This window comes from Mesoplodon bidens (assembly GCF_964165515.1).
Source record: "Mesoplodon bidens genome assembly, contig: HAP1_SCAFFOLD_722, whole genome shotgun sequence".
Taxonomy (NCBI): domain Eukaryota; kingdom Metazoa; phylum Chordata; class Mammalia; order Artiodactyla; family Ziphiidae; genus Mesoplodon; species Mesoplodon bidens.
In genome coordinates, this window is record NW_027671605.1 from 34,238 (window position 1) to 178,416 (window position 144,179).

Consider the following 144,179-nt stretch of genomic DNA (forward strand, 5'->3'; position numbering starts at 1 on the left):
TACAAACCCCAAATTTCTGCTTCAAAAGTGACTCAGGGAAGACATTCCATAGTTTCATTTATTTTGTTTTTTGGCCTCGCCGTGCACTTGTGGGATCTTAGTTACCTGACCGGGAATTGAACCCAGGCCCTCAGCAGTGAGAGCACTGAGAGCACTGAGTCCTAACCACTGGACCACCAGGGAATTCCCAACAGTCCACAGTTTTAAAAGAAAACTTTCCAGTTGAAGAAACAGGTAAAATTTATAAAATGCATCTGTTGTATATATAATATGTTAATGTCTAGTACATTTATCAGATCCATGTCAATGTAATTATATTATTACTATATTTGCAAATGCATATATATGTGTATGTATATTTAGAACCACATATTTCCAGCTCTTTTTTAAAGAGGTATTGAAAAGCCTGTTCAAAATTTAGTTTTCCAGCTTGTCTGTTTTTTCTTATTCCTCAGTAAACTTAAGCAATTAACCAGCACATTTCCTGGCACACAGTAAGGCTCAATCTGAGTGAGTTCTTTCTCCCCAGCTCCCCCCTCTATTTTAAGTTCTTCTTTTAGAAACCAAGTCAAATGAAAGAGGCAGGACTGCATAGTGTTACAGGCAGAGGCTGGTCAACGTTTTCTGTAGAGCCAGACAGTAAGCATTTCCAGCCCTGTGGGCCATAGGATCTGCCCAGCTTACTCTGCCATTGTAGCCGACAACACAGGCAATACTGAAATGAATGGGATGGCTGTGTTCCCAGGAAACTTTACAGAAACAGGCGATGGACCGCACTTGGCCCTGGGCCATAACGTGCCGACCTCAGGTTAAGACCTTGGGATCCGGCGTCACACAGACTCTGGTCCGGCTCCCGGCTCTGCTCCGTCTCTGGGACCCTGACGAGTGTGTCATTTCTGTGCCTTGTCTGTAAGACACAGGGATACCAACAGCCATTTCTTAGTCTGTGAGAAGTGGGTGAGATAGTGCATGTGAAATGCTGGGAACACGTCCTGGTCCATAATAAATGAGCATAAAACATTAGCCACCAGGTGTGATCACCATCGTCAAAAAAGGAGAAGAAAGGGCGCAACTGAATTTGTCCAGGAACGGCAGCAATATCCCTGGTAAAGAGTTAGTGGGTAGACTTCCCTGGGGGTGCAGTGGTTAAGAATCCGCCTGCCAATGCAGGGGACAGGGATTCGAGCCCTGGTCCAGGAAGATCCCACATGCCGCGGAGCAACTAAGCCCATGGGCCACAACTACTGAGCCTGTGCTCTAGAGCCCGCGTGCCACAACTACTGAGCCCGCATGCCACAACTACTGAAGCCCACGCACCTAGAGCCCATGCTCCGCAACAAGAGAAGCCACCGCAAAGAGAAACTCGCGCACTGCAAAGAAGGGTAGCCACCGCTCGCTGCAACTAGAGAAAGCCCGCGCGCATCAACAAAGACCCAACGCAGCCAAAAATAAATAAATAAAATAAATAAAATAATTAAAGAAAAAAAGTTAGTGGAGCCAGGGACTTCCCTGGCCGTCTAGTGGTTAAGACTCCACGCTTCCAATGCAGGGGGTGCAGGTTTGATCCCCGGTTGAGGAACTAAGATCCTGCATTGGTGTAGCCAAAAAAAAAGTTAGTGGAGCCAAACAAGCAAGGAAGCCAGATAACTGAAAATGCAGTTTCTCCTATTATCAGTGGCTTTCGTTTTTACCCACATAATGAATCATCCCCTGTCAGCGTGTGAAATTGCAGGTTGGACTGGGAATTGCAAGACCTTCCTTAACCGCTGGGCAGTGAAGGACCTGCCTCGGCTCTCACGGCCCCACGATGCTTCGTGCTATTAGGAAAAGGCTCCAAGGGACTCAGGAGAGCCGGCTTTTAATCCTGCCTCTGGATCTATATGATTGATGCCTAACCTTGGGGAAGTCACTGAAACTCTTTGAGCCTCAGTTTATGCCATGATAGGGGTGGTCCCAGGGACCTCTATAAAAACAACTGAAGGGGGAAAGGGGACCTGGGATTAATGAGTAGCTCCTTGGCAGAAATTGAAAATTGAAGCTCAGAAAGGTAAAGCCAGTTGCAGCTGGCATTTCAACTTGGGTCCATCCAACTCCAAAGCCCTTGCTTTCTCAATTGTGTTCTGCAGAGCTTCCCCATTAAAGCAGCAAGGAATATTGGCCGACAGAGGGCGCTCTTCTCGCAAACAGGACGTCATGACATTGCAGGGACAGAAGACAGTATCCAGGAGCCACGTGGGAGAGTCTGGCTGGACTGGGAACAGGGCAGAGCAGGCTACAGGGAAGGCCAGACACAGGCAGTCATGGGGATGGGGCTGCCGACAAGGAGCTGTCGACCCCCTCATGGAACAACTCGGCACGTCATTTGTGGCGCCTGGCTTCCTTTTTCATTCTGGCCATTTCCATCCGTTTTGCCGTATTTCAGAACAGAGAAAGACATGATTGATACATACGGGTGACGTGGGTTTCCTGACTCAGCTGCCTTGTAAGAACGGCGCCACTGTGACTAGCACAGCTTGTTTCCACACCTCCTTTCCCAGAGCTCAGAAAGCACGAGTAAAGGCAACAACCAACAAAACCCACAACACGGCAGCACACCTGACTCTGGGACTTCAATTTCCCACGCCTGGTGCCAAGACTCTATGGGATTAATCAACGGTTGCTTCAGGGCATTGCAGATGGCCCTGCGGGTTATGTCCTGCACAGTTTCAGTGGGCGCCATCCACATGGACTACGTTGTGAATGGTGACCCTGGAGCTGTGCAATATGGCAGCCCTAGGTTATACTTTGATGAGAGAGCTATAATTTACACAGTATGGTCCTGGGGGCTTCCCTGGTGGCGCAGTGGTTGAGAGTCCACCTGCCGATGCAGGGGACACGGGTTTGGGCCCCGGTCCGGGAAGATCCCACATGCCACGGAGCGGCTGGGCCTGTGAGCCATGGCCGCTGAGCCTGCACGTCCGGAGCCTGTGCTCTGCAACGGGAGAGGCCACAACAGTGAGAGGCCCGCGACCACAAAAAAAAAAAAAGGATGGTCCTGGGCACAACCTGGCTGCCAATGCACTTTGTCAAACAAGAGTTTTTCTTTATATTTTTCCATCTTGTATGTTATTCTATGGGTAATTTATCTGCAAATGTATTTATCTGCTAGCGGGGGCAGGTCTTGGGAGGTTTCCCTGTCCATAAGGACACTTACAAAGGAGGCATCTTGGCTGCTCCATGCTGGTTTGCTTGACTCTAAAGCTGAGGGTTATCATGTGCTTATTAGGTGCCAGACGCTGGACTAAGCAATTTACGCACTTTGCCCACTTAATACCACAGTCACTCAAGGTGGTAGGAACTATTGTTACAGGAGTGGGGACCGAGGCCCTGAGAGGTAGATGATTTGTGCACGTCCAGTATAAAAGCCGGTCAAGAGCAGGGCTGGGACGGCGCTGGAGTCAGCCTGACCTCAGGGCACGTGCTCTAACCACTGAGACATCTGCAAACACATCTGGATTCCTAACCGCCCCGCACCTCACCCGCCTCCCCCAATAAAATGCCGTCACACCCTCCTCTATTGGTTAGGGTCACCACAAAGCCTGAAATAAATGCTTTCATTTGGGAACTCTTTGTCGGGAGAAGAACAGTTCTCATCATACTGAATCTGTATGATATCAGGGCAGTCCTCTGTGGAAACTCCATCCAAGGAGGAAACACAGCGCCCTCACCAGGGACCCCAAAATCAATTGGAAACAAGAATAGGCCGGAAGCAAGACGGCCACGAATTTTTTAGAAAAACTGGGCTTCAAAATATTTGATGAGAGATGCTCTTCAATACCTCTCCCTTTTCCCCTCTTCCTTTCTCTTCTTTTAAATAGCCAGCAGCTTGGGGTCATCAGGAAGTGGAATTTGTAGGAAGGTGTCAGTCAGTCCACAGGCTGCCCTCACACGGACGCTGCAAAGGACCCCTCCATGAATATGAGCATCATGGATGGAAGCTCCTCAAGCTGGGGACGCCCCGGCAGAGAGCACTTTTGAGAAGATGGGGCTGTGGAGAGTCCTGCAAAGTGCCCTGGGCACAGGCCAGGGGAACGCTTGTGCAGCTGCCTGCAGTCAACTGAGGAATGAAGCAAGGTGCAAGTGCGTGTAGGAATAAGAATTGAAAAACTCCGTGCATATTCGAGTGACCGTGAGAGTATGCTTTCCTCGGTGTGAAAACCAGTCAAGGCTACTGCTCCAGCTAGCATCAGACTAAATGGTTTTCTCCCCTCCTTTTTCCGCAAGTGGGGATAGTGTTTAATTTGCACTGACTAGCTGTGTGGCCCTGGGGAAATTACTTAACCTCTCTAAGTTTCGGATTCCTTGTCTGTCAAATGGGGATCATGGGAGAACCCATCTCATAGGTTGCTATGAGCGTGAAATAAGGGAGAGCAGGTGAATTGCTTAGCACAGTGCTGTTCACGTCAGTGATTCCTCCTGCTGCTCTCCTGGTTTCTCTTCTTACAAAGCATCTTCTTCCGTCTTATCTACTCAAGGTTAGAGGTCGTCATCACTTTTTCCCACAATTATATAAGAAGTACCTTGTAAAATAAAGTCCCCATTCTATAGTTGTACACCCGTGTGCATAACAAACTTACTCAAAATGGCCAAAAGGTGGAAGCAACCCAAGTGGCCATGGATGGATGAACAGGTAAACAAAATGTGGTGAATCCATACAATGAAATATTCAACTGGAATGAACCATGAGGATATCATACTAAGTGAAATAAGATGGTCACAAAAGGACAAACAATGTAAGATACCATTTATATGAGGAACCTAGAATAGTCCAATTCACAGACACAGAAAGCATGGTGGGAGGGGAGGAAGGAAGCAGGGGGTTTGATGTGATGGGCATAGAGTTTCAGTTTGGGAAGATGAACAAAGTTCTGAAGATGGATGGGGGTGATGGCTGCACAACAGTGTGAATAGATTTAATGCCACTGTGAACTGTACACTGAAACATGGTTAAGATGGTAAATTTTATGTGTACTTTACCATAATTTTGAAAATTAAAAGTTAAAAACAAACCCCAAAATGAAATACCTCCAAGGTTTCTCCGAGGTTTGGGGTGATAGAAATGGAGGAAAATGTTCTGAGAGCAGGTTGTGGTGATGGCTGCACAACTCCATCAATATATTCAAATTGATTGAATTGGACACAAAATGGGTGAAGTTTCTGTTATGTAAATTGTACTTCAGTGAAGCTGTTAAGAGCAAGCAAGCAAACAAACACATGCTGTGATCCGGAGGAAACTTTGGAGGATGAAGGAGCTGTTCACTGTCTTGATTGTGGCTATGGTTTCACAGGTGTACCCATATGTAAAAGCCCATCCACTTACAGACTTTAAACATGTGCTGTTTATTGCATGTCAATTATATCTTAATAAAGCTGTGTTTTAAAAAGGCAGAAGAGTATTCCATATATAACGAACTCCTTATAATATATTAAACTCCTTAGAATATATTAAACAATATAATTTATTAAACAATGCCCCCTTTGGATGGAAATTTAGGTTTCAAATTTTATGCCCCTATAAATAATAGTTCAATAAATATCTTTGTAGGAAAAAAGAAGAAAAAAATGCAGATATTGTTTGCTGCTCCCCCTCTTCTTCTCCCCACGGGCAAGCCACAAAGTCAGAATTTCCCAGGGAGGGGGCCTGGGAACCTGTAATTTGACTGAACATTCCTGAAAAATTCTTGGAATCAGACATGTTGGGGCACATTGAATCAAACTTCATGAACTTGGATTTTCAGGCTTGGGAGTGTGAAATCCCCTTTTCTTTGATCCCTAAAAAATTCTGTAAGTGTTCCATGCAAATGATTCTAAATTTCGGTTTCCCTCCTATTGGCGGTGCATCAGAATCATCAGGGAGCTTGTGAGAATGCATATTCCCAGGCCCTAATCCCAGGGAGGATGTGTATGGTTGCCAGATTTCGCATAAATAAAGAAATGAATAAATCAATATATAATAAACTATAGGGTGTCCGTTAAATCTGAATTTCAGATAAACACCAAATAATTTTTTTAGCATATGTGGTTCCTTGCAATAGTTGGGCCACACCTGTACATAACAATTATTTGTTGCTTATCTGAAATTCAGATTTAACTGGGTGTCCTGTATTTCATCTGGGAATCCTAAGTATGAGTCCTCAGGCCTGGGGTGAAGCCCAGATCTGCACTGTTGGTCTGCTCCCCACGTGCTTCTGACAAGGGGGATCCTTAGAACCCATGTTGAGAACCCCTGATCAGGTCAACACCTTCTATGTCAGGAGCCCCTCCTCAGGGCGGCCAGTGGATCCCAGTGCATCCCACAAGTGAGCACACTTTAATGTTGGTCCAAGGAGGAAAAGGGGGCTGAGAAGCAGCAGGAGAAAACTGTCCCAGGTTTTCAAAGCCAAACGTGGTGGATACGGTGTCACGGGCCCTGCAGCCTGAGGGACGGTGCTCATCTTCTCTGAGTGAGTATTTAAGGCTGCCTAGTGGACCCACACCCCAGGATTCTGTCTAGATTCTCTAAACTTTATTTATTTATACCCAGCCTCGTCCTAGAAAGGACTTTAAGCCTCGGAGGTCTCAGTCCATGCAGGGTTCTTGGTGCTGGGGAGTGAGGTTAACACGCCGTCTCTCTGGGACACACACGACAGGTATTAATTGTGTGCTCACCACGAATGGGCATTATTCTGGGAGCTTTACAATGATAACCATCTCATTTAGCCCTCGAGATAAGCCTGCAAGGTCATTGCTGTCGTTGGCCCCATTTTGTAGATGAGGAAACCGAGGTTCCGAGGGGTCCAGTGGTTTGTGCAAGAGCGCACCGAGTAGGCCAGTGGCAGAGCTGGGGTTCTGACCCAGGACTGTGTTGCTAACCAGCCCCCATCCTGCCTCCCTACTGAACCAGATACTTCTTGTCACTGAGCTTTGCTGGGTGAATTTTGGCTTACGTTCAGCTTAACCTGGGGCCATACTTTAGGTCCTGATCCCGGGAACATTTCTGATCCGGTGTGATAACAGCTGGCAGGCCTTGAGCGTCTACTCTGGCCAGAGACTTTGACTTTTTATACATAGATACTCTCTCAACGCCCTGCACCGCTAAGAAGACCCAGACCCAGGCATACAGAGAAGCCTGGCCGAGGTCACAAAGCTAGGAAGTTGCAGAGCACTGATCTGCCTAAAAAGGAAGCATCCATCTCTGCATCTTCAAAAGCACACACTTGCTTTCCACCTCCCCTCGCCAAGCTTCACTTTTCAGGAAAACGCTCTCGCTCCGGGCTGGTCGCTAGGCAACCCTTGCATGTAATTCCACGAAATGCCCAGAAGAGGGCGCGAGGACTCGCTCTCCCCGGGCACCCACGCGATGGGGCTGAACTTCGCAGAATCTCGAAAGCAAGAGTGACGCGCTCCAGACGAACTCCACCTGTGGCCGTACCCGAGCCCTAGGCTGCACGGAAGGTGACACAACACGGCACCTCTGCACCCCACCCCACCCCACCCCCGCAGGGGCCTGGACTCACCGAGGCTGGGTTTTCGATGACCAGTTCGTAGGTCAGCCCTCTGGACCCAAACCTCAGGATGTCTCCGGGTAGGAGCTTCACAGCCACGTTCTGAATGTGGCACTCATTGACGAACGTGCCGTTGCAGGAATTGAAGTCGTGGAGAACAAAGCTGCTTTCGGCCTCATTATATTCAATGAGTGCGTGATGGTTGTCGACGTCTGCAGACTGAAATGCAGAAGGGGGACAGTCAGAGCCAGGAATAACAGGAATAACAAGGAATAACTAGTGCCACTGACACTGGGGGCCCCAATGTGCTAACCACTTCATCTGGCTGGACAGTCACTGCAATCCTCATTTTAAGAGGAGGATGCTGAGGGTCAGAGAGGTTAAGTGACTTGCCTAAGGCCACACAGCTAGTGAGTGGAGGGTCACCAGACCCTGACAGCAGACCCAGAATAGATGCCCAGTTTTGGGGTAGGGCGTCAGGCAACACAGAGGCAAGAGGGAACTCGGGGGGGAATTGGCCAGGAATTGGCCACTTGATAGTTCTCTGATCCCATGCAAGCATCCTTTTGGTTGTCCCGAGTGGCAAGACAGCAGAAATGGCCCAACACAAACCAGAAAGGTCAGTTGGCAAGTGACAACTGTCCATTTACTGCAAGTGTTAAAGTTCAGGGGAGGTTTTGTAATAATTGTTGTTTGTTCTATTCATTTTTAAAATAACATGTTTTTTGTAATAATGCAGAAAATGAGAACTAGAGAAAAACACAAAGAAGACATTAAAATCACTTAGACTCCCGTCCCCCAGAGGCAGGCACCGAGAACACGGTGGTTCACATCCTTCCAGTCTTTTCTCTATGCTTACAATCTTTTTAAAAAGTTTAAACACAATTGAGCTCACACCACAAAACATAGTTTTATAACTACCTTTTAAAAGCCTTGGTGTACAATGAAGGTTTTTCCCATGTGCTTAATTATTACTGTTGCTTCTTAAAAGCTAATCAGAATTTATCTAACCAAAGATGATCTATTTTTCAATAGGGCCCCTGGTGTGACCACATTTCCCTCAAAAGAGAGAGACCCCAGACAGTGATTTGTCAGTGGCCTCAGAAACCTCCTGTGTAACCACTTTAATAAGAAGAATGAGCAAAACTCGGCACCAAGGAGGAAATATCACACCCCCACCTGGCCCCGGCGCCCTGGACTATGGGCTGCAGGGCACGTGCGAAGTCCTGTGTCTTCTCAGGACACTGCCTATGAGCCATCCACTCCAGCCTGAGACTTTGCAAATATTTTCTAAGTCACTCTTCTCAGAGTGCCTCACCCAACTTTCATAGAGAGTACTTGGACTTAGAAATCTATACTAATGTCCCACAATATAATTATAACCTATAGCTTATATTAATAATAGCTTATAGTATATGAATAGATAATAATATAACTGCATATATTAGTAGAATATATTAATGACACATTATGTGTAATTACACAAATGCCAGGAAATTTGCTAAGTGCTTTACTGCATTATCCCGTTTCATCTTCACAATAATTCAAAGGGATACTTCCTCATTTCAAAAAAATTTAATTTTTTATTGAAGTCTAGTTGATTTACAATGTTGTGTTAGTTTCAGGTGTACAGCAAAGTGATTCAGTTATACATATATATAATATCTATTCTTTTTCAGATTCTTTTCCATCACAGGTTACTGCAAGATATTGAATATAGTTCCCTGTGCTGTACAGTAGGTCCGATAGTTACTCATTTCTTAGATGAGGAAACTGAGGCATAGAACGATTAAGTGTGCCCACAGTCAGCCACTTTGACTCGCTTGGCTTGTTCCCAGGTTTGCCTGATTCAAATGACTGTGCCTTTACCCACTTTCCAAATTCCTACCAAACACTTTGGCACTTAAAATACTGAAACACAAGAAGAAAGCAGGAGTAGCTCTATTAATTTCAGGCAGAGCCAACTTCAGAGGAAGGAAAGTTATCAGGGATAAAGAGAGGCGATACATAGTGATAAAGGGGTCGATTCTCCAAGCAGACATAACAGTCCTTCATTGTATGTACCCAACAATAGAGCATCAAAGTATGGAAGGCAAAAACTGATAGAACTGCAAGGAGAAGCAGATGAATCCATCATGGTAGCTGGAGACCTCAACAGCCCTCTGTCAGTGATGGGCAGACCCACCAGGCAGAAAATTAGGAAGAATGAAGTTGAACTGAACAGCACTACCATCATCTGGATCTAACTGGCAACCACACAGCTTCATCCCACAGCAACAAAACACACATCCTTCTCAAGCTCCCATGGGACATTCATGAAGCAGACCACATTCCAGGCCACAAAATATACCTCAACAAATGTAAAAGGATAGAAATTATGCAAAGTACGTTTTCAGAACACAATGGAATTAGGCTAGAAACCAATACCAGAAAGACAGCTGGAAAATCCCCAAATATTTGGAGATTAAACAACACACCTCTAAATAACAGATGGGTCAAGGAGGGAGTCTCATGGGAAATAAAAATTTATCTTGAGCTAAATGAAAATGAAAATACAACCTATGAAAATTTGCAAGATGCAGTGAAAGCAGTGCTTGGAGGGAAGTTTATGGCATTGAAGGCATACATTTGAAAAGATCTAAGCTTCCACCTTATGAAACTAGAGAAAGAAGAGCAATATAAGCCTACCACAAGCACAAGAAAAGAAGCAGTGAATGAAATAAAAAGCAGGAAAACAATAGAGAAAAGTCAGCAAAATAAAGAGCTGTTCGGTTTTTTTTTTTTTTGTAAAGATCAATAAAATTGACAAACCTCTAGCAGGATAACCAAGAAAAAAAGAGAGAAGATACAAATTACTCAAATCAGAAATGAAAGCGATGGCATCACTACTGATCTCATGGACACTGAAGGGATAATAAAGGAATATTATGAATAATTCTATGCCCACAGATTTTATAAGTTAATGAAGTGGACCATTTCCTTGAAAGACACAATCTACTGAAACTCACACAAGGAGAAATAAATACTCTGAATAGACTCATATCTAGTAAAGAATTTGAATCAATAATGAATAACCTTCCAAAATGGAAAGCACCAGGCCTGGATGGGTTCACTGGTCAATTCTATCAAACATTAAGGAAAGAATGATATCAGTTCTAAATAATCTCTTCCAGAAAATAGAAGAAGAGAGAACACTTCCCAGCTCATTCTGTGAGGCCAAGCTTATTCTAATAGCAAAACCAGATAAAGATATTGCAAAACAGGAAAATTGCAGACCAATACCTCCCATGAACATAGATGCAAAATCCTCAACAAAATATTAGCAAATTGAATCCAGTGATGTATAAAAAGACTTCTACACCACAGTCAAGTGGGATTTATTCCAGGTATGCAAGGCTGGTTCAACATTTGGAAATCAATTAATGTAATCCATCACATCAACAGCGTAGAGAAGAGAAATCGCATTATCATAACAGTAGATGCAAAAAGAGCATTTGACAAAATTAAACACCATCCATGATAAACTAACAAACCACCAAACCACCACAACAATTCTTGGCAAATTAGGGATGGAGGGGAACTTCCTCAACCTGATAAAGTACATCTATAAAAACCCTAAAGCTAACGTCATATTTAATGGTGAGAAACTAGAAACTTTCCAATTAAGATCAGGAATAAGGTGAAGATGTCCCCTTTCACCACTCATTTTCAACATTGTACTGTATGTCCTAGCTAATGCAACAAGGCAAGAAAAGAGAATAAAAGATAGATTGGGAAGGAAAAAGAAATCTTCTTTGGTGAGGTGTTTGTTCAGATCTTTTGCCCATTTTGCAGATGGCATGATTGTCTATGCAGAAAATCCCAAAGAACCGACAGAAAGCCCTCCTGGAACTAATGAGCAATTGTACCCAGGTGGCAGAATACATGATTAATATACAAAAGTCAATTGCTTTCCTATATACCAACAATGAACAAGTGGAATATGAAATTAAAAACACAACACCATTTACATTAGCACCAAAAAAAAAAAATGAATTACCTAGGAATAAATCTCACAAAATACTTAGCTATATGAAGAGGTATATGAAGAAAACTACAAAATGTTGATGAAAGAAATCAAAGTAGTCTAAATAAAAGAAGAGATATTTCATGTGTATTTGAAATTCCTTAATGATGTATGATGTTTAACATCTTTTCATATGCTTATTTGACATCTGTAGATTTTCTTTGGTGAGGTGTCTGTTGAGCTCTTTTGCCCATTTTTAAGTTGGGTTGTTTGGTTTCTTATTGTTGATTTTTAAGACTCATTTATATTGTTTATTTATTTATTTTATTGAAATGTAGTCGATTTACAATGTTGTATTAATTTCTGCTGTACAGCAAAGTGATTCAGTTATACATATATATACATTCTTTTTAAAATATTCTTTTCCATTATGGTTTATCACAGGATATTGAATATAGTTCCCTGTGCTATACAGTAGGACCTTGTTGTTTCTCCATCCTGGATGTAACAGCTCACATCTGCTAACCTCAACCCCCCACTCCATCTCTCCCTCAACCCCCTCCCCCTTGGCAACCACAGTCTGTTCTCTATATCCATGAAGACTCATTTATTTTGGATACATGCTTACAGCATCTTTATTCATAACTGCCCAAAACTGGAAGCAACCAAGATGTCCTTTAAAAGGTAAATGGATAGACAAATTGTGGTACATCCATACAATGAAACACTAGTGATAAAAATAAACGAGTTATCAAATAACAAAAAAGACATGGAGGAATCTTAAATGCATATTTCTTAGTGAAAAAACCTAGTCTGAAAAGGTTACATACCGTATGATTCCAACTGTATGAAATTCTGGAAAAAGTAAAACTATAAGGAGAGTAAAAGATCAGTGCTTGCCAGGGGCACAGGGGCTCTGGGGCTCAGGATGAAGAGGAGGGGCACAGGGGATTTCAGGGCAGTGAAAATATTTTTTATGATACTGTAATGGTGGATACTTGTCACTATACATTTGTCAAAACGAAAGAACGTACAACGCAAAGAGTGAACCCTAACGTAAACTATGGACTTAGTTAATAATAGCATATCAATATTGGTTCATCAGTTGTAACGAATGTACCGCACTAATGCATGAGGTTAATAATAGGGGAAACTGTGTGTATTGGAGGGGTGGATATATGGGAACTCTCTGTATTCTCTGCTAAAATTCCTGTAAACCTAAAACTGTTCAAAAAAATAAAGTATTAAAAAAAATGAAAACACATTAGTTCTTTGGAAAATGTCACCCACATCATCTTCATCACCATTGTCATTGATCTTTGTGTCCTTTGAACCTTTGATAACCCACGAATGAGAGAAATTCTGTCTGTGACATTTTGTTTGTCTCTTGCCAGGCTTCACTGCGTTCAGTTCCTCAAAAACTGTCAGGCCATTATTAAGAACTCAAAGCAAGCAGGAAGTTTTCAATGACTCCACAAAGTTGGGTGAGCCTCTACCACATGTTAGGCCAGGAGACAGCTTCCTAGTTCGGCCCTATAATATCACTCGCTCCCTTTACTTGGAAAATTGCTAAGTGCTGCTCCTGGACAGACGCCCTGCTGCTAATACAGACTGAGTCTGTAAGCCCCAGCCTACTGAGCTGTCCCACTATGAGATGAACTGTTATTTATTTATTATTATTATTATCATTATCTTTATCCTCCTCTAACATATTTTGAGGGCTTCCTGTGAACTGGGCCCTGCTGAAGCATTTTGTGTGCATTTTTATCATTTAATCTGCATGACAGCCCTAAACAGGGACTCTATTGTTATCTCCATCTTAGAGATGGAGAAGCTGAGACTCAAAAGCTGAAGTGAGAGGACAGCATTACCTTGATCCCAAACCCAGACAAGGACACGACAGGACAACCACAGACCAGTATCTCTTATGAACACTGACACCACAGTCCTCAACCAAACAGGAGGAAACCGAATGCAACAGCACGTTAAAAGGATCATACACTATGACCAAGTGGCATTTATTCTTGGAATGCAGACTTGATGGTTCAACATATGAAAATTAATCCACGTAATACATCACATTAACAGAAAGAAGGAAAAAAATGATCATCTCGATGGAAGTACAAAAAGCATTTGACAAAATGCAACACTCTTTCATGAAAAAAGCACTCAACAAACAGGGAATAGAGGGAAATTACCTCAACATAATAAAGGTCAAATATGAAAGGCCCACAGGTAGCATCATACTCAAAGGTGAAAGACTGAAAGCTTTTCCTCTAAGATCAAGAATAAGATAAGGATACCTGCTTTTGCCACTTCTATTCAACAATGTACTGGAAGTCCTAGCCAGAGCAATTAGGCAAGACAAAGAAATAAAGGCATCCAAATTCGAAAGGAAGAAGTCAAATTATCTCTGTTCACAGGCAACATGATCTTACATGTACAAAATCCTAAAGAGTCCATGAAAAACCACAACCCTCTTAGAACTAAAAAATACCATTCACTAGCAAAATCGTAGGACACAAAATCAACACACAAACATCAGTTGTGTTTCTATATGCTCACAATGAACAATCTGAAAAGGAAGTTAAGAAAATAATTTCATTTACAATAGCATCAAAATGAATAACATATTTTGGGATAAATTTAACCAAGGTGGTAAAGGATGTGTACACTGAAAACTACAAAGTGCTTCTGAAAGAAATTAAAGACACAAATAAATGGAAAGACACCCTGTATTCGTGGGTTGGAAGACTTAATATTGTTAAGATGTCATTATTACACAGCAGGATCTACAGATTCAAAACCCCAACAGCAGTTTTGGCAGAAATAGAAAAATCCATCCTAAAATTCATATGGAATCTCAGTGGACCCCAAATAGCCAAAATACTCTTGAGAAAGAAAAGCAAAGTTGGAGGTCTCACACTTCCTGATTTCAAAACTTACTGCATACAAAGGTACAGTAATCAAAACAGTGTGATACTGACATAAGGTCAGGCACATAGGCCAATAGAATAGAATAGAGAGCACAGAAATAAAAGTTTGCATATATGGTCCAATGATTTTTGACAAGGGTGCCAAGATTATTCAATGGGGAAAGAACAGTATTTTCAACAAATGATGCTGGGAAAGACTGCAAAAGAATTAAGTTGAACTCTTACCTTACACCATGTATAAAAATTAACTCAAAGTGGATCAAAGACTTAAACAGAGCCTAAAATTATAAAACTTTTAGAGGAAAGCACAGGAGGAAAGCTTTATGACATTGGATTTGGCAATGCATTATTGGATATGATACCAAAAGCATAGGCAGCAAAGGTAAAAATAGATAAATTCAACTATATCAAAAATTAAAACTTCAGTGAATCAAAGGACACAATAAACAGGGTGAAAGGCCATCTAGAGAATGGGAGAAAATAGTTGCAAAACACAAATCTGAAAAAGGGTTAATATGAAGAATATATAGAGAACTATAACTCAACAACAACAACAAAAAAGAACCCCCAAATAACCTGATCAAATATGGGCAAAGAACTGGAATAGACATTTCTCCAAAGAAGATATATAAATGTCCAACAAGCATATAAAAAGATGCTCAACATTACTAGTCATTAGGGAAATTCAAATCAAAACCACAGTGAGATACCACCTCATACCCATTAGGATGGCTACTATCAAAAACAAACAAACAGCAACAGAAAATAACAAGTGTTGGCAAGGATGTAGAGTAGGGGAACACTTATGCACCGCTGAGAATGTAAAATGGTGCAGCTGATATGGAAAACAGTAGAGCGGCTTCTCAAACAATTTAGAATAAAATTATCATATGATCCAGCAAGTCCACTTCTGGGTATATACCCCAAAGAATTGAAAACAGGAACTTAAAGAGTTATTTGTACACTCATGTTTACAGTAGCATTATTCACAATTGCCAAAAGGTGGAAGCCACCCAAGTGCCCACTGACTGATGATTAGATAAGCAAAATGTGGTCTATCCATACAGTGGAATATTATTCAGTGTAGGAGGAAGGAAATTCTGACACATGCTATAACACGGATGAACCGTGAGGACATTATGTGAAATAAGTGTCACAAAAAAGCAAATTTTGTATGATTCCACTATGTGAGGTACATAAAGTAGTCAAGCTCATAGAAACAAAATAGAACGGGGGTTGCCAGGAGCTGGGGAAGGGGAAATGGGGAATTGTTGTTTAATGGGTACAGTTTCAGTTTTGCAAGATGAAAAATTCTGAGGCTGGTTGCACAACAATGTGAATAACTTACAACTACTGATCTGTACACTTAAAAGTGGTTAAGACGGTAAACTTTATAGGTATTTTACCACGATTTAAAAAATGGCTAAGATGAAGGGACTCACTCAACATCAGGATGCTGGCCCAGGGCAATGTCAGGGTTTGAACCCGAGTCTAATTCCAAAACTTGTACCTTTGATTTGTACCCTGTGATTTTCAGAGTAGAGAGTGATTTAATAATGAGAGAGGAGACAGGCAGGACCTAATATACAAAACAAGTGCATTTTTTAAGGCTCCTGCATTGAAAATGTCTTTAAAAAGTATATAGTGAGTCCATAAAATATTGAGACGTTTCAACTTCTATTAACAATGACCATCTGCTCTGATGACCCCTGTGCTTTAAGGAAGCCTCCTCGGGAAGCTGACTTAGTTATGACATTGCCCTGAGGTTCACTGACATTGTCGCTGAGGTTCGACGTGTACCTGGAACCGTCCTTTGGAGCTAGGTTTCAACCTTGCATCACCTGGCACTGGGAAGCCCCATCTCAGACCATAACCTCCCACTCCCGGCCTTCCTTATCCTCTGTCTCATCCTCTCCTTGAGTCACGTAGCCTTTGCTCCCTGTTTGCTCCCTAGGGGTAATGCCCTATGCTCACCCAGCCTGGGCCCTGCTCAAGCTCACCAGCTCCTTCAAGTCCATCCCGGCCCCCAAACCCTCCTGCCACCCTCACACTTCTGTCCTGAGGCTGGCCCAGTGCCCTTTGGGCCCCACAGCCAGCAGGTCCCTGCTCTCAGGCTTTTCATTCTACTTTGACAACAGCCTCCTAGGTCTTCACCTCCTGCACCTGCCTGCATCCTCCGTCTGCTTCTCCCAACCCTCCTCCATCCCTTTACACGGCGCCCTCTGCCCAGCAGGCCCACCTGTGCGGCTACATCCATGGGCTGATGGGCTCCTTGTGTCTGGTTTCTGGTTGGGTTTGGCCAATGGGGGGGGTTAGAGATCAGAGCAGGGAGGAGAGAGCTTGGGGTACTTACTCCCCTGGCTTCCATTCTCTGGGGCCACACAGCTTCCCTCAGAGGACTCTACCCAGCTCTCGGGGTCTCCGGGTCCCAGGAAATGCCCCTGCCCCTCACCCCTCAGCTCTGGGGGTGGGAACAGTCCTCACTCATACTAGCTCTGGGCCCTGCACTATCCTTTGTGGTTTCTCTGAGCCCTGCCCACTCCCTATGGAGTCCCTTCAGGAAACTCCCCTCCATCACTCCACACCCCTGTGAATGTGCATTCAGCTCCCTGCCAGGACCTGGACTTCCCAGGCTTGGAGAAGCTCTTAGGTGGGAACTTCAAGGCTTCTCTTAGCTGCCAAGGGCCTCCGGGTGGTCCTGCCTTCATCCCACCCTGGTCTGGTCCCTCTCCTCAACCATCTCCTCTTCTGCATCCTCACCTTGACAGTGTAACTTCCGTCTAACCTGTGAACGTGCTCACCACCCCCTCGGCCTGGAAACACCGCCCCTTCCCCCTTCCTTTCCTTTATTGTCAAATGGCTTCAAGAGGGTCCTCTCCCGCTGGGTCCTCAACCCACTGCCATTGCCCTCGGAGGCCCTCGGGCTCTCGGCCTCCCTGTGACATGTGACACAGTTGTCAGAGAGAGGCACGTGGCCTGGTGGTTCAGGGGTTGGGGGAGCAGGGCAACGTGGTGGTTATTAGACTGGGCTCGAGTCCAGCTCTCCTACTTCCTAGCAGGGTGACCTTGGGCAAGTGATACCTCAGCTTCCTCATCTGTAAGGTAACAAAAGGACCATCTTATAAGTTACTGGTGACCTATAAATGATATAATACATACAAAAGCACTTAGAAGAGAACATAGGGCAAATGGGAAATGTTCTCTGTTATGAGCAAGAGGATGGGCTCTGGAGTTAGAAAGCCTTGAGTTCAAGTCCCACCTCTGCTACCTTCCAGCTGTGCAGCCTGGGGCATGGTTCTTTGCTTCTCTTTGGTTGCTCCCTGAGCAGCAAAAATGAGTTTGATAAGCTGGGCTTCATAGGATTGACAAAAGGTACTGCTTGGTGACATGTTCAAAGGAGTGGGATAACATTTTTGAAATTAACTTGTGTGTGTGTGTCTGTGTGTGTGTGTGTGTGTGTGTTTTATCTATTTCTTTTAACCTTTTGGTTCTAGGCTATCCCATTCCCAGCCCCATCCCCCCACTGCCTCCAGAAAGGGATGTAGTGCAGAAATAGTAAGAAAAAAAAATGGGGTTTTCAAAAGAATAAGGATATGAGGAAACGGCCAGGCGCTGGTGAGACGACGGGTCTGGGATTGGAAGGAAAGAAGAAGCTTCTCTGCTTCCCCGTCAGCTGGATCCTTCCTCCCCGGTCTCCCCGGGAGAGCCCTGTGGACCGGCAAGGCCTCAGGAGAGGCTGGTCCTGAAATCAGACTGCCCGAGCGTGGTGCCCAGTGCCCCAGCCTCCCTCTGTGACCTCAGGCAGGATACTCAGCCTATCTGTGCCTCAACGCCCTCATCTGTAAAGTGGGGCAAACAACATTAACCTCCTAAGGATGAAATGAGTTAATACACTCGAGAGTGCCCAGAACAGTACCTGGCACAAAGCAAGCTGTCTCTGTGATGAATACCCTCAGCCTGGCAGCAGCTCTCTGGCTCCCTCACCTCTCTGACTGCTTCCAGGTCTCCACGCCGGGCTCCTCTCCCCTCAGATGTCCGTTTCCTCTGCACTCTGTCCATGGGCTGGGGCCACTGTGCCACCCCCTCGATTCGCAGGTGTGTATTTCCAACCCCTGGTTCATCTCCAGGCCCCAAACTGCCTGGCTGCTTCCGGGATGTTGAGGTGCTCACTCAACCAGTCCTGCTTCCTGCCCTCTTGGTAACGGGATTATCACCTGCCAGCTCATCCAGCCATCTTTCTCCATGGCCTGTGGCATTGATCCTACTGATTCTTCCAGAAAGCTCTCAGACCAGTCCCAAAGCAACGGTCCAGTCAGGTGGTAGTATTAATGTGGTGGGCAGAATGGTCTCCCAAAGATGCCCATGCCCTGATCCTCAGAACCTGGGAATATGCTCCATGAGGTGGCCAAAGGGACTGTGACGATGTCAAGGTTACTAATCAGTGCTCTTAAAAGAGGGAGACTAAGGACTTCCCTGGTGTTTCAGTGGTTAAGAATCCGCCTGCCAATGCAAGAGACACGGGTTCGAGCCCTGGTCCGGGAAGATCCCACATGCCATGGAGCAACGAAGCCCGTGTGCCACAACTACCGAGCCTGCGCTCCAGAGCCCACAAGCCACAACTACTGAGCCCACGTGCCACAACTACTGAATCCGCGTGCCTAGAGCCCGTGCTCCACAAGAGAAGCCACTGCAATGAGAAGCCCATGCACCGCAACAAAGAGTAACCCTCGCTCGCTGCAACTAGAGAAAGCCTGTGCTCAGCAACGAAGACCAAACCCAGCCAAAAACTTTTTAAAAATTTTTTAAAAAGTGGGAGACTATCCTGGGTTATCCAGGTGGGACTAATTGAACTCCACCAGTCCTTATAAGCAGAGAACTTACTCTGGCTGGATTGGAGAGATAAGTGGTGTTTCTTGCTGGGCCCCCACTTAACAGCCCCAATGCTCCTCTTCCTGGGAAAGCACCAGGTCAACGTTTCCTCTTTACCCAAATCCCCCCCTAGATGGCAACACCTCAGTCTGTTGCATGAATGAGGATCACAAGAACATTCATCTCACATTTCACTGACAACCCCCATTCTCCATTCCACAGGGTGGAATTTCCCTAGCTTACTCAATTATCTTGTTATCTCAGTTAACTGAGAATTTCCAATTTAGATATTAGATGTTCCCAAAGCTAAATTTACACTCAAAAAGTGAAGCTTCTGTTTTTAGAAGCTTGAGTCAGCTCAGTCTGAAACTCAGCCCCACCTCCCCCGTCTAGCTGTGTGATTTGGGCCAGTTCCTTAACCTTTCTGAGTCCCATGTCCATGTCATCAAATGAGGATAATAATGATAATAGTAGTTCTCACCCGCACAGGATTTGTTTTGTGGATATAATTCTATAAATATATATACAGAACATACATAGATGATGTATAAAGCCATGTGAGATGCAGTAAGTAGTCCATAAATGTATGCTGTAGCTGTTTGTATTATGTATGCTATTCAAAAGATTATGATCTTTCTTTCATCTCACATCCATCAGAATGGCTAGTATAAAAAAAAAGGGAAATCACAAGTGTTGGTGAGGACGCAGGGAAAGTGGAACCCTTGTGCCCTGTTGTGAGAATGTAACTTGGTGCAGCCACTATGGAAAACAGCATGGCAGTTCCTGAAACAATTAAAAATAAAATTATCATATGATCCAGCAAGTCTACTTTTGGGTATATATCCCAAAGAACTGAAAGCAGGGCCTTGACGAGATATTTATACACCCATGTTCATAGCATTGTTTGCAACAGCCAAAAGGTGGAAACAACCCAAGTGTCCATCAGTAGATGAATGAATAAACAAAATGTGGTGAATCCACACAATGGAATATTATTCAGCCTTAAAAAAGGAAGGAAATTCGGACACATGGTACAGCATGGATGAACATGGACATTATACTCAGTGAAAGGATATTATACTCAGTGAAAGAAGCCAGTCATGAAAAGACAAATACTGTTATGATTCTACTTATATGAGATACCCAGAGTAGCCAAGGTCATAGAGACAGAAAGCAGAACGGTGGTTGCTGGGGGCTGGGATGGGGGGACAAGGGGAGTTGTTGTTTCATGGGTGCAGTTTCAGTTCTGCAAGATTCAAAGAGTTCTGGAGATGGATGGGGGTGATGGCTGCACAACAGTGTGAATATATTTAATGCCACTGAACTGCACACTTAATAAAAGTGGTTAAGATGGTAAATTTTATGTTATGCATATCTTACCACAATAAAAAAAAAAAGAAAAATGAGATCACGATCTAGCCCTTTCCTCTGAACTTTTTCCTCTTGGAAGCCCTCCATCTGCTGGTGAGAAACTAGTCCCATCAATTGCTGTGCTGGGTACTGACCAATGAAATCAGCCGCCAGTTCCCAAACAGGGGACAAAACATTCCCTGAGGACTGGTGAGAGCTAACAGGTGAACCACCAGAGCAAGGAGCACTTGGGGAGAAGCCAGGGGTGAGGTGGGGGTGAGGGGGGAGGATGGGAGCACGACCCAGGCAGGAGGACAAGCGCGATGCAGATGGGGAGCCAGCAAGTGCACCCTCCCAGGCCTGTTTCATTCCGTGGATTTCCCCACAGAGAGTCCACCTGTCACCTTATGTCTCAAAATGCAGGTGTTCGCTTAGAATAAGAGAAATGTGAATTAAAATGACACAGGTACCATACTTCACCCCGTAGATCAGTGAAGATCCAATGGGGGGTCAGCACCCTAGGCTGGGGAGGGAGTGGGAGACGGGCGTCCACTGCTGGCAGGACACCACATCCGGAAACCTCTGGTGGGAAATTTGGCCATGCCCATCAGAGCTACAGCTGTGTGTGTCCTTTGACAGAGCAGACATACCTGCATGTCCGTGAAATTATGCAAATAATAGGAGAATCCCAGCAGCCTTGTTTAATAATAATAAACAAGATTATGGTGTAGGCTCTGATTCTTTCCTGAGAGGCAGCCCAGAACTGACAGGGGCCAGGAAAAGGGACGAGAGTCATCCGGCTGGATGGGATCTGGGGTATGTGTATGAGATCAGTCTGGCTTCATGACCCTCAGATCCCACGCGAGAAGGGCTGACACAGGCTGGAGAGATGGCTAAACCCATGAGAAAGGAGATGCCTGGCAGGACACTGACCACCGAGGGTGAGGTGTGGACACCAGCATTTCATCCCCCTGTCATGTCTGTTCTTTCTTTTTCTCTTCCATCTCCACCTTCCTAGCTGCAGCCCTGTACTGACTTGGGCTGTCCTAGAGCTCAGTCTTCTAGGGATCCTGGGACTTCCCCAGGGTGGGACTGGGGGAGTCCCTGGGGAGGGGGTAGGGTCAGTCAGCCCTTCATTGTTTACCCTTCGCTTCTCTTTTCCTCAAAACAAAGTTTATTGAAAGAATACACACACACACACACACACACACACACACAAAAGCAGGAGCTCTGCTGATCAAGAAGGGAGAGGGAGGGAGCACTGATGGTGGGGTTCTCAAAGTGTGGTCCTGGAACCAACTCCAGGGACTCCATTCCCCCCACCTGAACCTGGGGAGCATACAAATGTGAAGATTCCTGGGCCTTACCCCAAACCCACTGGGTCAGAATGCCTAGGAGTTCATGTTGAACAACCACTCTTAAACATGCGGAAAATCCAAAAACCACTGGCTTTGGTGTTTCTTCATTCTGGAAGAACTGAGTCCCTTTCTCAGCAGAGTTTAAATAACAGCCATATCCAACTCTAAAAAATACAGTTTACAAGGCACATCAAATCATATAAATTATAACTTGCAAGGTTTAGCTGTGAAATGAGCAAGGCTGAGGCTTTTGAGCCGTGTAAAATGGGAGAGGGGAGATTGTGAATAGAGCTCCTGATGGCTCGTCTGCACACAGCAGCCGGGATGTTCACTGGCAGGTCTCCCCCTTGTTTACAATCCTTCAAGCCTTCTTCCCACTGCTTTCAGATAAAGATCAAAACCCTTATGGTGACATGAAGGAGGCCGACTTGTCCCTTAGCCCTCCTCCTTCCCACTCTGACTTCTGGACGCCCTGGTTTTCTCTCAGTCCCTTGGGTTCACAATATGCTCTTCCACCCCAGGGCCTTTGCACATGCCATTCCCTTCTCCTTTTGTCTAGTTAAGTCCTCCTTGTCTTCCATATTCCTTTCCTTTACAGCCCCAATGTTGGAATGGAATTAGTCACACCTTTGTGGGATCATTTGACTTATTTCTCTCTCTCCTGGCAGCTTCCTGATGGCAGGGACCATGTCCAGTTCTGACATCACTGTACCCCTAGACTTGGCTTGGTGCTGAGGCTCTGGGTAAATACTATGCAATGAAATAGTGATAGCAACAGTTATCACTGTTGACTATAAACAGTTCTCACTAGCCTGGCTATAAACAGGCTTCCTACTGCCTTACGGAACCAAACTCCTTACAGGATATAGAAAAAAGTCTGGAGGGTAAAACCCTGCAAATATCAATATTGATTTTTCCCTGAGCCAAATGATTACAAGTGACTTTTATTTTCTTCCTTATATTTTCCTTTCTCCCAATTTTTAAAAACAAGAAGCATGTAACTACCTTCCATTATCGGAAAGAGTAAAAGATGTTGAAATACTACGATACCAATAGTCAAAACAACATGTCAACCTTGCTGATGAGTAGAAATCTTTAGAAGCATGACTGCCTATTCTTTAGGATTGATCCAGGCAAATAAAACAATCTTTTTTATTTGCTAGATGTAACCTCTGGTAATTGCAAGGATGATTTTTAGTAATATAAATCCCTGAAATTTTTTTTTTTTTTTTTTTTTTTTTTTTTTGCGGTACACGGGCCTCTCACTGTTGTGGCCTCTCCCGTTGCGGAGCTCAGGCTCCGGACACGCTGGCTCAGCGGCCATGGCTCATGGGCCCAGCTGCTCCCCGGCATGTGGGATATTCGCGGACCGGGGCACGAACCCGTGTCCCTTGTATCGGCAGGTGGACTCTCAACCACTTCGCCACCAGGGAAGCCTAGTGACGTATTTCTTAAGCTAAGTCCGAGGAGCAGTAAGCAGTCAATTATTTATGTACAATGAATGCAAATTTCTGTCTAGTTAATAACTGTACTCATTAGTTCCCTTTTCCAAATGGCTTATTAATGTCAGTGGATCCTCATCTCAACCCTGTGCACCTCTGAGGATTCTTCTCAGTCTCTGTTTTAGGAGACCATAATAATGATCATTGTGACATTCACTGAGCACCACATGCCAGGCTCTTTATATGCATTTCTCACTTAATCCTCAGAATAACCCTGTGAGGTTAGAGGTTTACAGACAGGGAAAAGGAGCTCAGAGTGATTAAGTAATTTGGTTGAAGTCACTCAGCCACAAAGTAGCCTAATGAGATTCAAACCCAGGTCTGTCTATCTCCAAAGCCTGTGCTTTTAAAAATTACTACAGTTTTCTAATATCATAGTCCGGTTCAAAACAGAGATCTCTGTCACTACTTTAGCCAGACAGGAAATAAAACGACCCCAAATCTATGCCTTGTTAGGATAAAGAAGAAACTACAGTTCTTCTTCTTCTTCTTTTTCCTCCCACTTTGCACACTGAACAGATGTTCTGTGTCCTTGAAGGGAGACCATATCATGGAGGAGAATCTCACGGGGAGGTTCATGGAGTTATCTTTAAATCTGTTGTGTTTACAATAAACATTCTCAGAAAACTAGGAATAAAGGGGGAAATTTCTCACTTGGTAAGAACATGTACCCTACAGCTAACCTCCTACTTAATGGTGAAAGAGTAACTGCTTTCCCCTAAGGTCAGGAACAAGCGAATATAAGGATTTATACACTGCTCTTGTTCAGCAGAGTCCTGGAAGTCTTAACCAGGGAAATAAAGCAAGCAAAAGAAGATTAAAAGCATTCAGATCTCCTTTTCTGAAAGAAGAAATAAAATTGTTCTTATTTGCAGATGACATGATTGTTTATGTATAAAATCCCAAGAAATCTACAAAAGCCCTTATATAAGAAAGTGCAGTTAAGGTTGCAAGATCCCAAGAAGCATACAAAAATCAACTGTATTTCTATATACTGTCAATGAACATGTGGACACCAAAATTAAAAATATAATACCATTTACAATCACTCAAAAAAAAAAAGAGAGACATACTTAAGTGTAAATCTAACAAAACATGTTCAGGACTCGTATGCTGAAAACTACAAAACACTCATGAGAGACACTGAATAAATGGAGAAATATACCATGTTCATGAATTGGAGGACAATATAGGAGTATATCAATTATTCTCACATTGATATATAGGATAAAACACAATTCCAATCAAAATTACAGCATGATATTTTGTGTATACAGACAGGCTTACACTAAAATGTAAATGGAAAGGCAAAGGAACTAGAATAGTTTAAAAAATTCTTTAAAGAAAAGTGGGAGGAATCACACTACCTGATTTAAGACTTACATAGCGACAGTAATCAAGGCTATCTCATAATGGTAGATCCATTATGACAAATAGATCCATGAAACATAATAGGGAACTAAGAAGTAGCCCCCATAGAAAGTATGGCCAGATTATTTTTGACAAACTTGCAAAAGCAATTCAATGGAGAAAGGATAGTCTTTTCAACAAATGGTTCTGGAACAACTAAATATCCACATGCAAGAAAAATGAACTTTGACCTAAATCTCACATCATAAACGACAGTGAACCCAAAATGGTTCAAAGATTTAAAAATAAAACTATAAAACACTTAGAAGAAAACATAAGAGAAAATCCTCAGGGTCAGGGACCTTGTGGCATGTTCTTAGACATGACACTAAAAGCATGATCTATAAAAGAAAAAATAACTACCTGGACTTCATCAAGAGTTAAAGCTTTTCCTCTGTGAAATACTCTGCTAAGAGAATGAGAAGACAAGCTACGGATGGGAGAAAATATTTGCAAACCATCTATCTGACAAGGGACTCATATCTAAAATACATAAAGAATTCTCAAAACTCAATGGTAAAAAACTAAACAATTCCATTAGAGACACTTAAAAGATATGAAGAGATATTTCACTGAAGAGGATATGCAGAAGGCAAACACATACATGAAAAGACATTTAACATCACTATCGATTTGGAAAATGCAAGTTAAGACTATGATGAGATACCACTACACACTTACTAAAACAGCTAAAATGAAAAACAGTGTTTATGCTAATTGCTGGTGAGGATGTGTCTCATACATTGCTGGTGGAAATGAAAAATGGTACAGCCATGCTGGATAAGTCTGGCAGTTTCTTTACAAACCGAATATATATAAACACATATGTTAATCCATGCAATCATACTCCTGAGCATTTATCACAGAGAAATAAAAACTTATGCTCACACAAAAACCTGTACACAAATGTTTATAGTACATTTATTTGTAATAGCCCCAAATGGAAACAAAATGTCCTTCAAAAAGTGAATGGTTAAACATAGGTGATATGTCCATACCGTGGACTATTACTCAGCAATAAAAGAACAAGCTAATAACCTAAATGGATGTCAAGGGCACTACACTGACTAAAAAAAAAAAATCAATCACAAAGGTCATACATACATGATGAAAATTATAGAGACGGAGAACAGATTAGTGGTTTTCGGAGCGTGGGGACGATGGTGGGAGGAGGAATTGTGACTATAAAAGGAGCATCACAAGGGACATCTCTGATGATGGAATACTCCTATATCCTGAGGGCCACACCCAAATCCACACGTGGTAAAATGGCACAGGACTCCACACATGCTTCGTGCCATTCCCTCTACTATTTGTGCATCTATAATTATGTCAAAATAAAGTTGAAAAAAATCTGTTGAATGAAGTCTGAGAGTGGTCTGCCTTTCACAGTCCTAAAGGGATTCCATTGCATTTCTCTTTCTGCTTCAATATTTTAATCCCTTTCAAAATGTTAAAAGGCTCAAAGCCACTGTTTTTATAATTCCTTACTTACAATTTCTTCCAACTTCCTTGGCTGTCAATGAGCTGGGACTGTGGACCAAGCCACAGCTAATTCAGAGAATGGAATGAAATGAAGTGAGAGAGCGCTGAGGCCATGCCCAGGGCTTACCCTGATTTACTACTTGGAGGTACGGGGGCGGGGGAGGGCTCCGAGGGGCCCATAGTCTCCAGAAGCTCTGGAAAGGGCGAGAGGCCATTGCTCAAGCTGGGCACTTCAGGTGGCCGTGGCTGCCAGACGCGGAGCAGGTGAAGGTCAAGCATCAGCTCTAAGCCCACCTTCCAAACCGCGCCATCAGGGTGGGACACTGCAGACACAGTCAGCAAAGGACACAGGGCCCATCGCACTTTGCACTGTGCTCATTCTTACCACATGTGCCAGGGAGACCCAGCACATGCGGGGAATGGTTATTGGTGGCACACCGAGGAAGGCTGGGACTGTTAGCCAGAGGCTGTGCTTTACAAGAGACTGGAGTCCACAGAACAGTAAGGACTTTTGGTGGTGTGAGGGGTAGGGAGGGTCGGGGACTGGCTAGGAAGAGGTCTTACCTCTAAAACAAGGTCTGAATTTTCATGCCTTCCAATCGTAGTGCTTTTATTCAGGACAAAATAGCCTTCTGCACTCTTTAGATAGGCTTTCATATTCTCTGCTTTCCCTATAAAAGGTTTTCAGAAAACAATTTTGTTAGAAAAATACAGTCCTCTAATTATTCAATGTCATATTTAGAATGAATGGAATACACCATAATGTCCACAGGAGAAGTCAGCAGAGGTAGGAGTGGATAGCTGGATTTAACAATGATCACAATGATAATTCCGCACATTTTTAAGACTGTCCTTTTAACAGTGATAGCCGGCATAGATGAGCTTGCTTCTGATCACAAGAGGACATCCTTTATGTAACTCAGAGCACAAATAAGCAATAGCAAAAAAGAAAAACCCAAACAAATCTGAATTCCACTGATAACCGCTCTCCACCTCCCATTAAGCTTAGTTTGGGGTTAGTTATCTGACAGAATCAAATACTCAGTGTTACTAACCCACCACTTACTAGCTCTGTGACTCTGAGTGAGTTACTTATTCTCTCTCTATGCCTCTGTTTCCTCATCTGTAAAATGGGGCTAATGATACTCTGTATCGCAAAGAGTTTTGTGAGGATTAAATGTGAAGCATCTAGAATGGTGATTGCTACACTAAACACCAATTTGTCCTACTGTGATTGTGACTGTTATTAATCTTGGGCTTCTGAACTTTGACTCAAGAAACTCCAACTTCTACGGAGCTTCTTAAAGTGTGGAAGAGTCAGTCATCAAGGAAATGGGCATTAGAAGATACTTTCTTTTTAAGTCACCGCATTCCTTCATATATTTAGGTTGAAAAAAAAATGATTTCCAAAGACAAAATATCAAGATTATAGCTTGGCTGTACGGTCAAGACTCTGTACGTATCTTTTGCTGGCATTTTATTATGAAAATGTCAAACACACAGAAAAGTTGAAAGAAGTGGATGGTGAACTTCTATAGAACCACCACCCAGATTCTACAATCAACATTTTGTTCTATTTGCTTTATCACATATCTACCCATCTATACATTTTATATTTTAATGCATTTCAAAGTAAACCCTATACATGTTTTTAAATTTTATTTATTTATTTTTGACTGTGTTGGGTCTTCGTTTCTGTGCAAGGGCTTTCTCTAGTTGTGGCAAGCGGGGGCCACTCTTCATCACGGTGCATGGGCCTCTCACTATCGCGGCCTCTCATGTTGTGGAGCACAGGCTCCAGATGCGCAGGCTCAGTAGTTGTGGCTCACGGGCCTAGTTGCTCCGCGGCACATGGGATCTTCCCAGACCAGGGCTCGAACCCATGTCCACTGTATTAGAAGGCAGATTCTCAACCACTGCGTCACCAGGGAAGCCCTATACATGTTTTTTATTTTTTTTATTTTTATTTATTTATTATTTTTATTTTATTTTTTTTTTGCGGTACGCGGGCCTCTCACTGTTGTGGCCTATCCCGTTGCGGAGCACAGGCTCCGGATGCACAGGCTCAGAGGCCATGGCTCACGGGCCCATCCGCTCCGCGGCATGTGGGATCCTCCCAGACCGGGGCACGAACCTGTGTCCCCTGCATCGGCAGGCAGACTCTCAACCACTGTGCCACCAGGGAAGCCCATATATACATGTGTTTTAAAACATAAAAATGTCAGTGACTTCAGCTGGTTCCAAGATGTTGATGATAATTCACATGATATTTGAATTCTGATCCATCTCAGTGCCATGTCAAAGATAGTCTCTTTTCTTTTTTTTCCTTTTTTTTTTTTTGGCTGTGTTGGATCTTCGTTGCTGCATGTGGGCTTTCTCTAGTTGCGGCGAGAGGAGGCTACTCTTCCTCACAGTGCGCAGGCTTCTCATTGTGGTGGCTTCTCCTGTTGTGGAGCATGGGCTCTAGGTGTGCAGGCTTCAGTAGTTGGAGCACGTGGGCTCAGTAGTTGCGGCACACGGGCCCTAGTTGTGGCTCGCAGGCTCTAGAGTGCAGGCTCAGTAGTTGTGGTGCACTGGCTTAGTTGCTCCGAGGCATGTGGGATCTTCCTGGACCAGGGCTCGAACCCGTGTCCCCTGCATTGGCAGGCGGATTCTTAACCGCTGAGCCACCAGGAAAGTCCCCAAAGTCTCTTTTCAACTGAAAGGTCACTGAAGTGTGAAGTTGTTAGACTGTGGATAAAAACAAAAATCATCTAGGTCTGACCGTAGAGGGTCTCCGGTCTGGCTCTGCTTTCCATCAACATCTCCATCATCATTCCATCACTGAATCCCTACTAAGTGCCAGGCACTGGGCTATCCTTTTACACACATGGCCTCTTTTCATCCTCAGAACCACCCTGCGAGGCAGGTGTCAGTATTGTCCCGCTTTACAAATGAGGAAACTGAGACTCAGAGAAGTTAAGGTCACACAATAGTAAGTGTGTGACAACTCTGGGCCTTTGCATGTAACCAGTGTACAAACCTCCATTGCTGCTGGTGGGGCAGAGTAGGGGTGGGGGAATTGCACTGTCTGCTGACACTTGGCACATGTAATAAAAGAAAGTCCTTGAAACCAGCATTCTATCCTCTGAAAGGAAGACGAGACCCTACCTGGGAGTAAGAGAAATAAAAATAAGCAGGATAGTTTATATTTGTAAACTTTGAGGCCTGTGGATGTCCCACAAATATTGATGCTTTCATATAATGAGAAATACATTTGATTAAGTTCGCTGTCATGTGTACAGGGGAAAAGACATTTCCTCTTCCCAAAGAACCATGCTCTGCTGCCTTCAGTTATTAATCTTCAATTGCAGAGGACCATGTTAGCACGCAACACATTCAAGTCTAATTAAGCTAAAATGGAAACTTCCAAGAAATGTCTCTTCTGCAGGAAAACCACAGGAAACGCCACTAATCTAAAACTTAAACTTGGATCATGTGCATATTTGTTTTTTAGCTCTTACCCCAGACGTCCCCAAGGCTGGGGTCTTCTCTCTGCTCAGACGTCCCCCCTCGGGGCAACCACCTGACTGACCACTCTGGCTAAAGGCACCCTCAGTCATGTTATTCCCCTGCTAGTTTTCCCCTGCTGTGTTTCCTTCCTTGTACTTATCATTCTCTGACATGTTCTTGTTCCTTTCTTTAGTTATGCTTGCTGTTGGTTTCTCTTTCACTAACATATATGTTCCTGGAAAACCAGGACTGTGTTCAGTTTGTTCAGAAGCGATTCTTCATGGGTATTTTGTGTTTGTACCCATCTTCAGAGCAAAGGCATTGAAAGATTTTGTCCTGCACTCACTTTCCGAGGCTGCTTGTATGGCAAACAGCCTGGGAGGATAGAGGTAATGTTTCTAATAAAGATAACGGCTCCTTCTGGGGCAAAAGTTGGGCAGGTTTGCTAGCAGCCCCTTTCAAAGATTGCAGTTTCCTGAGTTTGGAGTTCCTTACCTGGGACACAGACCCACTGTGCGCACAGCATCCACACTGGCTGCTCTGCACCACCCCGAGGGACTTTCAGGGCAACAGGAACCAATGTGCATATGCAGCTCTGCTGCCTGTTATGTCAGCTGTGCTGTGAGTAATCAAGTTCTTTGTTTCTGCCCCAGGAGTCTCTTGTCTTCTGCCAGGAACTATAAGCTGGGCAGCCTTACTTACTAACTTTCAAACAGGGTCAAATGTCAGACCCTTTGCAGTTCCTGCCAGTTCTGTGCATTACCCCTTCTCCAGGGCAGGGGGCGGCGGGGGGGCAGAACCTGACACATAGTAGGTGCTTGGGAAACACTTGCTGAGTGAATGAAAATACAAAGGACACCTCAAAGCAAGTCAGTACAGCCAGCTGGCTAGGAAGCTTTGATAGTAACTACCTTTCATTTTTCCTGTCAGTATCTAGCTTAGATGACTCCTTGGAAAACCTAAATTCTATCTCTTTAGCTTTTGGATTGGACAATATTTCTCCACCTTCATTTTGCCCTGTGCATCACTTCCTTGCGTGAAAACACTGTCAAAGTAATTTGAATGTGTGGAGCTCTGTGAATTCGTTCTTACTCAGCGCCATGGAGCACCAGCCACAGGAAAGAGCAAAAGGGCTTCAGTCATCTGCGTTCCCCCGACTACTTTGGATGGCTCAGAATTGGGCTATAGGAGCAAACTTTCTTTTGAGGTTTACAGTGGCCTCAAAGTTCCTTAAAGAAGGGGAGTTCAGGTAAGGGGCGGGTGTGTGTGTGTGTCTGTCTCTGACCATTGGGTGGGTGTTGTCCATAAATCAGGGGAAACAGGGGTTCCTCTCTTAATCCCAGCTATACCCACAGGACATCCAAGAGCTAGTGCCCAGGAGAGGCTTAAAGCTCCCGTGCCGCCTCCCTTGGGGGGCGAGGTAGGGGCTGCACTTAGGAAGGAATGGCTGGTGTTGGGGCACCTTTTCTGGGGTGCTCCTGGCGACCCGAGCCTGGATCAGAGAGTTCGGACTCGGCTGGCGCCGGGTCCCCTGCCTACCCCAACGCCCTTGACCTCGCAGGGCTGGCCTCTTCCGGCCCAGGTTTCCGCCCGCCGCCTCCTCGCGCGCCGCTCTCACCTGGCCAGAGGAAGAAGCCCACGCCTCGTCCTCCGCCGAGAGCCCTGACCTCCTCTCTGCCGCCCTCCCGCGGAGTCTCTAGGCGAAGGCCCGCAGCCCGCGAGCCCGCCCGGCCTTTTTACAAACGTCGCCACGGCAACGCCATTCTGACGGCCGAGCTGGGGAGGGGCGTGGCGTGCGCGGCGCCCGAGGATGAGGGGGAGGTGCGCTGGCAGCACCCGGCCAATTACAGCCCGCTGCAGCGCTGCGAGCCCTCCCCGACCTGCCCTCTAGAGGTCCCCAGCCCCGTGTCAAGGATGGAGAAACAGGCTCAGTGTTCACAGAAGTAGCTCCAAGTCTTACAGCGGGGAAGGAGCAGACTCAAGAATCCTTCCTACTGACCTTAGCTCTAGGTTCGGTGAGTTGAGGAGGGGGTGGTCAGGCGTGGGAGGGTAATGGAGCTGAACCACGAGAAGCTTGGAGGTTAGTACCCCCCGTCCCACCCGAATCTCTAGTTCTCTCTGTTGTGGAGGAGAAAACAGAGTAAGCTGGGGGGACCATCACTTCTGGGGGTGGGGGTGGAGATGGGAGATGGGTGGGGTGGAAGGAACACTTCTGAAAGAATGGAAGATTCTCCCACGTGCTAGGAAAAGGGTATTTACAAGCCCACAGCCTTACTGTTCCTGTCCTTCCCTGTCAAAACTCGCGTTTATTCATTCATGTGTTCTTTACTTCTACAAACATCACCTGAGTCCCTATAAGGTCAGACGGTGGCCCCAGTGTTGACCTGGATCAGATCCTTAAGAAACCCCCCCGCACTCCCCATGGGCACGGGGCTGGGGGGATGGAGCGTGTGGAGAAGACATGCAAATGCCAACTATCTCCCCTCACCCCATGTCACCTTTTTCAGATCAGCCCCTTCTGTCTGGGAGCAGAACAGACCTGCTGACTACCTACAGAATGCCTCATTTCCCTGGCAGGAAATGACGGACAAGGTGCCCCAAGACAAACTCAAAATATTCATCTGAGAAAGATGAAAGATGGCAGACTCCACTCTAGTCAATTAGAAGAAGATATAAGAGAGAAAAATCATGGAAATCGATATGGGATGGAATATATGGTAAAGATGCTCCCACATGCCTAGAGGCTCTTAGAAATGCACATTCCCTGGCACAGACCTCAGAGATTCTGATTAGGCAGCTCTGGAGCATGGTCCAGGAATGAATTTGTTGCATTCTTGCAAATTCCTTGTGCATTTGTTAAAAGCTTGGCAAAACCTCAGGACTTTTTCAACCCTGCAGTTGAATCGCAGAGCCCTCCCAGCACTTGTCCCTAGAAATCTCTTCCAGGCCCTCAGTCAGCCTGGAAGGTTCTGCCTGGGTTAGTTCCCTTCGACCAGAAAGACCTTAGGAATGTATGAGGAGTGACCACAGAGGCCGGGGCCCTGAGTGGTAACTTCAGAGGAACAGAGAGGGTCAGGCTCAACTCTCCAGGCACATTTCTGCCTCAGGGCCTTTGCAGTTACTGTTTCTTCTCCCTACCAGGCACTTCCCCCAGGGATCTCCTTCAGCTCCTTCAGATTTTTACTCAAATATCACCCTATTTAAAAGGGTCTTGGAATTCCCTGGCGGTCCAGTGTTTAGGACTCGGTGCTTTCACTGCCCGGTTCGATCCCTGGTCGATCCTGCAAGCCCCATGATGCCACCCAAAAAAACAAAACAAAATGAAAGACACCCCCCCCAAAAAACATGAATAACAAAACAAACACCTCACTCTATTGCTCTTCCCTTCATCTTACCACTCCTCTAACATGCTATTTATTTAGTTTCCTTCTCTTATTTGTTGTCAGTCTCCCCACTCCCAACTCCCCCCTGCTCCCCAATTTAAGCTCCATGAGGGCAGGGTTTTTTTTTTCTCTTTTGTTCACTGCTGTGTCACCAGTACATAGAACAGTGCCTGAATGAATGAATGAGTGAATGAACAGGGGCAGCCCTTGCCACCCGCCCACAGCCTTGCCTCCTACTCTTGAGCTGCTGAGCTGAACTGTCCTTACCCCAGGACCTAGGCTTCTGTAGCCTTGGCCCTCCCCAGCCCCACCCACAGCTCCATGCTTGTCTTCAGTGTCATCAACATGAGCACAGAACGCAACCCTGCTCATTGCCAGCCAGACCCTGCAGAGCCCATCCAGGCCAGCCTGGAGCCGGTGCCGCCCTTGGCCCCCTGATAGGCTTGGGAGAGCCTATGTTGCCATTAGTCCATCTCTCGATGAGGAAATACTAAACGGAGAACAAAGCTGACATTCAGGCTCACTGGAGCAGAAATTGCCAAATCTTGATTGGATCCTGCCGCTCCCCACAGGATGCCACAGTCATCTCAAAGGGTGTGTGAAAGTCTTAAAACCCAGTTCCATGTCTTCCACTTAAATTTCAAAAACAGAAACTAAAATACCCCAATAACTCATGGCTTTATCATAGCATGTCCTGGGCTGAGTGAGAGTTGTACTTTGCGATGATGGGGTGTTCAAAATACTGCACCTGGGGAATTCCCTGGCGGTCCACTGGTTCGGACTTGGTGCTTTCACTGCCATGGCCCGGGTTCAATCCCTGGTGGGGAAATTAAGATCCTGCAAGCCACAAGGCATGGCCAAAAAAAAAAAAGAGATTTCTAGCTTATATGGGCTCCTTGGTGATGCCTGTAATCAATCAATCTTCTTGAGCTCTGGGTGGCTACCAAGGCTGTACTGTATCTCCATCAACATCAGGATGCTGGTGTCTGAAAGGCCTGGGTCCAGGTCCCAGCTTTGTCATTCCCAGCTGTCCTCCTAATACTGGAGCGAGTGATGTTAACTCCGGGCTTTCCACCCGCAGGGCTCTGTCCCAGTCCTTCCTGTGGATCATCTCATTTAATCCTCAGCATAACCTGGGGCAGTAGGTGTGTGTGAAACACCTGGACCTCGGAGCTCTGCAGAGAAGCGCTCAAAAGTGTCGTGACGGGTGTTATTTCTATCACGTCACTCCCACTTGAACAGGAAAATAGGGCTCAAGAGACATGGAGGTATGTGACCAAGGTGACACAGCCAGAACAGGATTTGAATCTAGATGACTGTGATGGGACGGTATTTTCCCCGGGGACCACAGGTGACAGGTGTCACAGCCACGAGACACCCATGCTCACCACCTGCTTTCCCTCAGCCCTGAACAATCTGGGCTTCCGGCTGTCCTGAAGTTTGGGCAGTGCCTGCAGCAAGAGGGGGAGGGAGCTGAGGCCAGGAGGGGGTAGCTGGGGCTTGCCAGGGACCTCTCCTGCCACCCACTGGGCTTCTTTCCTGCAGGACCTCTGCCCCATAAAACCTCATTCGGCCACAGTTACCTTCCCTGGGCTGTCCTTGACTGGGAGAGCCCATCCACTGTGCCCCCTCCCCAGATCTGCTTGTTGTCCCCTGCATTCCAACAAGAAATGAATGCTGGCCTCCTGCCTGGAAGAGGTAGGGAGCTTGCCCAGCCTTTAAGGGGTAAGAGAGAGCCAGGGAAAGAGCTGGAACAGGAGAAAGGGAGAGTAAAAGAGAGAAAGAGTGCTCAAGGATCAGGAAGTAGCTAAGCTGTTGAGTAGGTGACAGATGGGAGAGCAAAGGGCCATTGGAGGCTCCACAGTCCATTCATAACCTGACGCTATGGGCTAAGGAAATGCAGGTTTTTATACACACAAACACACACACACACAGGTTCACAAAAATAAATTCAAACCACAAAATCACAGCTGGTCACTGAGGCCTTCTGTGGCCGTGCTCACCCCCTTCCCCTGTCAGAAAATGAGAAGTCACCCAGGTGTTTTCTCAGATAGAGACAAGGCTGGTTGGGATGCTCATCTCTTGCAAATCAGAGATCTGCCAGGGGGCTTCCCTGGTGGCACAGTGGTTGAGAATCTGCCTGCCAATGCAGGGGACGTGGGTTCGAGCCCTTGTCTTGGAGGATCCCACATGCTGCGGAGCAACTAGTCCCGTGAGCCACAGCTACTGAGCCTGCACGTCTGGAGCTTGTGCTCTGCAACAAGAGAAGCCGCGATAGTGAGAGGCCTGTGCACCGCGATGAAGAGTGACCGCCGCTTGCCACACCTGGAGAAAGCCCTCGCACAGAAACGAAGACCCAACACAGCCAAAAATTAATTAATTAATTAATTTAAAAAATTAAAACAAAACCAAAAAACCACTCTCTCTAAAACAAACAAACAAAAAAACAGAAAAAAAGCTTCGCCAGGGAGGTCAGTCTGTATGTTCTGTTTGAAAACTGCAGATGAAGGGTGCTGATCCCACCTCTGATCGGCCTGGTTTCGTTTGTTTGTTTGTTTTATTCTGTCTGTACCTCACTTCTCTCACCTGTAAAATGGAGGTAATAACAGCATTGACTGTAAAGACCAAATGGGTTAATATGTGTGAAGTAGTAAACTGTGCCCGGTACCACAGACTCCTTCTGTGAATGTCCGCGTTGCTGTCTGTCTGTTTGCTTGTTTTTGTTGCTTTCTTGATGATGTGGGAGGACAGCACCATCTCAACCCGATCACAGCCATCCTGGGGAGAGCTTTGATTTGCATCGTCTCAGTCCCAACCCAGAGCAAACTTGACCTCAGAACACTCGCATATCATCTTGCTTGTTGCCCAGGGACATTTCTGGGTGTTGGTGTCAGAGGCAGGCTGAGCTCCCCTGATCGCTGCTAGAGGGATTCTGAGAATCCAACTGGTCTCTGTGGCGTGGCATGTGCAAGACAACTCCATATATTCGACTTTCAGGCATCCAGGCAAATCAACCTCCACTACTTTTTTGGGGGGGATTAACAATGAACCACTATGAATGAGGTTAACCAAACTAGCTAATATTTACTGAGGCTTGTTAGGTACCAGCCGCTATGCCATGCACTGTTTTATTTAATTCTTGGCCCAGCCCATTTCACAGAAGCGGGCTCAGAAAAGTCAAGTAACTTGCCCAGTTACAAATCTTGTAAGTGATAGGTCCAAGATTCGAACCCTAGCTGTTGGACTCCAGCATATTTTCTTTTTTGTAAAGTTTTGTTTTCAAAACATAATATACATCTCGAAAAGAGCACAACTGATAAGTGTACACTTGAAGAATTTTCACAAAGTGTATGCACCCACCCTAACCAGAACCCAGAACAAGAAGCAGAACATCACCACCCACCCCCGCCCCTCCGAGAAGACTCCCTGTGCTCATTCTTGTTACCCCCTCCCGCTTGTCTGACTTCCAATCATAGATTAATTCTGCTTGGTTTTGAACTTCATGGAAATGGAATCTTACAGATTCCATTTGCTGCCTGGTTTCTTTCACTCAACTATGTGAGGTTCGACCACGTTGTCTGATGTAGCTGTGGTTCATTCATTCTCACTGCTGCATTGCATTACACTCTGTTATCTATTCCTGCAGAACAAATTACGGCAAACTTAACGGATCCCAAAAACACACACTTATGTCACAGTTTCTGTGGGTCACGAATCCGGGCACTGCTTAGCTGGGTTCTCTGCTCAGGGTCTCTCCCAGGCTGCAATGAGGGAGGTGGCCAGGGCTGGGGTCTCATCTGAGGCTCAGCTGGGGAAGGATCCTCTTTCCAGTTCATGTGGTGGTTGGCAGGATACAGTTCCCAGAGGGTTGTTAGTCTGAGGGCCTCACCGCCTTGCTGGCTGTTAGCCGGAGATCTTGCACTGTTTCTTGCCATGTGGGCCTCTCCATAAGGTGGCTTGCTTCATCAAAGCCAGTGAGAGTCCATAGAGAGAGTCTCCAGGCAAGATGGAAGTTACAATCTTCTGTAACATAATCACAGAAATGACATGCCCATCACCTTTGCAGCATCTACTGATTAGAAATAAGGTACAGTCCTGCCTACTCTCAAGGGGAGGGGACACAGAGGTGTGAACACCAGGGATATTTGGGGGCCGTTGTGTATGCCTTTTGGTATGCACATGTGCACATATCTTTTGGGTATATATCTAGGAGTAGAATTTCTGGGTCACACATACATCCGGCTTTATGAGATTCTGCCAAACATTTTTCCAAAGTGCAGGCACCCTCTACACTCCCTCAGCAGGCTATGAGCTTCCCAGTTAGAGCACATGCTTTCAATACACTCCTCCCCTCTCTCCTTACAGAAGGGGTGTTTGAGCTGGGGCTCTTTGGGACGACAGGTCCTAATTCTGGCCCCATGTCAGAATCACTGAATTCCCGGGCCGCTTCGCCAGACATTCTGATCATTTGAGGGCTCAGATACAAACTGGAAGGTCCACTCCATGAGGCGAGGATCCCTGTATCCTTGGTGCCCGGAGCAGTACCTGGCAGCAGTTCCTGGCAGGTACCAGGTAGCTGGCACTCAATGAATTTTTTTTGATTAAGTGAATGAGTTTAGGAAATATTGTTCAAGAGATGGGCCCCAGGGCGGGTATAAGCTGCTTAAACGGGAAGGAAACTTTGTTGTGTCTGAGGCTGTGTGTATTTTTCTGGGAAGAGGGCTCAGAGCCTCAACCAGGTATGTCCCCAACAAAGGTTAAAGCCCGCTGTGATTGGATACTCTCCGGCTTAGGTATTTTATCACATGAAGAAAAAACTGGTCCCACGGTAGGAGGCATGGGAACTGTGGACAAGGTCCCATGGTCCTTAGAAGTAAAAAGCGAGACAGTGCTTGCCTGGGGTGGCTCATAAACTGACACCTTGTTTGTTTTGTCCTTTGACCCATGGTAGTTCTTTTGGTACATCTAGCCACTGCCTGGCCTCCTGGGACCCTCCCTGTGTCTGTCTGTTGAACAGAAAATTCCAGAAGGCCTCGGTGCCCTGAGTTTCCATCAGGGGCAAGCCAACATGAGCCCTAGCTTTTGAAAAACCCCTTTCAATCCATAGAAAGACTCCCAGTTTATCTGGTTTGAAATGACCTCATCCTTTGTCACCTTCTCTCTTGTTTTCTGGAGGTTTCTCAGCGTCTTGCTGCTGTCCGCATTCTTTTCTCATGTGAACAGTGCACCTATTTTGGGCATTTTGTCGTTGTTGTTTTGGGTCATTCCCGTCACACATTTTTTGTATTCCTTTACAGTCAGATCAATCTCATGCCTCTCTAGACATTTCTTCTCAGGTTTCCTCTGAATCATTTCGTTTGGTCTAAATATGTCCAGTGGTTCCTCCTTCCTCACTGCACTCCACATAGACCCTCTCTTTTCCGCGGAACAACTGTTCTTTTCTTTCGAATCCCTGACCCAAATTCTCATCTTTCACCATGTTTTCTGACTTCTCCTAAGAACTGATTGTTTTTTGAAACTTAAGCCTCAAATATCATCCCTTCTAATCTGGGTCTGAATTTGGATCACGGTCAAGAAGCAGGCGAGACAGGAACGTGGCTGGGTAATTAGGATCCTCAGCAGAAGGGCTGAGTGTTCATCGGTTGGGGGGTCAGAGGGGCCTGGGGATGGAGGGAGAGGTATCTTCTTCTGCCTCGGGTAGGGCTTAGGGTGGGGTTGTCAGGAAAAGCACTAAGAAAAAAGGACCCATTTGACTTGAGTTCTGAAGGATGAGTAGGATTTCCGGAGGCAGAGCAGGGAGAGAAGAGGATGGTCCAAGGCAGGAGCAGTGGGAATGGAGGCCAGAAGATGAGTCATCAGAGAAGCTAGGGACAAGAGTACAGAAGGAGAGGGGGGGCCAGGTGCTGAGACCGCAGACTGAAGGTCCATGGTCAGCCCTCAGATATGTTTGTCTGGCTTTCCCAGCGTGTTAAAAGACTTTTAATTAATTGCTGAAGGGAGAGGCCTCTTTCTGTGGAGTGACAGAGAAACCTATTCAAATTGTCTTCAGCATGAATGCAAATTCACTGGTTACCAAAAATGAAAAGTCTAGAGGGAACCTCTGGGTTCAGGCTCAGATGATATCATGAGGCCTTGACCTCTCTCCAGCTCTCAGGGATTCTTTGAACCATGTGGATCCAACCTTAGACAGAATCTCTCTATAATGGTCACAAAAAGGCAGCCGAAGCTCCAGCCCTTACATCTTCTCAGCTTTGAATTCCATAGGGAAGGATAAGAGTCTTTTTCTTAAGCTTCCCCCAATGGCCTCACTGCTTCTCATTTTCTCTGGGTGGGTCAAAAGCCCATTGCTGAGCCAATTATTGTGGCCCAGGAGACTGCTCTGATTGGCTGAGCTTGAGCCACATGCCCAGCCCTGCAGCCAGAGGTGGAATCAACACCATCTCTGAGAAACTGGACTGAGACTAGGAGAAAGGTGTTGTCCCCAAAGGGGGATCATAACACCATAATATTTTAGAAGAGAGGTCAATTGCTATTAGGTGACAAAAACCAGATGTCTACCACAGTAGCCAACATGTACAGATCATTGACATCTGGATTTATGCCTTTTTTTGGGAAAATGGGAATATCTGGCAATACCTGGACTCTCTTCTTGTATATAGATCAACAATCTGCTGGGGCTGAGAAGAGGCTCCCTCTTTAGATACAGCCTATGTTCTGCCTGCCCAATGCACTGATCATATTTCCTCTCGGGCTCCTGGAAGCACTTGAATTTTTATTGCCAGCATAATTTGATTCTGTAAAGAAATCTGTTTTTCCCACCAGAATGGAAAAGCCAAATGTACAGGGGTCAAATAGCTCTCCTGTGCTCCCACAAACTCCTGAGGACAAATGCCTGGCCATTTTTGATAGTCTCATTCCTTGCTCATTTTAAAAGCCTTCTTTAAACAAATATTGAACACATAGTGATTTTAGAATCTGTTATCTGATAATTCCAACATCTGAAATCTTTGGGTGGGAGTGGCAGTGGGGTGGTGTCTCAATGTCTTGTTTGTTGTGTCTGCTTACTCTGGCTCATACTGACTTATTGCTTGGATGTTTAGTAATTTGACTGTGATCTCATTCTTGATTGAACTTAATCTGTGGGAATCCTGAGGGGTCTGATTCCTGGCTGCTTTGCTCTCGGAAGTCTTTTTTGTTTGTTTCAGCTGGATGCCAGGGATGCTAATAACCTCTGAACACTAACATTTATTTCCTCAACTTGGGAGTTTTCCCACTGAATACATGGAGTATAAACTTGAGCCCCAGACCCACGTGGTTACAAATCTTCAGGGTGATCATCATCATCATCAGTATTGTGGCCATTATTAGTTTTCCCCTCCAGAGCCACATTGAAAACTACAGGTTTTCATAGGCTCCCCTTTCTGAAAGTCCAGAAAAAAAAAGTTTTTAAGCCCTCCTCTTGCCAGGGTGTGGAGCAGCTTTGAGGGTGCCAGCTTAATACAGGCATCTTAGACTTGGTTAGCTCATTTTTCAAGGCCCAAGGCTTAATCTCCCTTTTCCTGCACTTACTAAAGGCAAATGGCTTCCTCATTTGCTTATGCTTTGGTTGCAGCTCACTCTGTTTGTGTGTGTGTCTGTATGTTCCTTTGAGATTGCCTACATAAAAATTGTTTTTTATTCTGGGATTTTGGAAACACACACAAAACTAGAGAAGAGTGCGATTAACTCCATGTATTCATCATCCAGCTTCAACATTTTCCCAGTGTTCTTTCATTCTTTTTTCTTCCTTTTTGAGTTGTTTTCTAGGTTAATTTAAAGCAAGTTGTGTCATTTCACCCATAAAGACATCCTAAATGAAAGGACTATTTTTTCCTTTACATTATCCCTGCCTTGACATGATCACAGCTAAAAATACTTATTATCATTCCTGAATATCATCTAATATTCAGTCCATGCTCACATTTCCTTGATTCTCTCAGAGATATCTTTTTTACTGTTGGTTTGTTAGAATCAGGATCCAGACAATGTCCTCACATTACACTTGGTTGTTATGTCTCTGAAATGTCTTTAATTCTGTAACAGCAACACCCCGCCCCTGACCTTTTTTATCCCCCAGCCACTGATTTGTTGTAGAAACTGGGTCTTTTGTCCTGTAGAACATTCACATACTGGATTTGGCTGATCACTTCTTCTTGGTTTCAGTTAACTTGTTCCTCTTTTCCCCATGTTTCCTGTAAACAAATAGTTAGATCTAGAGATCTGAAGAGATCAAAGTCTTTTTGTTGTCCAGTCGCCTTCACAGGCGGTACTGTGTGATCCATCCTGCATCACACAGTGAGCACATAATGTCTGGTCATCCTGTTTTTAACGATATTGAGATTGAATGGTAAGTCCAGTGCTAACAGACTGAGCCATCCATTATAAAGTCCCCAACGGCATTTTTTCCCCAAATAATTAACATTTTTAATTTTTAATTATGGTAAAATATACATAACATTTACCATCTTAACCATTTGAAAGTATACAGTTCGGTCTTCCCTGGTGGCACAGTGGTTGAGAGTCCACCTGCCGATGCAGGGGACGCGGGTTCATGCCCCGGTACGGGAAGATGCCACATACCGCAGAGCGGCTGGGCCCGTGAGCCATGGCCGCTGAGCCTGCGCGTCCGGAGCCTGTGCTCCGCAGCGGGAGAGGCCACAACAGTGAGAGGCCTGTGTACCGCAAAAACAAACAAACAAACAAACAAACAAAACACACAAGTGCAAGGAGGAAGCCAGAATCTTGACAATACCTGGGCCCAAGGAAATCTTGGAAGACAGTGAGTTAAATAGAATAGTGAGGATAATGATGATGGTAGGAGAGCGTGTATGCTTAGTGGTCCTATGTACTAAGGGTTTTGTATACAAGCTCCCATTGGGAAGGCTACGAGCTAGGTGCCATTTTTATTCTCATCTTAAAGAAGAGGGATGTGAGCTAAATAAGCAGAGGGAAGGTTAGGGGGTTTTCCTGGCTGAGACCACAAGACAAAGCAGTGGTCATGCCCCCTAGACAGGACTTCATTGGCTGGAGATTTGATTGGCAGGAGAGCTGAGCGGCTTCTCCTGCCAGAAGCAGCCGGTGCCCTTCAGCCTTTCTTACACTTCAAGCCCTAAGAAAGGGCTTGCGTGCTTCCCAAGTGGCAACTTCTGTGCATTTAACAATTTCCTCTTGAAAATCCCAGCCTTAGCCCATTCACAAAAGGTATCTGGGTCCTTTCTTGGCCGTGGCCCTAGTCGTATTCACCAAAGAGAAGAGCGTGTCCCATAAGAGCTGGCGGCTTTGGGAGGACCGGGGAAGGCGTCAGCTGGCAGGAAGCTCCCTGAAAGAAATAGAGGAATCCCCACCCATCCATGAGCTGCCTATTCTTCCCCCTTAGAAACGGGGCTTGCGATGTGTCAGACACTGCAGGCATTTTGCCATTTAACCCTCACACTGCCCCACGGAGGAGGCCCCTTGCTAACAGTTTTGGTTGCTTTTGTTGAGGAACCTGCGATACAGAGGTCAAGCCACTTACTCAGGGTCATTCGGGGCAGCGGTGGGGCTTGACCCCTATTTATTTGACTCCAAATCTGGCCTCTGAACTCTGAGAGACACTGCCGGCTTCTCGAGTGATGTGGGATGTGGATTCGAGTGAGCACGGCCTGGGCCGCGGTTCCCGTCCTCTGCCACATGGACAGAGCCACAGGCCCAGTTCGCTGTGAAGGCCCAGCATCTTATACCAAGTCTCATTCTCACAGCCAGAGATATTAGTGTGGAAATAGGACTTTTGATTCTTGAAAGGTCTGCTTGGTGAAGAGATGGTCAAACATTAAAACTACAAACTCCATTTTTTTTTGGGGGGGGTCAATTCTGAAGCATAAGATGTGTAATTTCATCTCAGTGCTTCAACCGTGCAACCTCTGTGAACGGGTGAAGAGTTTCAAAGTTTTATACAGGAGGCTAAAAAACTAAGGCTCCTTGTGAAAATACTAAGTGTAAAACTTAGAAAAGAGGAATTCTACTTTCTGTTAATTTCTGCTTAAAGACAACGAAGATATACTCCCTGGAAGGAACGGATACCAAGACAGATGTACACAAGTGCCCTTTAGGATCCAGCAAAACTTAAAATGTATTATTGTTTTCTTCCTGACAAACAGGGACTTCTGACAACATATTAACAACAAGCCTGAAATGCAAACCTGAGTCCTGGAGTGAAACCCCCAGGAGCAATGGTGCGAGGTATCCAAGGGGGCCACCCTGGTAAGGGAGACAAAGAAGGAAGGGGTGTGGAAAAGTGAACCTGGGCGGGGGAGGGCAGCAGGTGGGGAGGAAATCCTGTTTCTGCCACTTAGTAGCCAGGGAACGGTACCCTCTGTCAAATCAGCTTTCCCCTCTCTCTAAGGGGCCGACACTTGCCAGAATCCCTTGCGGGTTGATGGGAGAGATGAAGCATGTGTGGTGTGGAGCAGGTGCCTGCCCCTTGGTAAGTCTTTCCCCCAGTTGTGAATTCCACGAATTTGAAAGCTACTAGCTGTAGCTCTTCTGGGGACCCTGACACAGGTTCAACTTGGCCATTTCAGCCCCTTCTCGGCTGAGGGATGTCCAGCGCCAAACAGGCTGGCACGTCCCTTGCGTTGTGTGTGAATGAGGCAGCCCAGGAATAAAGCATGTGAAACCTCATTATGTAAATCCTCAGGTTTTCAGTACATGACAATGGCTTTTTTTTGGGCCCTTCTCTGTCCCATTCTGTGGTCTGGTGTCTCTGCTTTGGGACCTAGTCTGCCAAGCCCTGGGGGCGGGGGTGGGCACTTCGGGGAGGGGTAAGCTCTCCAGAGGGCACATCAAAGGGAAAGTCACAACTCTGTCACTGGCCCAGCTCTCCCTGGCATTGCTTGGTGTGAAAGGAAACTGTCCTCTGCCTGAGGCAGCCCCATGTCACACAGAGACTAAGGCCTGTGATGTTTAATTCACAGCAGTGAGCACTGGAAACACCGCATCCAGGCTCCCTCAGAGCAGGACAGCCACTTTTCATTTCTGGGGCTCTAAGCCAGAGAGCCTGCTGTCTGGAAACTTATTGCCTGGAAGGTTCGCAGGATGGAGGGCAGGCTTCTGCAAGGAACTATCTGACCATCACCTCCTGGTTGAGGAGAAGGGCACCCTTCTATCACCTTGGCCTCCTTAGAGCTCATGCAGGCAACAAACACACACATACAAATACACACACATGCCAACCCACAGCACATACTCACATGTACACACATACATGCAAGGATGTGTGTACAAATACACAGCCCCAAGTCAGAAAGACTGGAGTACTATTCTGGCTACTCAGAAGAGCAAACCCAAATCTTTATTCTCAGAGAGCTTCTTCCTCGGTGTATCCCTGTCACCTGACAGAGCAATGAAAATCAGAATCGCTGCCTTTAAAAACACTCGGGCTGTTCACTCAACTGATTGTGGTCATCATTGCAGGAGGCAGGGAAGTCAGATCATGATGCTGGACACCCTTAAGCTCAGTACAGTGCTGTGTGTCAATTATGTCTCAATACAACTGGTAGAAAAAAGAGTTATCTGGATAGAAAGAACAAGATAAAATACACGAATTATCAAAAGTTAAAAAAATACAGACGAGCTAGACTATGAGTCTCAGAAAGCACTGTTCAAAACAGCCAGGACATGGAAGCAGCCTAAATGTCGATGGAGGAGTGGATAAAGAAGATGTGGTACAAATATACAGTGGAATACTACTCAGCCATAAAAAAGAATGAAGTAATGCCATTTGCAGCAACATGGATGGACCTAGAGACTATCATACTATGTGAAGTAAGTCAGACAAAGACAAGTATCATATGATATCACTTATATGTGGAATCTAAAAAACATGATACAAATGTGCTTATTTATAAAACAGAAACAGACTCACAGGCTTTGAAAACAAAGTTATGGTTACCAAAGTGGAAATGTGGTGGGGAGGGATAAATTAGGAGTTTGGGATTAACATATACACACTATTATATATAAAATATGTAATCAACAAGGACCTACTGTATAGCACAGGGAACTCTACTCAATATTCTGTAATAACTTATATGGGAAAAGAATCTGAAAAAGAATAGATATATGTGTATGTATAACTGAATCACTTTGCTGTACACCTGAAACTAACAGAACACTGTAAATCAACTATACTCCAATATAAAATAAAAATTAACTTAAAAAAAAAGAAAGTTTAAAAACATAGAGGCAAGCTAGACTATGAGTCTCAGAGAGGATAAGCTGACACATATATATGGAATCTAAAAAAAAAAATGTTCTGATGAACCTAGGGGCATGCCAGGAATAAAGACACAGATGTAGAGAATGGACTTGAGGACATGGGGAGGGGGAAGGGTAAGCTGGGACAAAGTGAGAGAGTGGCATGGACATATATACACTACGAAACATAAAATAGATAGCTAGTGGGAAGCAGCCGCATGGCACAGGGAGATCAGCTCAATGCTTTGCGACCATCTAGAAGGGTGGGATAAGGAGGGCGGGAGGGAGACACAAGAGGGAGGGATCTGAGGATATACGTATGCATATAGCTGATTCACTTTGTTATACAGCAGAAACGAACACCACACTGTAAAGCAATTATACTCCAATAAAGATGTTAAAAAAAAAAAAGCTGCCTGAAGTCACACAGTAAGTGGCAGAACAAGAGTCTAAACCTAAGTCTGCCTAACGCTAAAGCTATTCTGCCACCTTCCTTTGCAATGAGCGAATGCATTCTGTGCTGCCTGGATCCCACTGGGACCTCAGTTGGCTGTTTCTAAAGGGAGCTGAGGGGCAGCCTCAGAGGCTCTGCTCCGAGCAGGGACCTCTCACCTTCTGCTGCCTGATCGCCCTGGTGACCCTCTTCTCCTGGTGCAGCCGCTCTTCCATGTGCGCCAGGGCCTCCTTCAGCAGCACCTTTTCTTAGGCCTCTTTGGAGATGTCGTCCTTCAGCTTTGCCACCTGTGACTGGTACATCTGAACCGACACTTTGCTCTGCCTGAGCACACGGGAGAGACAAAGTCTCTTTTCTCCTCAGCTTTCTCACTCACCACCAATGCTCCCGACCTGGGAGATCCTCAGAACACTTCCATATATGCCTGGCTTCGCGGTTTCCTTACAAGTGGGGGGAAGGCTGAAGATGTGGGGACTAGAGGGCAGAATAAATAGCCCATTGGCTGTGGACGTGCAGCATGAAGGGGGCAACGGTTATGCTACCAGCCCCTCCCAATTTCCCAGAGAGGGTGGGGGAACGGATACCACTGAAAATAGGATGGAATTATGAAAAGCACACACATGGTGAAACATCAGACACATTTATAAAAGGTGCACCTTATTCCTTAACAGTAGGGTACTTTAACTGCTGCTTTCTTGCCCAGAGACTTGGGTCCATCAGGCCCTGAGTCACCATCCCGCCTCCCCCCTCCACACCCAGGCCTCTGTCCTCTTGTCCTGGTCCCTACGGGTCTGCAGCTGCCCCGAGGTTTAGCCTGGAGAATGGAGGCCTGGGCCTTCTGCCAGGGACACGGGCCATACTTGAGCTGTTCAATGTCCTTCTCGTATCGTCTGAAAAGCTCTTCTTTCCTCTGCAGCTGGTTCTTGAGTAGGGTGATCTTATCAAACACCAGGTAGAGGTCTCTTTGTCGAAGCTGGTGGACTCTCTCCCTCTCTTTTGGGGAGAGGTGTTTCATGGACACGTGACCTGACATACCTTTGATGTTCATCATAGTCCCGAGGGTTTTCCTCATATCCAAGTACTACGAGAAAGCGTTTCACAGGTAAGAGGCCTGGCCCAAGACCGCTGGTGGCCACTTTGAGGAGGCAAACGTCTAATTCTGTTTCATTCATTTTCTGCAGTTGCAGAGAAGAAACACATGCTTTGCAAATGAGTGCATTTGGGGCTTTTAGTATGACTTTCATTTTCCCCCGCATCCATTTACACTATGCCATTTTGAGAATTGGTGGGGGGGGGGAATGACAACAGATATAAACATTCATTCTTACTACCCAGTCTTTCAAGGAATTGGGCTCTGCAATTTCCAGCCCATGCTGGGATAGGAGATGGGTCTCGTGGAGCTACTGTAACAACTAAACATGTATGTGAGGTTGATGTGTAAACTATCTGCAGGGCACGCAGGTTTGGACAGGAGGGGACTGATGCTGGGTATACCTACCAGCTTTTCATTAAGATCTAAAGCCTCAGCCACATCCGTTTTCCATAACTTCTCAGTGGCCATGATGGACCCTGGGCTGGAAAGGCCATTTTGAGGCTGAAATAAAAAAAAAGAAAAAAGTCTCTTGGCATTCCATTATGATTTTCTACATCCAGAAGAATAACCCGAACAATAATGGAAGAACTGGAAAGTTACTAAAGAATAATTTGAGAGAGTTAATTTTTTAACATCTTTATTGGAGTATAATTGCATTACAATGGTGTGTTAGTTTCTGCTGTATCAAAAAGTGAATCAGCTATACGTATCCATATATCACCATATCCCCTGCCTCTTGCGTCTCCCTCCCACCCTCCCTATCTCACCCCTCTAGGTAGACACACAGCAACGACCTGCTCTCCCTGTGCGATGCAGCTGCTTCCCACTAGCTATCTATTTTACCTTTGGTAGCGTGTGTGTGTATATATGTCCATGCCAAGAGAGTTGGTTTTAAATCCAGTCTGACTCTGTGAACTGCTTTCTTTATGACTGTGCTCCTACCCCTTCAGAGCACGACTGCCTTTGAAATGATGCATCACTTGTGCCGTTCTTTGGCCACCGTCTCGTCTGTCTTCCCTTTAGGCCAGTGGTTCTCAACCGGGGGTGACTCTGGCCACCCTACCCCCTCCAGGACATTTAGCAATGCCTGGACACATTTGTGGTTGTCATAATTGCTGCTGGCGTCTAGTGGGTAGAGGACAAGGATGCTGCTAAACACACCACGATGCATAGGGCAGTCTCCCAAACAAAGAGTTACCTGGCTCAAAAAATCAGTACCGCTGATGTTGAGAAGACAAGCTCCAGAAAAATGGGCACCATGCGGCTTTTGCTCACTATCTCCCTCCTTGTGCCCAGCATGGCACCTGGCAACGAGTGGTGCATAGTGGGCATGTTTGTTGAATGAACGAATGAAGGTTAAGTGGAAAATAGCCTCCCTCCTTTTTATTAAAGGAATCTCATTTTTGTGCAGCAGAAACCATACCCTCACAAAATTTGGCCCAACCTTCTCCTAGCTCTGGAACCTGGTGGGTGGGCATACCTTCAGAACCTTTCCAGAGACAATGCAGATAGTGTTTGCAGCTGCATCTCCCTAAGACCCCAACCAGCCAGCTGGCTGCTGGAAGCCCAACTGACTGCATGGAAAGGCCACCAGACTGAATAGGGGACCTGATCTGAACGACTACAAATAACCATAGTAAGCCTCCTTAAAAAATAAAGTGGCTTTTAATGCTTGCCATGAGCCTCTCTTAGCCCTAGCATTTGTTGGCACTACCCTGAAAACCTCTGAGATTAAAAACAAAACAACTGGCGGCACCGCCCAAGTACCCAGGAGGAAGGCACGGGCCCTCCCTGCCTGAGGGATTAGAAGTCTAAAGTGGATGAACACTTAGTGACCATCTTGTTGGAGACCCACTTCCTACGTGGTATCTGAGACTCAGTGGAAATGTAATTCTCTGTCCAAGGTCACACAAGGCAGCACCAGTGGAACCAGAAGTCTGGGCTCTGGACTTACCATATGTTTTTTCAGTCATTCATCACAGAATTATTGAACACCTACTAGACTAGATGCTGGAGATGTAATGCTATCCACTTATCTCAATACCACGTTTAAAAAACCTATCTTTTGGACCCGGAGGAAGATGGCGGAAGAGTAAGACGCGGAGATCACCTTCCTCCCCACGGATACACCAGAAATACAGCTACACGTGGAACAACTCCTACAGAACACCTACTGAATGCTGGCAGAAGACCCCAGACCTCCCAAAAGGCAAGAAACTCCCCACATACCTGGGTAGGGCAAAGCGGAGAGATTCCCGCACAGAGGATCGGTGCCGAGCGGCACTCACCAGCCCGAGAGGCTTGTCTGCTCGCCCGCCAGGGCAGGCGGCGCTGGAAGCTGAGGCTCGGGCTTCGGTCAGAGCGCAGAGAGAGGACTGGGGCTGGCGGCGAGAACTCAGCCTGAAGGGGGCTAATGTGCCACAGCTAGCCGGCAGGGAGTCCGGGAAAACTCTGGAGCTGCCGAAGAGGCAAGAGACTTTTTCTTCCCTCTTGGTTTCCTGGTGCGCGAGGAGAGGGGATTAAGAGCGCTGCTTAAAGGGGCTCCACAGACGGGCGCGAGTCACGACTGAAAGCGCGGGGCCCAGTGACGGGCGTGGGACGCTGGGGCTGCTGCTGCCGCCACCAAGAAGCCTGTGTGCGAGCGCAGGACACTGTCCACGCCGCCCTTCCGGGAGCCTGTGCAGCCCGCCACTGCCGGGGTCCCGGGATCCAGAGACGGCTTCCCTAGGAGAACGCACGGCGCGCCTCGGGCTGGTGCAACGTCACGCCGAACTCTGCCGCTGCAGGCTCGCCCCGCACTCTGTGCCCCTCTCTCCCGCACGGCCTGAGTGAGCCAGAGTCCCCAAAGAGGCTGCTCCTTTAACCCTGTCCTGTCTAAGCGAAGAACAGACGCCCTCCGGCGACCTACACGCAGAGGCGGGGCCAAATCCAAAGCTGAGACCCAGGAGCTGTGAGAACAAAGAAGAGAAAGGGAAACCTCTCCCAGCAGCCTCAGAAGCAGCGGATTAAAGCTCCACAATCAACTTGATGTACCCTGCATCTGTGGAATACATGAATAGACAACACATCATCGCAAATTGAGGAGCCAGGAGTCAGTGCTGTGCCTCTGAGGTGGGAGAGCCAACTTCAGGACACTGGTCCACAAGAGACCCCCCAGCTCCACATAATATCAAACGGCGAAAATCTTCCAGAGATCTCCATCTCAACACCAGCACCCAGCTTCACTCAACGACCAGCAAGCTACAGTGCTGGACACCCTATGCCAAACAGCTAGCAAGACAGGAACACAACGCCACCCATTAGCAGAGAGGTGGCCTAAAATCATAAAAAGTCCGCAGACACCCCAAAACACACCACCAGACGTGGACCTGCCCACCAGAAAGACAAGATCCAGCCTCATCCACCAGAACACAGGCACGAGTCCCCTCCACCAGGAAGCCTACACAACCCACTAAACCAACCTTAGCCACTGGGGACAGACACCAAAAACAACGGGAACTACGAACCTGTAGCCTGCAAAAAGGAGACCCCAAACACAGTAACATAAGCAAAATGAGAAGACAGAAAAACACACAGCAGGAGAAGGAGCAAGATAAAAACCCACCAGACCTAACAAATGAAGAGGTAATAGGCAGTCTACCTGAAAAAGAATTCAGGGGGCTTCCCTGGTGGCGCAGTGGTTGAGAGTCCGCCTGCAGATGCAGGGGACACGGGTTCGTGCCCCGGTCCGGGAGGATCCCACATGCCGCGGAGCGGCTAGGCCCGTGAGCCATGGCTGCTGAGCCTGTGCGTCCGGAGCCTGCGCTCCGCAAGGGGAGAGGCCACAACAGTAAGAGGCCCGCGTAACGCAAAAAAAAAAAAAAAAAAAGAATTCAGAATAATGATGGTAAAGATGATCCAAGATTCTATTTCCCAGATCCAAAATCTTGGAAATAGAATAGACAAAATGCAAGAAACAGTTAACAAGGACCTAGAAGAACTAAAGATGAATCAAGCATCGATTAAAAACACAATACATGAAATAAAAAATACTCTAGATGGGATCAATAGCAGAATAACTGAGGCAGAAGACGGATAAGTGAGGTGGAAGATAAAATAGTGGAAATAACTGCTGCAGAGCAAAATAAAGAAAAAAGAATGAAAAGAACAGAGGACAGTCTCAGAGACCTCTGGGACAACATTAAACGCACCAACATTCGAATTATAGGGGTTCCAGAAGAAGAAGAGAAAAAGAAAGGGACTGAGAAAATATTTGAAGAGATTATAGTTGAAAACTTCCCTAATATGGGAAAGGAAATAGTTAATCAAGTCCAGGAGGCACAGAGAGTCCCATACAGAATAAATCCAAGGAGAAATACGCCAAGACACATATTAATCAAACTGTCAAAAATTAAACACAAAGAAATCATATTAAAAGCAGCAAGGCAAAAACAACAAATAACACACAAGGGAATCCCCGTCAGGATAACAGCTGATCTCTCAGCAGAAACTCTACAAGCCAGAAGGGAGTGGCAGGACATAATTAAAGTGATGAAAGAGAAAAATCTGCAACCAAGATTACTCTACCCAGCAAGGATCTCATTCAGATTTGATGGAGAAATTAAAACGTTTACAGACAAGCAAAAGCTGAGAGAGTTCACCACCACCAAACCAGCTTTACAACAAATGCTAAAGGAACTTCTCTAGGCAAGAAACACAACAGAAGGAAAAGACCTACAATAACGAACCCAAAACAATTAAGAAAATGGGAATAGGAACATACATATCGATAATTACCTTAAATGTAAATGGACTAAATGCTCCCACCAAAAGACACAGATTGGCTGAATGGATACAAAAACAAGACCCATATATATGCTGTCTACAAGAGACCCACTTCAGACCTAGAGACACATACAGACTGAAAGTAAGGGGATGGAAAAAGATATTCCATGCAAATGGAAACCAAAAGAAAGCTGGAGTAGCAAGTCTCATATCAGACAAAATAGACTTTAAAATAAAGACTACTAGAAGAGACAAAGAAGGACACTACATAATGATCAAGGGATCGATCCAAGAAGAAGATATAACAATTGTAAATATTTATGCACCCAACATAGGAGCACCTCAATACATAAGGCAAATACTAACAGCCATAAAAGGAGAAATCGACGGTAACACAATCATAGTAGGGGACTTTAACACCCCACTTTCACCAATGGACAGATCATCCAAAATGAAAATAAATAAGGAAACACAAGCTTTAAATGATACATTAAACAAGATGGACTTAATTGATATTTATAGGACATTCCATCCAAAAACAACACAATACACATTTTTCTCAAGTGCTCATGGAACATTCTCCAGGATAGATCATATCTTCGGTCACAAATCAAGCCTTGGTAAATTTAAGAAAATTGAAATTGTATCAAGTATCTTTTCTGACCACAATGCTATGAGACTAGATATCAATTACAGGAAAAGAGCTGTAAAAAATACAAACGCATGGAGACTAAATAATACACTACTTAATAACGAAGTGATAACCGAAGAAATCAAAGAGGAAATTAAAAAATACCTAGAAACAAATGACAATGGAGACACGACGACCCAAAACCTATGGGATGCAGCAAAAGCAGTTCTAAGAGGGAAGTTTATAACAATACAATCCCACCTTAAGAAACAGGAAACATCTCGAATAAACAACCTAACCTTGCACCTAAAGGGTGCAAAAAAAAAACAAGGCAAAAAAACAAAACAAAACAAAAACAAACAAACAAACAAACAAAAAAACCAAAAAAAAAAAAGAGAGAGCTTAAATCAGCCAGAGAACATTCCCCAGCTTAGAGAAGCAGGGACACCCAGGTCAGCTACATCCTCGCGCCCCCTGTTAAGATCCCCAATCAGAACCTGGGCCTCAGATGCTCTTGTCTGTATGTTAAGAAGAGTTAAAGAGAAGCTCTCTCCCTCCATCCTCGAGGAATGACACAAAATGCCTCCAATAACCCCACCCTCTATTTTGCCTCACTCCACCCTCTCGGGGCAGAATCAGTCTAAAATTTTCATATTTACTCAAGTTAATGACAGGAACCTGATACACCACAGGCTGCAACCTCCACATTTCAAGAATCAAATAAAACGTTCACCGCCCCACCCCCCACCCCGGAGATGTTCTGTGTCAACACTGTGCATTAGCATCACTGTTATTAACCTTATTTTTTTGGCTTGTTAAAATATTAATATGAACCACTCCCAGTAAGCAGAGCAGGAACTTATTCAATGTTTTATTACCTTAAGAAAGTTTTCAGACACATCGAAAGCATATGCCACCAGAAAACACGTTACACTGTTTATACTGGGTAAGTCATGCCCAGCAGAGAGCCGTCAGGTTCTGAGAGCTGGGAGTAGGCAGAACATGCATGTGGCCCAACACATGGTCTGCTGGGTAAGGGGGGATGGGATGGGGTCAGAACAGGCCTCCTTGTGACATCTCTCAGGTAACTCATCTGTTAAACCTAAAACGGGGGTCATTCTAGCCGCCCATAAGTGCGAGATGGGTTCTGTAAAACCTTTTATGCCCTTTGGAGGACACGCCAATCAAAGGTGACCACTCACTTGGGAGCAAACTAGAATGTTCCATTTGCTTACCACGTGAAACCAATGGGGCATGCTGGTAAACCTGGCCATCGGTGCCCTGTTACTTCAGGTCACTGCAGCAGCTCCCTTCCAAAACAAGAGGAGGAAGAGAAAAGGCACGCCCACGAATGCGTTTCTCCATTTACATCCCAACCTGCCAGAAAGCCCACAATCCTCTGGGCTCCCAGGCCACCTGCCCCGAGCCCTGGTATCCAGGATACCGCATGAAGCTGCTGCTCTTTTAGCAGGCCCTCACTAGCCAGACTTGAGTGGACGGCTGCAAGCTAATGAGTTGTGTGCCCCAGCCAGGGAGAGGCCCTGTCACGTGGCTCTGGGATCAGTTCTGAACGCCACCAACTGCTGTGCACACATCAATTTACTCAACCCAGGGTTTATTTGCTGTGACAATCATGGCCTTCACCTGGAAACCTTCATCACTACTAGGGCAGATTCAAGGGTACCTAGAAATGAAAGGCCGTCCAAGCTGGTGGGTAAGTCAACTCTCTTCTCCTGGAAGATGGCAGCAAAGGCAGCAGTAGCCCCACAGCCAGGTCAGACTTTTTGCCACGGGCTGTCCTAACTCAACCACGTTGATACCACTATTTACACAGTGCTTCTCATTTCCCCAGATGAGGACGTCTTCTGTCACCCACAGGAACCCAGGAGATAGCAGGAAAGGAAGGTAGTACTATCCTCATTCAACACTTGGAAACTGAGGCCCAGAGATATTAAACCCCAAGTTCAATTAACATGAAGTACTAGACCTATAACTCAGGTCTTTGGTACCTGGTCAGCTGGGAAGATTCAAAAGGCCCAAAAGGGCCCCAGTTAGAGGGATGCAATCCAGCTGTGACGAGCATCCCACAGGCCTTCTCTGTTGGGGGTCAAGTGGGCTAACTACACTCTCCTAGCTAGGAGGGTGATGGCCTCTAAATGGATGGCAACCGTCGCCACCAGCACTTTCTCTAACTGAAAGGTGAAGAGGCGGGACGAGTCTGTCGACGCAACACATTCCTTGGTTTATTTTCTCCGCTAGAAATAAACGGGAGTGTCTGAAGGGCAGCCCAGCCATTCCCGAGCAAAGTCAAACTGCTTTTGTCGGACAGCTCTCTGTTCAGCGGCTATAAGCCGAATGCCATTACCCGCAAAATGTAACCATAAAGGCCATAAGACCGACGTTGTTAGTTAATTAAATGCCTCATTAACTTTTTAAAAAACATGACTTATTCAATTCATAGAAAATTTAACTATCACCGCTAAAGGCACAAGCATGTGGTTGCACACTGGCGTTTTAGCCTAAGAAATAGAAGCCTTTTTCCCAGGAGGGAAAGGTTTGAGGTCTTTGGCCACACAAGTGATCTATTTAACACGGATCTGAAGCCAGAGTGTGTTTCTAAACTTCCAGAACCAGATTATCATGACATAGAGCTCAGACAGCCTTTATACTGCACATGGTATCTTTGGCTAAGCAGAAGAAAATAACCAAGAATGCTGAAGACAAAACTTCAGGAAAACCCTCCCAAACCACACCCTTATCTGCTTAAGCAAACTGTCCTTCAATTTGAAAAGGTTGAAGCTGCCACATCTCCCAACTGGGCCTTCATCCCAACATTTAAAATTCTGCCCAGAGAAATCCCAGAAAGTTGGATTCAAAGTTGAAAGCGTTCATCTACTTGTCACAATGTTCAGCATCAACACTGGTGATCTGTGGAATCTACATATTGAAATTTACATTTGAAGAAAAAAACAAATCCGACCTTAAACATTCCCAAGGCTTCCTGTGCAATCAAAGGCCAGGTAGCCTAAAAAAGGATGGATCAAGTGCCCCTTGGTCCAGGCCTCAGAGCCACCAAACCAAAATGGAAACTGTCTTAGAGGACCAACGAGGGTCTTTTGACGTCTCTGGTCCCAAAGGGAGGCTGCTGGAAATGATGCCAAGTTCACAGGTGGGGCTCGGAGCCCCGCCCTCCACGGCGGGTGCAGCAGCACCCCGCCCCCCCATCTCCAGCATTTGCTGGAAGCGGGAGTCTACTTTCTCAACCCTAACCCAAAAGTTGGGGTTAGGAGTCTCCCCCCCACCTCCAGCGTTTGCTGGAAGCAAGGAGACTATTTTCTCAACCACGGGGGTGTCTAGCTCAACACTATGTGCAACATCTGCTCTGTCCTCCTAGGCGCCCGCTCTCAGCTCTTGGGAAACCAAATGGGTGCTCCTTGGACTTCACCTGCAAGTAACTGCGCTAACTACCAGAAAGTGCTCTCTAGCTAATGGAGAGGTCTCCAAGAGACGTGTAGATAGAAACAACAGCACATTCAACCCACAACAACAACAAAAAACACCCCCAAACTAAGCATAGCCCTAGTGCTTCCAACTTCCCACCCACAGTCATGCCTTAGGGCCAAGGCAGGCACACTTCCAAGGGCTCACGGCACTATGGACCGGGGTGGGGGGACACGACGGGAGACGGGGGACAGGAGCACAGAGCTGGCTGAGGGTGTGGGCGCCAGGGCTCCGGGCCAGCCTGGGTCCTGCCACCCCAGTGCTCAGCCACACCTCCACGCTCAGCCTGCTGAACCGCGTTTTACTGTCACCATTCAACTCCCAGAGGGCTGATGCCAGCACAGAAAAATGCCTTTGCCCTGTGGGCTATTACATCACAATTGCTACTGACAAGTATGGTGGGGGAACTGCACAGGGCAGAGAGAGTCATCTGTCTTACAGAGGTTTTGAACTGTAAAAAGGGCAATTCCAGTGTGAGCCAGTCTTGCTGAGGAGCGTGGTGGGCTGTGGAGCACTGCTGGATTGCTACCTGTACGGGTATCAGCTAACCCCTCTGAGGCTCAGTTTCCTCATCCGAGAGTGGGCTAGTACACGTTACTCCCAAGTGAAGATGTTAACAGGGTGAAAGGAGTTACTACAGATCACACGGGCTTAGGCAGATATCAGCTATCTTTCTATGTTGCTCTAGCAATAGAGGCCATCACTGTCATCAGCCGTGCTGGGTTGGGATACAGCAGTGTGGACAGGGAGTTTTGTGCAAGGTTCAACCCCTGCTCCCCGCCCATCAGCCCTCGGCTCCCGTGCCCTCTCAGAAAGAGACTGCTCAGGTCTGCCCCACTCCCATCCCTACTCTGCACAGACACTTCCCACCCGCTACCCCACAGGGGCATCACTCTGCCCCAAACAGCACAAGTTAGTAGAGCTAATAACTACTCTCCTACTCTCTTTCTTGCTATTCAGATTCCAAAAGGGCTCATTAAAATTCCCCTGGTCGCCAAGCCCTGGGTTAGGTCAGATTTTATATCAGAGATAAGTGAGCCAGACTGGCCGAAGCAGCCTACCTGCCTGAACGGGAACGGAACATCAGAGAGGCCTGCCTTTCTTTTCACACCACGACTGAACAAGCCACCAAAGAGCCCGCAGTGTGAGCGGGAGCCAAAGCAAACACCCTGCTGGAACACCCAGCCCAGCCCGCCACGTGGAGGGGGCTGGGCTCTGAGACCCGCCCCCCATCCCCAGCCAGTGTGTCCCCCACCCAAGGAGCAGAAGCCAGCGGATCCTGATCCAGGGCACCCACAAGGATGCTCACCTCGTAGCCAAGCCGGGAGGCCTGCTGTAGGAGGGTCTCGCCCGCGTTCTTATTGACAATAAGTCTCCGCGCTTCCGGTGGCATCGGGCGGGACTGGGTGGTCTCTGGAGGGGAGCTTGACCATGTCAGCTGCGAGGCGTGGGAAGCTGGTAACAATTGCTGCAAATGGTCCAAGGGCTTCTGGTCCTGCTTGGCCGGCGAAAGATCATAGTCGGAACTGGGCTCAGGCCGCCTTCAAAATCTCCGGACGGTCACCTATCACGAAACCAGGCAGCGCACACATTTCAGGCTGTCCTTCCACCACCCGCCTGGTTCGCCTCCTCCCTGAGTTACAAACCTGAGTGGAGGAAAGCACTTTTCCTCCTCTCTGTCTGGGGGAGGCGGGGCGCGAGGAAGGGGTTGCATTTTTACTAGCTGGAAACTTCACCGCCACCCAGGAGACAGGTCCCCTAGGAAGGGGCAGGGACGTTTTAGGGGGAGGGGTTCAGGAAAAGGAAAGCTTTGTCCCCAGAAGCAGAGAAGTAGGCAGGCGGGATGTGCCTGCACGGGCCCGGGGGACGGGGGAGAGCCAGGGGCAAGAGGTACCTTGCCATCCGCATTGTCCACCTAGGAGTCCCCTGGCAGCGGCAAGCCCCGCCTGGGCTCCTGAGGGATCAAATGCTTGGTTTTGCACGGTCGCTTCCCGGATGGTTTCTCGCTGTTGTCGGTGTATTGCTGCGGCAGGGGCGAAGGCTGCCGATCCATTTCTTCGTCCATGCACAGCACATCTGTCAGGGGGAGAAGCAGCGGGCGTTACACAGTTGTAGCCGGTGAGGAAAGAAAAGCCCATTGTTAGCACTGATCGTTGGAGCAGCTTCAGTTTTTAAAGATATACCAATTATGTTTTCAAAGCACTAATATTTTAATCATCCCACATTCAACCGGCAAATAGGCTAACCCACGAAACGCCAAATGGCAAGTCGCTTCAAAGGGCCGCAAGACAGGGCAGAAGCCAGCCCTTCGTGCGCTCCCGTCCCCACCCGTGGGGGGCCTGGGTGCTCGGGACAGGGCGACTGGGGACAGCCTGAGGCTGGAATGAGGGCACTGACAAGCGCCCGGGGTCACCCAAGACTTCCCTTCCTGCCCAGCCGCGGGCTGGGTGATGAGGAGCAGCCCAGCAAGTCGAGCTCCCACCTCACTGTCCATTCCATAAGGAAGTGTGCAGGCTGAAAGGACCTCAGGAAGAAAACTCCCCGCTCGCCACACGCTACTCTTGTCAACTTGGATGGCGCTCAGGTCCCCTCCAGGGCCGTTTCCCACAGAGGGCGGGTGATCCACCCTCCAGGAGCGCCCCCCGCCCCGTGCGTACCTTGTTCATTGTCACTGCATTTAAGGGACTCCTCCAACCAGCTGCTGTTGCTTTTGGCCTCTGCCCTTTTCCTGCCAGGTTTCTCTTCGGAGATGCTATTGCCCTGGGGGGTGACCGCAGGCTGAACCGCCTGGGTCACTTCCTTCCTGCCCTGCCGGCCAGGTTTGCTCTCTGCTCCCGCCGTCCTCTAAGGTGCAGCAAGCGGCGCTGCTTTCTGGGATGGAGCCCTGTTAATTCAATGCACACCTCAGGTTGGTCAGCTCACTATAATGTGGCTCTTCTAAGTGGTTACAGGAACTGTTTGTCATTGCCCTCTCAGGCCAGTCAGCTAATGGAGAAATAACTACAAATTAATGAAGAAGCCCCCCGGGGCGGGGTGGGGGACAAACTGTCTTACACATCACTAACAGAGGTGGGGGAGGGGAGGGGTGTGGTCACTGTGTTGGCTGGAACTTGTCACCAAGTCTCGGGAGGGGGTCTATTTACCTTTGGCCACCTTTGGGCTCCAGCCCCGCCACCTGGCTTTGGGGGGGTGGGGGGTGGGGAGATGTGAGTGGCTCCCCCCAGGGATCCAGGGTGGGACTGGAACTTTCCACTGCTCCGCTCCAGGACTTCCGTAGGGTGCCCTGCGGGCCCGAAGCCAAACCGAGCTCACCTTTGGAGACCCGTCTCCGCTTGGCTTTCAGCAGAGAGTCCTCCGGGAGCACAGTGGTCTCAGTGTGGTTCCTATTGCCAGACACCTTGCGCTTTCTGTTCAGCCGGAGGGTGGGGCTGCGTGACGCGTCCGGGGCCGCCTGGTCGGCGGGGGACTCTCTGGGGGGCTCCGTGTCCATGTCCTCAGGAAGATCACTGTCTTCTGGGGCTTCAAAGCGGTCAGGTTTGCTTCCATCAAAACACTCCCCTAGGGGAGGGGAGACAACCCGGAAAGGAGGGAACAAAGGTCACCAGGAGCAGGCAGGACCCCCACGCCCAAGGCAATCTGCTACCAACAGACCACCCCCCTTTGGAGACCAGGGGCCTCACACGCCAGAAGCACAAAACCCTCAGAAAGACGTCCCAAAGGAAGGACAGCTGAACACAACCAGCAAAGAAAGCAGAAAATGAGGCGCGTAGCCCACTCACAATCCATCCTTCAAGGGTCAAGGTGAGGCATCTACACCATCCGTCTATAGGCATGTGAGATCACTCCCTAACTGCTTAACTCTCCAAGGTGGCTTACTTTTAAAGGGGGGGTGAGTGACCTCACAGTAAGATCCAACCAATCAGGGCAGAGCTACAATGGGGGGTGAGTGACCTCACAGTAAGATCCAACCAATCAGGGCAGAGCTACAAATGACTATGGAAACAGCTGCTAGTCAACAAAAAAGGCTGATGTCATCAAGAGACCAAATAGCCCCCAACTGCCATCTACACAGACATAGCACCAATGTTCACTTGGGTCAGCAGGGGCGAGGGTGAAGAAAAAGGGTAGGGAAAGAATGGTGGGAGGCTGGGAAGCTGGGAAGCTGGGGAGACCAAGGCAAGAGGAGCCTGGCAAAGGGAAAGGAAAGGCTTCCTGGTGCACACACAAGGGTCAAGGGCAATTTCAAAGAACTCAACCAGATTGCTACAAGTCCGTCTGTCCTCTTTCCACACCCGTGGGGGGAAAAGCATTTCACTGCCATCGAGGGGCTGCTCCTATTTCCTGTCTAGGAAGAAGGCTCTCAGTGACACCAGTCACCCACCTGGCACGTCTCCACGCCTTCCTTCCCAGGCAACAAGCATCTAAGGACATTTCAAAGACAAGACTCCAACCCCCTTTGTGGGGGTGGGGTGGGGGGGTGCGGCGGGCAGGGCTGAACTGCTCACACCTCAGCTCCGCCTGTGTTGCTCCTGCCCCCTCTGCTCAATCTAGCATCCACTTGGGGCTTTTCCTCCAATTACCCCAGCCTAACATCACTCCTCACTTTTGCTCTAGCCAAAGAAACAGTTCAACTGCTTTGCTAGTCACATTGTTTCTAACACACAAATAATTCCATAATGATCACTGTGCTGGTAAAGAGTTCCCCGAAGATGACCCTGTGTCCATCACCGGCCGGGGGTGGGGGTGGGTGTATGAGTTTGGTATTTCGTTAACACCTGAGCTAAGCTCCCACAGCCCGTTTTTCTAGATGAAATCATGGACACACCCCTCACATGCTGCTCGCATTCCTCCTCCTCTCCCTAGACCACTTCAAGTATCACTCCCACTTCTGCTCAGCAGGCTGGTCCCCTGATCAGCCTGTCTTGGGGGGCATTCCCAGCATTTAATGGCAGCCAGTTGTGGGGATGAACCTCACCCAGGCCTGGGCTAGCCTGACCTGTGTTCTCAATGGTGGAACACACTTAGCTTTTCTCCAAGGGTATCCCAAGGTGGGAGAGATCCCCATCTACTCTTGCCGGAATGGTGGAATCACCCCAACCGCGAGGGTCTCCTGCCATGGCAGCAGGAGAAACCCCAAACTCCTGGCCTGTGCTTACGGGTGATGCAGCCCAGGCTACCGCAGGCCCGGTGAAGACGGCGTGCTGCAACTCTCACTCGGGCTGCTCTGTGACCCTCTTAAACACTCGGGCAGGAATGGCGCCGCTTTACAACTCGGCCCCCTTCACTTGTAAAGTGGGAATGTTACTGCTAGCCTCCCTCCAGGTTGGGCTTCATAATCACGGGCCGGGCTCAGCACAGAGAAAGGCTGGAAAAATCCCTTTAACCAAAAGATGCCAAGACTTTCAGACCAGCCTGAATCTCAGGCCTGAAATGTAGGAAATTTTAAGAGGTGAGCCCTGCTGGTTACACCATTGGACTTCTCTGGTCCAATCAGCCTTCCCTAAAAGCTCCGTGGGAGGGGATCCATGGAGGAATGGAAGGGCTACCTTAAGAACCCCCATGTCCAAGTTGAAAGTTTCTTTTTCCAAACTAGGTCCATCCACCCTTCCCCCAACCCCGGAGCCTTTTAGGGCAAAGATCTCAATTCCCCTCAGCTAAGGCCCCCCAAGACCTTACGCTAGTGTGACCTTACCCAGGCCAGTAATAACCCTGAAGGACACCCACCCCGACTGCCCAAGATGCCCATGGCCACCAGCTATGGGGTAGAGGCTCCGTGTCACTTGGAGCTTCTCAAAGACTGTTCTAACCACGACCCACAGGAGGATGACCCTTGAGGGCAAAGGAGATGGGGAGATAAATAGATACACGGGGATCCTAACCATCAGGCTTTGCCATCATTGCTACTTTTGGCCCTTCTAAAAGTGGGAAGCCATGTGCCCTTGGTCACCCAGTCTAAGCAAGATGTGAACGTGGTCCCTGCAGCATGGTCCTATGACTCACAGCACATATATCCCAAATTCATTATGGTTGTACCATAGCATCACCTCACAGAAGCATCACCACAGCAACATTTACAAGTCACTGTGGCAACAAAGCACCCTCACCACTGTTGAGCCATGCCCAGTGAGGCCTAAACAAGGTGAGAGGGTTCTGAGTCGCTGCAAGGCTCCCCAGGATTAAAATCCCCTTCTCTGTAGCTTAACTATAATAGCACCTCCAGTCAGGGCTAACCTTGTTCAAAGTTACACCCGCTACACAAGGAGTGCAGGGGATCTCTGTTCCAAAGTAGTTTACAAACGTGCAGGTGCTCAGCTGGAAGAGAAGTTCCCTGAGCAAAGAAGTTTCATGAAGCCCCTTGACTGAGCCTTCCTCCAGCTCCTGGCCAGGCACTGCCACTGAGCAGGACCTAGGCCTGTCCCAGCCAAGTGGTTCGCAAGGGAGATGGTTACTCCAAGTTTGAGAAGGAAGGGACCAATGCCTCCTTGCCCCGCCCCATCTTCAAATGCCACTGAGGGTTCCTAGTGATGAACTTCCAAGTCTGAGGAACCTCCAAACTCATTTGGTGAACTTCCAAAATAAAATTTCACTCAGCCACCCATGTGATCATAAAGAATAAATGAGTATCTCAGCCACTGTGTATTCAAGTTAATTTCTTTTTTAAACAAGCCCCTAGCAACAAGATGCACCCGCACCAGGACAACCAGGGCTGCGCAAACAGCACCCATCACCTTAGAAGCTCCTGGGCCCTCCATGGGTAGGGGCTGCCTCAGAAGGGGGAAGGCATCTTGAAGGTGTCCTGGACCCTCTCTGAGACCCCTGGCCGACCCAAATCCTCGCCCCAGCTCCCATGTGCTCACAGCTCGGCTCTCGGCCACACCGACACCCATGAGAAGGACCTGAGCCCATATCAGCTCAAGACGTGATGGCCCAAGAACAAGAAGGCCCATTCATATCCAGCTGAATGGAATGAACACCTGCTGGGCCTTGGACGTGGAGGCCGCAGTAAGAACAGTGGCCCCTTCAGGTGACCTTTCCTGACCAGCTATTCACAAACCCCACGTCTCTACAAGACAGAGGGTGGGTGGGGAACCCACCTCCGTTGCCCCAACCTTTCAAACGGAGCCCCTCACCTTCCCCAACCCTTCTCCTGCCCTCCCATGGTGGCCATTCATGGCTCACTGGGCCATGTCCCGGGTGCTCCAGGAAGAGACCCGTCGGTCGGTCTGAGATTGGAGGCAGGCGGTGGGGGGAGGGGGCTTTCGGAATCATCTGGGGCTCAGACCCTGCTCCCCATCAGCCACACCGAGTTCTCGTCTCCACGCTCAGCAGGAAAGACTGGGAAGGACGCACACAAACGTCTCTGGGAAGAAGGGCAGGTGAGGCCACTGAGACGTGAAGGGCAGCGGCCACCCTGGGTTTGGCCACGTTGCTGGAGAAAAGGGCGAGAAGACTCGAGGCAGGTTAACTGCCCGCTCCCTTCCTCCAGCCTCCCTCACCGTCCACCCACAACAGGCAGATCCCCTCCTCAGAAAAGTGCATCCCCGTGAACATGGCCTTGCCCACTTTTACCACATCTCTCTGAGAAACTTCCCCAAGAGCTGAGTTATGAGGCCACTCGGGAGGGTAAGGGCTGCGTGTCAGCTGTGAGCACAGGCAAGGAGGGAGGCCTTCTTGCTGCTTCAGGGTGGCCTGGACCCTCCGTTTTTCATTCCAATCCCGAGGGGGAGGAGCTCGGAATCGTCTACTCCAGGCACATCGAGAGCCCCATCCATCGGGTAAGGCCGCCACTGACTAGCCCCAGAAATCCCCTTCTACGGGAGCCACGTAGGACACACCGGTCCCGGTGTGGCTTACCCAGAACCGTGGCCACAGGCCTTTGTCTGACCCCAAAGATGAGCTGGGGGAGGGCAGTGCTCCAAGCAGCAGAGAGAAGCACACGCTGTGGCTGACCACAATTTTCCCGAACTGCATCAGGCACCCACGACCTAAGCGTGCGGGCGAACGCCGACCCTACGACCGGGTCCAAGGGCCTGGGCCTCCCAAACGTGCCCACCACCCCCGACTGTCCCGTCTCAGAAGGATTTCACGCCCACCCTGTCCTCGACGTTCACCGAGGTGCCCTCACTCACCATCACCGGTGAGGTTTCTGGGGTCCGGAGCAGGCTGCAGGCCACAGCCACAAGCACGCACACGGAAGAAAGCGGGAGAAAGACCTCCACTTGCTGCCAACGCATCTCATTAGCCCAGGAAGTCTCGAGGGCCAAGCCCGAAGTCAACCCCAGTGGGGGAGCAGCTGAGGGGACCGCAGAGTGTGACTCGAGGCCAACACGAGCTTTCTCTCCAGTTCGGCCTCCAGAACAGAACACACCCGTCTGGTGGGAAGAACGGCCTCGTTGGTCCCACGGCCTGGGAGCGTGGTGTCAGCTCCTCATGGCTGCAAACGAGCCTCCACAGAACACAATGATGCTCATCTCTCTGGGGCCTTCATCAGCCCTCATCGCACTTGAACGAAACCTCTGCCTCTGGAGGGAGAATCCGAGTACTGTCCACCCCCTCCCACAGGAGACTGTCACTCTGGAGGGTCTGGCTCTGGCTGCAAGTGCCATTCCACTGCTACCAAAAACCCGTGTCCGTACCTGCTACAAAACAGAACACATACCTGCTACGCCGGAGGTCCTGCACTGCCATTCCTCTGCTCTACTGTATCAGACTATGACTAACTACAGGACTAGCATTGCTCCGGAAAAAGGAGACGCGTGCCAGGAAACAGCATTTCATAGGTGCTTCACTCCTGGATGCCGCAACGCTCCAAAGGACAACCAGCCTTGCAATCCACAGCTGGGAAGGGTGCCCAGAGCAGCCCGTTCTCCGAACAGCCAGCACCCAGACGCTGGGCCGTCGGAAGCGTACTGTTTCCTCTCACCTCCCTCGGCACTGGGAGCGGAAGCGCCCCGTTCCCACCGACGTGGTACCACACGCGAGCCGCCTGGGTTCACTTACATCTCTCACTGTCGTTCTGGTCGGCAATGGCCTCCTCCGGGGCGACCGACTTTGGCTTTTTGTCCTGACTTCCTTTCAGCCTTTCCCAGTCAGCGGGGCTGAATTTGCGCACCTCGGAGTCTTTGGTCGTGGGGTGGCCACCTTCTCGCTCTTTCATCTCCAACTCTGAGAAGCGCATCACTGCATGCTACAAAGAGAACGGAGATGGAAAAAAGACACACCTTACCACCAAAGCTATTTCACTGCCCTTACCTTAAAGGAAAGTATCTTCAAAGAAAAGTTTGCCCAAAACCAACCACAATTTATGATACAACTGAGATATTTTAAAATTGAACGATAAAACGTAGGAGTGTCTATGTGTAACTAGTCACACACTCTTTCTTTGTAAAGCCATATGTATGTAGAGATATATGTGGTGTGTATGTATAGCCATACATACACTGTGGCATAGAGACAGACATTCTCTTTCGAAGGTAAATAAAACAAAACAAAAACACAACGCAAAGAAAACGAAACAAAAACACAACAGAAAAGAAAACAAATGCACAGTGAATAAAGACGACCATGGCCCACAAACTTCCCTTTGCATATTTGGAAATGAAATTTAACTCAAAAGGTTTATGGAAGATTCTAGTAATAAAAATTTGAAGAACTGACCTCACAGTAAGCAGCGGGTAGACATAAAATACTGTCCTCTTGTAATCCTTCCATCTATGTAATTAAAATGGGCACTCAATGCATCATTTAGATAACTTCATCCATTTTTATAAGCATAAACCAATTTTTTTCTTAACATTGCAAAACAATTTGGCTTTATTTGTCTTTTAATTAAAAGTAAAATATCTTAAGGAAATTCCTATACAACATCTATCATTCACTAGCAAGTTAAATACATACTCTATCCCTTTAAGCAAGGTTTGTTTTTTTGTTTTGTTTATTTGTTTGTTTTTTGGGTGGAAAAAAAAATTGCACGAATCTCACAGACATGCGGCCGCTACACACCTCCACCAAGTATCACGTAAGGCATTCTAAGCAGCGCTTTTAGGTATATTTGTTAACGTACAGTAACGGCAGAGAAATCAAAGCGATTGATAGGTAAATGTCATGCAGTCTTTTAGACATCCTTCGCAATAATTAAAACTTCCGTTATCAGCATTCGAGTGGAGTTCGCTTAAAATCTACAGAATAACTTCAAGTATCCACTTACGTCCCCTTACTGGACACATTTCAAACATTTCAATTACCCTAAGCTTCATTAACCAAATCAGCCCGGTGTCCTGCCCTATCATACCCCCGGCCCCCTCCTCTTCACACATTAAAAAAACCTGACAACTGGTCAGGCTCCTGAAATTCGGATTGGGGGGGGGCTCACCTGCAATGCCCGCTGGTCCCGGCCAGGCTGACTAGAGTCTGCGTACAGTCCGGTAGCGACACACTTGAACCGGTCACCCACGTAACCAGCGGAGTTTGCGATTCTCTTTGCCAGCTTAGATGGCTTCGGGTTCAGAACTTTGCCATCGGTTGATCCTGCCTCGTCAGCTCCGTGTTTGGTGTCGGTGGGCGTGACGTCCACACTCGGTGGGGCACTGCCCACGCAAAATGGTTTGGGATCCTCTTGGGTTTTCCCGAACGTGACCGCAGAGCCGTCGCTCCCCAGGGTCGGCTCCAGGAATGGAGTCGAGACCGGCGTCGCCAGGTTCTCCTTGTTGGTTACCGCTGGAACATTCTCCTTGCTGAAGCCGGAAACTGGCTGGCCCGGAGCCTGTTTGAAAGTATAGGCTTCGTGGAAGTCACTGATGTGCCCCAACTCCTCTCTCAGGGCAATGAAATCCCGGTGTGGCTGTAGGGCCACATTTTACTTTTTTATTTTTAATATATGTTCACATGTTTCCATAAAGGATCCAAGGTGGCCCATAACGTACGGACACACAATATTAGCTTTAAAAAAACATGAAAAAAAAAAAAAAGGGAAATCATGATCCTGGAAATGGGTTGCATCCGTTTAAGGGGTGAGAATAACAGAATGAGTGAGCCAAAGATTTGGGAAAGGATCTCACATTTCCAAATGTCCAAATCTTAAAATTGCACCAAGTGGGAATGTAGCTGTGGCAGTATTAACCTGAGAGAGCTCTATGATCGTTGTCTTTACTCATCACTTGGATGCAAGGTTCTAAATGACAGGGTAAGTGAAGGAGGGCAAGTAGACAGATAAGAGTCATTTCCTGATTCTCAAAAGAAGGGGCATCACCTAGGGAAGGGGACTCCAAAATCCTACAGGAATCCTCTTCATATACTAAATTTTCTAGGTGGCAAAAGTATCTCATTTGACCCTAGCAGCCAGATGGAACTTAGAAAAGTAGTGAAAAGCTACTCAACTGACTGCAAGTCATATGACTAGGAGCATGTCAGTGAAAAGTTCACGTGAAGATGCTGTGGAAGAGCAGTTCACCTTGTGGTTGAGCGTCCTCAGAACGTGCAATGGGAGGTGCAGTACCTGCTCTGTCTCACAGGGACCCTCCAACCTCTAAACGCATCTTTCCTGGGAAGCTGAATTCAAAGAGTCAATTTAAAAAAAAGAGAGGGCTTCCCTGGTGGCGCAGTGGTTGAGAGTCCGCCTGCTGATGCAGGGTACACGGGTTCGTGCCCCGGTCCGGGAAGATCCCACATGTCGCGGAGCGGCTGGGCCCGTGAGCCACGGCCGCCGAGCCTGCGCGTCCGGAGCCTGTGCTCCGCAATGGGAGAGGCCACAACAGTGAGAGGCCCGCGTACCACAAAAAATAAATTAATAAATAAATAAATTTTAAAAAGATAAACGTCTCTAGTAGAGAAATTTTATCAGAGCCTAGTATTAAGAGCTGTAGAGCCACAAGTTTCCCACGATACAGCCTTAGCAGAGGCTGTTAAGGCAGTGACAGAAAATTTGTACCGAGGGAAATAGCAGAAGAGTTTGCCTACAATTCACGAAAAGGATCCCTGCACTTGGCCTGAAGGAAATCAGCAAAATTTGTAACAGCTTGTGTATTTGTATGCGGGATTGAGAATGAATTTCATTTTTTAATTTCTCTGAATTATCACATAAGATTCAGAAGATGCTCTCTCTGCCTAGAAGCCACCCCACTGGGATAACTATGCCTACAGAGTTTCTTTGCCTATAACTCCTACTTGCTAACAGACTGGCAGCCTGGCCCCAGGGCCTGGTCGCTGCTCCCAGTGCAATGGTGGATATGGTGTCAACGGTTGCAAAATCAAAGCCCCTTACATCCTCTCCATGCCTCTGTCCCACCCCCCACCCCACTCACCATTGATATTCAGGAAGGGGAAGGTGTCCTGGATGGGAACGTGGTGCTGTGACTGGTCCAGCTCACCTTCCTCATCTTCTTCATCCACATCATTATCTTTCTCATCCCAAGGAGCAGATCCAGTGGATCCTACCCGAGAAACACACACACACACACACAAAGGTCAAAAGTGAGGCGCTCACGTTGCACTGTCATCCCTGCAGCTGACCCACTGTTCAAGCTAGGCACTGCCAGCACAGAGGTTCCTTGGGTTCAGTGTGCACCCTCAATGCCAAAGAGTGGGAACCAAGGGTGTTCACCCCACTCCCAGCTCCTCCTACGGAGCCCCAGTGCAAGCTCTCATCCCCTCCCCTATCCAGGAGCTGCAGACCCTACTCCCTTCTCCTAGAAACCTTTTAATTCCTACTCTAAACCCCTTTCTACACATTCGCATCCCTTCTAAGGACCCAAGGAGCACAGCTTCTCTCCTTTATAAGCTTACTGTGAAGACAGACCCTTCCCTCATGGCAGAGCCTCACTAGATTCACTGGAGGTCAAGTCTAAATTATCTGGCTCTTAGTCGGAACTGGCTCAACATTGAGTAAATATAGGGATCAGGTGGTATTCTCCTAGGAAAAATACCATACAAATTAAATGATCACTTACCCATCATTTATAAAGAGAACTTAATAGCCTTCATAATGTCATGGCAATTGATTCTTAGAACAGCCTTTGAAATACGCAGGAAAGATGAGAACCCAGATTTTATAGTGGAAGAAGCTGACGCTCAAAACGTTGAATGACTTGATTCAATGTCCCACAAGTAGTGAAATGGAAAGACCGAGGTTTATAACTCAGACCTTCTAAGTTTTAAGCCCTCCGTCTTCTAAACTACCTGGCCTCTCTTCTCAGTGTTGAGTCCCAAGAGAAGTTATTTTTTATAGAACTCAATACCCCCTCTTCTTTCTAATGCTTTACTGTTCCACTGGGTGGGCAGGAAGACTGTGCTGAGTTTATATCTTTTGTTCTCTGGGTTCTTTCTAGGGACAGCATTTCTTGCTTTATTTACCAGTCTTCAACTTTGTAAGCGAGGCGACTTTCAAGTCGACTATCGCTTTAAGGGTCCAGCCGGGAACCTGGCACACTGTCCACCTTCTCCCCAGCAGCTGGGGCCTCACCTGGGTTAATGACAGAGCCCTGGGGCTGGGGGATGTCACACACATTGATATATCTTCACTGGGTTCATGGGCACCTCCTTGGTGCCGTCGTACATCAGGTTGAATTCCCTGCTCTTGTTGAGCGCACAGTGGAGCTGGGCCTTCCATTTAGCTGGGTCGGGGTCGTCCACCCCTTCCTGGTACTTCCCCTGTCTCCACAGCCCAGGCCTGAGGGATAGGAAACTGCAGTGAGTGCCTGCTTGTTGCCCAGAAACACTGGAAAGTGTGCCCGCCCTCCCTCGTACAGACACAGATACACACAGCCCTGCCTGACCGCCCCATCACCCCAACTCCAATTTACAGAGACTGCAGCAGAAAACACCACGCTGGGGACCAGGCAAGGCAGGGCCTGAGACAAATTCAGCCAAATGCAAATACAGTATTTTAAAAAGAGGAGCCTCATCTCAAGTGCTTGTGCCAGCATCATCTGTCAAGACTACAATGGCCTTAATGAAGGGTTGAAAATAAAGAAAAATCTGGAACACGTATACACCAAAATACTAATGGCAACTTTTGGATAGCAAGATTTCAGGTAATTTTGTTTTGTTTGGCTTGCCTTATTTGTTTTTCACATGAATTGCTTATATAATAAGAAGAGAAAGGGAGGTGGCGTATGATATGAAGAATTTAGGCTTGCTGTTCCCTCTCCCTTCAGTCTTTAACCTGATGCACAAATAACTGTTGAAACCAAGTACCTTTAGGAGTAGCAGCCCATAGGAGGGCAGGAAGCACGCTCTGGGGGTTCAGCTGGCCTCAGTGCGAGGCTGAGGGCCTCAAGTCCTAATAAACTCACACCACCTGCCTTTCCCTGCTTCCTCAAACTCCCACATTGGGAACATTTTGCTGGGAACACCAGTGGCTGGTGGCCTGGGACAAAACTAGTGGGGCCCCGCCTCTCTGGTTTTCAATTTCCAGGTCTAACAGGCATCTATGTGTCTGTTCACGGGATATCAGCCCTCCCCCACTGTTAACGTATCTCAGATGTCTACACTTTCTTCAGGGCTGTGACGTATGTGCTGGTGCAGAAAAGGGGGATGTCTTTTGCAGAGGACTCAAGATCAAGAGAACGAGATGGACCGGCCAGACTGCTCCCACTTGATGTTAGGAAGATAAGGTGGCCATGTAGTTAGAATTCTGCAGGGGAACATAGCCTATAGAGTCTATGGGTTTGCGGATCCACAACTTTTATTTTTTCAGTAATGCCAACCAAGCTTGTAAGAGACTGACATATAATCCAGAATGCCAGTCTACTCGTTTTCAAAGGGGGATAAAGCTGGTCAGTGACCAGCATGGTTAAGTCCAATAACCTGGACATAACCATGTATGATCTCAACCAGTAACTCCTGTGTCTGGTTTCTAATGACAATTCCAAGAACATAAGACCCACTCAACCTTTAAATCCAAATTTTCAGATGACTCCAAAGCTAAATGGAAATGATTTGATATTGAACTCTAAATCTGCATTATCTAGACTATCTCTTACCCAGTTGGGTAACCCAGAAGCGACAGTAAGAGGCTCCTGCTTTCCCAAAAATCACAGGGCGTAAAAATGAAAAGCACTGGAAAGGCAAGACCCCCAGTGAATTTGCAAAGCTGCTCTTGTGTCTTTTTCTTTGTGACCTTGAAGCCAGGAGAAATTCTAAAAATACAAATGTATTCATTTTTAAAACTTGACTTTACTGACTATTGTTCAGATCCCCAAGCCTACAAAAATAATTTTAGTTTTTTAAAAATGCTCCCTGCCCCAAAGGAGTTTACAATCCCTTAAAGGAGACAGATGAGTCCACAGATCAGAAATACAGATACTATGTGAACACCAGTAAAACTGCCTAATCCATAAAGAGTCGGGGGGTAGGTATGGTTGGCCAAGTTTATCAGAATTTATGATTCTAGGGCTGAATCTTGAACATGGGTAGAAGTTAACCAGGTGAGAAGTGTGGGTCACGATACTCTAAGCAGAAGAAGCTTTATGGGCAAAGGCAGAGGCTGAAAAGCACAGTGCTTAGGGGACCTACAAGCAGTTCAGCTTGCGTGGAGGCAGCATGAGATGAAAGTCTGGGCTTGTAAGTAGGAACCATGCCAAGGAGTTTGGACCTGATTCTTAGAACACTGAGAACCACTGAGAGATTTAAGCAGGTTGTGATGGGATCAGATTTAAGTTTTAGAAAGAACCCTCTAGCTGCAGGACTGAAAAGGGTTTGGAGGGAGGCAAGGCATGAAGATAACACATAGTCTCTATATAATCCATATAATAGTGTCACTAGGGTCTGAACTAAGGAGGTGGCGGTAGGGATAGAGGATACAGGTAACGAAGGAGCCGTTAAAGACGCTGACTTGACAGAGCTTGATGAGGAACTGATTCCTTGAAGAAGGTGAGAGAGAAATCAAGGATGATTCCCTGGTTTAGGGTTTGGGAGACTGGGTGGGGGGTGATGCTGGCCACTGAGATAGGAGCAGGTTTAGAAAGATGATTTCCCTTTGGAAATGTCGGAGTTCAAATGCCTGTGGAAGGCCTAGGGGAGGAGGCCCAGCATGCCCAGGGCAGTTTTTTATCCCCACTCACCTCTCACATCACCTGAGGGACTCTCCCTGCCTGCCTCCAGCCTGGAAGAAGGTCCACCAGATTACGGACATCTCTGCCCTGTGGGCAAGGACCAATTTCTTTTCATTTCTGTATCCCTGCTCAGGCTTTAGCACACAGTAGGTCAATGTGTATTTGTTGAATTGCCTCAAATTTACAGAAATACACTTCTTGGGGAATGAATAAGTTGCTATTACGGATGGAAGACCAGGAAAACAGCTATGAGCAGAAGGCCAAGGAGACACTGCAGAAAGTGCTGGAGGAGAAAATGCGTGCACAACAGCAACTGCAGAGCAAACAGGTGTGGGGATGCTCCATAATCCTTGGGGCTGGGAACCCTGGGGCAGTCTGGGTGGCAAGGGAGCCAGCTGCACAACTCCCTGGAACCCCCAAGTCACCACCCTCTCCTCTGATCTCCCTCAGCGGTCCCTGGCCCTGGCCGAGCACAAGTGTGAAGAGTGGAAGAGCCAGTACGAGAGCCACCCCCAGCATGCAACTGTCCCCTACCCTGCCAGCCCAGTAATCATGAACGCCGTCTTCCTTCTCTTTTTTACAATGTGGTACATATGGATTTTTTTTGAATGAGATTTAACCAGCTTTTAAACCTTTCTTCTTTCTAACAATATCAGTACTCTCTGACTCTCCAAATGCACCTTTTCAAGTTGATTTAATTTATGGAAAAATCACCCTTCATACTTTCCCTTTCTTTTTTAAACCTCCCCATGGTAGTGTAATGTAGTAGAAGGAGATTTGGCCTGGGAGTTTGGACACCAGGGTTCTAGCGGCAGTAACCCACAGTTACACACGTTATATTATTAAAGAAAAAAGTAACTTACAGAAATGTATGAGGCCATTATGCACATACACACAAATATATATTCACTCATATATCCATAAAAAAGTAGTCTGGAAGGTTCTATAAAATGTTAAAGGTGTTCATCCCACGGTGGAGGAGATATACGTTAACTATATTACCCTCTTAAATTTTTACAGTAAATATATATTACTTTTATAATTTAAAAAGCCAAACTTTTCATTTTTAAAAACCTAAAACATGAAAGAAAACTGGAAAACCAACAAAATTAAAACAATCCCTAAGTCTGAGGCAACGATTTTTTTATCCGAGTACAAGTGATGAATGAAAATACTAAGAATGGTGTGTGACACCTTAAAGTATAGAAAAAAATACAGTAAGGCAAGTAGGCATTAAGATAATAGAATATAAAAAGTTACCCAGATATATTCAGACAATGGACTATTATTCCAGTAATAAAAAGAAATGAATTACTAATATGAGCTACACGGATGAGTCACAACATGAGGAGCCAAAGAAGCCACGTGCAAAAGGGTACTTATTGTATGCTTCCATTCATATGAATTTCTAGAATAGGAAACACTAATACATAGTGAAAGAAAGCATGTCAGTGGTTGCCTGATGCCAGGCCTGGGAAACTGACTGTAAAAGGATAAGAAGGAACTTGTTGCAGGTATTGGAAGTGTTCTGTATCTTGACTTTGGCGATGACAATATAGATATACACATTTGTCAAAACTTACCAAATTACACGCTTAAAATGGGTACACCTTGTTGAATGTAATTCATACTTCAATAAAGTTGATTTTAAAGTTAAATTAAAAAGTCACCTATGGGGACTTCCCTGGTGGCACAGTGGTTAAGAATTCGCCTGCTAATGCAGGGGACGTGGTTTCAAGCCCTAGTCTGGGGAGATCCCACATGTCGCCGAGCAACTAAGCCCATGCGCCACAACTACAGAGCCTGTGCTCTAGAGCCCGTGAGCCACAACTACTGAGCCCGTGTGCCACAACTACCGAAGCCCACGTGCCTAGAGCCCATGCTCCACAACAAGAGAAGCCACCACAGTGAGAAGCCGGCGCACTGCAACAAAGACACAATGCAGCCAGAAATAAATAAATTAATGATAATTTTTAAAAAAATAGTCACCTAGATGTCTGAGTGAGACAGAGTCCCTTTCAGCTTTCAGTCCCAGCTCTTCTCTGAAGCCTCCCCTCGTTTACCCTGGCAGCATGTGACCACTTTGCATCTCTTTAACACCTTATATTTATCGGTTCCATTCAGATTTGATGCTTGAAAAGTTTTGTATATTTTATGACTATCTTCCATTAAACTTGGTTCCTCTAAGGCAGGAACAATAATCTCTTTCATAAATTGAGACCATTACAAAAACAGAATTATGTTCCCTTTCCTCCCAATCAGGGGAATTTGAAGTAGGATTGATGAAATCCTGGAAATCGTAAGCAAAAATGTCATTTCTGCATTTTTATGGCCACAGGGTCCTGTGTTTTCATCAGATTCTTGAAGATATCACAGAGCCCAAGAATGCTAAGAATCTCTGCTTTGAATCCATGTGCTTTCACCCAGCTCTGTGGTACAAGGCACCCTGCCCCTGGGGCAATCTGTCTGTGGTCCCTGCAAAGATGATAAACCCACATCAGAGACACTCACTCTTCTGCATGTCAGTGGACTCCACTGCCAGCTCTTCCTCCACAATGACGTCACTATCGCCATCTTCAAGATTCATTTCTGTCTCATCTAGAACACTGTCTTCCTCCTCTTCCTCCTCCTCATCTTCCTTGGAGACATCCTTTAATGTGGCAAGTAGTCTGTTGTAACCAGAAACTAGTTCTGGTTCACTCTATGCTTCACTTTCAGAACTTGAAGTATCTATAAACTCTCTGACTAAAAGGAAAATGGGGATTTTAAAAACAAAAATTATACTGGTCTTGTTGCTACCCCACGACTATCATCAGGCCCACAGTGGAACCAAGTTCAGACTTTTCTAAATAAAAACTAGCTTTTCTGCAAATATGCAATCCTATCTATTCAACCAGACCGAGCACCAAATTTGTTTAAAACAGCTAATCTAGCTATGATTCTAGAAGCGCTTCCTCTTCTTTGAACTGCTCATGTTCCACATGGGAAGACAGCAAACTAAACACATGGAGCTTTAGGTTATAAGGCGATCTAACCTATGTGTCAGACATTTGGCACCTTTAAAGGAGCAACAGGAAAACTTACAACAAAAAAGTACTTTATTTCTGAGTCTGTGGTAATGAAATAAGACCTTTGATGATTTTGCACTCTATTTTATGTTAAGCAAACATGACATTCCCTCTTAGGATTCACCAACAGCCCTCTGGTAAGCCTCCTTAACAGGTTCTAACAGGCTAATCTCTCAGGACAGTTCCATACTCTATACTACATTAGTTATCACAATGGCATTTTAACAGACATCTGCACTTAAAACTAAGCAATATTACTAAAATATAGCTTACATCTAAAATCAAAGAGAGTGGAAATGTAGCCAAACTTTAGTACCATATATAATCTTAAAAGTAACAGTCCAGAATCTACTATCATAAAGAAGGTATAAAGCATTACCAGTTGACAAGTCTGTGGTTTTGTTTCCTTTCTGGAAACCCTGAGAAGAAACAGGCAATGTTAAACTTTAACTACTAGTAGGTAGCAATTAGGAAAAGTCTAATGATACAACTTTAAATGAACATGGCAGACTATACCGTTATAAATACATTATATCTATTGTCAAGTAAAAACTCCATATGCATTTGGACAGGTTTTGGAAGGATACGCCAAATAGATAATAAGAGACGAATGAAAAAGTCTAACAAGACCACATGACAAATACTACAGTCACACAGTAACAGGCTCTCATCCAAAAGATGGGAAATTTTGGCAAATAAAAGCCCTCGGGGTTCACCTTTTCTAGCAAATTTCTTAAGTAGACTATCCCTCTAACTGTTGATAAAGCAGCCCAAAGGGGTGGGATGAGCACTAAGATCATAACTGAGAGTCTGGACACTTAGAGAGGAACCCACAACTACCCAAACATTAGTTTCCTCATGGTCATTGAATAGATAGGTGATGTCGAGGGTCCCAAGCAATTCTTTTTTTATTTTTTTTAACTTCTTTAATTTATTTATTTTGGCCTGCTATGGGTCTTCGTTGCTGCGCCCGGGCTTTCTCTAGTTGCGGCGACAGGTGGCTTCTCTTGTTGCGGAGCAGGGGCTCTAGGCTCGCGGGCATCAGTAGTTGCACCACCCTGGCTCAGTAGTTGTGGCTCGCGGGCTCTAGAGTGCAGGCTCAATAGTTGTGGCGCACGGGCTTACTTGCACCGCGGCATGTGGGATCTTCCCGGACCAGGGCTCGAACCCCTGTCCCCTCCCTTGGCAGGCGGATTCTTAACCACTGCGCCACCAGGGAAGCCCCCAAGCAATTCTTTAAAAACATAGAAAACGAACACAAGCTTATAAAACCTCTGCCCAGTCGCCACACAGGAGGCGTGCCGTCTAGCATAAAACTACAGGCTCAACAAAGGGTAGGAAGACCGGCGAAGAACCCCACCTCAGGCGGGAAGCCGCCAGGATCCCCGGGCGAGCTAGGCCGGCGCCGGGGCAGCGTGGCACGCGGCGGGAGCTGCCCTGTCACTACCCCCGGGGCACCGGCGGACCAAACGCGGGGACACGCGGGCTCCCACCGGGAAAGGACGCCGGCAGCGCCGGTCCCAGCCTTGCCTCTCCATACCTGTCATAGAAGGGATGCTCCTCGCCGAAATCCCTTAGATGATGCTTCTGCTTTTTAGTTAGGGAGTTGAGCAGCTGGCTCTGGCTCCGGCTCCGGCTCCGGCTCCGGCTCCGGCTCCCGCGTTTGCCCATGGGGAAGACGTCAAGTCAGCCAACCTCCAAGAACCGCGTTTTTCACCTGGCAGTCGTCTCGTCAACCCACTCACGCGGGATTGCCAACGGCGCTTTACGGCGGAAGCAGGGTGCCATAAAGCAGGCCCGCTTTACGTCGCGCTTGTACGACAGGCGTTAGAACCTCCTGTTTCCCATTCCGCCGCCTAGCGAGGCGCTTTGGAAGCACGCGCACGCATGCGCAGCTGTTCTCTGAGCCCCGTAAGGAAGGCAGGCAAGGGAGGCTTCGGGCTTCCCCAGGTATGTCAATGGGTGGGTGTACTTTGTGCGTCTGTTTTGGCTGTGAGAATCAGCCTGCATAAACGTGTAGTAACTGAGATGGTTGAATGCAGTGCCTTTCTATTATGCCATAATACAAATACCAACTAACATTTAAGGCTGCCGGTGCATCTCAATTCATCCTCACAACAGTAAACAAATAGACCTTGTTAATAAGCCTGATATTGGAGATGAGAAAGCTGATGCTTACAAAAGGTTACATACACACTAGCAAGAGAGGAGATGGAAACCTAATTCTCTCTGGTGCGACCACAGGCTTTTCCCACTAGGATCTGCCACATGCGTGTGCTGTGTGAAGAATGAGGACGCAAGGCTGAGATCCCCGCCCTTACCCTACCCCCTCATTTTCTGAAAGTATTGCAAGGGCCCTTGGTAACACATCTGTTCTGGCATTTTTCATGTTATAAAAGCAAAAACACATCCAGAGAGGTAAAGTGACTTTCCTAAATCACCCGAAGAGTCGATGTTAGAGAAAGCAGTAAAACTCAATAAAGTGTCTCAAAACTGAATTGGGGCAAATTGGGATGGAAAACTTTTAAAGGGTAAGTAACTTTTCTATATCTGGGTCGTGGTGGTGGTTACACCTGGTATACAATTACCAAAATTAATCAAACTGTACCTTTGAAATTGGTACATTTTAATGCAAGTAAATAATAATCTCACTAAACCAAGAGGTAAAAACAGCGCAACTGGACTTAATACTCTAGAGACAGGCAGAGTGTGCAGGGATACTTAAAAACCACAGGATAGGGCTTCCCTGGTGGCGCAGTAGTTGAGAGTCCGCCTGCCGATGCAGGGGACATGGGTTCGTGTTCCGGTCCGGGAGGATCCCACATGCCGCGGAACGGCTGGGCCCGTGGGCTATGGCCACTGAGCCTGTGCGTCCGGAGCCTGTGCTCCACAACGGGAGAGGCCACAACAGTGAGAGGCCCACGTACCGCAAAAAAAAAAAAAAAAAAAAAGAATGCATATTATAGTCTTCAGGATGACTACTAAGAGAATAGTAGAAGAGTGAAAAACTTAATTAATGTGTGATTTTGGTGAGTCAAGGATGAATGCTATTGTCTTACTATTACTAAAAGAATAGTAAAAAAGTGAAATATTTCCAAGCTAATAGAGGGCGAAAGTGGAATAAGAGAAAACCATCCACTCAGAAGGAGGCAAGAAAGGAGAGAAAAAGGAATATAGCACAGATGGTACAACTGGTATTGAGCAAGAAGGTAGATTTAAACCCCAGTACACGAGTAATTACATAATATAAATGGACTAAAAGTCAAAGATTGTCAAACTGGATTTTGTAAAAATGATACGCTATTTGAAGGCATATGTCTAAACCTTAAGACAAAAATTGACAGAGAACATATGAAAAAGATATGGTATGAAAACTCTAACCAACAGAAAGCCAGTGATGAAGCTAAATGACAAAGGAGACGTGAAGGGAGAAACACTACTAGAGATGAAAAGGGACATTTCATGATGATCTAAAGTTTTGCTCTACAGGAAGTATTAGGATTCTAAATTTATATGCACCTAGTATAGTAACACAGCCTCAAAATATATAAAGCAAAAATCGTTCATATTAAAAGAAGAAACACACAAATGACAAACATGTTGAGATTTTTAAAAACATTCTCAATGATGGAACAAAAAGACAAAAAAAAATCAATATGAGAATTTAAGTTGGAACAACATCATTGGCAAACTTGATTTAATGGATCAATTCTTTCTTAGATAATTTCACGATTAAGATCTGAAGGCAGTCTAGGGTAGTGGTTACACACAGGAGCTTTGGAGTCAGGCAGACCTGGATTCAAGCTCTGCCACAACTACTTTATGCAAGTGAACTTGGATAACTTCCTTCACCTCTGTGAGCCTCAGTTTTCCCGACTGTAAAGTGGGGTGAATACCAGTATAGACCGCATGGGGTCATTGTGAGGATGAACAGAGATGATGCAGGTGGTGTGCTTGCCCCAGAGTGGTTCCCAGGCCGACCTGTCCCTGCCATACCTTGCTCTTTTCCCACAGCGTCATAGAGATCAGGCTCTGCTCGGTACTGCTCCTTTTCAGCTCCACCCTGAGCTTCCTCATTTCTTTTTCCATGTCATGGATTTGCTGAAAGAGTTCCAACAACAGGGAAGTCAACTTCAGAACTCATTTCATCCGGTTCATTAAGGCAGAAACCTAGTCTGGGATTCGCTTCATTCCTTCCCTTGGGGGACAATTCCACATCTTTGAGGCAAAGTAGACTTTCTTTCAGCGGATGCAATGAAAGGGCTGGGTGAGGGAAAATTTGAGTTTCTTTTGAAGATCAGCATGGATCCTGGATTAAACAGTACAAGATACCTATCCACTCATTAGAGTCTCTTTCCTTGGGGCACATTTTTGAGTTCAATCTAAATAAGGGCTGTTTGGAAGACACAATGGGCACAGTTTGGAAGAAAAGAACAATGACATTTTTATCTCATTTGAGGCAGAGAAGTGTGCTCCTGACAGAGAGAAGAACACACGTCTCCTGCCCCCGTCCCAGGCACCGTCCTTCCCAACGGATGGAAAACGTATGCCTGGTGATGTGCACGAGGGTTCGGGCCTGTACAGGGGGTGAATATTTACATTGAGTGGTCATCTTTTCACTGTATTGATTTTTATGTTCACCTTCCATAGAAGGCCAGTGATACATTTGCTTTTTATTTTGTTTTTATGAATTGTTGTAAAATTGAATGTATTTAAGCAAAAATACTTCAAGAAGAGTTGTGTTAATAACAGTGCTCAGGGCTGTGATAAAACTTGTGACAGTGGATCATGAAAGTCTGGGCATCACAAGTCCAGGGGTAGGGACCACGGTAAATTTCTAGCAGCATATGGTGGCCACCTCCCGTCCCTTTCCCCAGGGGAAACCTGATGAGGGACCTTGAGCCAACTGCCCAGAAAATCTGGGGAGAATGTGTTTTCCATGGTCTTTTCACCCATCTCTTTGAGGCTAGCAAATCAAAGCATTAGGAGACTACATTAACAGACAAACACCCAGAAAGCCCCAGAGCTTGTGCTAGCTAATGGGCCATGGAACCCGTCCAAAACCCTCAAGGCCATAATCTAGGCTTTCAGTGGACACCTAGGGGTCAAGAGGTTCAACGCACGGTTTTGCAGAGTTTTAACTCTTTCTCTTGGGCTTCCCAGTTCTCCTTCTGGGCATCTTCCTTCTGTAACTCTTCTTTCAGCACTGAGCACTGTGCATAAAATTGACAAGGCCACGGGGGCTTGGCTGGGGGTCCCAAGTACCTGTGTTCACGCCCAGGTGTGTTTCCTGCTGTATAACCCAATCACACCTCTGAATTCTGAGAGGCGAGACCATTTGTGTGATGGGAGCACGGAATCCTGCAGTCATTCCCAGTTCACCCTCTCATGAGTTCTGAGGAATAGAGCGCCTAAATTCCTCTTCAAAAGCCAGCAAACTTCACTGCAGGGGGAATCCAGCTTTGTAGAGTCTGGGTACTTAGGGTGCAGGAATTGGGATGTTTTCACGCTGTGACCGGTGAGGGTGCAGGGGGCCGAGCCAGAGAGCTGGGGTCCATCTTAGGGCTTTTGTGCAGGTTGAGTCTCAAAGACACAACTGCCCCGACTGGTGTGGAGGGGTAAACTGAGCTGTCTTGCCCGAGGGCGTCTCGGCAACAGGCATTAAGTGCATAAGGATGGATGTGCCTTCTTTTGACCCAGCAATTCCCACTTTAGGAATGTACCTTAAGGACAATGACTGGAGAAATAAGTAAATCTGTAGTTTCAAGGATGCTCTTCAGAGAATTGTCAGTAACTGTGGAATAAAAATAAAATGAGGAAACAACCCAAGTGTTGTTTAGAACAGCAGACCACTTTATAACACTGGGTACATCCAGGAGAAAGTATGTAGCTTTTAAGACGAATGATAAGAGCGCTGATTTATTAGCACGGGAAAATAGTAAGTATTTAAAAATTTTAAAAAGGTGCATAGAATAAATTCACTATAAAATGATTGATTGATTGATTTCTAGGCAATATATAGAAATAAGACTGGAAGAACATACATGAAAATATTAACACTGATTTCTCAAGGTAGCATTTCCTCTCCTCTCTTTTTATTTTTTCTTCTCAATGTCATCTACTTATTTTTCTAAAATTAACACACATGATGTATGTCATTAAAAAAAAAAGGCATCTCAAATGTTCACAAGAGCAGTACCCTTGGTGGTGACGAGCCCTTGTGCTACTGGCCAGCACAGTCTAGAGGAGAAGGGACCTCATTCCGAGGTCAACAAGGAAGGGGAAACGGGGACATAAATCATCCAAATGCACTTCAGGAGGTAGAAGAGCCAAGCAGGTGCTGTCTTTGTAGATTCCTTCTACTTAGCACCACCTCTGCATCCCGTTCCCGTACCCAACACACACACACACACACACACACACACACACACACACACACCACATTAAACAGCTATAGCACATGCCTGGGAAGACACTCTGCTTGGGAGAAACGAATGCAGAGGGCTTGGCCAGGCAGCCGACCCAGGGCAGAGGCAGAAGAGCACAACTAAAACCAGCCTCCCACTTCTCAGAAAACGATTTTGTCATCCCCATTTCACAGATGGGGAAATGGAGGCCAAATAATTTACAATAAGAGAAAGCTCTGGGATTGGACCCTGGTCTGTCTGATCCCAAAGCTCATGCAGTGCCTTTCACCAGCTCCAAACTGGGTATGGTACTACGTACCAGGTATTACCTACTGTGCCTTTTCCTTGGAACCTCAAGATCTGTTCTCACCCCACCCCCATGCAGACCTAGCTATCGGGTAGCCTCTGGGAATCTCTGAGTTGCCACCTGAGATGAAAGCTTTGAGGTTTTACCTTGACTCACAGAAACAGGCACATCATGCAAATACTGAGAAATCTTATCCTATAGAGTCAGGATTCTAAAGTTAGCATTGAAGGCAAGATTTGCAAATAGTCAAAGTTACATGTAAAAAGCTCTTTGCTTGCCTACCACGTTCATCTTCCATAGAGGCATTCTACACACTAAAGTCTAAGGAAGAAATGAGAGTCTGCGTGTTTGCATCTGGATCTTCAAACGTTCTGCTTTGAAGACAATTATGAGAACCAGTGGTGCTGGGACCACGATGCAGCCGTGTGGTCATCCTTGCTCACAGAGAGATCGTATTCTGCTTAATATTAAACTTTGTAATGGCAGTATATGCTCATAGGTGTGTTTGTTGCTGGGATTAAACAAACTCATTTATAATAGGGGTTAGAAAATGTTTGCTGGATTTGAAAATATATTATGCTTCTTCTGAGCCACATACACACTGTCCTTTGAAAGGCTTCAGAGAAGTTGGCCACCTGCCCAGCAGCTACCCTCCCTGTGTCCTTGGGCACTGGCCTCATCTCACCACCGTGTGTCATGTGACTCCACTGTGTCTGCTTTTCGCAGCTACAATTTGCTGATGACCCGACACACTCTGGAGCTGAGGGCTTCGAGCTGGTGATCCTTTTCTTTGTTCTCACTTTTCAGTTGATTCACCTCCTGTTTTAGTTGTTGAACTTGACCATCCTTTACTAACACGTCTCTTTGCAAAGATGACACCATCTCTGTAAAAGAACCAAACCAAGCCAAACCAAAAGACTCATGGAGGTGAAAGAGGCAGGAAGGATTATTGGCAACACCATGGCTGTCAGCCAACGTTCGGACAAGACCTTCCAAGCCTGGGCCACCACCGGTGCCCGCCTAGAACTGGGGAGGCTTTTTCCAAGGGTCCCAGAGCAGGAATGGGAATGAGAGCAAAGTCCACAGAACAGGGTTTGAGGCTTCAGTGAGAATGAGGGGCAGTCAGCACCAGCGAGAGGAGAAACCTGTGGGGGCCCCTTGTGGGCACAGGCCAGGCAAAGCTGGGAGGAGAGGCCACACCATGGGCCTGGGGAACAAAGTCCCAGCACAGGGAAGGTCTAGGAATTCTTCTCCAGAGGCCAGGAGACGGGCGTGTTGCAGAGGGCACTGCTGGACGCTATTGATGGGGTGGTTGGTTTCACAGTCCTCTGAGTTTGGACCCCTCTCTACCACTTATTAGCTTCATGGTCTTGGACAAGCTATTTCACCTCCCACTGTCTGTCCCACACAGATTTATTGTAAGGGTCAAATGAGACGGTATGTCCCAAGAACAAGAAGTGTCTAAATTATGTTTGTTCCATGGCGCCTATTATTTTTCTCGGCAGCCAGCTTCCAAAATGGCCCCAATGATCCCTGCCGCCTAGAATTCATGCCCTGTGTAGCCCCTCCCACCCTGAATAGGGCTGCCATGGGTAACCAATATGATACTGTGGAAATGACGGACTGTTTCCTCTCAGGCTGAGTCATAAAAGACACTGTGGCCTCCTCTTTGCTCCCTCTTGAATCACTCACTCTGGGGGAAGCCAACTGCTGTGTTGTGAGGACACTCAAGCAGCCCTAGAGAGAAGCATGTGGGCTGAGGGACTAAGGCCTCCAGCCAATAGCCACATGAGCAGCCATTCGGAAGGGGGATCCTCCGGCTCCCCCCGAGGCTTTAGATGACATGACTGATGCCCCAGCCAACATCTTGACTGCAACTCATGAGAACTAAGTCACCCCCCGCTCAAATTCCTGAACTACAGAAACTGGGGGAGATAATAAATATTGGTTGGGGTTTTATCCATTACATTTTGGGGTAACTTGTTATGCAGCAATAGATAACTACTCCATTACTATAGCATCATTTTTTTTAACATCTTTATTGGAGTATAATTGCTTTACAATGGTGTGTTAGTTTCTGCTTTATAACCAAGTGCATCAGTTATGCATATACATATCTCCCCATATCTCTTCCCTCTTGCATTGTAGTATCATTTTGAATAAAAGTGGGAAGAAGGGTGCATAAATGCAGTGGTATTGGGTTATCTCCTACGGTTCTTTTCTTGAAAGAACATCAGGCCCAGTTTTAGTGGTAGGTATCAATCAAGAATGTCTATGAAATAAAGCACAAAATGCTCCAGAATTTCATTTTAAAAATGAGCTTTGCCTCCAGGACACAGTTCAGTTACTTGGAAATCCCTCTGGGGCTTGCCACACTTTGAGTGGCTCCAGCCCATCTCAAGCGTTATCCCAACCCAGGTCTGTCCGACTCCCTGATCAGAGAAGGTGGGATCTGAGACAGGCTTGATGCTTGGATGAGGTTTCACTGGCCGACATACGGGAGGAAGGTGAGGACCAGCGAGTTCATCCTTACGTTCCTGGTGCCCAGAACAGCACCTAGCCTGGGGGAGGTGCTCAGAAAATATCTGAGGACATCCCAAGTGAGGGAGGAGCATAAGCAGAGACCTGGGGGCAGCAGGGGGTGGGGCTGGGTGTGATTAAGTTGCAGAGTGAGGCAGAAGAAAAGCACAGATTCATAGAGAGATGGGGATTCACGTGCGACTCAATGCTATGTCTGGCTTCTACAGCTGTGGGCATGTTTCCTGTTACGCGCCGACTGCTTTCAGAGTGATGTGCCCCTCCGAGGCTCACTGCCTCCTCCCTGTCACCTGCTTCTCTCCCTCCCCTCGTCTGTGAGTGGTCCCATCCTCTTCAGGTCTCTAGGCATGTCAGTTTCTGCTTAAAAACCTCCACTGGATTCCCAACACCCTTGCAATAAAAACCCAGACCCCCCGACCCTGCCCAGCCCCACAATCCCCTGTTCACTCCATGCAGCCTCTCTTGCCCTTGGCTTGTCCTTGCCCACGTGAAACAGGTCCTCTCTAAAAGAAGGACATAGCCGTGGAGGATACAACATAAACTGGTTAGAATCAGCTAGGTCCAAGGGGGCGTAAGATTCGTCTTCCAGGGGGACTGGAGCCTCATTACAGACTCATTGTAATACATGAGCGAAATGACACACCCACCAGTACCAGGACAGTTCCGAGGCTGACCATAAATGTCAAAAAGTGGGTGGTGGGGCTTCCCTAGTGGCGTGGTGGTTGAGAGTCCGCCTGCCGATGCAGGGGACACGGGTTCGTGCCCCTGTCCGGGAAGATCCCACATGCCGCGGAACGGCTGGGCCCGTGAGCCATGGCCACTGAGCCTGTGCGTCCGGAGCCAGGGCTCCGCGGCTCCGCAACGGGAGAGGCCACAGCAGCGAGAGGCCTGTGTACAGGAAAAAAAAAAAAAGTGGGTTGTGGCCCAAATCCTGGAAATCCCCGCCCCTTCCCCAAAATATTAGAGTTCTCACAATCCTCCCACTCATTAGCCAATAAAATTACCCACCCCATAAAAACTAACCACCCCATATTTAGGGGCCTCTAGCCTTATGAGATGGCCCACACTCTGTCTGTGGAGTGTGTTTCTCTCTAAAGAAATCCACTTCTTACTTTGTCTCTCACTGAATTCTTTCTGCATGAGACATAAAGAACCTGAGCTTTATTAAGTCCCGAGACCACATGCGTGATCTCGATTAAAAGATAGTGGGTTCTGACTGGGTTCGAGTCCCAGCCCACGGGTTCAAGTCCCACCTGAGTTCCATGGTTGCACACCCACTAAGCTGGTCCCCCTTGGCCTTCCCCCTTGAAGCGCTGGCCACCACGACACACAGTTTATTTTCTCCACAGCACCACTGCTCTCTGAAGTGGGCTTGTTTATTCATCCGTTTACTTTTATTGTCTGTCACCCCCTCCCGAATCTGTGAGTACAGGAATCTGACTGTCTTGCTTGGCTCTCCCTCCCCGGAGCCTGGAACGGGGCCTGACACCTAGTAGGAGCTCAAGAAACATGTGGAAGCAATGAAGGAATCCAGGGAATCAAAGCTCAGCTACAGCTGTGCGTTGGCTGCCCCTCTCCCAACCCAAGCCCTTTATCAGGCAACCACCTCTGATAAAATTAGAAAATGGTTTCCTTTGGGCCCAAGTGCACTCGGCTGAAATGGGTGAGACCATGGGTGCCTTAAAGGAGTGACCCCATTTTGTCCACGCTCTAGTTTGCACTCAGGCTGCTTTGTGGAACCACCCAAGCCACAAGGCGACCTGTGTTCTCCCTGGTGGGGCCAGTGCTCAGGAGACCTTGTAGCCAAGAGATACCATTCTCTCAAATATTTACCAGGCCCTGCCCTCGGAACTGGGCGGCAAGAAACCTCCACTGAGGGAGAACTCTAATGCACCGACACGGGTGATCCCTGAGGCTGCACCCAGGTCAAGGGCACAGGTGTGCTGGTTGACTGGTGATGTCTGCAGGGGGAGGGCAGAAGCTCTGGGGCCTGAATGCAGAAGGGCCTCACCTGACGTGATGGCGGCCTCCCTCCTTAAGTTCTCGGCCTCGTGCTTCAGGGAGGTGATTTCTAATTTTCTCTCAGACAGGGTCTGGCACAGCACCTGGTTGTAGCCTTGCTGTAGGGCACTGATCTGTGGAAAGAGGCAACACACAGTCAGAGGGGGCCAGCCAGGCCTGCAGGACACGCCAGTACTTCTCCAACATTGGGCAGAGTCGGGTTGATCTTGGATCGGGGTGTTGGGGAAATCAAGGTTTTCAGTTGTCACTAGTGGAAGGGGCAGGAGGGGGCCTGTTCCTTCAGTGACCACCATGTTATCGGTCCTCGAGACACGGACCTTATCTTTGTGGCCACCCAGGGGCTCGGGTGCTGCTGTCTTCCTATGACCTGTGGGTTTTCAGCCATAAATAGACCAGCTGTTGGTTCCAGATCATCCAGCACTGACTGGATGCACAGCCAAGTTCAAGAGCCGGGAGCAGGTTATGAAATGAATTCCCTCTAATGAGAATAGAGGGTAGTTTATACCTCACAGAACACTCCAGAGTTTACAAAGCCCGTTCACACATGCTACACTGATACTCGTCACAGCGTTGCTGAAGGCTGACATTCCCATTAATGTGCCCATTTTGTAAGGGAGCCAGGTTGAGACTCAGAGAGGCGAGGCCCCCTGCTCGGGATCACGTGGCTGGTCAGACGTGGAGTCTGATTCAAACCCAGTCTTTAGTTGCCTGGTTCCTCCTTCCCAGGTGGCTTTAGGAATGAGTTTGAGAAGTTGGAGGCTGTAAAGCATGGCATGGACTCGGGAGCCGGACTGTGGCCTTCAAGTCCTGCCTCTGCCAGTTAACGGGCTTTGTGAACACAAGGAGGACACCATATTCTGTTTCCTTTTGTTCAGTCTGCACGCGGGGTGATGGTAGTCCCAACTTGATAGGATTGTTAGAAGTATTTTAATAAGTTAGCATGTGTACAAGTGCTCAGATCATGCCTGGCACACGGCACAGGAGGATGAGCTGTGACGGTCCACTCCTCTGACTACCCACGGGGTGTTTTTTAGTTTTGTTTTGGGGTTTTTGTGTGTTTTTTTTGCGGTACGCGGGCCTCTCACAGTTGTGGCCTCTCCCGTTGCGGAGCACAGGCTTCGGACGCGCAGGCTCAGTGGCCATGGCTCACGGGCAGAGCCGCTCTGCGGCATGTGGGATCTTCCCGGACCGGGGCCCGAACCCGTGTCCCCTGCATCGGCAGGCGGACTGTCAACCACTGCGCCACCAGGGAAGCCCCTATCCATTCATCTCTTGATGACACTTAGGTTGCTTCCATATCTTGGTAATTGCAAATAATGATGCTCTGAACATTGGGGTACATGTATCTTTTCAAATACATGTTTTTGAAAACACGTGTTTTTGTTTTTTTCGGATTTATACCCAAGAGTTGAGTTTCGAGGTCATATGGTAGTTCTATTTTTAGTTTTCTGAGAACCCTCCATACTGTTTTCCACAGTGGCTGTGCCAGTTTACATTCCTACCAACACTGTACCAGGGTTCCATTTTCTCTAAAAATTGTAAATTTTCTTCCTAGAGGTAATTGACATGGTAGTTCAGTAATAACATAAGATCAGGTGAAGTCTAAAGAAATTTTAGAAAACCTGGATAAAGTAAGAAAACATCTGTTCGCTGGCATCTGAATGTTAGAGAGACACCAAGACATGTGGGCCAAGTTCTGGAGAGAAGGGAAACACAGACGCAAGCTTGACATTTGGTGCAGCTTTTCTTCTTGGGGCATTTGCGGATTCAAATCTTACAGCCTAGGAGCTGAAAAGCCAAGGAGTTCAAAAGACTCTAACCACAGAAGCTGCTGGCATCCCTTGACTTGTAGGTGCAGCACTCTAGTCCTGCCTCTGTGGTCACTGCCTCCGCCTCTTCTTTGTATATAATCTCATCCTGTCTCTCACTTATAAGTACACTTACAGATGGCACTTAGGGCGAGGATAGTCTCAACTCAAAATCCTTATATCCGCAAAACTTTACCTTGTAAGGTAACATTCTCAGGTCCCAGGGATTAGAGCCTGAGATCTTTGGGGCCACCAGTCAGCCCACTGTAAGCCCTAAACGTCTTCTCTCCTGAGGAAGGTCTAGGCTGGGCAGAAACCCTGACAGACATCTACCAGAGGCCAGATTGAGAGCCCTTTTAGAAGGTCATTTCTCAGCTCATTTGGAACCTTGCTATTGCCCCCTTTTTTTTTTTCTTTTCTTTTCGGTACGTGGGTCTCTCACGGTTGCGGCCTCTACTGCTGCGGAGCACAGGCTCTGGACGCACAGGCTCAGCAGCCATGGCTCACGAGCCCAGCCACTCGGTGGCATGTGGGATCCTCCCGGACCAGAGCACGAACCCGTGTGCCCTGCACTGGCAGGCGGACTCTCAACCACTGCGCCACCAAGGAAGCCCTGCCCTTTCTTTTTTCCTCCTGTTTGTCCTCAACAGGGGGAAGCATTAAGAGTAAATGAGGGGCTTCCCTGGTGGTGCAGTGGTTAAGAATCCGCCTGCCAATGCAGGGGACACAGGCTCGAGCCCTGGTCCAGGAAGATCCCACATGCCGCGGAGCAACTAAGCCCGTGCGCCACAACTACTGAGCCTGCGTTCTTGAGCCTGCAAGCCACAACTACTGAAGCCTCCATGCCTAGAGCCTGTACTCCGCAACAAGAGAAGGCCATGGAATGAGAAGCCCACGCAACGCAACAAAGAGTAGCCCCTGCTCACAACTAGAGAAAGCCCGGGAGCAGCAACGAAGACCCAATGCAGCCATAAATTAAAAATAATAATAATAATAATAATAAAATAAATGCATTAGCAGATTTTGGGTTTCCTCTCATCGTTAGTGTATTGCTTTCATTCCTAAGACCCTAAAAAATTGGAAACCACTCCACTTACCAGGAACACACTTTGCAACACGGATCCAGGGGAATCTGTTTTCTTCCGTAGACACTTCATGACCCCGGTTTCCACAACTGCAGGCACTGCTGGCTCTGCCAAGTTGCTGGAGAAGGGCACCTTATCTGCAAAGTCACAAATCCAAATGGGCCCCCATTGGCAAGGGCGGAAGGAAGTTGTTTGCTTTAGCTTCTTGGGGGATCAGAAGATTGGGAGTTCTCGGGGGGGACTGCAGGTACCTTGCTGTCCCTTGGTACAACGTCAGGGGAAAGAAAGGTCGCTGGTAGCTTCTCAGAGCTACCAGTTGGGGCTGTGCAGAGCGTCTTAGTAAATGCCATTTTGGTTGCAAATAACAGAAACTCAAACCGGCTGAAGAAAAAAGGGGACATCTACGGGGAAGAAAAGATGGCTCCTGCCTGTCCAGACTCCTCCGCTTTGCTTGCCCTTTGTTTCTCTAACCTTCCGCATTTCCCTTCAGTAAACTCCTTTTCTGTTTAAGTTAGCCACAGGAGATTTCTGTTGGTTGCAACCAGAGAATCTTGAGTGATACAAAAAGTCCTAGTGGAACCCAAGGGCAGGCATTGGAATGGGCCTTTCCAAGGAAAGAAACCAGGAACCAGAAAGTCATCAGGAATCAGGGCAACTTTCTGCATCAGTTGGAATGCCTTCAGCTTTTTTTTTTTCCCTTCATGGAGCTCATAATCCATTCATTTATTCAATAAACAATTTTTGAGTATCTCTCCTGTGCCAGGCACCCTGGTCGGTCTTAGAGTTCCATCCAGGTATAAAATATGCCAAGACCCCTGCCCTCAAGTAGCTCACATTCTAGTGAAGATAAGACATGTGAGCACATAGAGTATATTCACAACACAGAATAAGAAGAGCTATGCCATGGACACATATACACCAGCAAACATAAAATAGATAGCTAGTGGGAAGCAGCTGCACAGCACAGGGAGATCAGCTCGGCGCCCCGCGACCACCTAGAGGGGTGGGACAGGGAGGGCGGGAGGGAGGGAGACGCAAGAGGGAAGAGACATGGGAACACATGCACATGCATAACTGATTCACCCTGCCACAAAGCAGAAACCAACACACCATTGTAAAGCAACTACACTTCAACAAAGATGCAAAAAAAAAAAAAAAAAAACAAGAGCTATGCCAGAGGGATGAAGCATGACTGTCTTCATAGACCTAGAAAGCACAGATGCAATTACCCTGGTAGAGAGGGCCTGGGCAGAGAATCGCAGGTAGGTGAACCTGTGTGCAAAGAGAACATGGTATGTATGAGAAGCTGCAAGTTTGCAACATCCGTGGAGCAAAAGAGTTCTTGCAAAAGTAGTGGGAGACGTGGCTGAAGAAATAGGTTGAGGATGAAGCATAAAAAACCCACTGAAGTGTGATCTTTTTTTCCTGAGGAGGCATGGGGGAGCCCTGGAAGATTTTTAAGCTGTTTGAGGACATGGTCAATTCTCTGGGTTTCAGAAAAGTCCCTCTGGAGTCTGGGATGTGGTGAAAGTTGGGCTGGACCTTTCACCACTGGGCATGCTCAGTCGCTCAGGAAAGGTTTTCACTCTGCCTTGGGAAATTTTTCACGCCGCTCTGGCAGCGGAGCTCGGCCCGCCCACGGCTTCTCCTCACTGGATTGGTTGAACTCAGGGAGGCTACCAGGAGGCCCAGTTGACCTCCCAACTCCACACCCCCGCCCCCGCCCGTTAACGCTCTGGGCGCGCGCTGCCTTCAGCTTTAAATAACAGAAACCTGGATGTGGGTAGATGGTAAAAATTTGGAGCCCCTCCCAAATGAACTCTAGCCATGTGGCTTGCTTTGTCTGATGAGATGTTGGCAAACACATGGCAGGTGGAGACTTGAAAAGTGTGCTTTGGGGCTTTCTCTCTCCTGCTGCTCTTGGAAACCTGTACCCACCACACGTGGCCTGGTCTGGCCTGCTGGGTGATGAGGGACCACACCAGGCAGAATCAGACGTCCCAGCTGAGGCCTTTCTAGACCAGGGTTTCTCATTCTCGGTACTATTGACATATTGGATCAAATAAGTCTTGGTTGTGGGCAGCTGTTCTGTGCACTGCAGGATGTTTAGCAGCATCCCTGGCCTCTACCCCGAGATGATAGGATCACCCCCACCCCAGTTTAACAACCAAAGTGTGTCCAGACATTGCCCAATGCCCCCTGGGTGGCAAAATTGCCCCCAGGTGAGAACCACTGTCCTAACCCAGCTTGCCTGGCAATGACCAGGCAGGCATGTACACGAAGCCACCCTAAACGAGCCCCAGCCAAACCAACCAGACTAGTACAAGTGGCCAGCTTGACGCCTGGAATCATGAGAACTAATAGTTGCCATTTTAAGTCACTAAATTTTGAGTGTTTGGCTCCACAGCACAAACAGGTACATCTGACCACAGTGGCTTAAACTAATAGGATTTATTTATTTATACAACAGGATGTACAGAGGTAGGCAGTTCAGGTACAGTGCAGAGCACAGTGATGCCACTAGGCTCCCACCCAGGCTTTTCATGTCTTTCCACTCCACTGTCCTTTGAGGTGGGCTTTGGTCTCTTGCTTGTTACCTGGTGATCCCCAACATGGCTGCTCCAGCTCCAAGTCCGAGCTGCAGGAGAAGAAAAGGAGACAAGGCAAAGGGACAAAGAGAAAAACTTTCTCCTAGCAAAGCCTTGCCTTTAATTCCAGAAGGGAAGCCCTGCCCAGGGCCTTCACCTGCATGTCACTGGCCAGAACTGAACAACACAGCCAGGTCTAGCTGCAAGGGAGGCTGGGAAATGAGGGCATTTCGCGGGCTGCTTATACAGTAGAGGGGGGCAATGACTAAGGGGCTTGTAGTGTCTGCTGCACTGTCTCTCTGGGGGTCGTCTTGGTTTCTTCTTCTTCTTTTTTTTTTTTTTGCCACACGGTGTGGCTTATGCGATCCTAGCTAACTGACCAGGGATTGAGTCCGGGCCCTTGGCAGTGAAAGTGCAGGGTGGACGGCCAGGGAATTCCCTGGGTCTTGGTTTCTTGTCTCTACCTGTTGCTTATCTATCCTGGCCATCTCTTTCTAAGACTGGCTTTGTTTCTCCAAACACTGTGGGAGAAATGGCCACCCCAGCTGGGAACTGCATCAAGACTTTCAGCTCCGGGCCATTAATGACCTGTGTGGTAACTCCGTGTCCCACTTCCAAATATCAAGGGCACAGGTGCTGATTGGCCCAGCTTGGGTTAGAGGAGAAACCTGATTGGTCTGGCTTGGGTAGACTATCTACTGATCAGCCAGTCAGGTGTGGCCAAGAGAGCAGCAGTAGGTAGGGTAAACCTGGTTGGGGAATGTGCATTCTCAGAGAAAGGGGTGTGTGGCTGAGGAGACACCTAAAGAACCATCTAGTTCAAGGAGTGAAGAAAGGACATTGCCATTGTGGGTTGCAATGTTGATACGATAAAGATTAACACGTCCTTTGAAAGACCTCAAATACAGTGGAGTCACATAGGCATTACATTTAACTTATGCAAATTCAAATATTTGTATTCAACCAAAGTAGTTTTTTTCCCACACAATTTGGCTTCCAAACATGAGCCAGCTACTTAACTACTGCCTGACCAAGTGATCTTTTCTGGTGCTGGAGATTGCTGTTTTGGATTTGGGGGATATGGTACAGTATAAGTAATATGTTCTTTATGGAAAACTGCTGGGATTTTCAAGATTATTTTTAAGGTCAGGTGATGCTCACCCTTCTCACTGTGTAAGAAGTACCTTTAGTGGAAGATCATGCAAATCATTTTTCCCATTTCCTTCTAGTTTTAATCAGTATAAAGAATGCATTTGGTTTTAAAATATCAAAATACTTTTATTGTGGCTTTTTAAAAATAAAAAATAAATGATATTCATGGCTTCTGGCTCTTCCTCCTGTTTTGTTTGGTGGTCTCTGGCTGTACAAGAAAGGCAGGGAGAGAACAGATGGCTGGAGAGAAGGCAAAAATGAGGGTCTCTTCAAACACCACGGGAAAGGGGTGTGTTCACCTGGGCAGTGTGTGTTCTTTGATGACTGGGTACTTGGTCTGTCCTGATGGCCTGGGACTTGACCTACTGGGCTGTCTTGGTGCGGCAGAATGGGCAGCGTGAGATGGAGTTAGAAACCTGGGTTCCAGACCCAATTCTTGAATTTACTAGCTGTGTGACTTTAGACGGGCCATTTAACCTCTCTCGGCCTCAGCTTCCTCATTTGTAAAATGGGGAACATAATGCTATTTACCTCCCAGGGCTTGAGAGAGGATTAGACGAGAAGTGTTTTGAACACCGCAGAGCGCCATATAAACATGACTCACTGTTATGGAAGCGATAAAACTGGTTGCTGTTCACATTTATTATAATCAATTCAGATATAAATGCACTATACCATGGCCCCAACAGCCCTGAGGTTACCATTCTGTCCTGTGGCCCCAGTACACGCCCTGGGTTTTCTCAACTGCGGGCTTCTCAGAGCTCCTTGGAGGTGTGACATTTGGGTTTGTCACTACCCAAACACATAATTGCATCGACCAGGCCTAGGAGTCTGAATTTCAAACTTATTCTTCATATGCCTGCGTATGTTTACATTCATAATATCTGTGAAAAGAACCCCTCTCCTCACACACTCCAAAATCCAGTATTGTGCAAAATACCAGTCTAGGAAGCAACACACTAGGGTAGCAACCTTTAATGTCCTAAAAAAGCAGCTTAGTAATTTGACGCAGAAGAGTTACACTGACTCACGGAGGATCACGCAAGGCCCAGCGGGACGACGTTTCTAGTTCCTTCCACCAGGTTTAGAAAACAGAAGGCTCTGGCTGGATTTGCTGGACATTTCTCTCTTCAGCATCTCCCTTCCTTGGTCCATCTTTGGGGTGCCTTTTCTGGCTCCAACCTACAACAAGCAAGAGCAACAAATGCCCAGACTCTATAATTGTAGGGAGATCCCCAAATATTTCTCAAATGACATTTTTTTTTACTCAAGATAAAATCTTTGTTGTAAAAAATATTTATATACACACATAGACGTGAGCAAAACGAAGGTAAAATGATCCACAATTATCACACTACCCACAGGTAATCTTATTCACATTTTGGTGTACACTCTTCCAGATACACATATAATGTTTTCTTCTTACATTTGCATCTTTTTTTGAACCAGGAGTTTCTGATGATAGGCAATTTCATTAGGATGGACTTTCTCTCGAAAAGCTGTTACTGAACTGAATGCCTTATGTCTCTGATGTCTTAGGAGGGTAAAATGCAGCATACTCTAGGGGGTCTGTCTCACCCTTTTCTGAGCACTACTCCTGGATCCAGGCAGCCATGTGTGTGACTCTGTCCCTGGTCATTCCTGATCGGGCACTTGGCACGGGCTGGGCTTTTAAGATGGTCACTCCCAGGATTTGGGCTTATGGGCTCTAAGATGCTACTTGCTTCCTGGGCTGGTCCTTTGAACTGGGGGACCATGAGGTCATTCCTTCCTGTCACATGACTGGAGAGAGCAGAGATCAGGGGAGCCACACAGAGACACAGAGAGGAGATACGGCCTGTGTGTGCGTGTGCACATGCTTGTGTGTGTGTAAAAGAGATGATGCCTGAGATCTGATGGCTTACCAGTTCTATTTCGAGGCCAGGCTCTCTTTCAGCTCCCAGTTTTTATGAGGCACTCACCCCTATATCCTTAAAAAAGCCCCCTCCCCCTCTTTTTAATCTTTTTCGGTACACGGGCCTCTCAGTGTTGTGGCCTCTCCCGTTGCGGAGCACAGGCTCCGGACACGCAGGCTCAGCGGCCATGGCTCACAGGCCCAGCCGCTCCGCGGCATGTGGGATCTTCCCAGACCGGGGCATGAACCCGTGTCCCCTGCATAGGCAGGCGGACTCTCAAACACTGAGCCACCAGGGAAGCCCAAGGCCCACTCTTGGGGAAGGAGTCGCCCAAGTTACACTTGGCAAGGAACCTGGAGGAAACCTTTCTGTACTGAGGAGATCCTAGACACCAAACTTCTAAGCTCAGGCTGGAGGGCAGGGAGAATGGGAAGCTGGCTCTTTGCTCTTAGCCGAAGCACCATCTGCCCTGCTTCTGTTAAAGCCAGAGGCAGCGTGAAGTTCCAGGGTGTCTCACATCTCAGAGAAGCACAATGTTCCCACAACATCCGGGGCCCATCCCAATATCTCCTCTGCCATTTCACATCCGCAGGTGGTCCTCAGACAAAACCTAGATGTAGGGCAGTTTCTGCCTCCTCCCAGCTCAGTCATATATGTGAGTGAATAAGTAACAAACTTCCAGTCGTTTCCACTTTGCAGGGTGGCAAACGTCTCAGATCAAGTGGGGCCCTCAGGATGCTCTCTATCCTCTTAACATCCTGCTCTGGGGAGTAACCACCTTCTGGTCTTAGCACAAGGATGCTGGTTGAGAAGCTTCTATTTTCCAAATATATCCCTCACCTAGAATATCTTCGTTTCTTCCCATGATAATTTGGTTGCCTCAGCATGACTGTGGCCTTTTATCAAACTTGAATGTCTCCTCTCTCATATTCAACCAAAATGTGTTTGGCTTTCTAGCTTCCTGAGAGCTTGCCTCTACTGTCTGCAAAGTGGGAACGTGGACTGGCTTAATTCCAGTTCCAGGGCTGATTTGTCAATGGCAATGTTTCAACATGTTCAAGATTTCATAGTCTTAATCCTCAACTTTGAAGAGAATTCTAGAGGATGCTTCCTTGAAATTTAAGACAAATTCCACTGGAAATGTATCAGGTTTATTACCTGGAGGTTTATAACCTAAAGGAGGAAAAGCTAGCACTCACCTGGGTGTCAGATCTGCACTGATTCCCAGCTCTCCTACTGAGCTGTGTGGCTCTGGACAAAGAAAGTCTCTGAGCCTCAGACAACTCATCTGTAAATTGGGTATAATAACAACACCCACCCCATAGGGTTGTTGTGAAGCTTAAAAGAGATACTGCACGTCAAGTGTTTGGCTCTGTGCCCGGCACATGCCAAAGGCTCAATACATAATAGATGTGGGATAACTGTCCACTGGGCTTCCTGCTGACGTCCTAGGGTTTTCTCTCTTCTCTCTTCTGGCTCACCTGGAAATGTGAGTTCTGCATCTTTGAGTTCTTCATCAGCTCTCCAAACATTCGTCTCTAACACAGAAAGAATATTGACAAAATTTAGCTTATGTTCTTCTTTGCCTTTTGCATCAGAGAAAAATGGATTTTTCTCAACTTTCAGATGCTACCCATTTGGATGGAATGTTGAGCCTTCCTAGGTGAGGAGGTGAGGATAGAGGTCTGCAGAAGGGGGTGTGGCTTTGGGGTAACGCTACACTGTCCTGCTGCACCTTTTAGGGAATCTCTGTTCCAGATTCCAGCAGAGAAGGAGGTGGTCAACCAAGAAGGCTATGAAGGATACTGCATTCTTCTTGGAGGACAGATCTGCTTTAGCTGGAAGCAGAGCCTCCTAGATCAGTGGAAGAGGCTGTAGATGTCCAGTGGCTTTCCACCCAGTGGAAATGTTGAAAGCCCCAGTGGCTAACCTCCCTGGCAGGGACTACAGGGGCCTGTTGGCAAGCCAGCATCACTGAAAACCTGGAGCTTGCCGCTCCCCTGGGGTTTGATGACTATTGCTGACCCTGATCTGCTCAAGACCCTGCACCTCAGGGGCAGCTCATCAAAGAAAGAGCATCCCCTAGGCACTGGAGACACAAAAGTGAGAGGGAACTGGGGTCTCCCTTGCAGACTGACACTCCGCAGGTGAATGTGCAGTGGTGTCAGGAAGGAGACGTTCTCCTAGAGCCCTGAGCATCCACTGGGGTCGCCAACCTGATTCCTACAGCGGCCAGGAAAGTAAAAGAAGTGGGTGAAGTGAGCTGGGGTGGTGGTGGACAGCAGCAAACACACGAGCCCAGCGCCTTTCTAAGGGGCCTGGAAGATGGAGGCTTGTGATGGTGGCTTGTGGGTCTGTGGGCCTAGGGTCGCCAGATCTTCCAAGTTTCCCAGAGAAGCTGGAAATCAAGAATATTCCAGGAAACTGCCCTATTTTGAAATGTAACTTTAAAAAAAAATCCCAAGAGACAAATGGAATATATCTGTGGGCTGCCATCTTGCGACACCTGCTTCAGAACCTCCCTGCTTGGTGTCTAGTTGGTGCTCAGTAAATGTTGGAGGGGTTGCCAGATAAAATACAGGATGCCCAGTTAAATCTGAATTCCAGAATGAAGCCAACAAATTTGTGAGTGTGAATATGCCCCGTGTAATATTTAGGACATTTATACCGAATAGCTTTTGTTGTTTATCTGAAATTAAAATTTAACTGGGCATCGTGTTTTTGGTTTGTTTGTTTTCCCCTCAATCTGGCAACCCTACCGGGTAGTCACAAAACTCAGGGAGGAAATAAGGCTGTCTTTTGGGACAGGGCATAGGTGCTTACGAGACTCTTCCCTTCTCCCAGAAGGATGCTGACTCTACCCTCAGAGGACTGTCCGTGAAGGCTGATGGGCCCGTACTGAACTGACAATTGCCCTCCAGGCGTTTTCCGTGGAGAAGCCTCGAGCCTGCGGCCACTCGGTATTTATCACAAACTCCGCTGAGACAATCACTATCCAAATGCCCAGATATTATAGAGCAGGGGTTAGTTTTAAACCAACAGCCTTCTTCTCTCCCACCCCATCCCCCCCCCTCCCTTTTGTTTGCAGAACCCTTTATCCAAGCAAAATCCCATGAGGAACTTGGGGTATAAGATAACGGAGAGCTTCTCTGGCGGGAGAAAGGTGTGTGTGCTTTGAGAGTCACACCTTTCCATGGCACCCAAAGGCTCCAGGGAACACCAGTTTGAACATTGCTGCAAAATTCCTTCCTGGATTAAGTTCCATCAGTGGGCAGCTGGGCACTGAGGGCAGAGCCTGGCCCCTGTGCACCTGCTTTTCCTGAACTTTACTGAACTCACTGGGATGTGATGAAGGGGGTGCGGGAGGGTCTTTTTCTTTAGCCTTCTTCTATCCGTATGCTGCATAGGCCTGGCCACATGGTTCTACTTCATCATTGTGGGCGGAAGAGCACCACCCCAAGCCCCTCCCATCCCACGCTCCTCCTACACAACATCTACCAATTGTGGGGCTTCCCTGGTGGCGCAGAGGTTGAGAGTCCGCCTGCCGACGCAGGGTTCGTGTCCCGGTCCAGGAGGATGCCACATGCCACAGAGCGGCTGGGCCCGTGAGCCATGGCCGCTGAGCCTGCGCGTCCGGAGCCTGTGCTCCGCAACGGGAGAGGCCACAACAGTGAGAGCCCTGCGTACCGCAAAAACAAACAAACAAACAAACAAAACACACAAGTGGCACGGAGGAAGCCAGAATCTTGAGAATACCTGGGCCCAAGGAAATCTTGGAAGATAGTGAGTTAAAGAGAATAGTGAGGATAATGACGATGGTAGGAGAGGGTGAATGCTTTGTGGTCCTATGTGCTAAGGCTTTTGTATACAAGCTCCCATTGGGAAGGCTACGAGCTAGGTGCCATTTTTATTCTCATCTTAAAGAAGAGGGATCTGAGCTAATTAAGCAGAGGGAAGGTTAGGGGGTTTTCCTGGCTGAGACCACAAGGCAAAGCGGTGGTCACGCCCCCTAGCCAGGACTTGATTGATTGGAGATTTGATTGGCAGGAGAGCTGAGCGGCTTCTCCTGCCAGAAGCAGCTGGTGCCCTTCAGCCTTTCTTCCACTTCAAGTCCTAAGAAAGGGCTTGCGTGCTTCCCAAGTGGCAACTTCTGTGCATTTAAAAATTTCCTCTTGAAAATCCCAGCCTTAGCCCTTTCACAAAAGGTATCTGGGTCCTTTCTTGGCCGTGGCCCTAGTCGTATTCACCAAAGAGAAGAGCGCGTCCCATAAGAGGTGGCGGCTTTGGGAGGACCGGGGAAGGCGTCCGCTGGCAGGAAGCTCCCTGGAAAAAATAGAGGAATCCCCACCCATGCATGAGCTGCCTATTCTTCCCCCTTAGAAACAGGGCTTGTGATATGCCAGGCACTGTAGGCATTTTGCCAGTTAACCCTCCCACTGCCCCACGGAGTAGGCCCCTTGCTAACAGTTTTGGTTGCTTTTGTTGAGGAACCTGCGATACAGAGGTCAAGCCACTTACTCAGGGTCATTCGGAGCAGTGGTGGGGCTTGACCCCTATTTGTTTGACTCCAAATCTGGCCTCTGAACTCTGAGAGACACTGCCGGCTTCTCGAGGGATGTGGGATGTGGATTCGAGTGAGCACGGCCTGGGCCGCGGTTCCCGTCCCTCTGCCACATGGACAGAGCCACAGGCCCAGTTCGCTGTGAAGGCCCAGCATCTTATACCAAGTCTCATTTTCACAGCCAGAGATATTAGTGTGGAAATAGGACTTTTGATTCTTGAAAGGTCTGCTTGGTGAAGAGATGATCAAACATTAAAACTACAAACTCCATTTTTTTTGGGGGGGGCAATTCTGAAGCTTAAGATGTGTCATTTCATCTCAGTGCTTCAACCTTGCCACCTCTGTGAATGGGTGAAGAGTTTCAAAGTTTTATACAGGAGGCTAAAAAACTAAGGCTCCTTGTGAAAATACTAAGTGTAAAACTTAGAAAAGAGGAATTCTGCTTTCTGTTCATTTCTGCTTAAAGACAACGAAGATATACTCCCTGGAAGGAATGGATGCCAAGACAGATGTATACAAGTGACCTTTAGGATCCAGCAAAACTTTAAAATGTAGTATTGTTTTCTTCCTGACAAACAGGCTGGCACGTCCCTTGCATTGTGTATGAATGAGGCAGCCCATGAATAATGCATGTGAAGCCTGATTATGTAAATCCTCAGGTTTTCAGTACATGACAATGGCTTTTTTTGGGCCCTACGCTGTCCCATTCTGTGGTCTGGTGTCTCTGCTTTGGGGCCTAGTCTGCCAAGCCCTGGGGGCGGGGGGGGCACTTCGGGGAGGGGTGAGCTCTGCAGAGGGCACATCAAAGGGAAAGTCACAACTCTGTCACTGGCCCAGCTCTCCCTGGCATTGCTTGGTGTGAAAGGAAACTGTCCTCTGCCTGAGGCAGCCCCATGACATATGCAGACTAAGGTCTGTGATGTTTAATTCACAGCAGTGAGCACTGGAAACACTTCATCCAGGCTCCCTCAGAGCAGGACAGCCACTTTTCATTTCTGGGGCTCTAAGCCAGAGAGCCTGCTGTCTGGAAACCTATTGCCTGGAAGGTTCGCAGGATGGGGGGCAGGCTTCTGCAAGGAACTATCTGACCATCACCTCCTGGTTGAGCAGAAGGGCACCCTTCTATGACCTTGGCCTCCTTAGAGCTCATGCAGGCAACAAACACACACATACAAATACACACACATGCCAACACACAGCACATACTCACATGTACACACATACACGCAAGCATGCGTGTACAAATACACAGCCCCAAGTCAGAAAGACTGGCGTACTGTTCTGGCTACTCAGAAGAGCAAACCCAGATCTTTATTCTCAGAGAGCTTATTCCTCGGTGTATCCCTGGCACCTGGCAGAACAATGACAGTCAGAATCGCCGCCTTTGAAAACACTCGGGCTGTTCACTCAACTGATTGTGGTCATCATTGCAGGAGGCAGGGAAGTCAGATCATGACGCTGGACACCCTTAAACTCAGTACAGTGCTATGTGTCAATTATGTCTCAATAAAACTGGTGGAAAAAATAGTTATCTGGATAGAAAGAACAAAATAAAATACACGAATTATCAAAAGTTAAAAAAATACAGACGAGCTAGACTATGAGTCTCAGAAAGCACTGTTCACAACAGCCAGGACATGGAAGCAGCCTAAATGTCGATGGAGGAGTGGATAAAGAAGATGTGGTACAAATATACAGTGGAATACTACTCTGCCATAAAAAAGAATGAAGTAATGCCATTTGCAGCAACATGGATGGACCTAGAGACTATCGTACTATGTGAAGTAAGTCAGACAAAGACAAATATCATTTGATATCACTTATATATGGAATCTAAACAAAATGATACAAATGTGCTTATTTACAAAACAGAAACAGACTCACAGACTTTGAAAACAAACTTATGGTTACCAAAGTGGAAATGTGTTGGGGAGGGACAAATTAGGAGTTTGGGATTAACATATGCACACTATTATACATAAAATATGTAATCAACAAGGACCTACTGTATAGCACAGGGAACTCTACTCAATATTCTGTAATAACTTATATGGGAAAAGAATCTGAAAAAGAATAGATATATGTATATGTATAACTGAATCACTTTGCTGTACACCTGAAACTAACACAACTCTGCAAATCAACTATACTCCAATATAAAATAAAAATTAAATTAAAGAAAAAGAAAGTTTAAAAAAATAGAGGCAAGCTAGACTATGAGTCTCAGAGAGGTTAATCTAACACATATATATGGAATCTAAAAAAAAAAAAAAAAAAAACAAGGTTCTGATGAACCTAGGGGCAGCCAGGAATAAAGACACAGAGGTAGAGAATGGACTTGAGGACATGGGGAGGGGGAAGGGTAAGCTGAGACGAAGTGAGAGAGTGGCATGGACATATATACACTACGAAACATAAAATAGATAGCTAGTGGGAAAGAGCTGCATAGCACAGGGAGATCAGCTCAGTGCCTTGTGACCACCTAGATGGGTGGGATAAGGAGGGTGGGAGGGAGACACAAGAGGGAGGGATCTGAGGATATACGTATGCATATAGCTGATTCACTTTGTTATACAGCAGAAACGAACACCACACTGTAAAGCAATTATACTCCAATAAAGATGTTAAAAACAAAAAGCTGCCTGAAGTCACACAGTAAATGGCAGAACAAGAGTCTAAACCTAAGTCTGCCTAACGCTAAAGCTATTCTGCCACCTTCCTTTGCAATGAGCGAATGCATTCTGTGCTGCCTGGATCCCACTGGGACCTCAGTTGGCTGTTTCTAAAGGGAGCTGAGGGGCAGCCTCAGAGGCTCTGCTCCGAGCAGGGACCTCTCACCTTCTGCTGCCTGATCGCCCTGGTGACCCTCTTCTCCTGGTGCAGCCGCTCTTCCATGTGCGCCAGGGCCTCCTTCAGCAGCGCCTTTTCTTCGGCCTCTTTGGAGGTGTCGTCCTTCAGCTTTGCCACCTGTGACTGGTACATCTGAACCGACACTTTGCTCTGCCTGAGCACACGGGAGAGACAAAGTCTCTTTTCTCCTCAGCTTTCTCACTCACCACCAATGCTCCTGACCTGGGAGATCCTCAGAACACTTCCATATATGCCTGGCTTCGCGGTTTCCTTACAAGTGGGGGGAAGGCTGCAGATGTGGGGACTAGAGGGCAGAATAAATAGCCCATTGGCTGTGGACGTGCAGCATGAAGGGGGCAACGGTTATGCTACCAGCCCCTCCCAATTTCCCAGAGAGGGTGGGGTAACGGATACCACTGAAAATAGGGTGGAATTACGAAAAGCACACACATGGTGAAACATCAGACACATTTATAAAAGGTGCACCTTATTCCTTAACAGTAGGGTACTTTAACTGCTGCTTTCTTGCCCAGAGACTTGGGTCCATCAGGCCCTGAGTCACCATCCCGCCTGCCCCCCTCCACACCCAGGCCTCTGTCCTCTTGTCCTGGTCCCTACGGGTCTGCAGCTGCACCGAGGTTTAGCCTGGAGAATGGAGGCCTGGGCCTTTTGCCGGGGACACGGGCCATACTTGAGCTGTTCAATGTCCTCCTCGTATCGTCTCAAAAGCTCTTCTTTTCTCTGCAGCTGGTTCTTGAGTAGGGTGATCTTATCAAACACCAGGTACAGGTCTCTTTGTCGAAGCTGGTAGACTCTCTCCCTCTCTTTTGGGGAGAGGTGTTTCATGGACACGTGACCTGACATATCTTTGATGTTCATCAAAGTCCCGAGGGTTTTGCTCATATCCATGTACTACGAGAAAGCATTTCTCAGGTAAGAGGCCTGGCCCAAGACCGCTGGTGGCCACTTTGAGGAGGCAAACATCTAACTCTGTTTCATTCATTTTCTGCAGTTGCAGAGAAGAAACACATGCTTTGCAAATGAGTGCATTTGGGGTTTTTAGTACGACTTTCATTTTCCCCCGCATCCATTTACACTATGCCTTTTTGAGAATTGGGGTGGGGGAGGGGGAATGACAACAGACATAAACATTCATTCTTACTACCCAGTCTTCCAAGGAATTGGGCTCTGCAATTTCCAGCCCATGCTGGGATAGGAGATGGGTCTCGTGGAGCTACTGTACCAACTAAACATGTATGTGGAGTTGATGTTTAAACTATCTGCAGGGCACACAGGTTTGCACAGGAGGGGACTGATGCTGGGTATACCTACCAGGTTTTCACTGAGATCTAAAGCGTCAGCCACATCCATTTTCCCTAACTTCTCAGAGACCATGATGGACCCTGGGCTGGAAAGGCCATTTTGAGGCTGAAATAAAAAAAAGAAGAAAAACTCTCTTGGCATTCCATTATGATTTTCTACATCCAGAATAATAACCCAAAGAATAATGGAAGAACTGGAAAGTTACTAAAGAATAATTTGAGAGAGTTAATTTTTTTAACATCTTTATTGGAGTATAATTGCATTACAATGGTGTGTTAGTTTCTGCTGTATCAAAAAGTGAATCAGCTATACGTATCCATATATCACCATATCCCCTGACTCTTGCATCTCCCTCCCACCCTCCCTATCCCACCCCTCTAGGTAGACACACAGCAACGACCTGCTCTCCCTGTGCTATGCAGCTGCTTCCCACTAGCTATCTATTTTACCTTTGGTAGCGTGTGTGTGTATATATGTCCACGCCAAGAGAGTTGGTTTTAAATCCACTCTGACTCTGTGAACTGCTTTCTTTATGACTGTGCTCCTACCCCTTCAGAGCACAACTGCCTTTGAAATGATGCATCACTTGTGCTGTTCTTTGGCCACCGTCTCGTCTGTCTTCACTTTAGGCCAGTGGTTCTCAACCGGGGGTGACTCTGTCCACCCTACCCCCTCCAGGACATTTAGCAATGCCTGGACACATTTGTGGGTGTCATAATTGCTGCTGGCGTCTAGTGGGTAGAGGACAAGGATGCTGCTAAACACCCCATGATGCATAGGGCAGTCTCCCAAACAAAGAGTTACCTGGCTCAAAAAATCAGTACCGCTGATGTTGAGAAGACAAGCTCCAGAAAAATGGAGACCATGTGGCTTTTGCTCACTATCTCCCTCCTTGTGCCCAGCATGGCACCTGTCACCGAGTGGTGCATAGTGGTCATGTTTGTTGAATGAACGAATGAAGGTTAAGTGGAAAATGGCCTCCCTCCTTTTTACTAAAGGAATCTCATTTCTGTGCAGCAGAAACCATACCCTCACAAAATTTGGCCCAACCTTCTCCTAGCTCTGGAACCTGGTGGGTGGGCATCCCTTCAGACCCTTTCCAGAGACAATGCAGATAGTGTTTGCAGCTGCATCTCCCTAAGACCCCAACCAGCCAGCTGGCTGCTGGAAGCCCAACTGACTGCATGGAAAGGCCACCAGACTGAATAGGGGACCTGATCTGAACGACTACAAATAACCATAACAAGCCTCCTTAAAAAATAAATTGGCTTTTAATGCTTGCCATGAGCCTCTCTTAGCCCTAGCATTTGTTGGCACTACCCTGAAACCCTCTGAGATTAAAAACAAAACAACTACAGAAATATAAATGCCCCCAAAGTGACTGTGATAGATAAGAGTGGACATATTTGTCTATGTACCTATGGAGATGAGAATAAAAGAGGGTATCTGAAGATGACAATAAACCGGGCAGATCTGCTGCAAAAAGAACCTGAGATGCTGTTCAGTGTCTTCAGCTACCCTGAGCTGCATCCTCTGTACCGCTCCAGACGCCCCCTCTTTTCCTGAGGGGAGGGTCACTAAGGAAGAGCCTGGGCTACAGGATCCAAGCACACAGTCCCCACCCGGTCTCTGCAGGCTCGCAGACAGACCACCAGGGACACACCGCTGGTGTGTCTTCAATCATTATTCTGTGACCTTGGGTGAGGTACTTGACCTCCTGAAGCCTTAATTTTTCTTATCTGTTAAATGGGGACAATAATAGTAACTATGACACAAGGCTGCTACGATGGTTAAATGACATAAGGCATGGAGCCGGCTGAGCTCAACGCCTGGCACACAGTAAGCAGTTCACAGATGTCAGCTATTCTTCCTCCTGCTCTTTCCTTTAATTACTGCCAACCTTGGAGGATTGAGAGTTGGGAGGTTTCCTGCTCTGTGGTGTCAGTGGTGGGATGAGGGCTTGTTGCCAAGGGGAAGGTCAATCTTGGAAGCAGGACCATCAGGACGTGAGATCCAGCTGAGCTCCCCACCTGGAGACAGGCCCTCTACTCCCAACCTCAGAGAAGGAAGATTCGATTTTACCAGGAAGACCAACACGTTTCTGAAGACTCACATCTCTAGACGTGTGAGCAAATGTCTAGAAAAATTGTAGGAGAAAATGCTGGTACAGAGAGGATGGCTTTATTATGTTTTCCAAAAGCTGGTTTAGACTAGCTGCCGCAGCAAGCCACGCTGACCTGAGCTTGTCCATTGTCATGTGTCAGTCAAACACCTGATCAAACATCCATTTAGGATACACGGCACCTTCAACCTAACAATCAAATTACTTCTGAAAATCCTGGAAAACACAAACTATGCTCCCTAAGAAAGGAAGGTTTTCTTGGATAATACTCTTTAAATACTGTTTGACAATAATAACTATCATCTATTAAAGTGCTCGCTATGAGCTAGGCACTGGGATAATCACTTTACATGATGATCTCCTTTAATTTTTCCATCATCATTTTACAGCTGGGAAATGAAGTCCCAGAAAGGTTAGGAGCCTGCCCAAGGTCACAGAGCTTGTAGAGCTGGGATTAGGACACAGGTCTCTGATTCTAGAACTTGTGTCTTCTTAATCATCATGGCTCCCTTCTGCTGCCCTTTATGTGTTCATGTTTTTCAGTTTATAGCACAAAGCAAGTGTTAGGCAAGCTCATGACATAATGTTGTACATTAGCTTGTTGGATATTTTCTGCAGAATATAACATGTGATGTGAAAAGGAGGGCCCAGAGATTGACCTGGCCAGCATCAGTGCAATGCTATATCATGCTGTACATGATGGGAAGCCGCCTTTCTATTCAAACATTGGATCACTATTACGGCCAGGCACCGACCAGTCCATACAGGTGCCAGCCCATCAGGGAGGACCTGGCCTCGAACCAATGTTGTATACAGTGGTGCCAGGGCACACGGTTCGTGTCTGTCCTCATGCCCACCCTCCCCACGTGTCAGTCAATGCAGAGACAAAGTTTCTTTGGTTACCGTTCCAATCTCTACTCTTGAAAAAGTTGGCAAGTCAGGTTTTACATCCAATATTTTCCGAACATTTTTTTCCATCCCGAGGGTCTTTAAGTCTAGAAATGATCCATCCATGTGGTCCTTGTGATCTATAAAAGAAAAAGTTTACACTCAAAAGAAAGGCTCAGGAAGAAGTTACTGCATGTAAAAGTCACAGCTGCTATTTACTGGACCCTTACCACAGGCCAGTACTAATTAGCTCACCATCCTCCCTTGGCAGGTGAGGCATCGAGGCCCAGAGAGGTGACATGACTTGTCCAAGGCCACACAGCTCATATGAGGCTGCAGCCTCCCAGGGCGGGGGCACTGAGGGGGAACCTTCGGCCACAGGTGTGAGGATGGACTTGAACCCAGGCTTCTGTGTCCTGGCCCAGGGCTCCACCCAGCAGCAAGCTTGGCTTCTTGAAAGCCCTATTCCCTCTAAACAGGGTATTTATCCTGGGAAGTTCCCCAAGGTTGGTCCTTGCACAGCATCAGTCTATGAAAAAGTTTTCACTGGGCCACAGTGAAATAAGAAAAAGAGGGACAAGGTTCTGAGTTTTTCATGAAATCCTGTTTATTTAATATCAAGGCCTGCTCTTGACTCTGAGCTCATGCCTACCCATCTATTTTTTTTTCCTGCCCATCTTTTTTTATAACTCTGTTTTTTTAGTTATGAAATGATGGGGATAGAAGATGGTGGTCCTGGCAAATTGGTTAGTCCCTAAAGTGAACCCTCAAGTCTGGGGTCCATGGTTCTCAGCACAGAGGGGGTGACTAGGCAGGAGGAAACTTACTTGACAAGCAGGCCTTCTCAAGTTCTTTAATTCGTGCACGAAGCTCAGATAAACCCTCTTTCTGACGCTGAATGACTTCCTCATGTCGGGACGCTTTGCACTTGGCCCCTAGATCACTGAAGGACTGCTCCTGTGGCCAGAATGGTGAGGACAGCAGCTTTATCAGTGATCACAACCTCCCTCTCTTGTATTTGAAGAAACATGAACAAATCATGGATTAGCAGAAACCCTGTCACTTACTTAGTACCTTGGAAAATATCATTACAGGGCTTCAGCAGAGAAGGAATTTAAAAATTTCATTTTGAATGCAAAGTCACATCTAGGAAGATTTCCAACTTTCCTACCGACTTAGCATCACTGTAAATAAGAGATCCCCCCTGTGTTCCCTCCCCACGTTTTCTTTCTCTTGTTCTTCTAATGCTCTTCTAAGCTGGGGTTTCCACTTGTTCTCATTCTGGTCTCACCTCTGAACAATCGCATCAAATGTGCTCCTGGAGGGGCTTTTTTTTTTTTGCCGGCACCATGCGGCATGTGGGATATTAGTTCCCTGACCGGGGATCGAAACCGCGCCCCCTGCAGCGGAAGCACAGAGTCTTAACAACTGGACCGCCAGGGAAGTCCCGGAGCGGCCTTTTTTTTTTTTTTTTTTTTTTTGCGTTACTCGGGCCTCTCACTCTTGTGGCCTCTCCCGTTGCGGAGCACAGGCTCCGGACACGCAGGCTCAGTGGCCATGGCTCACAGGCCCAGCCGCTCCGCGGCATGTGGGATCCTCCCGGACCGAGGCATGAACCGGTGTCCCCTGCATCGGCAGGCGGACTCTCAACCACTGCGCCACCAGGAAAGCCCCAGGTGGTTCTTATCGGCCAACTTGGGGAAAACCTGCTTCTAAGACTTTGTGGCTGAAAATGTAGTCTGCAGAGCTGTGCTATCGGTACCAGCTGGGAGCTGTTCAGAAATGCAGAATCCCAGGCTCCCCCCACCCAAGACCTGCTGAGTCAGAATCTGCATTTCAACAACATCCGCATATGATCCGTGGACACCTTTGAGTTGAGAGGTGCCACTGTTAACTATCCTGTAATTGGCTGGTTTCTGGAAAAGTAAGTAGCCGTTTTGGCCATGTGTTTCCCCTGATATGCATGAAGAGAAAGCAAAAGACTGAAATACTATTGGTTGGTCTTGCACACACTTAGACACAAACCAGGACCCGCAGTAACGACTGGGATTTGTATCAATAAAATCAGCTGCGGTATATAAACAAAGTACCATTTTTAGACATTTCAATAAGCTTGCCTCTTCAAGTTGATCTTCAAGTTGATCTCTGAGTTTTAGGATTCAAGCTTCATGTTAATTCCTCCTACATCATTCACCCTCTTTAATTAATTTAGCTCCCAACAAGGAGTTGCTGAGATTCCTCCATCTAAGTACGTGCCCTCTGTTTCTCATAGGAAAGCCCATTTCATCAGTTTCCAGTAGTAAAGAGAAGGACGGGGACCACCTTACCGATTTCTCTGCCATTAGCCGCTTGACTCTGGCTTTCAGCTTCTCCTCTTGCTGTAGCCTTTCCTCGGTCAGCTTCTCCTTCTCTGCCAGATACTGCTCAGTTTCCCGAGAACTGTTGATCTTCATCTGAAATGAGGGGAAGGGGAACTGCAGCTGATGGGGGACAGGACTAACGCAGGAGTCATTTCCACTACCTTTGGGGGCGGGACAAAGGTTCACGAAACTTTCTTCAAAACACAGAAAAACGATGCTTAGCATAGTAACTAATAGCTAAGTAGTAGAGCATCGTGGTTAAGAGCTCAGACTCTAGATCTAGATAGAATCTCAGCTCTAGTTCTTTCTAGACACTTCTTGGTATAGAAAATAAGCGGGTGAACTAAGGCAGGCCTCTTCCTCCTCATTCATCCCTGCCGGCCACTTGGGTGTGGGATTCCGTGGAGAGCACAGGCCCGTGAAGGGGCTCTGCAGCACGCCTACCTGACCTACTGCCCTTTTCAAATTGGCTTTAATGAGGTTTGCTCTGTTCCTCATTTCTTGCAGTTGAAGCAATTTCCTTCTGGAATCCTCCCGAAGCTTCTCTTCAACCTGAAAGGATGATGAAACCGAGGGCTTGCTGCTAATGTGATCATCATGCCCTCTGGGGAAACTCTTCTTGGGGGGTGCTATTGGCAGTGGGGGAGTCCCTGAGGGGTAGTGACAGCTGCAGACCAGCAGCCGGGGTCACAGGCATGCACAGGGTGGAGGCAAACTCACAGGGAGTTGCCCCCTACGGGAAAGGGATGAGCTCTGCACCCGGGGCTCAACTATGTTCTACCGCACACTCCCATCCCAGCTCCGTCCCTAACAAGCCGTACGACACTCGGAAAGTTATTTCACTGCTCCGTGACTCAGTGCCCTCATCTGTCAAATGGGGATGATGATACTAGTATCACTGCATAGAGTTATTGTGGGGATTCAATGTTTGGCATAGGGCTTAAGGGCTCTGTGAGTGTGTTAAGTACTGTTGTAACCTATGAAAGGTGGACGGGAATGTCCACCGTACAGTCTTGTTCTAATAACTCGTGATGGGTACTTGGAAATAGTATGATTGGGTTTATTATCATAACTGTTTGTCATTACCACTTTGAGCACACTCACTGGTGGTATCCTCTATGGAGGCTTGCTAAAGCAATGTCTATTAAGAATTGCAGCCTGCAAACGAAGGCATTTAAAGTGGAGAAGCTTGCCTACTTTTCCCCCCTTGCTTGGGTAACAGTCAACGCACGGTAGGCTTGGGAGTGCTTCACGCTACCCTTGGCTGGCCAGTGTAGGCCTCGCAGCTGCTCAATTCTTGGATGCACCTGCTGAGCCCTGGGCCCTGGCACTAACAGGAAATGAGGCAAACTCTCGTAAATAAATGGAAAGTTTTTGTGCTGAAACAAATTCACAGGCTGTTTTTTTAGGGATCTGAAGAGGGGGATCACAGGGATCTAATAAAAGACCCAGAAAAGCCCTTAAGAGCTTTCTTCTGAGTAGTGTGGTCCAGTGGAAGAGCGTCTACCCAGCTCCGTTACCTTGGAAAAGTCATCTAAGCTCTCTGGGCCTTAGTTTTCTCCCAGGTCTAAACATGCTCGGACTTCTATGTCAGCAGCCTTTTTCATGTGCTGCAAAAGCCAAGTCCAGCCTTGGACTCTGCCCCTGTCTGTGTTCTGCATGAACAGCCCCCGTTCCCAGCCCCAAGCCTCAGAGTCACCTTCAGCGGCCGCCCTGCTCCCTCTCTCACACTCGGTCGTCTCACGCCTGTCCTCCAGTCCCTCTCACATGCAAGCTGGACTGTGACAACTGGCCTCCTTGCCTCAAGTTTAGTTTCTTCCAGTGCAATCTTAACGGTACTGTGAGAGTTACCCAGCTGTAAGGCAACTCTGTCCAACAGAACTTTCTGCAATGGTACAGGTACTCTGAGCAAGGCTGTGTTGTCTAATACGGCAGCCACCAGCCACATCTGGGGATCAAGCACTCGAAATGGGGCTGGTGTGACGGAGGAACTGAATAAATAATTTTATTTAATTTTCATTAATTTCAGTGTAAAGAGTAGCATGTGGCTGTTTGCTACGCCAGGGTAACTGAAGTCAGACGAACCTGGAGTCAGACAAAACCGACTGTGCCATTGGGCTAGTTACTTTACTAGTAACTAGTAGCCTTGACTTTCTCATCTGTAAAATGGAGAGGATGATTTCTAGATCACAGTGCTGTTGTGAAGATGAAGAGATGAAATGTTCAAGGGAACACCTAGTAAGTGAGAAATTGTAACTATCATTGTCACCCTGATTACTGTCCACGAATGTCATTGCATCAGTCACTTGTTCAGAAGCCATAGTAGCTCCCCACTGCCTGTGTGGTACAGAGCCCAAGCTCCTGAACTAAGTCAAAACACCAAGCCAGGGATTCAAGAAGCAGCTACGAACTCTGAATGAGGTAAATAAAACTGAATCCACACCTAGATAAACCATAATAAAACTGCTGGAAATCAAGGGAAAAGACAATCTTAAAAGCAACCGGAGAAAAAGATAGATTATGCAAAGGTACAACAGTTAGGCTTACAGATGACTTCTAAATAGAAATAATAGGAGCCACAAGACAATAGTGACATATCTAATGTGCTGAAAGAAAAGAATTGCCATTGTAGAATTCAATACGCAGTCAAATGTGTTTTAAGAGTGAAGGTTAAATATACATCTCCAGGCAGACACACAGGCACATGTGAGAATTTGTCATCAGCAGAGCCACAATGAGGGAAAACATTAAAGGGTATTCTTCAGACACAAGAAAAATGAACCCAGGTGGGTGATCAGAGATGCAGAAAAGACAAGCAACAGTAAGGGTAATGTGTGGATATGATACTGACTATAGAAAAACACTAATAATGTCTTGTGGGGTTTTAAGTATGAAGAGGAGTTTAGAAAATGACAGCAATGGCTTATAAATCTGGAGGGGGTAAGTGAAGTTAAGGTGTTTGAAACTCATTGCACTGTCAAGGAGAAGGGCATAATTATCAACTACTATTGCCTCTTGGTAAGTTAAGAATGCAGGGCTTCCCTGGTGGCGCAGTGGTTGAGAGTCCACCTGCCGATGCAGGGGACATGGGTTCGTGTTCCGGTCCGGGAGGATCCCACATTCCGCGGAGCAGCTTGGCCCGTGAGCCATGGCCGCTGAGCCTGTGCGTCCGGAGCCTGTGCTCCACAACAGGAAAGGCCACAACAGTGAGAGGCCCGTGTACCGCAAAAAAAAAAAAAAAAAAAAAGAATGCATATTGTAGTCTTCAGGATGACTACAAAGAGAATAGTAGAAGAGTGAAAAACTTAATTAATGTGTGATTTTGGTGAATCAAGGATGAATGCTATTGTCTTACTATTACTAAAAGAATAGTAAAAAAGTGAAATATTTCCAAGCTAATAGAGGGGGAAAGTGGAATAAGAGAAAACCATCCACTCAGAAGGAGGCAAGAAAGGAGAGAAAGGAACATAACACAGATGGTACAACTGGTATTGAGCAAGAAGGTAGATTTAAACCCCAGTACATGAGTAATTACATAATATAAATGGACTAAAAGTCAAAGATTGTCAAACTGGATTTTGTAAAGATGATACGCTATTTAATGGCATATGTCTAAACCTTAAGACAAAAATTGACAGAGAACATATGAAAAAGATATGGTATGAAAACTCTAACCAACAGAAAGCCAGTGATGAAGCTAAATGACAAAGGAGACGTGAAGGGAGAAACACTACTAGAGATGAAAAGGGACATTTCATGATGATCTAAAGTTTTGCTCTACAGGAAGTATTAGGATTCTAAATTCATATGCACCTAGTAACACAGCCTCAAAATATATAAAGCAAAAATCGTTCATATTAAAAGAAGAAACACACAAATGACAAACATGTTGAGATTTTTAAAAACATTCTCAATGATGGAACAAAAAGACAAAAAAAAATCAATATGAGAATTTAAGTTGGAACAACATCATTGGCAAACTTGATTTAATGGATCAATTCTTTCTTAGATAATTTCACGATTAAGATCTGAAGGCAGTCTAGGGTAGTGGTTACACACAGGAGCTTTGGAGTCAGGCAGACCTGGATTCAAGTTCTGCCACAACTACTTTATGCAAGTGAACTTGGATAACTTCCTTCACCTCTGTGAGCCTCAGTTTTCCCAACTGTAAAGTGGGGTGAATACCAGTATAGACCGCATGGGGTCATTGTGAGGATGAACAGAGATGATGCAGGTGGAGTGCTTGCCCCAGAGTGGTTTCCAGGCCGACCTGTCCCTGCCATACCTTGCTGTTTTCCTGCAGCGTCATGGAGATCAGGCTCTGCTCAGTACTGCTCCTTTTCAGCTCCACCCTGAGTTTCCTCATTTCTTTTTCCATGTCATGGATTTGCTGAAAGAGTTCCAACAACAGGGAAGTCAACTTCACAACGCATTTCATCCGGTTCATTAAGGCAGAAACCTAGTCTGGGATTCGCTTCATTCCTTCCCTTGGGGGACAATTCCACATCTTTGAGGCAAAGTAGACTTTCTTTCAGCGGATGCAATGAAAGGGCTGGGTGAGGGAAAACTTGAGTTTCTTTTGAAGATCAGCATGGATCCTGGATTAAACAGTACAAGATACCTATCTACTCATTAGAGTCTCTTTCCTTGGGGCACATTTTTGAGTTCAATCTAAATAAGGGCTGTTTGGAAGACACAATGGGCACAGTTTGGAAGCAAAGAACAATGACATTTTTCTTTTTTCTCATTTGAGGCAGAGAAGTGTGCTCCTGACAGAAAGAAGAACACACGTCTCCTGCCCCCGTCCCAGGCACCGTCCTTCCCAACGGATGGAAAACGTATGCCTGGTGATGTGCACGAGGGTTCGGGCCAATACAGGGGGTGAACATTTACATTTAGTGGTCATCTTTTCATTTTATAAATTTTTATGTTCACCTTCCATACAAGGTCAGTGATACATTTGCTTTTTATTTTGTTTTTATGAATTGTTGTAAAATTGAATGTATTTAAGCAAAAATACTTCAAGAAGAGTTGTGTTAATAACAGTGCTCAGGGCTGTGATAAAACTTGTGACAGTGGATCATGAAAGTCTGGGCATCACAAATCCAGGGGTAGGGACCACGGTGAATTTCTAGCAGCATATGGTGGCCACCTCCCATCCCTGTCCCCAGGGGAAACCTGATGAGGGGCCTTGAGCCAACTGCCCAGAAAATCTGGGGAGAGTGTGTTTTCCATGGTCTTTTCACCCATCTCTTTGAGGCCAGCAAATCAAAGAATTAGGAGACTACATTAACAGACAAACACCCAGAAAGCCCCAGAGCTTGTGCTAGCTAATGGGCCAAGGAACCCCTCCAAAACCCTCAAGGCCACAATCTAGGCTTTCAGTGGACACCTATGGGTCAGGAGGTTCAACGCACGGTTTTGCAGAGTTTTAACTCTTTCTCTTGGGCTTCCCACTTCTCCTTCTGGGCATCTTCCTTCTGTAACTCTTCTTTCAGCACTGAGCACTGTGGAGAAAAAGGACAAGGCCACGGGGGCTTGGCTGGGGGTCCCAAGTACCTGTGTTCACGCCCAGGTGTGTTTCCTGCTGTATAACCCAATCACACCTCTGAATTCTGAGAGGCGAGACCATTTGTGTGATGGGAGCACGGGATCCTGCAGTCATTCCCAGTTCACCCCTCTCATGAGTTCTGAGGAATAGAGCGTCTAAATTCCTCTTCAAGAGCCAGCAAACTTCACTTCAGGGGAAATTCAGCTTTGTAGAGTCTGGGTACTTAGGGTGCAGGAATTGGGATGTTTTCACGCTGTGACCGGTGAGGGTGCAGGGGGCCGAGCCAGAGAGCTGGGGTCCATCTTAGGGCTTTTGTGCAGGTTGAGTCTCAAAGACACAACTGCCCCGACTGGTGTGGAGGGGTAAACGGAGCTGTCTTGCCCGAGGGTGGCTTGGCAACAGGCATTAAGTGCATAAGGATGGATGTGCCTTCTTCTGACCCAGCAATTCCCACTTTAGGAATGTACCTTAAGGACAATGACTGGAGAAATAAGTAAATCTGTAGTTTCAAGGATGCTCTTCACAGAATTGTCAGTAACCGTGGAATAAAAAAAAAAATGAGGAAACATCCCAAGTGTTGTTTAGAACAGCAGACCACTTTATAACACTGGGTACATCCAGGAGAAAGTATGTAGCATTTAAGACGAATGGTAAGAGCATTGATTTATTAGCACGGGAAAATAGTAAGTATTTAAAAATTTTAAAAAGGTGCATAGAATAAATTCACTATAAAATGATTGATTGATTGATTTCTAGGCAATATATAGAAATAAGACTGGAAGAACATACATGAAAATATTAACACTGATTTCTCAAGGTAGCATTTCCTCTCCTCTCTTTTTATTTTTTCTTCTCAATGTCATCTACTTATTTTTCTAAAATTAACACACATGATGTAGGTCATTTAAAAAAAGGCATCTCAAATGTTCACAAGAGCAGTGCCCTTGGTGGTGACGAGCCCTTCTGCTGTTGGCCAGCACAGTCTAGAGGAGAAGGGACCTCATTCCGAGGTCAACAAGGAAGGGGAAACGGGGACATAAATCATCCAAATGCACTTCAGGAGGTAGAAGAGCCAAGCAGTTGCTGTCTTTGCAGATTCCTTCTACTTAGCACCACCTCTGCATCCCCTTCCCGTCCCCAACACACACACACACACACACACACACACACACACACACCACATTAAACAGCTATAGCACATGCCTGGGAAGACACTCTGCTTGGGAGAAACGAATGCAGAGGGCTTGGCCAGGCAGCCGACCCAGGGCAGAGGCAGAAGAGCACAACTAAAACCAGCCTCCCACTTCTCAGAAAACGATTTTGTCATCCCCATTTCACAGATGGGGAAATGGAGGCCAAATAATTTACAATGAAAGAAAGCTCTGGGATTGGACCCTGGTCTGTCTGATCCCAAAGCTCGTGCAGTGCCTTTCACCAGCTCCAAACTGGGTATGGTACTATGTACTAGGTATTACTTATTTTGCCTTTTCCTTGGAACCTCAAGATCTGTTCTCACCCCACCCCCATGCAGACCTAGCTATCAGGTAGCCTCTGGGAATCTCTGAGTTGCCACCTGAGATGAAAGCTTCGAGGTTTTACCTTGACTCACAGAAACAGGCACATCATGCAAATACTGAGAAATCTTATCCTCTAGAGTCAGGATTCTAAAGTTAGCATTGAAGGCAAGATTTGCAAATAGTCAGTTACATGGAAAAAGCTCTTTGCTTGACTACCACGTTCATCTTCCATAGAGACATTCTACACACTAAAGTCCAAGGAAGAAATGAGAGTCTGCGTGTTTGCATGTGGATCTTCAGACATTCTGCTTTGAAGACAATTATGAGAACCAGTGGTGCTGGGACCACGATGCAGCCGTGTGGTCATCCTTGGTCACAGAGAGATCGTATTCTGTTTAATGTTAAACTTTGTACTGGCAGTATATGCTCATAGGTGGGTTTGTTGCTGGGATTAAACAAACTCATTTATAATAGGGGTTAGAAAATGTTTGCTGGATTTGAAAATATATTATGCTTATTCTGAGCCACATACATGCTGTCCTTTGAAAGGCTTCAGAGAAGTTGGCCACCTGCCCAGCAGCTACCCTCCCTGTGTCCTTGGGCACTGGCCTCATCTCACCACCGTGTGTCATGTGACTCCACTGTGTCTGCTTTTCGCAGCTACAATTTGCTGATGACCCGACACTCACTCTGGAGCTGAGGGCTTTGAGCTGGTGATCCTTTTCTTTGTTCTCACTTTTCAGTTGATTCACCTCCTGTTGTAGTTGTTGAACTTGACCATCCTTTACTAACACGTCTCTTTGCAAAGATGACACCATCTCTGTAAAAGAACCAAACCAAACCAAAACAAAAGACTCATGGAGGTCAAAGAGGCAGGAAGGATTATTGGCAACACCGTGGCTGTCAGCCAATGTTTGGAAAAGACCTTCCAAGTCCTGGCCACCAACGATGCCTGCCTACAATTGGGGAGGCTTTTTCCAAGGGTCCCAGAGAAGGAATGGGAATGAGAGCGAAGTCCACGGAACAGGGTTTGAGGCTTCAGTGAGAATGAGGGGCAGTCAGCACCAGCGAGAGGAGAAGCCTTTGGGGGCCCCTTGTGGGCACAGGCCAGGCAAAGCTGGGAGGAGAGGCCACACCATGGGCCTGGGGAACAAAGGCCCAGCACAGGGAAGGTCCAGGAATTCTTCTCCAAAGGCCAGGAGATGGGCGTGTGCCAGAGGGCACTGCTGGACACTATTGATGGGGTGGTTGGTTTCACAGTCCTCTGAGTTTGGACCCCTCTCTACCACTTATTAGCTTGGTGGTCTTGGACAAGTTATTTCACCTCCCACTGTCTGTCCCACACAGTGTTATTGTAAGGGTCAAATGATGCGGTATGTCCCAAGAACTCAAAGTGGCTAAATTATGTTTGTTACAGGGCGCCTATTATTTTTCTTGGCAGCCAGGTTCCAAAATGGCCCTAATGATCCCTACCACCTAGAATTCATGCCCTGTGTAGCCCCTCCCACCCTGAATAGGGCTGCCATGGGTAACCAATATGATACTGTGGAAATGACGGACTGTTTCCTCCCAGGCTGTGTCATAAAAGACACTGTGGGCTCCTCTTTGCTCTCTCTCGAATCACTCACTCCAGGGGAATCCAACTGCTGTGTCGTGAGGACACTCAAGCAGCCCTAGAGAGAAGCATGTGTGCTGAGGGACTAAGGCCTCCAGCCAATAGTCACATGAGCAGCCATTCGGAAGGGGGATCCTCCGGCTCCCCCCGAGGCTTTAGATGACATAACTGATGCCCCAGCCGACATCTTGACTGCAACTCGTGAGAACTAAGTCACCCCCCGCTCAAATTCCTGAACTACAGATACTGGGTGAGATCAAAAATATTGGTTGGGGTTTTATCCATTACATTTTGGGGTAACTTGTTATGCAGCAATAGATAACTACTCCATTAGTGTAGTATCATTTTTTTAACATCTTTATTGGAGTATAATTGCTTTACAATGGTGTGTTAGTTTCTGCTTTATAACCAAGTGCATCAGTTATGCATATACATATCTCCCCATATCTCTTCCCTCTTGCATTGTAGTATCATTTTGAATAAAAGTGGGAAGAAGGGTGCATAAATGCAGTGGTATTGGGTTATCTCCTACGGTTCTTTTCTTGAAAGAACATCAGGCCCAGTTTTAGTGGTAGGTATCAATCAAGAATGTCTATGAAATAAAGCACAAAATGCTCCAGAATTTCATTTTAAAAATGAGCTTTGCCTCCAGGACACAGTTCAGTTACTTGGAAATCCCTCTGGGGCTTGCCACACTTTGAGTGGGTCCAGCCCATCTCAAGCGTTATCCCAACCCAGGTCTGTCCGACTCCCTGATCGGAGAAGGTGGGATCTGAGACAGGCTCGATGCTTGGATGAGGTTTCACTGGCTGACATATGGGAGGAAGGTGAGGACCAGCGAGTTCATCCTTCCATTCCTGGTGCCCAGAACAGCACCTAGCCTGGGGGAGGTGCTCAGAAAATATCTGAGGACATCCCAAGTGAGGGAGGAGCATAAGTAGAGACCTGGGGGCAGCAGGGGGTGGGTGTGGGTGTGATTAAGTTGCAGAGTGAGGCAGAAGAAAAGCACAGATTCATACAGAGATGGGGATTCACGTGCGACTCAATGCTATGCCTGGCTTCTACAGCTGTGGGCATGTTTCCTGTTACGCGCCGGCTGCTTTCAGAGTGATGTGCCCCTCCGAGGCTCACTGCCTCCTCCCTGTCACCTGCTTCTCTCCCTCCCCTCGTATGTGAGCGGTCCCATCCTCTTCAGGTCTCTAGACATGTCAGTTTCTGCTTAAAAACCTCCACTGGATTCCCAACACCCTTGCAATAAAAACCCAGACCCCCGAACCTGCCCAGCCCCACAATCCCCTGTTCACTCCACGCAGACTCGCTTGCCCTTGGATTGTCCTTGCCCACCTGAAACAGGTCCTCTCTAAAAGAAGGACATAGCCGTGGAGGATACAACATAAACTGGTTAGAATCGGCTAGGTCCAAGGGGGCGTAAGATTTGACTTCCTGGGGAACTGGAGCCTCATTACAGGCTTATTGTAATACATTAGCAAAATGACACATGCACCAGCACCAGGACTGTTCCGAGGCTGACCATAAAGGTCAAAAAGTGGGTGGTGGGGCTTCCCTGGTGGCGCGGTGGTTGAGAGTCCGCCTGCCGATGCAGGGGACACGGGTTCGTGCCCCGGTCCGGGAAGATCCCACATGCCACGGAGCAGCTGGGCCCGTGAGCCATGGCCGCTGAGCCTGCGCGTCCAGAGCCTGTGCTCCGTAACGGGAGAGGCCACAACAGCGAGAGACCCGCGTACAGAAAAAAAAAAAAAAATGTGGGTGTTGGCCCAATTCCTGGAAATCCCTGCCCCTTCCCCAAAATATTAGAGTTGTCCCAATCCTCCCACTCATTAGCCTATAAAATTACCCAGCCCATAAAAACTAACCGCCCCATATTTGGGGGTCTCTAGCCTTCTGAGATGGCCCACACTCTGTCTGTGGAGTGTGTTTCTCTCTAAAGAAATCCACTTCTTACTTTGTCTCTCACTGGATTCTTTCTGCGATGAGACATAAAGAACCTGAGCTTTATTAAGTCCCGAGGCCAAATGAGTGATCTCGATTAAAAGATAGTGGGTTCTGACTGGGTTTGAGTCCCAGCCCACGGGTTCAAGTCCCACCTGAGTTCCATGGTTGCACACCCACTAAGCTGGTCCCCCTTGGCCTCCTCCCTTGAAGCGCTGGCCACCGCGACACACAATTTATTTTCTCCACAGCACCACTGCTCTCTGAAGTGGGCTTGTTTATTCATCCGTTTAGTTTTATTGTCTGTCACCCCCTCCCAAATCTGTGAGTACAGGAATCTGACTGTCTTGCTTGGCTCTCCCTCCCCGGAGCCTGGAACGGGGCCTGACACCTAGTAGAAGCTCAAGAAATATGTGGAAGCAATGAAGGAATCCAGGGAATCAAAGCTCAGCCACAGCTGTGCGTTGGCTGCCCCTCTCCCAACCCAAGCCCTTTATCAGGGAACCACCTCTGATCAAATTAGAAAATGGTTTCCCTTAGGCCCAAGTGCACTCGGCTGAAATGGGTGAGACCATGGGTGCCTTAAAGGAGTGACCCCATTTTGTCCACGCTCTAGTTTGCACTCAGGCTGCTTTGTGGAACCAACCACCCAAGCCACAAGGCGACCTGTGTTCTCCCTGGTGGGGCCAGTGCTCAGGAGACCTTGTAGCCAAGAGATACCATTCTCTCAAATATTTACCAGGCCCTGCCCTCGGAACTGGGTGGCAAGAAACCTCCACTGAGGGAGAACTCTAATGCACCGACACGGGTGATCCCTGAGGCTGCACCCAGGTCACGGGCACAGGTGTGCTGGTTGACTGGTGATGTCTGCGGGGGGAGCACAGAAGCTCTGGGGCCTGAATGCAGAAGCGCCTCACCTGACGTGATGGCGTCCTCCCTCCTTAAGTTCTCGGCCTCGTGCTTCAGGGAGGTGATTTCTAATTTTCTCTCAGACAGGGTCTGGCACAGCACCTGGTTGTAGCCTTGCTGTAGGGCACTGATCTGTGGAAGGAGGCAACACACAGTCAGAGGGGGCCAGCCAGGCCTGCAGGACACGCCGGTACTTCTCCAACGTTGGGCAAAGAGTCGGGTTGATCTTGGATCGGGGTGTTGGGGAAACCAAGGTTTTCAGTTGTCACTAGTGGAAGGGGCAGGAGGGGCCTGTTCCTTCAGTGACCACCATGTCATCGGTCCTCGAGACACGGACCTTATCTTTGTGGCCACCCAGGGGCTCCGGTGCTGCTGTCTTCCTATGACCTGTGGGTTTTCAGCCATAAATACACCAGCTGTTGGTTCCAGATCATCCAGCACTGACTGGATGCACAGCCAAGTTCAAGAGCCGGGAGCAGGTTATGAAATGAATTCCCTCTAATGAGAATAGAGGGTAGTTTACACCTCACAGAACACTCCAGAGTTTACAAAGCCCGTTCACACATGCTACACTGATACTCGTCACAGCGTTGCTGAAGCCTGACGTTCCCATTAATGTGCCCATTTTGCAAGGGAGCCAGGTTGAGACTCAGAGAGGTTAGGCCCCCTGCTCGGGATCACGCGGCTGGTCAGACGTGGAGTCTGATTCAAACCCAGTCTTTAGTTGCCTGGTTCCTCCTTCCCAGGTGGCTCTAGGAATGAGCGTGAGAAGTTGGAGGCTGTAAAGCATGGCATGGACTTGGGAGCCGGACTGTAGCCTTCAAGTCCTGTCTCTGCCAGTTAACGGGCTTTGTGAACACAAGGAGGACACCATATTCTGTTTCCTTTTGTTCAGTCTGTACGCAGGGTGATGGTAGTCCCAACCTGATAGGATTGTTAGAAGTATTTTAGTAAGTTAGCATGTGTACAAGTGATCAGATCATGCCTGGCACACGGCACAGGGGGATGAGCTGTGACGGTCCTCTCCTCTGACTACCCACGCGGTGTTTTTTTTCTTTTGTTTTGGGTTTATTTTGGGTTTTTTTCAGTACGCAGGCCTCTCACTGTTGTGGCCTCTCCCATTGCGGAGCACAGGCTCTGGTCGCGCAGGCTCAGCAGCCATGGCTCACGGGCAGAGCCGCTCCGCGGCATGTGGGATCTTCCCGGACCGGGGCACGAACCCGTGTCCCCTGCATCGGCAGGTGGACTCTCAACCACTGCGCCACCAGGGAAGCCCTCACAGGGTGTTTTAGCTTCAGCTTCCCTCGTCCGTCTCTGGGGAAGGTAGTTGGTAATCTTTATGTGTGCATTTGTAAGCCTTGCCAGGCTCACTTAAACGCCAGTGTGGTTGTTATTAAGCGCAAATACAGGGGCGTCCCTGGTGACGCAGTGGGTGAGAGTCCGCCTGCCGATGCAGGGGACGCGGGTTCGTGCCCCGTTCCGGGAAGATCCAACATGCCGCGGTGCGGCTGGGTCTGTGGGCCGTGGCCGCCGAGCCTGCGCGTCCGGAGCCTGTGCTCCGCAATGGGAGAGGCCACAACAGTGAGAGGCATGTGTACCACAAAAAAAAAAAAAAAAAACAGGAAATACAGGAATCGTGGGTGGGAGCACCACAGGCCGGCTCTATCTATGGCTGCTGTGAGCACCCTCTAAGTCCATGGCTCTGAGCCCCCTCAAGGGCGGTCTCCCCTCCAGGGGTCTAGGTCTACACGTGGGGTGCGGAAGGCTCTCCATCAAATGCAACGTTGGTAAGGGCCCGAAAGTAGCTGCCAGGCCTCGGCCTCCACAGAGCAGGTACCTGAGAGGCCAGGAAAGAGAGCTGGGCCGGGAACACCCTCCCTCTCGGTTTGATGTGGCCAGACTGCTTGTTCTGAGTGGCCCGGACTTCCCCACCTCAAGGTGCACTGTGGGCCTTTGCCCTGTGATTTTTCAGATGTCAGGCCTCAGTACTCCACAGGGACACGTTTATTGGGGCATAAATGCCACGCAATCCGTAGACAGGACAAGAACTACCTTGTTGTTTTGTTTTGTTTTGTTTTGTTTTTTGCTGTACGCGGGCTTCTCACTGTTGTGGCCTCTCCCGTTGCGGAGCACAGGCTCCGGACGTGCAGGCTCAGTGGTCATGGCCCACGGGCCCAGCCGCTCCGCAGCATGTGGGATCTTCCCGGACCGGGGCACGAACCTGCGTCCCCTGCATCGGCAGGCGGACTGTGAACCACTGCACCACCAGGGAAGCCCCACTAGCTTGTTTTGATAGATCAAAACGGAAGTGACAAGGAGAAGGATGTAATTTCTTTTCTTTTTTTAAAAATAAATTTTATTTATTTATTTATTTATTTTTGGCTGCGTTGGGTCTTTGTTGCGGTGCATAGGCTTATTGCAGCGCCTTCTCTTGTTGCAGAGCATGGGCTCTAGGCGCACGGGCTTCAGTAGTTGTGGCACGAGGGCTCAGTAGTTGTGGCACACGGGCTTAGATGTTCCACGGCATGTGGGATCTTCCTGGACCAGGGCTCGGGCCCGTGTCCCCTGCACTGGCAGGTGGATTCCTAACCACTGTGCCACCAGGGAAGTCCTGGGTGCAATTTCTTTGTTTTCCTAAGGTAAGTTTGCCAGATTTAGGGGAGGAAAAAAGGATGTTCACTTAAAATAGGATTTCAGATAATGAATAATATTTCAGTGCAAATGTGTCCCATGCAATATTTGGGACACACACTAAAACGAAATTCTAAAATTCAAATTTAACTGGGTGTCCTTACTTTATCTGGCAACCCCACCCGAAGAGAGTTCCTAAACTTCAGTCATTCATATACCACTTTCACCATTTTTCCCATGTCTCTTGGCTAGCCCCACTATAATTTCTTAGCATTTTTCGTAGAAGCAGCTCCCTTTTTAAACTTAAAAACGTGCATTAAATTAAAAATAACTGTTATAAGAGTAAATAGAGACTCAGTGTCTTAAATAAAAATAATCCCTCCAAAAGAAGAAATACAGGAATTTCCCTGTTTACCATCAGACCAGGTTGCAGGCATCACACTAAAGGGAAAAAAAAAAAAAAAAAAAAAAGATTGGGGGGAGGTGGTGGGCATGCCCAGGTAATGGAGTTCGGGCGTGCTGATATGGCCACCAGATGGCGGTCACAGCCTTTGGTCTTGGTTTGTGTCCTTGGAAATCTTGTCATTATTACTCTGGTAGAGTTAACAGATACGTCAAGGTCTCACAAGTTTTCTGACTCGTTTCATGCACCAACATGGTTCAGAGTCTATGACATTTGGGGCAGTTACACTTATCTTTTCCCTGGGGCACCTGAGACATTATTGGGGGGGGTCTATGCTAGAAGTTGCGGGGACACAGGCCACTCTGACCCCCACTCTCCCCAAGGCTATACTTTTGCATGTTTGTGCTTTGGAAACTTTGAGTGAAACAATTCTTTCACATCTTACTTTTCTCTGTTGGGGGGAACTACAACTTTTCCATAAAAGGTCCTTGGAACACTGAAAGTGTTTGTAAGCTCTTCTCAGCTTAATGCTTTTATTTGCATGATACCAGAGATAGAACACACAGAGACAAACTTCCAGAATGGAAAACATATGTTCCTCTCTAAGACTCCAGTGGTTTTGACAGATTGAAAATATTTCAATCTGAGTGTCAGAGTTTTAGGATTTCGGATTGCTGGAAAACTCCAAAGAGTCTTCAAACCTCTTTGATACTTTTACTATCAAAATAAATATCCATATTGTTTGTAATGGCATAAATTCCAAGATGTTTAATGTCTGTTAAGCTGTGTAATAAAATGGGCACTGAATCATAAGAAAGTTAAGAGTGCTAGGAGGAGTGATTGTTTCAGGATGATAATTTGGCTTCTAATTAGCACAGGCATATAAGAGCACATGGAGGTAAGAATTTTCTAGTGATACTGTAGCAGATCGAAGATCTCTGAGAGCAAATCATTATGCACACACCTTCGGGGACCAGGGAAAACACATAAAGTAATCAGAACCATAAATCAACCTGCCATGTGGCTTATACTTCTGGTGGAATGCTCTGCAGGCAGTAGAATAGTTAAGAAACTAAAATGTCAGTGGATGAAACTCGATTTGAGTTCAAACGAATCGAGCCTCTGGTTCATATATGCCTTGCTATAAAATATTCTTCTTCAGTTATAAGTGAAGCTCCAGTGGTAGGGGAGGCAAGAGCATGATGCATCAGTGTAATTATTTCTAGATAATTTCTTTGTAAAAAAACATTTTTTCCCCCAGATATCGGCAGCCACTTTAAATAAAACTCAAATTGGGACCAGCTGATATTCAAAGATATGTGGAAATTATATAATATTCTATGTCAAATATATTTCAATTATTTAAAAAAAGGTATGTGGGGAATTGTCTGGCAGTCCAGTGGTTAGGACTCTGTGCTTCCACTGCTGGAGGCCTGGGTTTGATCTCTGGTCAGGGAACTAAGATCCTGCAAGCCGCGTGGTATGGCCAAAAATAAAAAAGGTATGTGGGAATAATTCAGCCTCATCCATGTACCTGAAAAAGACATGTCATTTTCTCAGGAAAGCTCTGAAATGGGAGAATAACTGAAAGGAATATTTCAGCAAAATTGGGTTCAGTTCAAGAAAAAGATGCTCATTAATGTGTCAGCTACATGTCAAGGTAGCTGTTTGCACTAATAATTCCTACAGGACCTGTTACTTTCCTTGTTTTTTCAAAACCAGGTTTGAAGGAGAGTCATTAGTTCCTTTAAATATTAGAGCATGTATTTGTTGACTTGTTTATTCTGTCTCCCTCACTAGAGCATAACAGGGGGAAGGATCATGTCTGTCTTGTTCTCTGCTGAATTCTCAGAGCCTGGAAGAGGGCATGGCACGGGATAGGCCCCCCAAAATATTTCTTTGGATTAATGGACGGATGGATGGATGGATGAATAAAGAACAAACAAACAGACACGGTCCTAACAGAGTTCTAGAAGGTTACTGGGCCCAACCTTTGCCTTCATGGAGCTTACAGTTTCCTGCTAGAATCTCCTAGGTTCACCATACACAATCTGTGTCCTTTCTAGAGCACCATTTCTAGGATTGAAACTGTGTACCTAGAATCGGTTACAGAGGGAAAGACAGTAAACAGAGAACAAGAGAACAAAGGCCCCCAAGCATTGACTACGGTTTTTTTTTTCCTCTCTCCTTTTTTAAAATGTTTATTTATTTATTTATATTTTTCTTATTAGTCACCCATTTTATACACATCAGTGTATACATGTAAATCCCAATCTCTCAATTCATCATACCACCACCCCCACCCCCTGCCACTTTCCCCCCTTGGTGTCCATACGTTTGTTCTCTACATGTGTGTCTCAATTTCTGCTCTGCAAATTGGTTCATCTTTACCATTTTTCTAGGTTCCACACATATGCGTTAATATACGATATTTGTTCTTCTCTTTCTGACTTACTTCACTCTGTATGGCAGTCTCTAGATGCATCCACGTCTCTACAAATGACCCAATTTTGTTCCTTTTTATGGCTGAGTAATATTCCATTGTATATATGTACCACTTCCTCTTTAACCATTCGTCCGTCGATGGGCATTTAGGTTGCTTCCATGATCTGGCTATTGTAAATAGTACTGCAATGAACATTGGGGTGCATGTGGCTTTTTGAATTATGGTTTTCTCCGGGTATATGCCCAGTTGTGGGATTGCTGGGTCCTATGGTAATTCTATTTTTAGTTTTTTAAGGAACCTCCATACTGTTCTCCATAGTGGCTGTATCAATTTACATTCCCACCAACAGTGCAAGAGGGTCCCCTTTTCTCCACACCTTCTCCAGCATTTGTTGTTTGTAGATTTTCTGATGATGCCCATTCTAACTGGTGTGAGGTGATACCTCATTGCAGTTTTGATTTGCATTTCTCTAATAATTAATGATGTTGAGCAGCTTTTCATGTGCTTCTTGGCCAGCGGTATATCTTCTTTGGAGAAACGTCTATTTAGGTATTCTGCACATTTTTGGATTGGGTTGTTTGTTTTTTTAATATTGAGCTGCATGAGCTCTTTATATATTTTGGATATTAATCATTTGTCAGTTGCTTCCTTTGCAAATATTTTCCCCCAGTCTGAGGGTTGTCTCTTCATCCTGTTTATGGTTTCCTTTGCTGTGCAAAAGCTTTGAAGTTTCATTAGGTCCCATTTGTTTATTTTTGTATTTATTTCCATTACTCTAGGAAGTGGATCAAAAAATATCTTGCTGTGATTTATGTCAAAGAGTGTTCTTCCTATGTTTTCCTCTAAGAATTTTAGAGTGTCTGGTCTTACATTTAGGTCTCTAATCCGTTTTGAGTTTATTTTTGTGTATGGCGTTAGGGAGTGTTCTAATTTCATTCTTTTACATGTAGCTGTCCAGTTTTCCCATCACCACTTATTGAAGAGACTCTCTTTTCTCCACTGTATATCCTTGACTCCTTTGTCATAGATTAGTTGACCATAGGTGTGTGGGTTTATCTCTGGGCTTTCTATTCTGTTCCATTGACCTATATTTCTGTTTTTGTGCCAGTACCATATTGTCTTGATTACTGTGGCTTTGTAGTATAGGCTGAAGTTAGGGAGTCTGATTCCTCCAGCTCCGTTTTTTTCCCTCAAGACTGCTTTGGCTATTCGGGGTCTTTTGTGTCTCCACACAAATTTTAAGCTTTTTTGTTCTAGTTCTCTAAAAAATGCCATTGGTAATTTGATAGGGATTGCATTGAATCTGTAGATTGCTTTGGGTAGTAGAGTCATTTTCACAATATTGATGCTTGCAATCCAAGAACATGGTATATCTCTCCATCTGTTGCTATCATCTTTAATTGCTTTCATCAGTGTCTTACAGTTTTCTGCATACAGGTCTTTGTCTCCCTAGGTAGGTTTATTCCTAGGTATTGTATTTTTTGGTTGCAGTGGTACATGAGAGTGTTTCCTTAATTTCTCTTTCAGATTTTTCATCATTAGTGTATAGGAATGCAAGAGATTTCTGTGCATTCATTTTGTGTCCTGCAACTTTACCAAGTTCATTGATTAGCTCTCGTAGATTTCTGGTGGCATCTTTAGGATTCTCTCTGTAGAGTATCCTGTCATCTGCAAACAGTGACAGTTTTACTTCTTCTTTTTCAATTTGGATTCCTTTTATTGCTTTTTCTTCACTGATTGCTGTGGCTAGGACTTCCAAAACTATGTTGAAGAATAGTAGTGAGAGTGGACATCCTTGTCTTGTTCCTGATCTTAGAGGAAATGTTTTCAGTTTTTCACCATTGAGAATGATGTTTGCTGTGGCTTTGTCATATATGGCCTTTACTATGGTGAAGTAGGTTCCCTCTATGCCCACTTTCTGGAGAGTTTTTATCATAAATCAGAGTTGAATTTTGTCAAAAGCTTTTTCTGCATCCATTGAGATGATCATATGGTTTTTCTTTTTCAATTTTTTAATATGGTGTATCACATTGATTGATTTGCATATATTGAAGAATCGTTGCCTCTTTGGGATAAATCCCACTTGATCATGGTGTATGATCCTTTTAATGTGTTGTTGGATTCTGTTTGCTAGTATTTTGTTGAGGATTTTTGCATCTATATTCATCAGTGATATTGGTCTGTAATTTTCTGTTTTTGTAGTATCTTTGTCTGGTTTTGGTATCAGGGTGATGGTGGCCTCAGAGAATGAGTTTGGGAGTGTTCCTTCCTCTGCAATTTTTTGGAAGAGTTTGAGAAAGATGGGTGTTAGCTCGTCTCTAAATGTTTGATAGCATTCACCTGTGAAGCCTTCTGGTCCTGGACTTCTGTTTGTTGGAAGATTTTTAATCACAGTTTCAATTTCATTACTTGTGATTGGTCTGTTCATATTTTCTATTTCTTCCTGGTTCAGACTTGAAAGGTTATAACTTTCTAAGAATTTGTTCATGTCTTCCAGGTTGTCCATTTTATTGGCATAGAGTTGCTTGTAGTTGTCTCTTAGGATGCTTTGTATTTCTGCGGTGTCTGTTGTAACTTCTTTTTCCTTTCTAATTTTATTGATTTGAGTCCTCTCCCTCGTTTTGTTGATGAGTCTGGATAATGGTTTATCAATTTTGTTTAACTTCTCAAAGAACCAGCTTTTAGTTTTATTGATCTTTGCTATTGTTTTCTTTGTTTCTATTTCATTTATTTCTGCTCTGATCTTTATGATTTCTTTCCTTCTGTTAACTTTGGGTTTTGTTTGTTCTTCTTTCTCTAGTTCCTTTAGGTGTAACGTTAGATTGTTTATTTAAGATTTTTCTTGTTTCTTGAGGTAGGCTTGTATAGCTATGAACTTCCCTCTTAGAACTATGGGATGCTTTTGTTGCATCCCATAGGTTTTGGATCATCGTGTTTTCATTGTCATTTGTCTCAAGGTATTTTTTGATTTCCTCTTTGATTTCTTCAGTGATCTCTTGGTTATTTAGTAACATACTGTTTAGCCTCTATGTGTTTCTGTTTTTTACAGGTTTTCCCCTGTAATTCATTTCTAATCTCATAGCGTTGTGGTCAGAAAAGATGCTTGATATGATTTTAATTTTCTTAAATTTCCTGAGGCTTGATTTGTGACCCAAGACGTGATCTATCCTGGAAAATGTTCCGTGCGCACTTGAGAAGAAAGTGTAATCTGCTGTTTTAGGATGGAATGTCCTACAAATATTAATTAAATCTATCTGGTCTATTGTGTCATTTAAAGCTTGTGTTTCCTTATTAATTTTCTCTTTGGATGATCTGTCCATTGGTGTAAGTGAGGTGTTCAAGTCCCCCACTATTATTGTGTTACTGTTGATTTCCTCTTTTAGAGCTGTTAGTGATTGCCTTTTGTATTGAGGTGTTCCTATGTTGGGTGCATATATATTTATAATTGTTATATCTTCCTCTTGGATTGATCCCTTGATCATTACGTAGTGTCCTTCCTTGTCTCTTGTAACATTCTTTATTTTAAAGTGTATTTTACCTGATATGAGTATTGCTACTCCAGCTTTCCTTTGATTTCCATTTGCATGGAATATCTTTTTCCATCCCCTCACTTTCAGTCTGTATGTGTCCCTAGGTCTGAAGTGGGTCGCCTGGAGACAGCATATAGATGGGTCTTGTTTTTGTATCCTTTCAGCAACCCTGTGTCTTTTGGTTGGAGCATTTGATCCATTCACGTTTACGGTAATTATCGATATGTGTGTTTCTATGACCATTTTCTTAATTGTTTTGGGTTTGTTTTTGTAGGTCCTTTTCTTCTCTTGTGTTTCCCACTTAGAGAAGTTCCTTTAACATTTGTTGTAGAGCTGGTTTGGTGGTGCTCAATTCTCTTAGCTTTTGCTTGTCTGTCAAGCTTTTGATTTCTCCATCGAATCTCAATGAGATCCTTGCTGGGTAGAGTAATCTTGGTTGTAGGTTCTTCCCTTTCATCACTTTAAGTATATCATGCCACTCCCTTCTGGCTTGTAGAGTTTCTGCTGAGAAATCAGCTGTTAACCTTCTGGGAGTTCCCTTGTATGTTATTTGTCATTTTTCCCTTGCTGCTGTCAATAATTTTTCTTTAATTTTTGCCAAGTTGATTACTATGTGTCTCGGTGTGTTTCTCCTTGGGTTTCTCCTGTATGGGACTCTCTCTGCTTCCTGGACTTGGGTGGCTATTTCCTTTCCAATGTTAGGGAAGTTTTTGACTATAATCTCTTCAATATCTTCTCGGGTCCTTTCTCTCTCTCTTCTCCTTCTGGGACCCGTATAATGTGAACGTTGTTGTGTTTAATGTTGTCCCAGAGGTCTCTTAAGCTGTCTTCATTTCTTTTCATTCTTTTTTCTTTATTCTGTTCCGCAGCAGTGAATTCCACCATTCTGTCTTCCAGGTCACTTATCCGTTCTTTTGCCTCAGTTATTCTATTGATTCCTTCTAGTGTGTTTATTTTTTCAGTTATTGTATTCTTCATCTCTATTTGTTTGTTCTTGAATTCTTCTGGATCTTTGTTAAACATTTCTTGCATCTTCTCGATCTTTGCCTCCATTCTTTTTCTGAGGTCCAGAATCATCTTCACTATCATTATTCTGAATTCTTTTTCTGGAAGGTTGCCTATCTCCATTTCATTTAGTTGTTTTCTGGGGTTTTACCTTGTTCCTTCATCTGTTACATAGCCCTCTGCCTTTTCATCTTTTCTGTCTTTCTGTGAATATTGTTTTTGTTTCACAAGCTGCAGGATTGTAGTTCTTCTTGTTGCTGCTGTCTGCCCTCTGGTGGATGAGGCTATCTAAGAGGCTTGTGGAAGTTTCCTGATAGGAGGGACTGGTGGTGGGTAGAGCTGGCTGTGGCATTGGTAGGCAGAGCTCAGTAAAACTTTAATCTGCTTGTCTGCTGATGGGTGGGTCTGGGTTCCCTCCCTGTTAGTTGTTTGGCCTGAAGTGACCCAACACTGGAGCCTACCCAGGCTCTTTGGTGGAGCTAATGGCAGACTCTGGGAGGGCTCATGCCAAGGAATACTTCCCAGAACTTCTGCTGCCAGTGCCCTTGTCCCTTGGTGAGCCACAGCTGTCCCCTGCCTCTGCAGGAGACCCACCAACACTAGCAGGTAGATCTGGTTCAGTCTCCTAGGGGGGTCACTGCTCCTTCCCCTGGGTCCCAATGCACACACTACTTTGTGTGTGCCCTCCAAGAGTGGAATCGCTCTTTCCCCCAGTCCTGCCAAAGTCCTGCAATCAAATCCCACTAGCCTTCAAAGTCTGAGTCTCTAGGAATTCCTCCTCCCATTGCTGGACCCCCAGGTTGGGAAGCCCGACGTGGGGCTCAGAACCTTCACTCCAGTGGGTGGACTTCTGTGGTATAAGTGTTCTCCAGTTTGTGAGTCACCCACCCAGCAGTGATGGGACTTGATTTCATTGGGATTGCGCCCCTCCTACTGTCTCATTGCGCCTTCTCCTTTGTCTTTGCATGTGGGGTATCTTTTTTGGTGAGTTCCAGTGTCTTCCTGTCGAAGATTGTTCAGCAGTTAGTTGTGATTCCAGTGTTCTCGAAAGAGGGAGTGAGAGCATGTCCTTCTACTCCGCCATGTTGAACCAAATCTGACTACGGTTTTAAGCAGAATTATGCACTGAGGCCAAAATTCATCAATGACCAATTGCTTTTTTATCAACTTTGTTGAGATATAATTTATGTACAAGATCAGTGGCCAATTTTAAAGTAGTTCTTTAAAACTTAAAAAAATTTTTTTTTCTTTTGGATTTAGTTTCAGGAGGAAGGAAGTTGACTGGTAAATCCAGACATTCTGGGTGGAGATTTTTTGGTGAAATTCCCTATAAATGAACCAGCAGCTGCCTTCAGGGTGTGATAAAGGCCTCAGTGTTTGGAACACTGTGGGGTTCCTCCTCCCCACCTCCAGCTCTTTCTGGCTGGGTCCGGGTGGGTGTGAGAAGTGGTCACTGAAGCGACAGGAGTTGGGTGGAAATGCAAAGTGGGTGTGAAAGCATGAGGTGTACAAGGTGGCAGAGCTGAGCCCAAATCACATCACTGCCTCTCACTTGCTGTGCAAGCTGTAACAAGCTCCTGGCCATCTCTGAGCGTGCCTCAGTCTCCTCATCTGTAGAATGGCATCTGTCAGAAGACTGAGGTTTAACTAGCTGATGAGGGGACTTCCCTCATGGTGCAGTGGTTAAGAATCCGCCTGCCAATGCAGGGGACAGGAGTTCGAGCCCTGGTCCAGGAAGATCCCACATGCTGTGGAGAAACTATGCCCGTGGGCCACAACTACTGAGCCTGCACTCTAGAGTCCGCGAGCCACAGCTACTGAAGCCCTCATGCTGCAACTACTGAAGCCCACGTGCCTAGAGCCCATGGTCTGCAGCAAGAGAAGCCACTGCAATGAGAAGCCCATGCACCACAGTGAAGAGTAGACCCTGCTCACTGCAACTAGAGAAAGCCCGTGCACAGCAACGAAGACCCAATGCAGCCATAAATAAATAAATCAAATAAATAAATTAAATAAATAAATAAATAAGCTAATGCACCCAAAGCACCTGCACCGGGGCCTGAACATGGTAGGCACTTAATCAAATCTAATATTGTTCTTACAAGGCTAGAAACTTGCCAACCCTGCACTCCCTGGAACTGTACTCCTCACCATGCTGTGCTGACTGCCCATTTCTAACTACCCGGGTGGTTCCCCCCAGGCTCTACCTGAGAGCTGTCACCCTGTGTTGTGACCCCAAGGCCCCGACCCACTTGTCTCTGAGCCCTACCTGGTTTTTCAAGCTCTGGATCTCTCTCTGTTGGGCATCGTCCTCTTCATGCAGAACCTGAAACTTGGGCGGGATCACCCTCTCCTTCTGCCTGGAGGCAGCTGTTTCCAACAGCTTCTGGCTCAGGTTGGCCACTTGGTTCTGCAGGCTTGCTATCACCGTGTCTTTGTATTTAGATTCAAGTTCGAAATCGGAGAGACGGCTGACTTCTTTTCCCAGCAGCTGAATTATTTCATCCTGGGTGGAGGCCAGATGGGAAATTTACTAGGTGTGGGTCTGGGTGTAAGGCTGAGCCCATTTAAAGAAAGACAGGAAAAATATGGTATCATTCTTTGGGAAGGTGAGGGCAGGCAGGGAGGGAAAAAGCAGACTTTCAAGGCTATCTCTGTCACTTGGAAAATCTCATAGAGACAAGAATTGGGTTAAAATGATGTACTTGTATATAGACTCCTGTAATGGATGTCTGTACCTCACAGGTACGGAAACTTTCCTTTCCCCGAGAATTAGACTTTCATATTAAGAACAACCATCCCACTTGGGAACTTTTGTTGCTACAAAGTTTACTTAGAATGTTTTCATTTACAATATTCAGCCTAGCACACTGGGGACCTAGGAAAGGTACTTAGGAAAACAACATTCTGTTTGACCACATTCTGCTTATAATGAGGGTTATTTTTTTAACTTAAAACATTCTGAAATATTTGTTTTCCCTTTCCTCTCTTCTAATATTTCCAGCCTCTTTTGGCTATTCATGTATGAAATTTTTCCAGGTAACTCAATCTGGAAAGTAAATGAGACAGGAATACTGATTTATTTGCATGGGCTCATATAAACATTCGGCTGGAAAAACAAAATTGCTGGTAGACTGTACCCACAGGTATAATTAACCCTGTCCTCCATCTCTCCATTGATAAAGCTCTGCAGCCAAAGAATTGGTTAGGTTTTCCAAAAAAGGAAAAAGAAATTCCCCCAAATTTCTCACTAGACGTTATCAATAAAATGTCAGAAAAACTGAAGAAGAAGAAGAAGAAGAAATTCCCCAGAGGCCTTTTCCAAAGCAGTCACGGGAGGAGGTAAACGGGCAATTTCTGGGCCAGCTCATTCCCAGGAGAGCCGTGCAGTCAGCCTCACGACCTGCTAGCTCCGTGACCTGGGGAAGGACAGGGTCTCGCTCATGAGAAAGCCTGTCTGACACAGCCAGCTGCTGCCAGGGGCCTTCCTTTGGGTCCTTGTGAAAGTTGGTGGCAAAACTTCAAGAGAGAGCATCAGGCATATTCCCTACTCCTGGGCAGTTTCCCCTGTTTCACCCTGTTATGATCAGCCAGGTGCTTATTCATTTTTCATGCAACAGACATTCATCGGGCAGCAACTAAGTGCCAGGCCCCGTGCCAGTGCTGGAATATAAGAAGTTTGCAGAGGGCAGTGGACAGCTGTGGGTTCTGCTTTCCTGCTGAGGGTCCCCTTGCCCTTCTTGGAGGGAGTGTTCCTCCTTCCATTTGGTCTGGGTAGGACTCTCAGTCATGTGCCCTGCTCCTTCCTGTCCCACCTCCCCATGTGCATGTGGCCCAAGCTGGTCAATCAGAGATTTCACACATCGATTACAGAGGGAGAGGATCTTGCCTTCTTTTGGATCATGTAGGCTTGTTTGCCTGAGTTTGTCTTTTCTAACACACAAAGCCAGCCTTATGAAGAAAGCCAGACACTGAGGGAAACAGAGGGGAGAAGTTGGTAGTGGGGAGGTGTTCTGATGACATTATTCAAGCTCCTGGATCTAGCCATACCTGAAGCTAGTGGCCCTTTAAATTTTCCAATAAGATGAGCTAATCAATGCTCCCCCTCAAGCTAATTTGTTTATTGTCACTTGAAGGAGTCCTGGCAAGTCAGGGTATAAACGACTTATCAAGAGAAAGAATTATTTCTATTATAAATAGAAAAAATGATAAATGGCTTATAAAAATTTTCTATAAATAGAAAAAATTATAGTGGTTGCACTATATTTCCAAGTTAAAATTGAGGCAGGTTGAGAAATGGCTACAAATACTTTGCAGTTTTGCCATCCAGTCTATTTCCCCACCCTCTAGTCTGGGCTGGCCCCGTGACTAGCTTTAACCAACGGAATGGAGTGGAAGTGATGCTGCATGATCTCCAGGCAAGTTCTTACAGGCTGTGCAGCTTCTGTTCTGGCCCCCTGGGAACCCCGAGACCACTGTGCTGTGATGAAAAACCACATGCACAAAGGGGCGCACCAGTCCAGGCGTCCTGGCTGAGGCCCTAGATGTGGGAAGGAGGCCAATGGAGACCGACAACCAACCTGGCCAAGCCAGCGGCTTACTGAGGCTGCATGAGTGAGGCCAGGGGACACGAGCAAAGGAACCTTCCAGGTCAACCCCTAGATTCTGGGGAATAATGAATTGCTGTTGGAAGCCGCTAAGTTTTGGGATGGCTTGTTACACAGCGATAAATACAGAATCTGAGTGTGGCTTCTCGCCTTTCTGCAACATTTTTCAGAGTCTGGTCCCAGGATGCCTGGGATGGAACCCCCTGCCTCCTGAAGGTTTGGATTTCCGTGTCTGACAAGAACCCCAGGTAGGTCTGCTCCTCACAAACTCTGAGGATTGCTGCAGGAGCAGGCCCTGGCCCTGAAGGAAAGCGAGATATTATAGACTGCTTCTTTTAGAGTAAATTTCGAGTCGTGTCTAAGTGGGGAGAAATTGACCTGGGCCCTTCCCAGGATGGCTTGAATCCACCTGTTCTGCTCGCATCCCTGCTTTAAACCTCTCTGGTTCTTTAACGAGTCTCTCGGCCCACGCCTCCCTGACTTCAGGGCTCACGTCCTCCTGCAAGGAACGTGTTTTTGCATCACTGTTCCATCACTGAAGGTTGACCAAGTGATTCCTGTGTGGGAGTTAGAAGTACCCGCTGAGAAGCTAACCAGACCTCGCTTTGAATCCTAACACTGCTCCTTGCACTGGGCAGCCTTGAACACATTACTGAACCTCTCTGAGATTCAGTTTCCTCATCTGCAAAGTGAGGGTGATAAAATCTATTTTGAAGATGGTGAAGATTAACAAGCTAATAAATGTCAAGTGCACAGGAAATGGCCCAGCACACAGTAGGTGCTCAGTACCTTGTAGTTGTAGATGTTATTTGGGATAAAATGAGCAGTGGCCAAACCTGGCTGAATGTCTTGGGAGGAAGAGGTGGTTTCTTGGAAGTAGGAAAAAGGGACAGTCCTTGAGACACAGAGAACAAGAGGCAGTGGCAATCTCTCCATGGTCCCTCTTGCTGCTGTAGCTCTGTGCTTCCCCAAGACCCCTCACCTTATCGTGCTGGGACAGGTCCTGGTCCACAAAAATTTCTCTGTAGGGCCCTGTCCCAGGACTTTCCTCGGCCACTGATTGTTCCGACAGTTCCGCGGCGTTGGTCCACACTAACACACAAGGTCAACAGAGAAGGCAGAGGAGACTGTGAGTTTCCCCAAAGTCTTAAAGAATATTTTCAGATTAACCTTCACATTCATGAGACTTATGCACTGAAAGCATTACAGGAGGACTGGAAAGGGTAAGAGCTGCCTCATTTCTCTTCCCCAGCATTAACTGCACTGATGCACTGTGGTGTGTCTCTTTCCAGACTTTTTTCTATGCCGCATAAGAGCTGATGACCTTGGGCAAGTCATTTGCTCTTTCTAAGCCTTAGTTTCCACATACATAATTCAGGATTCCTGATAGTCTCTGTTATAAAGGGCTATCTGGAGATTAAATAGAATAATGATATAGAGCAGGGCTTGGCAAACTATGGCCCTGCGGCCAAATCTGGCCTTCTGCCTATTTTTGTAAATAAAGTTTTATTGCAACACAGCCACAGTGATTGATTTACATATTATTTATGGCTGCTTCCCAGCTACAAAGGCAGAGCTGAGTAGTTGCAGCAGAGACCATGTGACCCACAAGTACTAAAGTATTTACTATCTGGCTCTTTACAGGAAAAGTTTGCTGACCCCTCAAGTAGAGCATTTAGCCCTAAACATTAGCTATGTTTGTTTTATTGCAGCCATATCTTTTCAAAAAACAAAAATGCATTTACATGACAGAGATGCTTATCCAGCTTACTTTTCAGCTAACAATATCAAAAACATCTTCCCATGTCAGTATTTGAGGCTGTACTTGGTTGTTTTCAAGGGTAGCATTGTGGTCCATTGTACAAGTGTGCCAAACCTGTTTAACTAGGATCCACTTGATAGACATTTAAGCTTTCCTAATTTTTTTCTTATTTACCCCAATATTACAAGGCCTGTTTATATGACTTTCAGGGATTATGGCATTGTGTTTGGGGGCCCCACTCTGTATCACATCAGACATCTCGCAATTCACTCACATCAACACTGAATGGTGTAGAAACCATTTTCTTGGTGTAGAAACGTTTGTCAAGATTTCTATAATTCTACTTGTGAAACCACTTGGGCCCAAGCAGCGTATTTTAAATTTCCAGGTGACTATGGTTTCTGGACAGTCACTGCACATTCTTATCTTCCTGTGAAGTGAGAAGCTGAACAAATTGTTCTCAGTGGTGATGAAACTTTAATGAGTCTTAACATTAATGATGGATGAAGCAGGCACTGTCATGTTTGTGGACATTCATCATCTATTCATTTTGCTTCTGCCTTTTTTATTTATGCATTTTAGAGTCAAAGATTCCTGCCCCCCAGCCAGGTCTCAAACCTCTTTGTGGACCCCAGAACCTCTAGTGGACATAGCTGATGGCCTGTGGTGCCCAGAGAATGCACAGCCTTGTGTGTTGAATGAGCAGCCCTGGCCACAGTGTTCCCTGGGGCGCGAGGAACAGAAGGGCCTGGAACTTCAGCAGCTGCCCATTTTCTCTCCCTCCACCTCCCCAACTAGGTCCATGATTAGAAAACTTTTATTTGAAGCTCACTGCCCCCATCTGACTCTCTTGGATCCTGAGCAGCAAAGTCCTAACTGACTACAGCAGCAGTGCCTGATAGAGAAATGATGGGAGCTACAGAATGCAATTTTCAATTTTCTAGTAGTCACGTTAAAAAGGTAAAAAGAAGAGAGGATTTTTTTAATGATCAATTTTATCTAACCCAATACATTAAAAAGCATCATTTCAACATGTAATCGACAAAAAATATGGAGATATTTTATATTCTTTTTCTTCGAGGCATGAAGCCTTTGAAATCTGGGGTTTATTTTACACTGATTGCGCATCTCAATTTGGAAACTGAGTTTTCAGGAGGAAGATTTCATCTGTTTTCATATTCCTCAAGAAATCGGCTCCCACTAGAGGAAGGTACTGTCTGGCCTGTGTCCCCAGGGAGGGCCTCGGGGTCTGACCCTAACTGGGCCCCTGTCCAGTCTCAGCTTAGAGTTCTGGCGTCTGATGCCATCTCTAGGGGTGACTCCGGCTGCCTCTGCGACCCTGTCGTGGCTGTCTTGAGGGACGCTTCCCTGCAAGATGATGGCCGGAGGGGGGACTTCATCAAACTTACAGAACAGGCTGATCGATGGGGGTTCCTTTACTGGGGAAGGTGTGTTTACTCAAAGTCTTTGTGGGGCTAGAATTTGCTCTGAGACTTGCTTTCCTTACACCCAGGCAGGGAGGTGCGGGAGCAGTTACCCCTCACCTGCCCCAAACTTCTTTACCGGCTACTGTTATTTATCAAAAAGAACCTAAGGGCCATGTATGACCAAACCGGCTTAACTCTAGATGCTGGATCCTTCGGAGGTCCCAGTGGGGAGAAGCCCCAGGGAGAGTCGGGAGGGCTGGGGCGGTGGGACGGCGGATATGGGGACGCAGGCACTTTAAGAATTTTCGGGCATGAGCTGTTGGCCAAAAGCCAGGGGAGTTACTTTAATATTTTAACAACCCCCAGCTGTCCTGGTGCGCTCCAATAATCACCAGTCTGCAGCAGGGGCAGTATGTGTGCACCTTAACTGTGTCTTTCAGACATTGTAAGTTGTAAATAAAAGTTAAATAACAATCATGGTTAGGTAATAACTAAATTTTTAAATTTTAATATTTAAAATTTAAATATTAAAATTTTAAAATATATAAATTATTAAGACTGTAAAATTTAAAATTTAAATATTAAAATATTAAATATTTTAATATTTACTGAATGTTCGCTATGCACCAGGCGCTGTGCTCAGCACTTACAGGCAGGATACGATTTCGTCTTCATAACAACCCAGTGAGATAGGCATTATTATTCCCATCTCCATTTTATACGTGAGAGATATGAGGCACAGAGACGTCAAGTCACCTGCTCAAGGACACACAGCTGGTAAGTGGTAGAGTCAAGGGATGAACCTAAGTTTGTTGGATTCAGAGCCTATGCTTTTAACCACTATGTAGTCAATGTATTGAAGTGGGAAGATGTTTATGACATATTATTGAATTTTAAAAATCAGGTAGGGAATTCCTTGGCAGTCCAGTGATTAGGATTCTGTGCTTCCACTGCAGGGGGCACAGGTTCCATCTCTGGCTGGGGAACAAAGATCCTGCAAGCTGAGCGGCACGGCCAAAAAAAGAAAAAAAAAGGTTACCTATGTTAGGTTCATATGATCCCATTATTGGGAAAAAAAATTATATATATATATGAATCAAGATGCTATTTTAATAAGTCACTCCACATATTTTCTTTTCTCAGTAATTCTTCCCCACCTCCCATGAGCTCTTGCCATTAAGATTTGGCCTTGGAGCTGACGTTTTATTGCCTTGTGGTAAAGGAAGGATGAGTATTAACTAGAACAGGGTGATTTTTCCCCCAGGCAAAATGATGTTTTGATTTTTGACAATGTCTGGAGACATTTTTGAGTACCACAGTTAGGGCGGTTGGTGGTGGTGGTGTTGCTACTGGTATCTCTGGTGGGTAGGAGTCAGGGATGCTGCTAAACATTCGACAGTGGACAGGACAGATCCTTCAACAAGGAGTTATGCGACCCACCTGTCACTGTGCCAAGATTGAGAAACCCTGACCTGATCTGCAGTAAATAAATCCTTGGCTTTGGGTTTTCAAATAGAATTTTTCAAGTCTAAAGCAAGGTGACAGTCTAACAGTAAACCAATTTAATTGGAAGAGCACAGCTTTGCTAAGAGAGGAAAGAGCTTTCTCGGAACCCTTAAAAAGAGGTGTTTTCTGTCAAGAGGCAGCATGGAGGACTGGAGCACAGAGTTTTCTCTAAAGCGTGGAGTAGAGAGGCCCAGACACAAAGGAACTCCCCATGACACGGGAAGATGAAAGTCCTTTTCTGAGGATGGCAAGAGTGTCAGGGGAACGAGGGCAAACGTTTGGAAACATGAGACCTGGCTGAGAGGCTGAGGAGATAGAGCCCAGGTAGATGTGAGGGACTCTAAGCCATACGACTCATCCTTCATTTCTCCAGGGCGAATCCAAGTCCTTCAGAGAAGCCCCAAGTTCAGCATGGCACTGGAGAAACCGGTGATTACAGTGGAAAAATTTAAATGGCAGAGTGAAAAAAAGAAAAGAAACAGCCCATGTGCCATGTGTCCAAAGGACACATTAAAAAAAAACCCAAAAACCCTGTATATATGTTCATAAGACAGAACATGATGCATACAACAAAATGAATGAATCTCAGAAATACTATGCTGAGTGAAAAAAGCCTTCCACAAAGGAACATGTACTACATGGTTCTGTGTACTTGAGATTCTAGAACAGGAATATCTAATCCATGGCGGGAAAAGAATTCAGAAGAGTGGGTGCCTCTGGGGCCTGGGGCTGGGAATTGACTGGCGAGGGACATGAGGGAACTTTCTGGGGTGATGGTAATGTTCTATATCTTGATAGGAATTTGGGTTACATAGTTGTGCACGACTGGCACAACTCAGTGAGCACATTCAAGGTCTAACACCTTTCAGGGTGTGGTAGCCAGTCTCCAAGTTGGCCCCACTGATTCTTGTCTCCTGGTATTCAGACCCTTGCATCATCCTCTCCAATACTGGATGGACTTTATATTAGTTAGCTGGGGCTGCCATAACAAAACACCACAGGAGGTCTTAACAAAAGAAATTCATTTTCTCACAGTTCTGGAGGCTGGAAGTCCAAGATCAAGGTGTGGGCAGGGTTAGGCCTCTCTCCTTGGCTTGCAGACGGCCACCTTCCTGCTGTGTCCTCACATGCCCTTTTCTCTGTGCACGTGCATCCCTGGCGTCTCTCTCTCTCTTCTTACAAGGACACCAGCCCTTGGATTAGGGCCCACCCAATCATCTCATTTTAACTTACTCATCTATTTCAATACACTATCTCCAAATAGGGTCACATTCTGCGATATTGGGATTGAGGCCTCAGCATATGCATTTTGGGGGAATGCAATTCAGTCCATAACAAAGCTTCTCTATGTAACCAAGGATATTGCAGAAATGACACAGTTTGATTCCTGAGGTTAGATCCTAAAAGACATTGCAGCTTCTGCCTCACTCGCTAGGACCACCTGTCTGGAGGAGCTGGCAGCTTGAGGATGCTCAAGCAACGTATGGAGAGGTGCACTTAGTGAAGAACTGAGGCCTCTTACCAAAAGCCATGGGAGTGAACCATCCTAGAGGTGGGTCCTCCAGCCCCAGACAAGCCCCCAGAGGACCACAGCCCAGCCACCACCATGACTGCCACCTCATGGACAAGCCTGAGCAAGAATCCCCCAGCGAAGCCATTCCCAACTTCCTGACTCAGAGAAACTAGGAGATAATAAATGTTTACTGTTGTTTTAGGCCATTACATCCTGCAGTAATTTGTTATGCAACAATAAGTAGCAAATACAGGTTTGGGCACCAGGAGTGGTGCAAAATTTAACAAAAACCCTACAATGTGGAGTGGTTTGGGATGGAACAGTAGCCAGAAGCTGGAGGACTTTGGCCAAGAGTCTTTGAGAAAGCGTGAATAGTCTTAGTAGAAGCCCGATGGCCTTTGAGGAGGCAGTGAGGGAAGGGTTTCAGGAAAGTGAGGAAAATGTTACTGGGGTTAAGGGATCCTTGTTAGGTGGTGGCAGAAGGTTTCCTAACACGTTGCCTGTGGTCATGAGGAAGGTAGAAAATGTTTGTGATGAGGCTGAGTGGTCAAGCTAAAGAGAGTCCCAGACAGAGTCTTGGAAGGTGCTGCCTGGTTACTTCTTGCTACTTATAGTGAAATGTGAGGGGGAGAGACAGTTAAAGGAAGGGCTGTTAAATCAGGGCAATGTTCTGGGCTTGAAAATTCCCTGCCTCTCCAGGTGGCAAATGAAATGTAAGAAACAGGTTCTGGGCAAAGATCAAATCAAGGGCACTCTCAAGAAAACACAGTCCAGAGAAGAAGCTGAGGGTGTGGTTGTAAAATCCTTTGTTAAGAATACAGATCCAGGGCAGTGTCCAAGAGAACCCTTCGGTCAAAGAACTGGGCTTCTAAGAAGCTTCTGTCCTTTGTCAGTCTTTGCAGAAGCCCATGGTGGAAGGGCTTGTGACAAAAAAGTCTGTGGGCGTGGTTTTTGCCTGATAGGATGAACCCCAATAAGAAGCACTGCCAACTCAGACTGACAGAGACCCACAAAAGTCAAAGAAGCGTCTGGACCCCCAAGCTTCTACAGGCAGGAAGCAGGCTATAAAACTATGCAGCCACATCCAGGGGACACCTTTCATAGGAAAGGGAGGACGACTCAGAAGGCGGAACTCACGGACCAGGGGCAGAGCCAAGAGCCCTGGAAAGTCATTTCTGGGTAAGAGTTGGACTGAAGCCCAGGCAAGGAACTGCCGATATTTTCCCAGCTGGACTTCAGAACTGCTTTGGGCCAGGGACTCCTGTGTGTTTCCTGTTTTTCTTCTTTTGGAACAAGAGGAGTGTATGTAGCAGTGATGCTATGTCTGTCCCACCAATATGTGCTGGGTGTGTGAGGGACAGACCCTTTGTTCAGAGGTCTTCAGATTTCTGGAAGTAGTACTTGAACTTGATGAGCTGAACGTAACGTACTACACCCATGAGCCCCATCTGTACCTGGACTTGATTTAGACGAGATTCTGGAATTTGAGCCGATGCTGTTACTGGGGTGAGATTTGGGGGGGCCTCGGGAGAGAGGAGGAGGAGTGTGAATCATTGAGGACCCGAGGGCAGGCTGTGGTAGCCGGCCTCCAAGATGACTGCTGATAATCCCCGCCTCCTGGTCTTCAGGCCTGTGTGTAGTCTTCTCGCACACTGGAGGGTGACGCCCTGGGTAACCCTCAGGATATTGCAACAATGACAGAGCATGACTTCTGAGGCTTAGTCACAAGAGATGTTGCCATTTCCATCTTGTCCTCCAGGATCACTTGCTCAGGAGGAGCAGCTGCCGTGTCATGAGAACGCTCGAGCCACTCTCTGGGGAGGCCCATGTGGTGAGGAACCGGGGCCTCCTGCTGACACCCATGTGAGCAGCCGTGTTCGAAGTGGATCCTCTGGCCCAGGTCAAGCCTTCAGATGACTGCAGCCTTACGAGGGACCCTGAGCCACAGCCGTCCTGCTAAGCTGCTGCCAAATTCCTGACCCCACAGAAACCGTATAGATGATAACACATGTTTGATTTTGCTTTAGGCTACTACGTTTGGGGAGAATTCGTTATGCATTCATGATAACTAATACACATTCTGTGTTCATTTTACATGAAGGAGACAAAAAATGTTGAGTTCTAGTTAATGGTATATGTGCTAAAACATTTAGGGGGAGGACTACAGATGTGTGCTATTTATTTTGAAATGCATCCAAAAAATAAGATGGATTAATGCAGGACAAGAAGGATGGGTAGACAGAAATGTAATAAAGAGTACAGCAAAGTGTTAGCGGTAGAATTAGGAGGAGAGCTGTCTCTGTAAAATTCTTTTTGCTTTGCTGTATGTTTGAAAGTTTTCACATTAAAATGCTGGTGGGGGGCTTCCCTGGTGGCGCAGTGTTTGAGAGTCTGCCTGCCAATGCAGGGGACACAGGTTCGAACCCTGGTCTGGGAAGATCCCACATGCCACGGAGCAGCTGGACCCGTGAGCCACAACTACTGAGCCTGCGCGGCTGGAACTTGTGCTCCGCAACAAGAGAGGCCGCGATGGTTAGAGGCCCGCGCACCGCGATGAAGAGTGGCCCCTGCTCGCCGCAGCTGGAGAAAGCCCTCGCACAGAAGTGAAGACACAACACAGCCATAAATAAAGAAATAAATAAGATTAAATTAAAAAAAATGCTGGGGGGAAATGGCTGAGTAATTTCTTAACTTGGGTGGTTGGTACATGAGCGTTCCTTAGATGATGATGATGATGATGTAAACTGCAGAGAT

At 46.6% G+C, this 144,179-nt stretch overlaps 2 protein-coding genes across 2 annotated transcripts; both read right to left on the minus strand.

The window, feature by feature from the left end:
• Window positions 1–46,665: 46,665 nt before the first annotated feature.
• LOC308611229 (forkhead-associated domain-containing protein 1-like) lies at window positions 46,666–107,571 on the minus strand. Its single transcript, XM_081260096.1, has 4 exons — window positions 107,521–107,571; window positions 106,709–106,833; window positions 47,540–47,635; window positions 46,666–47,122 (listed from the first exon to the last, which is right to left on the minus strand). The coding sequence occupies exons 2-4, from the start codon at window positions 106,817–106,819 to the stop codon at window positions 46,706–46,708; spliced, it is 624 nt and encodes a 207-aa protein (XP_081116222.1). The 5' UTR covers window positions 106,820–106,833; window positions 107,521–107,571; the 3' UTR covers window positions 46,666–46,705.
• LOC308611228 (BCL-6 corepressor-like) lies at window positions 49,193–68,800 on the minus strand (the record flags this gene model as incomplete). Its single annotated transcript, XM_081260095.1, has 6 exons — window positions 68,330–68,800; window positions 66,403–66,792; window positions 65,688–65,741; window positions 65,031–65,217; window positions 59,426–59,588; window positions 49,193–49,196 (listed from the first exon to the last, which is right to left on the minus strand). Exons 1-6 carry the CDS (start codon window positions 68,330–68,332, stop codon window positions 49,193–49,195), a joined length of 801 nt encoding a protein of 266 aa, XP_081116221.1. The 5' UTR covers window positions 68,333–68,800.
• Window positions 107,572–144,179: the final 36,608 nt, after the last annotated feature.

Bases quoted from the DNA above. Each gene is read 5' to 3' on its own strand.
- LOC308611229 (XM_081260096.1), bottom strand. From the start codon at position 106,819: ATGGATGGATCATTTCTAGACTTAAAGACCCTCGGGATGGAAAAAAAT. The intron at 47,636-106,708 runs GTAACCAAAGAA...TTTTTATTTCAG, and splicing joins CAAGAGTAGAGATTGGAACG to CCTCAAAATGGCCTTTCCAG. The intron at 47,123-47,539 runs GTAGGTATACCC...GCTTTCTCGTAG, and splicing joins TAGATCTTAATGAAAAGCTG to TACTTGGATATGAGGAAAAC.